The sequence below is a fragment of the Aptenodytes patagonicus genome, chromosome 10 (genome assembly GCF_965638725.1).
Source record: "Aptenodytes patagonicus chromosome 10, bAptPat1.pri.cur, whole genome shotgun sequence".
NCBI lineage: Eukaryota > Metazoa > Chordata > Aves > Sphenisciformes > Spheniscidae > Aptenodytes > Aptenodytes patagonicus.
The window spans coordinates 14,079,257-14,221,385 of record NC_134958.1 but is presented as its reverse complement, the minus strand read 5'-3'; the positions used below and the strand labels follow the sequence as shown (position 1 = coordinate 14,221,385).

Below are 142,129 nucleotides of genomic sequence, written 5' to 3'. Positions count from 1 at the left end.
AGGTGAGCGATCATCCCTTTGTGGCACTGTATCAGCGTGGCAATTCACCTCTCCGCCAATGAAAAAATTAATGCCGTGAGCTGTAAATGAGCTGAAACTTGGTGGCAGTCCAGAAGATGGCCTTCCATCGTTTGCCTGTGATGGATTACTCCCACAACAAACAAGCATCTAAACTCCTGTGCCACACTGACATCTTATGGAAAAAACATTTGTTACAATTGTGGAGCTGCAGGAGCTGGAGACGCACTTAAAGGACAGGTTTTCAATATAAAGGCCCAAATTTTTTTGCCCACCTTGTCCTAACAAAACTGTTTCTGTCTGCCGTGGTATAAGCTGTACCAAAATCAATGGAATTTCTCTGCAGTTAAAGCAATATAAGTGAGACCGTGAGTCCCCTCGCTGCTTGGCACAGCCTGAAGGAGGTCTTGTAGCTGCAAATCTAACACTTAACCTCCAGCCTCAATTGTTTCCGATGGTTTTATACAAAAAAGTCTTCCAGTACACTGACCTCTACAGCAAGATACAAAATGAATTTGCTAGAAATTAATGAAGGAAGCAAGAGGGAATCTTGAGTTACTGGGCACAACAACGTGCACATGGACCTTCAGCACACTAAAGCCCGCTGGCAAACGGCCACTTTGTCCTTCACTCTGTAAAAAGAAGAATATGTGCAAGCAGCATCGCCAGCACAGGGGAGAGCTGAACACCACTGGGCTGCCAGTTCGCCCATCACATTTTATACCAGGAGATTTTTGCAGGGGAGCAGAAATAATCTCACTGCAAGTTATCGGGAAGCTTATCTGAACCTTTTAGATTGCTTTCAAGATCACCACTCATAAGCAAACAGGAATAATTCACAGTATTTAGCAAAATTGCTTAAAATAAACATCACAGAGAGCAGCCGTCCAGTTCACAGACAAAACGAAGATGCATCACCCTCCGGGGAACCCTGCCATAGCCACTTAGCCAGCCCTCATGACTGTCAGACCCAAGCACTCACAAGCTTTAATGCCTTTTACCTCAAAGCCCCGTACCAGCAGCCGGGCACCGAGGTGCTCTGGGAGCAGGGACGAGTCTCCCGCCTGCAGGCAGCAAACCCTGGAGGGCAGCGGCAGAGATTAAGGTGTCTGGGGGGGCGATGGAGATAAGAAGCGGAGGGGTCCTGAAATGATTTTTCCCTTCCTTCAAAGCGTTGAGGTTTCAGACCTCGTTTCTTTTTGCACAGCACAAGACGACAGCTCCGGCCTTTCCTCCGAACCCCCCAGCTACACAACTGCTGGTAGGACACCAGTGCCCTGGCACCCCTGCTCAGCGCTGCCCGCACCCCCTTCACCGTCACCTGCTGTTTTGGAGCGGGTGTCTGCAATCCTCCTCCCGGAACAACCCTGGCCTCTGCAGCCAACCCCAGATTCACAGGAGATGAGTCCTAGAGTCTCCCCAGACCCCAGGACTGTGCACCCCCAGGCCACCCCCCACCAGGCACCTGGGAGTCACCCTCCTCCCAACAAAAGCTGACAACAAAAGCTTTGCTAAAATCCTTGGCCCAGCTCCAACACCACCTTTTTCTTTTTTTCTTTTTTTGCAAATGACTGCTGGGAATTAATCCTCCCTGTTACCTGCTGTGGCCACGAACAATGCCATCACAAGTGTCCTTTAGATAAGGTTGCTGCCACTTAATTAGCTAATATTTGCACAGCGGAGGGAAGGTGTAGACAGCTTCCTTGGCGCTAGCCACCTCGCTATTAGGTGGGAGGTGATCCATCCCTGCTCGGGCAGCGGCAGTAGAGGAACCACAGGTGGCTGTGCTGTCTGCCGGCAGCGGTATTGCCTGGGAAGGGTGCAGACCCAGCGGGCTCTCCCGGCAGAAAGTCACCTACAGAAATTACATGTGTCCCCTCCAGAGCTCTGCCCAGCCGCTCCCAGCCCCGGGGGAGGTGGGGCTCTTCTTTCAAAGAATAAAGGGGGCAAGGGCAGATTAAACATAGGCTTACCGAGCCACTTCCATCTGCTCAGCGCCGCTGCTCAGGTACCTACTGCATTTCCAGAGACACTTTTGGGCTCTGCCTTAGAGAAACAGAAAACGTTGAGGAGGAGGATGCAGCTCAAAGGCAGGAGGATGCGGAAGGGCTTCATCTCTCATCAGCCCACTGCACCAGCCCCGGCAGTGGGATGCCGCATCCCGATGCTCTGTGGATGTGGCATCTCCTCGGGCAAGGAGAGCTGTGAACACCTACCACACCTCCCAGCCCCGTTGGCCACAGCAGCTCATCCCCAGAGCAATGATGCTGGGTGTGGGGCAGCGACCCTCCCGGGACCTACGGCACAAATCCCATCAGCAGCACCGACCGGCACTGGTACCAATACACCGCTTAGTACTTCATTTAGGGGCTGATCTTGCAAACGTGAGGAAGAAAGGAGCAGAGGGTGGGCAGCACCAGCCCTCTTGTGCACAGGGACTTGCTCTCCTCCCATGGCACTGGCTGCTCCTCCCCACCAGACCATCACTGCTGCAGCCCTCCGGTGCTTCCAGCATCCATGGACTTAGTCCCCAAGCCATTTCTTGCCTTTCCTTTCACTATTGCCATGATAACATTGCAGGCCAAAACTTGAGGAGACTGTAAACACTTTGGAGAAAAGCTGCTTATGGTAAGGCAGTTATTAAAGATACCTGTACCATTACCCAAATTGCAGGGAGAGCAACAGAAAAAGAGACGAATGTGCAGAAACCCTGAGAAACAGCAGTCACATGACTGGAGCATGAAACAGGATAGTGAGAAATCTGGGCTTTTCCCCTGCTTTGGCCCAAAAGGGAATATTTGGGACAAACTCACCGACTCTCAGTTTCTCACATGCATAAAGCTTTCTCGAGGGAATCCCGTTCACTGGGAGCAAAGACTGCTCCCACCTCCCACGGGGCTGACACGAGCCACAGCTTCAGAACTCAGGTCACGTTCCCTGCAGAGCACCGAAGCAGCACAGAAATGCTGGTGCAAAAGCATAATTAGGCGATCGTAGTTTTAATAAGAAATTTAAAGAGTTTGCTCATGGCTATCTGGGGTGGAAAGAGCTGTGCCAAACTCCACACTGTGGGTTTCTGTTGGGTTTTGCCCTCAGTTCAGCGGGATCTTGTTCTCGCTGGGAATTTCAGAGTGCTGAGCAAATGGGTCTGGTTTTGGTTTTACATAGCAGAGAGCACTGGCACGGGGCTGCCTCCAGCAGATGCGAGTGCCAGGTTAGCGAAGCCTCACTGTAATTTATGTGCTGGTTTGGGAACCCACAGCCCTCGAGGGAGCATGTCAAATCCACATCATCTGCCAGAGTGCCAGATCTCGCCGCTGGATCCCTGCCGGGATCGCTGCTCACTCGTTTCCCCCCTGCATCCCCGTGCCCACTAGCTAACCCACTTCGTGGGCTGAGATGGGGCGGTTTGAGGCCAATTCCTGACCATCGCTGGGGAATTTCCAGGTCCTGCATGAAACACACGTGGACTTTTCTTTGCTTCTTTTGGGATGTCCTTTAAAGGCGGTCAGCCCTTCACTTTGCACCGACTGCTATGAAGGAGAAGGGCTCCATATGTCCAGCTCGCCAGCTGGGAAGTGGTGGAGCTCCCAGAAAAACCCCAAGGGATCAGGGCAGCTCTCCTGTTGCCCTCCAGCTGCAGCGTGGCCGGCAGGACATCTGCCTGGTGCAGGATGCTGAGTTTTGGGGAGAAGCGCCTCGTTCCTAGGGCTGTCAGGCAGATGATGAGCGACTGCTATAACACCTGGAGCCCTGCAACCCCTCCAGCACTGACACGATTCCCTTTCCCAAGTCAATGAGATGGTAAATCTGTGTTCATCCACACCTGGCAAGCCTCCTCGGGTCTCGGCTCCAGCCCTGGCAATGTGGGATGCAGACACTCATCCATCCCGAAAGGCGGGAGAAAATAAAACACATCCAGGTTTCCACCCCGCTATGTGAAGGTATATCCTGGCCCCTGCCAGCACGGATCCCCTTACAGTGACACTTTGCTTCATCTGGGCCTCTTGGCAGATCCAGGTGGGCTCAGTGTTGACACATCTGGAGCCGTTTGCAGCACCTAGACGGGGCTCCAAGGATAACAACAGTAATTCGGCGTGGCACAGAGATGGGCTCTGGCAAACCCACCTTTAGAGCCGCTCACAGGGGGGAAACAGGTCTGCACGGAGGGTCCCACTCCCACACCACCACAGGAGAAACATCAACACCCCGATTAAAGAGCAGCATCTCACACCTCGGCTGCATTGAGGGAGCGATGGAAAATGTGCCCTTATTTACGAGCACCTCTCCAGCATCCCTCCCTCACCAGAGTGCCTGTGTGCCTCCCGGGATGGGGGACACAAGGCGCGAGGGTCAGTGTTAATACACTGGCTGGACAAGTGGTTTGGGAGGTGACAGGACGAGCAGTCCCTTCTCCCTGGGTTGGTTTTTTTTTTTTTGCAGGTTTTGCTTGTGCAAGGTGCTGGATTGACAACACTGAGCTCTGCACCCCGCAAGGCTGGCGAGGATCGGTGACAAAGTGCTTTGCAGCCGCCGCGGTGCAGCCGTGCCAAGCCCAAGGGGGCTGGGGAGGACAGGACAGCTGCCCAAATCCTGCCTTTCCAGCCGGCAACTCCCAGCCGCTGACACCTGGCTGTAGGTGATTAGCAGAAACCAGCAGCCTTATTTCATGCATTTTAGCGAGATGCTGATGACTTGAGGTCAGAACCCCTCGCTAATGAGAGGCTTTGTGTGCCTGACCGATGCTCCGAAGCAATTATTCCCTCACAGTGCTTATTATTTCTATATGAAACGGATGCTGCCTGAGTTTTCTTACTTTTGGCAGAATTTCCTCCCTGTAAAGTAAATAAGCATGCCGGTATTTACCAAAAGTGTTCCTGAGGGCTGTGTCCCCAGCGGGGCTGCAGCAGCGCCTTGAAGGAAAGCCAGCATCGCTCGGTCGCGGCTGAGCCGGGATGCCCTATCTCTCTTCCCTGAAAACCCTGGGAGAGGTTTTCAGCTCAAACCCCATGGCCATGAGCAGCCCTGGTATGGTCAGCCACAGAGCCTGCAACCTCTCTGCCGGGGATGGGGTGAGAGCAGCACAGGAGAGTTATAACCCAAACAGCAATGCAGACCCCAAATAGCGATTAGTTACCTCCTTAGGTAGGCTGTGCTTTGCCAGCACTTCTGATCATCTCTAACCTTCAGCTAAAACACTGCAACATCTATTTATAAGACCCGGGGACTGTAAAAACCTAAATTCAAGCCCTGGAGCAGCTCAGCCAAGTCAACCACCGAATGCATTAGCACCTCCCTCCCAGCCAGACCACACAAACCCAGGCTGGCAGCGTCTCCCTGGCCCATAACCTGCCGACCACACACACCACCCGAAAGGCCACGCTGGCTGCAGGGCACGAATCACTCCCCTGTGCTGGAGATGCAGCACCGTGAACCCAGGAGCACCCCGAGGAGCCCTGAGCCCTCCGAAAGGGACCTGCCACCAAGGGCACCGCTCAGCAGACGCAGACCAGCCCAAGCAACAAGGACCCGGCTGCTGCTCCCACACTGAGGTGTCCCTCCAAAGCACAGCTCCCTGCAGTATTTTTTTAGCATGGGGGCATACTTATCGGCTTGCAGTTTATATGAGACTGCGCTCCTTCAGTGTCCTTTAAAGCACTTGCCTTCTGATTCGGAAGGGAGACTTGAAATAAAAATTAAAAGGCAAACAAAACCAGTGTCTCCACTTAAAAGCCCTTTAAAGGCTTGGAAACGATTAATGTGTTTAAACTATAAACTGTAGCTGTTTTAAGAGGAGATAAATACGAGATCAAGACTTCTGACTACACAAACAGTGCGAAAGCGTAAGTAAACAGCCGTGATAAGTTTAGCCTCTCATGGAGACGGAGTTCTGCAGAGGACGCGTGTGCTCCGTGCCACCACTGCAGGATTTAAAGAGGGATCATCAGTCTGATACCAAAGAGCAACGTGGAATTAAACTTCTCCTTAGCCAGCTGCACTGCAAAGGATCAGAGCACCCTTCTCATCCGGGGGTCTGGGGCAGCAGAGCAGCTGAAGATGGTTTCCAGCGAGAAGCAAGCAGAGCAGCAACACCCCCACTTGTTAGAAAGGTTGATGAGCTATTGGCAGAGCAGGGCTGGCACGCAGCTTCCCTATTTGCCTGGGGGAGACAGTTGATGGACAACGTGCACAGCGGCACTGGTGCACCTAGCTCAAGGCAGAACAGGTTTGTCTCCCAGCTCCCCAGGGAAAATGTTGCAATGCCAAGATTAGTGGAACTTCTGCCCAAAGAGTCATTGCTGTCGATTGCCAGCTTCTCCTTGCAAATCCACCCAGGCAAACACCCTGCTCCAGATCTTGCCAGCACTAGCTCTACTCAGCCAGGGATAAAACCAGGACCAGTGTGACAGAGGGAGGCCATCTCTGTGTGGTGCCTCCTGCCACCACAGCAGGGTCATTTGCCATGAGCCATGGGCTGCACCAAGCCTGGCATGGGGCTGGAGGGCAGGAGGTAACGCAGGCGGCCGGCAGCACGTCCCCTCTTCGATGGGAGCACAGTGGCAGAGCTGCACCGTGCAGATGCATTGGCACATTTTGCAAAGCAGCTGCCAAAGGCTGCTCATCACCTTCGCAATCCAACAACAGCATGACAAGCCAGGCAAGTCCGATGGAGGACTGGTGGACGGAAGGAGATGTGGTGGAAGGGACAGGCAGAAGCCCCTGACCTGTGCCAGGAGCACAACCCCATGTCCCCAAGAACAAAAAGCATTCTCAGTGGCATTGGTTGGTCTGTTTTGTATTAAACAAACAGGCACCTGAGACAGAAAAATGTGTGCATCTCCCCCACACCCTGGTGGGACCCTATCGCTCTCCCCCCCCAGCCTGGTGAGCAAGAAATCTTCCCTCCAGCTTTGGCAGATGGCAAAACACTTTATAAGAGGAAGAAGGAAAAGAAGCAATAACAAAGCCATTTCTGCCACAGATGAGTAAAGATCCTTGAACTTCCTCCAGAAAGAGGCATTGCGTCCTCCAGGGCGGCTTGCAATGCTCCGCCTGACAGCTGAACTCTGAGCCCACACCTGAATCATCTGAATCGCATTAGCACCAGTTCCCTTGCTGCCCATCTCGTTTCGTAATTGAGAGCCGTGCCCTGGAAACTCCAGGATTTACATTCCTGCCTTGCTCAGTATCCCTGCACAGAGATGCCATTTTGTCCCCAGAGCTGCCGTGCTGAACTGCTTGCCCTCCCGGGAGCACAGAGGCATTCCCCGGTACCCTTCCCAGCACCAGATTTCCCTTTGGGCCTTGAGATCAATTTTTCCCTTCAACATCTGAAGAACTCCTCACTCTTTCCACCCCCCCACCCCCCCAGCAGAAGCACTAGAGCCGCTCCGTTTAGCACAGCCTGCTCCCCACGCCTGCCGTTCAAGCCTCACCATTTGGAGGTCCTGATGTGCTGGGTTCACCGCCAACCGTATCCTGGGTCTCCCGTTTGTTGTGTTTTTCTTGGCGATCCAAGACAGAGCTGCAGGGACAAAGAAAAGGCACAAACCACAAAGACTATCAGTCCTGAGACTGGAGAAACTCCTTTATCAACTTTATCCTAAAGAGCAGGATGCAAAAGACAAAGACAGAGCCCATACCAATACTGGAAACCCCAGTATGACTTCTTCCACGCAACACATAGTGACATCCCGAAACGAGCCCAGTGAGAATGTTTTTGGGAAGCAGAGAATATGTGCACACGTACGTGAATGCAGGGAAGGGGCTGACGCCGATGCCCCTTGCTGTGCAGCAGGAATAATTGCATGAGCGTGGTGGGAAGGAGGTTCCTTGGTGCGTGGAAGGAAAGGAAAGCAAACAAACATCAGAGAGTGCGGGAAGCAAAGTGATGCGTCGGACTTTTCTGCTGAAAGATTCACGTTGAGTTCAATGGGCCATTTAGCAGGTAACTGTCACTTCAAACAACATGGATTATTCAGACAACAGGATGCAAGCCAGGGTAATGCTGCTTATAATCCTGTGTATGTTCAAACACTTTGACAGCTAGATAAATAGACTATTTAATTAAACCAACAAGTCATCATTTATTTTCACATCACAATAGCTTAAATGACTTTTTATTCCCATTTTCCATATCAACAGAGCAGACTTTTTGGTAATAAAAGCTAAACTCTAATTAACAGCTGGTGTGGTTGTACTTGGCAGCATTGTGAGTAATTCAGTACAAAGCAAACACATTTACTATAAATGGCTTTTGATTGCAGAGACCAAGGTAATGGATGTTTTGCGAGCGGGTGCCAGCTACCGCCTGGTTATTGTTTCAGAGGCATTGTGACAGGACCAAGGACGAGGTGAGAGCGGGCGTCATCCTGGCCAGGAAGATGGAAGTGGGAAAACATCTAAATGATTTATAAACAGAACCTGGAACGGGGGCAGCACCCATGGGTGCTGCTGCAACGTCTCTCAGGGAAGGCAGCCAGAGTGCCCTCCGACCTTGGGGGGGTTTCAGGAGGAGCTCCACGGCAGGAGGGTCCCATTAAGAAATGAAAACACTAGGGTGAATGATCATCCCAACCTGCCCATGGACACCCGGTGCTGTCTTACGCCAGCCCCGTCCCCCAGGGCTCGGCTGCTGCTCGCCCAGCGGGCAGGACCGCATCCCCCATGCCCCTAGGATGCTCCCCATCGGCTTTCTGCAGCCAGAGGAACAGCTATGCCTGCTGCTGCTACAAATCAACAAATGCCACTTAGGGATGGGATATAAAATCTGCCCAGCTCATCATTTCCTATCATAACCTCTTTTTTTTTTTTCTTCCTTTTAAATCAGCGCTGCTTTAATAAGCACCTTGCTGCTGGTAGTACCAGTGAGGAAGGGGCTGATGCTGTCAGCATGGAAAAATAAATGGTGTGTCAGCGGCTTCACCTGCCAGCAGCATGATTTGCAGTGGTCCCCACACCTTGCAACCCCGCCAGCCCTGAGGTTTATCTAGGCACGCTAGGTCGGTCACGTCTACCCCCTTTTAATGTTTTTCATTATTTATGCAGAAATATTGACAACAGCTTGAAGTCCCTGGCCATAAAAATTATTTAAAATCAATCTCTCATGCTTCACTTACTGATTTCCCATTTAAACAGTCTCTCTGGTGATTTAAATACCACATCCTCATCCAGGCCTCCGTATTGATCCGCTGCTCAGATGGAGGGGTCCCCACGCCAGGCAGAGCGTGCCCCAGCACACGCTGGCTGACAGGAGAGGGACTGGGACCCCCGTGGCAGCTTTCCTATAAGATGTAAGCAGATTTTCTCAAATTAAAATGGAGGGAAGGTTTATTCGGAGATGTTATAGCAGGGCTTTGACCTCCGAACTGAGGTGCAAGTGTGGAGGAGAGATGGATGCTCCCCAGGGAGCCACATGTGCTCTGCGAAATGGGGTTTGGGTGACCTCCAGAGTAGCTGCTACAGCGTTCGGGCTGGGAAGCTGGTTTGGGGGCAGATTTACTACAGTGCTGGGGAGTCAGTACCAGTGTTTTACCATCCCTCTTACCCAAAAGCCCCTTCTCCAGTGCTGCCAGTACACTTGGTCAGCTCCAGTCGGAAACTGGGAGCTGAGAAAACCAACAGCATTGAGTTAATGACTGTGTTTGGCTGGATGTAAATTTATGACCCAATGGAAAGAACCAGCCTCCGCTTCCGACACCAGCATGAAAGCGGAGCAGCTGGTGGCCCCGCTCGCTCAGAAGAGGGGGCACAGGGATGCAAAGCCCCTCCAGAACAAGGCAGCAACCCCACGGGAAGCTGCTCCCCGAGGGGGTCAGATGGATGGGGAATTCAGGCGCAGCCCAGGAGCACTTGCTCACTGCCTCAAGCAATATTTAAGCATTGCCTAAAGAGCAGGAGGGCTCAGTCTGGAGCAGGGTCTCCTCCAGGCTCTGTGCCCAGGGCTGATCCCACTTGCAGAAAAGCACCTCACTCACGCCATCGTCAGCAGCCCGTCGCTTTCGATCACAGCAGTGCCTGGACCCCGACCATGTGTGCCAAGGGGCCTCATACAGCACCATACCAGGAACTCCTGCATTACAAGAGTGCCGCTAGCCTCTGCCAGGCTGTGATACCTGGAAAGCATCCAGCATGCAGGGACTCTACATATTAAACAAGAACTTCAGCATGAGCAAATCCTTTCTTTGAAAGCAAGAAAATACGCAGCATTTTCCCTTGGGAAAAAGGGAATGTGTAATCTGATTATTTTGAGTGAGGTTGGTCACAGGAACCACATAGAGCAAAACCTACAGTCTCTAAACCCAAAAACGTGCACTCCTGCCATTCTGCCTACCTGAGCCAACCCAGACCCCAGATGACCCCCCCCCTTTCCTACGCCAAGAGCCTCCAGTATGTTTTGACCAGCTCTGGTTTTCCTAGAGGAAACCAGAAAGCTGAGAAAACCTGCAGCAGCTGAAGGGCTGCATTCAGCTGGGATGCCATGGCGTAACCCGGTGGAAACCCAGACCCCACTCCCGGCGGCAGCGGTGGGAATGCTTTCCAGCCCCTGCTGCTCCCTCCTGCTTTGCCAAGGGCTGGAGGAGCAACCAGGCAGGAGGGGAGCAATAAACCTGCCCGCTCCAGGAGCGCTGCCACAGAGCCAGGCATTATTAAGGCTCGTCTGAGACCTCTCTTCTTTATTCTCGAGCTCTTTCTATCTGCTGTTGGTGCATTAGGGACATCTCCCACCTGCACCCTTCACCATGGGCATTTCCCACCTGCAGCTTGGTGCAGGTGCTGCAGAGGGCACCACGCTGCCCTAGCACGGCCACGGGGCCACTGCTCGTGTCACTCCAGGCTGGCCAGGAAGACAGTGCTGGGCAGGGGGACAAGCCACTGACCAGCTACGACTCAGGGCTTGGGCTTTAGGGCGCCCAGCCTTGCAGAAATCCCTCCGGGCATGGGAGTCACCCAGGGCAGCTCCAGCTCCGGCCCCTAAGCACTGCCCTCCCCAAAGCACTTGCTCTGCTCTCCCATCTCCAGCGAGACCCTCCTGGGCAGCTACCATGGCCGGACAGCCCTTGTTGGGACCAGGGATCGCCCAGGAGATATGTCCCCCCTGCTAACAACAGAAAAGTCACCTTGACATTAAATGGAAGCCCCAGGGGATTGCGGCACGGGGAAGCAGCTGCCTTGCATGCACACAGAGAGAGCTCTCAGCGCAGGAGCAGGTAACCTTTACATGGAAAAGGACAAAGAAGGCAAAACAAGCAAGTTTGGGAAGCTGGCGTTACTGGCCCATCTTCCACAGAAGGCACAGAAGTTGTGGCAGCCTCAGCTTGGCAGCCTCAGCTTGGTCTTCCTGGTCCATTAGGATAAACCTATACAGCTTCATTAGGGTTATTTTAATTTCTAGCATATATTTGAGGGGAGAATGGGGGACAGTTCCTCCATCTGCACAATAATTATGGATTTTTGAAGTCCCGGGACCAACTCGTTTTGCTTGTGCCACACAGGAGGCTGTTGCAGGGAGTGCCCCTCGCCCAGCCACCCACTCCCCCTCCTGGCAGGACACGGGGCCGAGCAGCACCACTGCAGCAGGGGGAGAGAGGGCTTGGCTCCACTGTCCACCACTAACAGCAGAAGTCACTCTGGATGCCGTATTTGAACCCTTCATGAACTTCTGCACGTCTCTGATAGGCAAGGTACTTTTGAGCATCTTCCTCCCCATCCCCACCCCAGCAATAGGTTAGCTGAGTAAAATAACCATTTATTTTAAGTTTGGGCCGTGGATGTGGGTTGGCAAGCCTGGCTCTGCAAGGGAGAATAACTGCTGGGCTCCAGTGGGTTTGCAAGAGACACGGCCCAGCACACGCACCCATGCTGACCACATCTCCAGGTCAGACAGGCTGCTGCACAGGCTGCTTTCTTTTGCCATCCCCACCAAAACACGAGCCACAGGAGCAACAGCACGATTCAGGGCAACGAGGCACAGATTTTTGCAAAGCCCTACGAGCTGCAAAATCAGACAAAATGTTATTTGATCATAAAGCTCCAGTTTCCGACGCTAACATGGAAGCAGCTGGGTGCAGTGCACATGACACAACTCGCTGGGTCGTATGGGATGGAGCTGGTCCAGGGTGAGTGGATTCGAGCAGCCTTGTCAGGGTATAATAGCAGCTTTGTGGGGAAATGGCTGGAAGGGCATTGGGAGAGCCAGCCCCTGCAGCCGAGCTGCTCGGGCTGCACGCTTGCCAGAGGTAAGAGAGCCAAGAATGCAATGGGCTGTATTAGACTTGTCATCGGGGCTGGTGCTGGGGAGCAACATGCTGGAAAGAGCCATCACTTTTGGAAACACTCAGTCCAGGCAGCTCTTAGGGAAAGTGCTACCGGTTCCCCCTCTGGCCCCGCTCCCAGAGCTCGCCGACGTGTAGGCGTCTGCCTCCACTGCCCTTCCAGACCCCACAGTACCTAGCATGCGGGGCAGGGGGGCTACACAGTGCCGGGTGGGATGTACAGCATCCCATCCTGGGATGCTTTTCCAGGGATGCAGCTATGTGATGGAGGTGTGTCCTCCAAATCCAGACCAGTCACCTGGTGGAAAAGGGCATCGTGCTCCCATTAGGATAAGTCACCAGCCACAGCTATCCTATCGCCGTACCTATATAATACCTGCTGTACATTATAGCGGTGGCTTTGAAGGCGCAGGCTGCAGATGCACGGAGATCAGAGGGCTGCTTTAAGCGAAGCAAGAAACCAACAGGCAGCGGCATCAACCCTCAGCTTCCCCAGGAAGAGACAGGGACCCGCGGAGGAAAGCTGCTGCCCTGGGATGAGGCGGGGGTAAACGGCCACTTGTTTTTCTGGTTCATTCTCCAGCTTCTCACAAGTGACTGGTCCAGTTTCTGCTGACCTTGGAGGCCATGCAAAGGGGGAATATAATTTTGTGTGGACAGCGTGGATTCCCCTCTTCCTGCTAAACAAGCTCTTATTTCTCTTGTCACCTTTCATTTGCTCCATTTGGTTTTGAAAACCTGCCAGAAGAGAATAAGGAGCTGCATTCAGGGCAGATTACCCAACCTCAAAAAACAAGGAGATGCTTTTAGAGCCACATCCACTCCTCTGATGGAGAAAGGCAAACTCAATGATGAGAGTCAACCCAGGGAAAAAAAATCCACCACCTGCATTTACTTTGCGTAACCTCTAGCTCTGACTATCGCTCGCGTAGAATAAATACAGAGGGGAGAGAAAAACACCGTGTCCTAAAGCAAACAGCAAGGACAAGCTTGATGAGGGTATTTAAGCGGTTATTAGAGAGCGCTTGATTGCAAACCTTGTAGGAGCCCCACGGAGCATGTGATGTTTGTTTTACCAGCACTTAGCAGCTGTCCTGTTAAGGAAGAGAACAAAGTGTAGGTGTTATAAAGTCAATATTGTTACAAGGAGGCGTGTGACAAAGGGCCACCGAGCTGCAGTTCAATGAAATCACTCTCTCGTTGGGTTTATACAGCTTAGCTGAAGTTTATATTATTTCCCCTGAATTACTTTTCCAGATGTGTATGACATAAAAGATTAAGATCATAGACCCAACATGATTATTTCCACTGATGAGATTAATGTGTGGCTTTGCATTTTGGTTTTTTTTAATCTTAACTAGAAGATGGCTTTTTTGATTGAATCAAAAGCGTATTTTCAAATGGTTTCACATCCCCCAAAGCAGCAGCCCCGCCTCAGGTGGGGAGCTGCTCTCCTCCTCCCATCCCATTTTTTCCCAATCCTAAGAAATTATCCTTTAAATCAAAATTTATCCTGTTTATTGTTGCCAAGAGGTGTATTGAAAAGAAAGGCCACAAATCTCATTGGCATCTTCTTGAATGGCTGGACTCTAAATAGCAATCTTCAGAAAAATTAAAAAAAAAACAACCCAAAACTTTTTTTGCACCTGGATCATTAGAGCATTAAAGCTTTTAATTGCCCATATATCCATCCCTGGGACAGACACCTTCGAGCTGCTGGTCCACAGAGAGTTTTATTTTAACACTTGCTTTTTGATTGCCAAATTTTTGGCGGCCTTTGCCAGAAATGTTGAATTGCAGTAAAAAAAGTCATATTCACAGAAACACCCATGCCAATAAAATGGATATTTTGCATTATGAAAATAATTCCTTATAAAATTATGACCCAAGTCACGTGGAAGAAATCTGCGCCCCCAGCTCAGATGTGTCCCCCCCAGGCAGGGCTCCTGCTCTGAAACCCCCCAGGTCCCCGCGTTTAACCTGGAACCCCATTGCACAACACCCCAAAATAAAAAAGCACGGCCCGTATTTCCTGCTTCCTTCACGGGAACCGCTGGGGCAGAGCCCTTCGAGTTTTATATGTTTAAATTCTGCTCTGGTGCCACAATCCCAGATTTGTGCTTTCAGGAGGGAGGATTAACTTTATCCTTATTGCAGCTATTAACCTCTGCCTGCGAGGACACTGGAGGTAAATTAGTAACTTCATTTCTTGGGTAACAAGAAAATATACAATACTGTCGCCAATGCACACGGCGAAGTGATTTTGTTTCCGTATGTGAGAGTAAACATGTGGGGTTTTTTTGTTTTAAACACACTGGATTTTTTTGTTTTTAAAGGAGCTTCCTAGTTTGCAAATTTTCACATTTTTATTGGGCACGTGCCTCCATCAGGGGCTTGGCCTCCACTCCAGATCCAGAGCCACGTTTTCTAATCTATAACTTATTTTTTCTCTTTATGAAACCAGAGGTGTCAAAGCCAGACCTTAAGAGGAAGGTGGAAATCCAGGCCTGAATCCTAATACCGCAGCCTGACCTCTTCGCCTGTATTTTACACCTCTGGAAATACCATCAGCTAAACCCTGCTTTTCCATTTAAGCATCATTTAAAGATGAAACTATCTATAAGCTTTGCTTAGAATAACACAAAGGCTTTTGCGATACCTGCCCTGTCTGGGGGCGGGTGGAGGCATCCCACCCCGACATCCTTTGCACGTGCATCCGACACCCTGTGGCCGTGCCGCATTGGGTATCACGGGCTGGCTTTGATGCAGCAAAGGGCATTGAGGTCTCCGGGCTGTGGGGCTGCAGGGAGCCCCTCTGAAAGGCAGCGGATGAGAAACCACAGCCCAAGAAAAGGATCATTTGTTCTTGTCTGGGCTTTGCTGCGTTTTCCTACCGAGTCGGTCTCCCCCCGGCTCTGCAAATAGCAGCTCTGCCTTGTTTATAAAGGCAATGTTGACATTTTGTTATAAACGGTAATGTCAATTTGATAAAGTTAATTACTTATTATTTGGAATCTAATTTGCATTGAAGGTTGAATTCATTAAAAAGCAGAACTTGTGTTTAAACAAGAGGTGTCAGAAGCAGCTGGGGGGATGCGGGAGCGGGCTGGCGCGGTGCCGGCGATGGGCAGCTCCCCGCGCGTGCCGGGTTCAGCAGGGTGTGCTCCAGCCCCGCTGTCAGAGGGTTTATTAACACAACAGATGAAAGTATTAACGTACCAGAGCTAAGAATTCCCAATGCAATAATGCATTCGGAGAGTCCAAACTCAAGTAAATATTTACTTTGTCTTATTTTTCAACTGAATTTCTTAAAGCGGCTGAGGAATTGTGCTTTCCAGCTCTGCTCCGGTTTCAAGTCCACAGCAAAACACCCTTCCTGCTCATAGTAATTTTAATATTATGTCTAAAATACTTTTATTATTGCAACTTTTTTTTTTGTATTGGTTCATTCCAACAGCATTTCTTCTAAGCCTCGGAAACCCAAACCCTTGCAGAAGGCCCACCCTGCCAACTGCGCTCCTTGATTTTCAGCCACCTATCATCCCCCCATCCAACAGCCCTGAAAATATTCAAACCAGTTGATTTTAGCATATCACATGCAGAAGAAGAAAACCCCAGACCTGTTGGCCCCTAATCCAGAGCCAAAGCCACATGCATTCACCTTCCTCTATCTAGAGACAAAACCACATTTCCTAGTGAAAAAATTTTCTTCCTAAACCCTCTGTGCTGCTCAGATACTGTTACTAAAGTCTGCAGTGCATCCACCAAAACACTGCTTAACACCCATCTCTCCTTACGTGGCTATCTGGGAATAATTTGGGGGATTCCAGCTGGAGGATACAACAAAACCAGAGCAGCAAAGCCCCAAACCCACCACCAAATAGCAGGCGCCTCTCCAAAACCCACTGCACATCTTGGCAGGACCCGACCAAGCCACACATCCCCTGGGCTCCAGCCCGCTGCCTGCCTGGCCCTTCCGCCCCTGCCAGACCCGAGGGAGAGCTGGTCCCCCCGGGCTCAGAGCAGGGGAAGAAGGAGGTAACAAAGCCCTGGCGCCCCATCGCACGACAGCCCTCCCCAGCACCCACGGGCCACCACGAGCAGCTGCAGCCACGGTTCTGAGCAGCGGGCAGGGGTCAGAGCCAGGCGAGGCTCATTTCACCCTCAACTCTCCCTGAAAGCACCAAAACCCAAGTGGTACAGAGATGTTGCATGGTGCATTAACCTTTGTGACACGGAGCTGCGTGTGGAGGGCTATCAAAGTCCTGCTTTTTCCACTCACAACCTTGCCCCCGCACACCCGAGGCCAGGGGTGCAGACACCGCGGCGTCCCAAATGTTCTTATCCTCATCACCTTGCACTGGCAGGCTCCGAGTTACTGCTACGCCAGATTTATTGTCAAAGTGATTGCCACTGACATTTAAACCATCCTATTTTCCCTTTATCTCCTCATCCCTCTGCATTGCAGCTTTTAGTCTATGACTCCATGCCAAGATCTTTTCACCTCGTACCATTTAGCCTGTAGCCTGCGAGAACAAACACAGCCTCGCAGGTAAGAAGCGGGTCACAGTCATTTTAGTGTGATCAATACTGCCCAACACTACACACGCACAAGGCTTAACAACCAACCAGTGCAAAACAGCCACACTTAATTAGGCATATTCCAGTCAGTGCTGATCTTGAGGAGCAACTGTACTGGGGAGAAGGTGTGAGACATTTCACAGCATCACCCCCACCGCCAGAGCCTGGCCAGGGACCCAGAGGAGGAGGATGCTCGTCCAGGGAACCCCTGCTTTTCTCGCAGCTGTCCACTAAAGAGGTTTTCCCTTTTCCTTCTCTTTCCTCCTTCCACCACCACCCTCCCCCCCCCCCCCCCCGAACATCAGACTTGATGGGCGCTGTCAGCAAATCCACGCTGCGATTCACGCTCTGTGCCTCAAAGCTCACCTCAGCTTGCTTTGTGCAGAAGGAGGCTGGATTTGGGCAGCTTCAGGGCAGCTCACTGGCATGCAAACTCCACCAACATCTCATTAGCCAAACCGGGGCAAAATCCAGCTAGCTGGGTGTGTGGAGCCACTTCCCTTCGCTCCTGTGTTTGTCCTTGTGCTCACTGTCATAGTTTTTAACCACTGATGGAGGAAAACACGAAAACATCCTCTGTCCCAGCCACCTTGCAGCTGCGTGCTGCCGCGGCTGTCAGACCCGATGGGCAGCGTGCTCCGCTGCAGACACCAAGGTGGTGCACTTCACTCTGGACACTTTTGGCTGTCACAGCTCTTAACAAGCACAGGCTTGTCTCTTCTTGCACCAGCCAGGTGGGAGCACCAGACACCAATGTTTAACCTGCAATAGCTGTGCATTTCCAGCAGCGCCGAATAGATCTCTCCCACATCTTTGTCCTGGGGAATTCGTGCATCAGGAGGATTGCCAGTAAATGATAAAGCACATCATGGGAGGTCTTCCTCTGTTTGTTTTTCCCTGTGTGCCATGAGAAGGCAGGGTGCTTCACGCAGCCACCCTTCTCCAGAGCATCTCCAACACCCTCATTAACTGCTACCAATATTTTGCTAGCTGTCCTTCAAAGGCTGCATCCCCCTGGTGTGGGGGTCCCGGAGGCATTTCGGGGCAGGCAGAGGGGCAGTGGTGGGAGCAGAGCTGGTGACAACACAGCCAAGCACCACCTGCCGCCCCGTGCTGCTCGCGCATGGACTGGCAACCACGCGGGGCCCATGGCACCAGTGGGATGGGGAGACAGCCCCACCAGTGCTGGTGCAAACCCCCACAGCCACCCCACAGGCTCTGGGAAGGGGGAGCACAGCGAGGGGCTGCCATGGGACCCCGAGCCACCCTGCACCCCCCTTGCCAGGCAGAGGTTGCACAAACAGCTGCCAGGACTTGGATCAGCACGAGGGAAAGGCTAATCCAAGCCCGAGAAGCTAACAAATGGTTTAGAAACCTTTCCAAGTACAGCAGAAGGGCTAGTTCACTTCGAAACACAGTAGGATACTACAAGATTTACTAGGCAAAGCTGATGTTACTTACTGTACGTGTTCTCTGCAAACGTTAAAGCTCTGCGAGCCAATACGGGTTTAGGGGCTTCGCCGTGACCCGCTGCTCCACATGCTCATTTAATTTAATTTCTCTGGCTTTTGTCTGCAGAACACCTTCTACCCCTTTCAACAGCAAAGAGCCAAAAGCCCAAAGCTAATATTTATGCCTTAGATCTCCTTGATGATGCAATCTAGTAACAAATCACTACTTAAATAATCCAGCCATTTAATCATCCAGAAATGTGTAGAAATAAGAGGATTAGCCTTCTATCCTAGGGAATTGTATTTTACAGGCTCTAGGTTTTTTTCCTAATAAAACAACAAGAGCAGCTTGTAGTATTTTAAAAATAAATCCAAGTATCCAAAACTCCAGAACAACCGAGCTGGTGGGGCAAGAGGAGGCTTCTCCACTACCAGCCAAAACTCCTTGCTCGCTAATTAAAGAGTTTTCATCTGAACCACAGGTTAAATGATGCGTTTAACTCTTGCACGTCCAGTCTCAGGGAGCTAACATGAATTCTTTGCAGAGTTGAACCGGGAATCAGCCTGCTGCCTTTCCCCGAGAGCTAACTCAGGGCGATCCAACTGTGCCAGCGCTATCCCTGCCCCTGGATAGCGGCTCTGGCCAAGACAAAGGACAAACATCTTTCCTACAGAAAAAAACCTGTTGCTCCCCACCCCATCCCGAGCACCCTTTTACTCATCTTTTTATAGGCGCTTTGTCCACAAAGCTGACTATAATCAGAGACAGTATAATTTTAGCATGTGGGTGGATTATTTTTAACAGCATCTGAACTCAACATAAATCAAGGCAGACATTGGAGACAAATGCTATTTCTGGGAAGCAGGGAGCAGCTCATTGGAAAAGATCGTTACTTATATGTCATTGAGGCTGCCGGAGCAGGTCCTGCCTGAAGGAGGATGGCCACCAGTGCTGCCAGGGGATGTCTGCACATCAACATCTGCCCTGTTTATAAGGAGGGATAAAGCCCCGTCCTTCGGACGCAGATGCTGCCGAGCTGTCACAGACGCTAGCTGTTTTTCACATCAGCTACCCTCCCCAGTAAGATAAATGCTTTTGCCTGACGTAGGAAGGTTCGAGGTGGTTTTCATTCGTCCGAGCCCTCGGACACTGCTCCCAGCATTGTCCCCACACAACACCACCCCGCTCTGCCAACACAGGCTTTGCCACGTGCCAGCGGTTCATCTGCTGCCATGATTTTGTGAGGGTTGCTCGCGCCTGCCAGGATTATTGCTTATAATTATTCACGCTGTGCCATGAACAGCAAGCCTCTCAAGAACAGCAACTCCAATTTTGATTCCTTCAGGCAATCTAAAGCTTATTCCTGCAAACTCTTAAGAGTCAGCTTTCAGCCTTCGTACCCAGCCCCTAAGTACCACTTGCAGACCATCACCAGCAGGCTGGGTCCAGCCGTGGGTGTAGCTGGGGGGAGATGGAGGCCACCCCACCATGGACCACCCCAGGCCAGCAAGCACTGCCTGCACCATGCAGCCACAATACAGGACACACACGCTCCGCAGTAACCAGATTTGAACACGAGAGAGGAGACCACAAAAGGCAGTGGAAAACAGAAAACAGTTCGCTGTGAGGAAGTGTGTTAAAAGCAAAAATAATCACTAGAAAGTGAGTGTATCCCAAGCATCCAGCAGCAGCCATCCTCTGATCCCAGCCTGCATTTGGGGGAGAAGTTGTTCAGAGCCAGATGAATTCCCACATCCCTCTTATACAAGGAGCAGCAGTGTGGAGATCTGATGGAGATGGAGCAGCACCAGAAGCCCAGGTTCATACGTCTCAGGTCAGTGCCTGCCACTGCAGCCCGTTCTGCCTCCCCATCACACAGCGAGGACAACGCAGCAGCACCAAGTGCCTGACTCTGCCCGCTGCCGGCACAGCTTACATGCCTCAGGCAGCAATACTTGGCAGACACAGCCAAAGCATAGATGTTCTGCAGTGACTTTGAAGCAAAAAGTTGACTTCCACCCCAGACAGTCTCCATTACCCCCTAGATAGTCAGGTCTTTTGGCCATGCCTTTGATTCCTCTCTGCAAATAGCTTTCACCAGGCAGCAGGGGAGGATCAGGAGACTGACGGTCCCAGATTGAGAGGCCAGGCTGAGAGCCGCTGTAGCCCTTCGGGTCAGGGTCGGAGCATGTCAGCATGCAAGTGTGAAGCATGCACAGGAGCTGCCAGGTCCAAAAGCAAACAGGGTCCTCCGTATCAGCTTTTTCCTCCCCTGCTCTCTGGCAGCCTGCCTAGCGCACAGCCTGGGTTCAGCCAGAACACTTTTCACAGCAGCAGAGTGCAGGCACCTTGTTTTTTTTTTTTTTTGCAAAGCACTTGGCAAGAAGAGCAGGCAGGCCAGCAAGGTAGGCAGTAAAACCCCGTTAACTTCACTGGGAAGAGTTCAGCTAATCCTACAGGCTTCTGGTACTTACATCCTTAACAGTGATTCACTGCCGCAGACAGAGGGGCAGAACACAACCTGGAAGGAGATTGGTGTCCTGAACTTTTATGCCTTATCTTGACCCATTTTAGACGGCAGACTTTGGAACAGCCCCAGTTCAAGAACAGCTCTACTCCAGCTCACTGTGACTATGATTTCAGGGTTGAGCCTGCATATTATTCTTCTGCTTTTCATTACTCAGCAGAGGCCGCAGCCAATTAATGCCAAAAACATCCAAGCAACACAGGCAACAGGGTCCAGAGCCTTCACCTTTTGCCAGTAGGAAACTCTGACGATTCAGAACTGGCAGGAAGATCGGGCAATGTTAGCTGCAGACTTCAGCCTGTTGTGGTAGGAATTTATTACCTCAAAAGGTAAACATTAATTCAGTTCAGTATTCCTGACAAATGCCGGCTTGCTAAGAAACTAAAAGGCAAGCAAACTGACCGAGATTCTTCTCTGACACCAGGCTTGCTCACCAAGCAGGGCATCCACCGCTCATCAGCTCTCTTCCAGAGAGAAGCAGCTGACTGGATGTGCTGAAATTCTACAGGCTTCCAGCTACATGAACCAGAAATCACAGAAACAAGCCTCAGAACAAAGGCACTGAAGAGCTGTTTTCACCAGCGGGCTACAAGCCTTTGCAAAACAGCGCGATGCATCACACTGGAGTATGATGCTGTTGGCCGACAGAAAGACTGGCAGAAACAAGGACCTGCAATGAACCCTGTTCAAATTTAGAAAAGCACTAATCACATGAATTATCATGCCTTTGGTTACTTTGTTTCCACGTATAACTGAGCTCTCCTCAGCAACAGGTTCAAGCATCCCAACAGGGAGGCGAGCGGGCAGCTGCCTCTTCCAAGCAGAGAGCAGACAGAGTGCCAGCCCCCCACCCTCCAGGCAAACATTCCTGCTGCTGCCAGCAAGAGTGAGACCCCAAGATGCCCTTGGGTTTAGAGCCCCTGCTCTCTAAATTGCTCTAGCCCAATAAATTGCTCTATTGTTGGGCAATAACAAATTCAGGGCTAAACCCACAAAGCTTGCCTGCTAGAAACTTGAACTTTGAGTTATTCCATAGGGCTACTTCCTTACCCGCTCTTGGGAAATGTTAGCTGCAATCAGTGCAAACCTCAAGGGAAAAATAAAGGAAGGTATACGTCCACTGAAAAGAAAAAAAAGCTGAATTTCCAAAGATGAAAATTTTTCCCAAAAGCCCACTTGCTTCAAAAAGGCTTTTCCATCCTCACTGACAGCAGGCTGGTGGGAGCCAGCTCTGGCCAACATCAAGCAGGCAGCCTCATTCAGCTATTTCACAGAGGAGCGTTGGTACAGGCAACCCTCCTACTGTGTGCTGCTGTTTGTTTTAACGCTTCCCACTGAATGTCAACGGAGACTAAAGAACGACAAGTACACAAAGATACCCACAATAAATGCCAGCCCTTGTTAACTGAGTAAATTGTGTGCTTAGCTGAGTCTTAGAGGAATCTTTGCAGAGTAAACACTGCCAGTACTATGTGAGAGAGTAAATATGTGAAGAAGAGGCAAAGACATGAAGAACGACTTCAGAGGAATGCGATCGAGTGGCACCAAACGCAACTCTGCTGATGGAAAAGCATTGCTAGACCTGGGCTAGGAAACTGAGCTTGATGGCACGCTGAGTTCCACCTGCCATTGCTGCCACAAGAGTCCCCATGTCTTCTCCTTCCCCAAGCTAACAGGCTTCATGAGATGAGCCCGAGTCCTCATCCAAGTTCTGTTTCTTTCCAAACGTGAACCCAGGAGAAGCTTGCAAAGCTCGTTCTCACTCATTAGGTTTCAATCTTTAAAGTTATCTATGGTGCCCATCACAGGAGGTAATAATAGCATTTGAGTAATTAAAGATGTGAGTAATTAAAGATGTAACTAATTAAGATAGGAGGGAGGTGCAGTATGGTTGTGTTGGCTGCACAGGGGTGATGACTAGTCAAGACTTCAAGCCAGGAAGAGCAGCCCAGCCTTCACCCCACCCTTGAATTCTGCTCAGAGGCACAAGGCAGCACAGTTAGCTCAGCGATAGACCTCAAGGGCAGCTGAGGCACATGAAGAACAAGTCACAGACTCAAGACAAGTTGTTACCATGCTGCCACCTTCCTCACAGCACTGGCAAGGACAGATATCCTCCTTAGCGAGGTCTTATATTTGCGCTTTTGATTAACCTTTATAATAGGACAAAGTGCCTGCAGCAACTATTTTCTTTGTGCTTAACAGCTTTCTCCTTCAAAACAAGAAATTTCTGAGCAAAGCTCTTGTAAAACATTATGCGTCAAAATACAGAACTTGGCAAGGACTGAGACATAAACCTTCGGCCATGCATCCTTTGCCGCCAGTGATGTAAAAAACAGCATTTGGAGAGCTAATTCAGAACGCCTTTCACATCGCTTTTGAAGCGACCCAAATGAAGCTACATTCTGTAGCTAAATATTTTTCCTTTACAAAGTTCTGAATATCAGTTTCTCATGTCTCCCTCCCAGGTTTCCCCAGTAACACTTTCAATATGACTTATGCTGATGACAGGATGATTGACTCCAAATCAAAGAGATAATGCGTTTGACAGCTTGTCATCATTAATAGTAGATTAATTATTTTAGTGTATGTGAAGGAGTTAAATTTAAATGCCAGAAACAGGAGCATGTGCCTTATTTAAGTTTCTGTCATTATTTCTGTTGGCTGCCCTTCCTGTCCCTATCCTCCCACAGGGCAGCAGCAAAGGCAGGAAGATGGGTGGCAGCGGGGAACCCACTGCACAGGTTAGGGGTATCCCAAGACTCGCAGCGCAGGGAAGGAGGAACTCCCTGCCCCACGCCCAGGGCAAAGCCTACCTCCCTGCAGGGCAGAGGGAGAGGGAGCCAGCCACCAGCCCCTGACGGTTATCTCACACCACCTAGTGGCTTTAGCTCACCATGCAGCTACAGCAGTGCTGCTTCCCGCCGCTCCGTCACCAGGCAGCATGGGATTCGCCTGTCGAGCTCAAGTTCACAGAAGCCTCTCAAACCAACCCATGCGTTTCTTCAGGCTGTTTTTTCCCCTCGTTGGTTTTTGTTCTGTTTGCCACTTATGACTACTTAGCTATATTCTAAGACGTCGCACTTAACCAATTAAACAGCAAATAAAAGCAGAGCTGTACTTCAGCCAGCATCCTGAACACACATTTACCAAAGATAGAGCTATCTATCTCTGCTTGTAGCTTTTTGAACCAGGACTTCTTGTTTCCCAGGCCAAGGCAGAAAGCCTCTGAAACTGTTAAGCAGCAGTGCCTGCTCAGGACAATAGAATAATGATGTTCTGCCTCATGCTTTCTCAGAGTGAAAAGTGATCAAGCCTGCTCTTCGCTAGGTGAACACTAAGACTACCACAGAGGACAGTGTTAGCACTAACCACTACTGCTGCTGTACAGCTTTCTGCTCCAGCTGTGGGCCTACGAGACCTGTGGAAAAGATGGTGTTTCTTTAGAATATAAGCCTTTTTGTGGACCACCTGAAAATAAATTTGTTTATACCAGCTACAAACAGGCACTCACGATGGTCACTTTTTTCCCGTAAAAAAAAAATTTAAAAAAATCCCCTAGGCTTTATAAAAAATGTTTTTTAAACTACTTAGTAAGAAAAGCTTTTACTTATGCTGGAAAAAGTTCAAAGCTTCACCATCTTTTAACGAGGCAGTCACTCACTCAAAATGGAACCAACTGCCCTTGAAAGCAATTTGCAGACCTGAAGATAAGGTTGTCCAAAACATATCTTGGGATCCAAGCAGATTCCTTGGTTTAAACTTTAGAAGTTTCCCAAAAGGTGCATTCATTCACAGCTCTTTGCGCAAGACGCAGTCAGGATGCTGTGGTGCTTACTTTAGTTTCTGTAGTTTAGCATAGCCCTAAGTAACAAGAACGTGGTTTGTAAGAGCCATTGAATAAAAGTATTTATTTTAACATGTTTGCAGAGACACACATATAAAGTTCTCACCATATATGAGAGCAAATTACCCTTTTACCCCGTATCTACAGACGTAAAAAATTATTTACTTGCACTACAAAATAAAGTAGGTCTGATGTCAAGTTACCATTACTCATCATATCAGTATTCTTGCTTCGTTACTATGAAGGTTTGAAGATTGAAATGTTTTCACAAGCCGATTTGCATATTAAATATTCAAAGGTAATTCTTCCAAGAAATCCATATTGCCAAGCTGTTGCTAGTTATAACAAAACATGAAATGGCATAGAAACACTCTTAAAGTGCGTTACTGCATCTAAATAAATAGCAGCATTTATGCCTCTTCAAAACAGAGGACCTGACAGGAAGGGATAGTGACCAGAATAGAACTATTTTGCACTATAAAAAGAAAAAGCTGAAAAAATATGCAAGGCAAAAGCCTTGTGTCATTAGTCTATAAAGATACAGCTTCATACCAAGGGCTTCATACATACGAGACAGAAGGTGTTCTTCAGAAGTCCAGAGGACACAATGGCAGAACCCCCCTACATCTATTGAAAATATACGCACCCACACATATGCTTCTTTGGGATCGCAAGAAGTATCTCCCATTTAACCATTGCCTAGCACAGGCTATTATAAAAATATAAGCCTGTAGTGATAACAAAGCAGTTATTATCAAGTTTATCACTGGCAGCAGATATTAGATCAGTCTGATAAAATCAAGAGGATTCCAACGCAGTAGTACGTTAAGTTCATGGCTTTCTTCGCCTAAAAAAGGAAAGAAAAAAGACAAACAACTTTCAGATTTTACACAGCAGCAGTTGTCCTTAACAGTAGTCAATAGCCTATTTACCTATTCTGCAGTATACGTCTCACGTACCTCCTATGCTAAGAAATGCAACAATTAACACAAGAAAACTAAAGAGCTTATTTGTCAAGAAACACCTGTATTTTGCTTTCTTTTTTAGACAGCCATGAGTGTAAAACAAAGTTTCATTTAATGTATTCAGTAAGCTAAAATAAATACAAGCTCCAACTCAACACACAGGCAAGCTAAAGGATTTACTACAATATTACCGGGCTGTAGCAAGGCTGCAAGTAGCAGTAGCCACCTTGAGCAGGTCCCAGTTTCTAATAAGAGATGTAATAAAGTATATGCTAACAGGATGAAAGGCACATATTTGTCACCTTATCTGAAAGAGGGATTACTGATTTCAGATACCCTCCAAAATACCCTTCCACCATAGTTCTAAACTTTTTGCATTCCAAATGCAACAAGTTTAGTTCATTTTGGCTTTGTAGAAACCTCTTTACCGCTCCAGCCCTCTCTCCTGCCTGTAAACATTTCTTGCAAAACTGCCCATTTTCTTCCCCTGAGCTGAAGAGGTGACTTCCACAGCACTGCCAGCACCTATCTGCAAGAGGCCAAATCTGGATATTAAACTAGGTGTTGCAGAACAGAATTCAACAAAACTATCTTATCTGAAGCATTTCTTTTGTCAGTGAAGTGTTTTACTAGACGTGGGGCTCAAGTGTTGGGCACTAGCCTTGCAAACTGCAGGATCTTTTGGACTTTTTGCTAGAAATTGGGACTTCTGACTTGGTAAGCTTGCATTTATGTGTGCAACCGCCACTGGTCCCACCACGTTAAAGAATGATAAGACAGCCATGAAGAATTCAGACTGTTATCTATGCATTTGAAAAAGAGGAAAGTTTCTTCTAACATGACTAGAGCCCATGCTTCCTTAGTAGGTGCCTTGACAATTACACAGCAGGTAGCAGCTGGAATATTAGCTGGAATATTAGCTATGTTCAAGTATACCATTAGGTATATCCCACGATCACCTCAGTTCCCTCCTCCCTACGCCATACTGAATTGTAACCTTGTTTAATTTAAATTTATCCAAAGATACAAAAATGAGTATTCTTTACTACATCAGCATCTGATAAATGCTAGGGGGACAGAAGAGGGATACAGCTTACAGCTTTGTCACTGTCATCCCTAACCCTATTCCACTCTGGACCTGCCAGGCATCCTCCAGTTCCCAGCTTTTTACAGTCAAGATAGCACAAGATCAAACTTGACATTCTGCTCACTGCACTGAATGCCAGTTTTACCCAGCAGACAAGTTCATAATTCTGCTTAGAGTCTCCTACAGATTTATCCTGCCACCAATTTCCAACATGGAATAAACCTGCTTCTCTTACAGTATTAAGGAGGTATGCGCCCCCAACCTGAAGCGGGGATGGCAGCAAGGTCAAGGGAGAAAAAAAGTTATCTCACTTTAAATGTTATCAGGAAAGAGAATGCAATACCCCAGCTACAAAGGAGAGATGCACTTACTTGGGCTGAGCATGATGCTGATATCCAGGTCCAAGAGCTGATCCTGCCCTCATCTCCACTGCCACGGAACACTGAGAAGACACAGAAAAATCAGTCTCTATTGCTAAACCCCCACCCAGCTATCAGCATTACCCCAAATTCTCATCCAGATCAAGCATGAGATGTCCCCCTCCTTCGTTTATGGCTTACTCTGGTTTCTACATCAGTCCATTCAGAGTCTGCAGCATCCTCGGGTGGGTCAGGATTGGAAGGTGATGATCTCCGCTTTCGACTGAAAGAGGAGTATGCGGGGAAAAAAGTTACAAGCATCATGTATTTTGGCAGATTCTCATGCACAAGAGAATACGTTCTATACTTTCTAAATAAATACTTTGCCCGCAGCAGCAGACCAGCCTTGAAAGCAGCTACAGTGTCTATAAGCCTCTCCGAGTTACATTTATATGATTTCAAGTTAGATGCAACAATGTTTTGTTCAATCATTTGGACCAGAATCAGCTACTATTGGAGTTACATATCGCCAGTGTCAGAACCTAAAATTAAGACAGCTCACCCAGTTGGAGATTCTTGCTTCAGAGTCTCTATCTCTGTGAACTGCACAGCCTGTCCACCACCCCTGGTTTTGAAAACATCACCCTGGAAACCAAAAGCAGTTAACAAGGTACAGTCACTAGATCAGTATGATGCCTACAGTGCCAGTTTTCACACGAAAACTTAAGTGCTTACAAATGTCATTTCCTTGCAGTAGCCAGCAAGCATACGTGCACATATACACTCTCCCCCATTATCTATCTTTTCTTATTATACACAGGACAATAAAGAATGAACACCATCTACCCTGATGATCATGCAAGATACCCATGGAGCAGTCACTACGATGACAATGATTTCTGTATGATAATGATGACTAAGTAATACTACAGAAATCATGTCATAGGCTTAGTTTCAATAGTTCCATGCCACAGCATAAACAGGTATGTTGTCAGCTATGCAAGACTTTGCTTTTGAAAACGTCGCTGGAACCTACAAGGTTACCTTACAGGAGTAAGAGCTTTTTTTAAAACTCAAAAAGGACAAAATTGGAAGGCCCGTGACTGTAGGAAAAATGAACCAAAAGCTTCTTGCTACATGTTACAAAGAGCTCTCAATTTGCCTTAGGTAAGTACAGTCAGTGTTTTGGGACACAAACATTGCAAGCGTTCAAAGCCTAGGCTGTCTCACCAATTTGTCAGTTGACTGCTAGAAATTATGTCCTGGAGCATTCGAGCATCCATCACTGCAGCAAGCTTACTCATACCGCTAGTGGAAATCGAATAACATCACTCCAACAAGACTGACTCCACAAGATTAGCTGCAGCCACAAATCTAAAAAACTTTCACTACAAATGGATTATTGCATTTTACTAGAGAAAAAACAGCTTAATTACTTTCAAGGAAAACTGCGACCGAGATAACCAAGCTTGTAATGGTTTATATGAAGTAATGACAAAATTCAAGAAAACTATTTTCAGACTCTAAAAGCTCCCTTGAATCCAACTGCACAAAACTTTCAAATCAAATCCCTTAGCAGATTGAGTCAAACGTACCCTTTCGCAAGCCAGTAAGCCTGTAGCACAAATACATTGCCAGAAATAGGTTTTGACAGGGTTATCACAAGTTTACGATGAAGGCGTTTGCTTTACCTTAATTAGTTTTGTTTCAATCTCCCCATCAGAGGCTAGCTCCTGGTGCGTCAGCATATACTTGTCACACTTAGCTAGTGCCTTTTCACTTGCAGCCGCTACTGTGATGGCATGAGGGACATGCGGCTGCATGACTGTTTCAGTGGGCAGATTAGAAGGTGGCTTATGATCTACCCATCTCTCCCCAGCTGAGCGTGACCGTCTGTGTCTGAGACGAACTGGAGGTGCATTCTGATTAGAGTGGAAGAGAATCAGAAGAAATCAGCACACAGTAAATCTCTCAGAGGATATCATTAGCAGAAGTGAACTTTGCAGGTCTGGTTAAGATGTGTTTGTATGAAGATCAAAGCTTCGTTCCTAAAGTGCTTTCAGAGTGCATCCTGAAAGGCACCATTACCAAGAGCCTTGCATAAAGTTATTAATGGATTATTTCTGTGCCAATTCCTATTTTTTGTAAATTTTAGCTAAGTTATCCAATCTGTTGCATTCCATACCTAGTCAAGTTTCCTCAAGGAGGACATCTTTATGTTTGGCAATACTCCTCCCGAGTTTCCTTTATGTTTGATAATGTTCCTCCTGAGTTTCCAAATCAAACAGATTGCTATGAACATATTAACCAACCAGAAAAGAAAAATTTATGTTTTCCATGGATACATTCATGGATCAAAATGTATCTTTGAGGTAGCAAAGCAAGCAGAATGAGTATGGATTTCCAACACCTCTAAAGGATGCAAGACCTCATAACACTTCTGAGTAAACAGAGCAGAGGAAGCGTCCCCTGTCCTAGTGCTATCGCTTCTGAACTCAGCTGTTGGAAACCCATGAGAAGCGATTGAAGTTCGTGTATTTTTATTTTATGAACATTATTGTCAGTTGCTCAGGGAAATCAGAAAAAAAATCTGGAAATTTGTTTAAAAACCTGGGTGCCTTCAAGATATTTGAATGGGCTTTTGAAAGAGTATTTGCAGACTCTCTCTGTTCCATTTACATACTAATTTTAGAGACCTCTGAAGCATGGTGAGGTTACATAACCCAAACCTATGAAAGCAAGTTGCATCCACTGTATTTTCAGGTGATGAGCATTAATTAGGATTTCTTTGACCAATAGACATGATATTGGCTGTACCCTTTACAGACAAACCTCTTACAAGTCTAAAGCAGCTCTTAAAAAATTAAACATATAAAGGGAAATGTGGCTTTGAGCAAAAATCTGCCATTAAAATAAAAAAAAGAAGAAAGTTTCAATACTTCCCCCCCCCCCTTTTAGCAGGCAAGTGATGTTTTTTTGAAACAATTCTGCCAAGGTGCCTTCAAAGTTATGTTCCAAGAAGAGGGTACACTACTACTGGTCACATTTTACTGCAGCAGAGACCACATCCCTTACTCTGCTGACAGTGGTTCATGTCTTACTTAATTGGAATAGCATTTGCTTAAGAGCATGTCCCTGACTTCAAAGAGCTAGCAAGTAACAGAAATTGAGAACACTATCGAAAAGGAATCATACCACGATAAACTTTCCTCCTCTCGAGAAGCTCTCTCAAGAGGCTGGGGTTGTACAATTCTCTTTGATTTACCTGAGCCACTGCGACAGTGCTATAACGTGATAGACACCACCGATACAAACATTTGCATGCATCAGTTTAATGAGAAAAAAAGTCTCCCACCTGTAAGCAAAGCCCCCAGTTTTAACGCAGATTTGAAAATAAGGGAAGACTATTCTAAGAGAGTTAAAGTTAACAGTCACACAAGTGAGATGTTTGTCCAAGCACTATTTCCAGTAGACATTTGCAGATATGGCTCATAAGACCACCTTTTAAGCTGCCCAAACAGACTATGGTAAATTGCAGGCTATAAGGTAGATTTGAGGAGACAGACAAATTAAAACACAAGGACATTCACAGCTAGAGAAAAGGTCTAGCTAGTTAGGAGTTCCTTACGAGAGCTATCTACGGAATAGCAAGAAACACACATGCTGCTTTTAAACATCAAGTTAAGAAGTCAAATAGAACGAGTAGTGAGACTCGACTCGGAAACAGTACTGTTCTATGAGAAATACATTTAGGGGAAAACTCCAGTCTGTGTTAGGTGTGCTCAAGGTAAGAGAGCGGTTGTAATGAGCTTTTGAGCCAGACTAAGCAACACCATGTTTAGCTTTTGACAGGAGCAGCACTAACCCTGCAGCATTGATCCTCTTCTATTTCTAGCTCATCTCTACGCCTGGGAACCTCAATGACTCCAGTCCAGCACATCCCTCGCCTTCTGTCTGAGGTGTTACAGTCTCTACTTTGTTCTGGTTCTTGTTGTCTACTCCTTGCATTAGAAGTGCCACTGGTATGCTTGTGCGAAGGGGTTTTCTGCTCCCATTCCATAACACAGGATGCCACAGAAATGCTGCTACAAGAATTAGAACGTCTGTGCACCTGCGGGTTGCTCACGAGCTGCTGGCTGTTAGGGACCTGAGTAATAAAGTTACTAGAAGGCTAGAGAAAATGGGAAAGAAGTTAGTGAACATACAGAACTGTCAACTTACAAGGCAATAAAACAACGAATACTGAATTGTCACTCTGCATGCTGTCAGTTATTCAAGCTTATGGTTTTGGATAGGTATTGTGTTGCAGTGACAGCATTAAGAATCAGGTATTCTTCCAATACTAGTAGCATTAGAAGGTAGGAGCACAAATAAAGAGAACTGATGAATACAACAGGAGACAAAGAATTCAAAGCGAGTTTAAGTTATCCAAATTTCTGTGCTTGGGAACTATTTTCTAGCCACTAAAGAGAATTGGCCTGCGCTTCAGTTCGTTCTTATAAATATGCTTTTCCCTATCTCAAGAAGTGTTTTAAAGGCAACTTACAGGTACTGGTGAAGGAGACACTGATCTCTGAACAGGCTTCTCTCTGTCTCTCTCACGCGAAGGCCTCTCTGGCTTTTCATTTTTTGGTTCAGTGACAATGGCCTTCAGTTGCTTCAGTTTTTCATCTTTGACCCAAAGTTTGTTCTGCATTTCCAGCTGCTTTGCCGCTACACGACGCTCCTACAAAGACAAGTGAGGAAAAGCATGAAGTATCTTACACGAAAGCACAAGTAAACGTGCTGAAAGTTTGAAGTGAATTGCATATTCCACATGGAATGAAGTTCTTCCCCACTGAGATACAAGCCATTGGAAATAACGACGTATCAAGCTAAAGAAAGACTTTCCAGATTATAAAACAGTACCACGTTTAATGCCATAATAATTTTGCTTCCTAAATTATGACAACTGGGAGCATGTCTAACTATAGTTCTATCAATGGTCCTGAAGTAGTAAACAGTCCTGCAGCAGTGAAAATTAATCCCTCAGATTTCCTTTCCTCATTGCTTGTCAAGTGCATATCTGAGCAAGTTTACATGAGGAAAAAGGGGAAACCCTGACATTAGGCTTCTACTGACAACCGACAGAACAAGAGAATCACTCCTTAGAGTGCCACAAACCCAAAAGAACAAATTCTAGATATTGAAATGAAGTGACACAGTGCTTAAGAGAGCTGCTCTAGCTGCATCAAAAGTCCTTGAGGAATTTATTGTATCATACTACATTTATAAAAGTTAAGTTGAAAATGTCTGTTCAAGTCCATAATTAAAAGCCAAACACATCTCCATTCTTAATGCTACTACTATATAAAAAAACCACCACAAAAACAAGCTGTCCAGCTCCCCCAACATTGCTCCATTACACATTTCTAATAGATATGGTAGTGTACTTACACACTCCTTCTCCCATTTCATGGTTGTTTCTGTCACCATGCCTTGCAATCGTGCCTCCAACCTACGCTTGTCAGAAGCCTGACGTTGCAATTTCTGGCTCTTACTTTCTAATTCTTGCTGAAGATTACGCTTGTCTTCTTCATAAATTGTCGCAGTTTTCTCTAAAATCTCAATCTAGAGGAAGAGAGGAAGGACTTGGCTACGCCTCTTAGAAGCACAGCCATCTAAGCCCAGAATTGCTAGTTATATTTGACTGTTAACATATACTAGAATACATTAGCTGTTGTACAAATATATCCAGATAAACAGTCCACAATCCAAAAAGTTTCAGAGATTTTACAACTTTCTTATAAGTTGCCCATCTTAATGTATTAAGAAAAGCCTCACCTCATAAGAAAGCCAAAAAGCTAAAAGTGTTCAGTAAAGTTCCCCACAAAACACTTTTAATCTTGTTTCTAATACCCATCTTGCAAGCAGCCTCTGATGTCAAGAAGCTTGCCAAATGGTACACAGAAAATGCATTTTGTGCTTAGCCTCAGCCAATGAAAAAACTGACCTTGTATTCCAAAGTTTTAATTTTCTTCTCCAGGCGTTCTAGCTCCATTTTCTGTCCTGCTATTGTTTTCTCTTTTTCGGACAGTTTTCCTTGAATATAGTTTTCCTTGGATACAACACTGGAGTCAAATTCTTGCAGCATTGTTTTAAATGCAAGCACTGCAAGAGAATTAATATATTTTACCTTCTCGCTGTATCTCCACAATATTAAAAGCAATTCTGTTTTTCTCCTACCAATTTAACGCTACCAGCTATTTCATTACCTCAATAAAGGTTTTTTAAATGATCGATCTAGACAAGATACTTATTTCCTGTTGGTACCGAAGAGACCCCTTGAGTAGTAATAAGGGCACCAAAAAAATCTAGCTCCACACCGATGTTCAAATTCTTACCATTTTTGGCAAACTCCTCTGACAACATTTGTCGTAGTTTATGGCGTTTTTCCAGGACTTCAATAAGCTTTGGAAGTGTTTGATCATCATTAACATCCAATAGCTCACATGAAGGCAATGGAGGAAAGTTCTGCAAAAACATTTCTGAAACAGATTGCTCTTCTGTTTCTGTAAGATTTAAAGCCAAGAAAGTCTGTCAGCAAGCTACAGAACAGAAAAAATCCATTTGACAATGCACAGCCACAGATCACTCATTCTACAGTATCATGAAGCAGACAGAACTTAGAATAATTGAGAACTAGAAGTCTTCAGAAGACATGACAGTGTTGAGAAAAGATTAAACGTGACATTCTTAATTCATTGCTTTATAATACCTCCAGGCAACTCTTGATTTCTAAAGTAGGCCCTAAGCATACAAAAACATCAAAGTATCATCCTCAGCACAATTGCCTTTCGGGAGCTGCAATAACAGGACCACGAATTCAACCCATCACCAATAACAAAGAATTACTTTGAGACTTACACAGTAACTGCGTTTATACTACAAGTAGCACTGCAGTGTGAAAAGAGCAGTACCTAGTTGTGAGCCTTCTCTGCAATAACAGTTAAGTTCCTTTTGCACTTTCAAGGCTCAAATTATTTGTTTTAAAATAATCTTCAACTCCTAACAGAAAAACAACTGTGCTGTAATCACCTCGCATTCTAGTATTTACCTCCATTTATTGGGCCACCCCGCATCTCCAATTTCCGTGAGAGTTCCTCTCTGAAGGCTTGATTCCTAAAGCGCCGTCCTGGTGTTAAGCCACAGAGCGGTCTATCAACAGGTCTTGCAACTTCAACTTCCTGGGTCATTTCTGCAAAGCGCATGACTTGCTACAAAAGAACAAAAGCAAGCTTAACAAAACTAACCAGAAGCAATCCAATGTAAGTTTGAAAGTGATGCCTTAGGTCAATAAAAGCATTAGAGGAGACATTATCACGCTATAATCTCAAGTAGTTCCCAGCTAGATAGCTTGCGATTCTGAAGCAAAGCATCCAGAAACCTTCCTAGTAACACCTCCCCGACCTCAGCCCCCAAGGAACCATGAAACCGACTGTGCAGACAGCTGAAGTTTTTGCCAGTACTGGCATAGTACAATTAAGCACCTAAATACAGCGGAGTATTTGGACTTCCGTAAATAAGAGGAACTTTTCCTATTTTACAAGCAAGTAGCAGCTGTCATTTTTAAGAGGAAAAATAAGACTTGGAGAGCACAGTTGCCTTATAGTATTATATTTGATCACTAGTGTCCAAGCAACAAAAAAATCATTCCCATCACCTACTAAACAAATACAGTCATTCAGTGACAAACATGAAAAAAAGTAGGAGGGAATGAGGTAAGATCTGCAAGGAAGTTACCAAGCTTTCCTCGTAGTCCTCAGCTTTAGGATTAACGCAGACAATCATACGCACTTTTCCTTCACCATCAAAATAGTTCTTGAAGAGATGAGTCAGTTTGGAATCTCTGTACGGGACCATCTTAAAATAAAGTACATGAAAGATCTAGTAAGCTTTCATTACACCAGATCTTCATCAAATCAAAGATAATTAGATAATGGTTTGCATACCTTATTTGTTCCATACATCTGGTTTTCCCGTAGAACTTCAATACATGTTCTTAATGTCATTAGTGACTGATTAATATTACCTTAAAAAAACAAACAAACAAAAAAGGACAAAAAACTCTGTAAGCAGCCATTTGGATCATGTTCCCAAATTATTTAGCAGTTAACTTAAGAATAAGTTGCCTGGACTTAAGTTATATTTGTCACAGGCAACTGCTCTAATTAACTGAAGTATCAGAGTACATGCTGCTAAAAACTTCTGGTTTCCAAACTGGAGGATTTAAGGTCATCAAATCAGACAACTGAACATCATAACAGAACACTTCAATTCTTCCTATGATTTCTCTACTAGGAGACCAGACTAACATGAGCATATATTAGCACATAAAATTACGAGGTGATACATACCTGCTTCTCGCAACCTGTTCCCTTCAGCTTTTGTTCTATTAGTTCTCTCACTTCCAGCCAGATCAACTAAAGACAGCTGGCTTAAAGTGATCTGCTCTTTCTCCTATTACAGAAAACAAATTATGTTAGGCTAATGATTAGCTCTATATTCCTTCTAATGGGGGAGGACGATGACACAAACAGCCCACCCCCCCAAAGCTAAACCAGCATGCACACTTAAAAAGAATGTGTGTTGCACCTTTAAATAAAGTCTGAGGGTGTTATTATAGCCCTTAATGCAAGAAGCTGTGCACCACTAGCTTTTTTTTGTGAATAAGTTTAGCAGATCCCTTCTGTCTTGGGCCACAAGATAGATATAACTGCGCTCATTCAAATCCTCCAAGTTTTAGATTCTTAACGTTTTCCTCAAAAGCAGAAGTAAAGAACAAAGGAATAGGCGGCTTCACACTCCATAATGCTCTACTTTCACTACAAAAAGGAGACTAATTCTGTCAAAGACTAGAAAGTAAATAATTTTGATTTTCTTCAAAATGAAATTGCTAACGAGCAAGATGTGTATGTTTGAGACACGGTAACTGTTTCAGTAGGCCATGCTGCAAGGTTCACCACCTTTTCTAACCTACACATACATGCGCACACACGCAGTTCTCCTTTAATAGCCTGCCCCGGAATTCACCTGTAGCACATTATCTCCATCTGCATCCAGGGGGGCCTGAGCCAACTTTATAATAAAAACACTGTGAGAGCGACTAGATTCTCGATTCAGCTGCGTGTTTGCAATACGCCTCTTCTTTTGACCTGTTTAGAAGAACAAAAAGAATCCCTCCAAAAACCTGTTTTATTTAACAGACTTGCCACCCGGCAAAGCCAATTCTGTTTTCAGCATGATAGTGTAAAGGATTACACATCTGTACTGAATTTAAGAAGTTATAGTCTAAGATTTACCTCTCCAAAACACTTCAAAAGCTTCTTCTGTAGATTTCACCTCTACTTCTGTGCATCCTGTGACATACATGTTGTGATTCTGGTCCTCACGAAGTATTTTGGATTGTGGAGGTCTTCAGGGCAGGGAGGAAATAAAACAAACAAAAAAAACCCACTAAAATTGAGTGGATTTTTCCGTACAACAATACATTGTGTCATGCAAATTTTCTTTTGTTTAAGTACAAAATTCAGACTGAATATGTCAACTATCCATACAGCAGATGGAAGAGGAAGTACAAGTACATGGACACACATCCAGCCAAGATTAGTTACACTTCAGCTACTGCTTTAACTTAGAAGCTACGTTTAATTGCAGTTCTTACTGGAAATCATGGTTTTGGATGGCAGCTATTGTTTTTCTACATGCATACAGAAGCAAGATGGCTTCAACAGCGTTCTATATTCGCTAGTAAAGCAAGAAGAGATAGGGAGTCAGTCTGAGTTCATTTTCTGCTTCTACTAAAAGAAAATTTCACTTTTCAATATTTGGAATAATATGCTTATGCACATACATAAAGTCACCATTTCGCACAGGAGTGTTGCAATTGTTCCACCTACCAAAAAAACAGGGTTAAAAAAATATTAAGTCATTCAGCTTGTGCCTAAAGTCTTTTTATATATAATACACTGTAGCTCCCATAAATAGAAATAATCCAAGATTCTTCATAGGCTGAGTTTTGGACATAGGCATAATACTAAACCAATAATTTTATTCTTCTTTAAAAAGCAGTCACAGGCATTGAAACTCATTTCAAATCAGTACCCTAGAGACAGCTCTTGATGTTTCAGAGCAATGGCTTGTTTTGCTCTGATTAGTCTTCATAAATCAGCCAATTCTTTAATTAAGACTTGTACCAATGGATACGCGTAGGATTTTCTTCAATGGATTTTGAATTTTTAAAATATATTAAAAGTTTAATTTGCAGACTGTTTTTTTGACAGTCTCAAGATTTACTGATTTTAGACATCAGCCAAGTACACACCTTTCCAAAAAATACCCAGAATTTCATTTATGAGACAATTCATTGCTGTCTTTATGGAAATTACTGACATAAGTGAAATAATACGCAAACTTGCATTAATGGTAAAGCAACAACAAAATAGCAACTTTCGCCCAATACACTGTTTCCAGGAGAAAAGTGTCAGCTATGGAACGGCTTACTCTTCAAGTTACAGTCACCTGCTAGGAATAGTGCTCGCAGAATAGCATGAATAGACTTAGAATGTCAGTGGGATACAACACACTGCCTAACAAATTAAATATTTGCTTATTAGTCTCCCATTATAACAAGGAAGGGAGCACTAATTCTTAGCAGCAACAGAACAATGTGTGCCATTGGTACTTGGCACCCTTAAATACTATTGTCTGGACTCCCTGGGCATCCCCTTTTCCATGTGATTTCAGAAGTGATTCCCATGAATTGAGCCAGACTTGCCAAGACTACAGCCACAAAGACATACTGTAGTTCCCACAAAAGCATAACTGAAGTAGGAGTAACGGTATTCATAAAACTAACTTTGGTTTTATGGGATCAAAGGGAGCTTCCTCCAAGAGGTCATATATGTAGTTGTTGTAGATCTCAATATAGGAGACAAAGACACTGTAGACATTATCTTCATCAACTTCTTCCACTTTGCAGTGATCTTGCACATTAATCATATCAGCAAATTCTGGATCTATTTGTCGCCTGTTGAACACACGCAATAAGTGATTGTAGTGGAGCATCCACAGCCAGCTAACATGTCAGACAGTGACTACACAATTAAAAAGCAAGTCTACTGACAGATAGCATAATTCAAGCATGTAAGTGCTCACACTAGCACTAATGACAACACATCCAGTCACACTAGATTAAAAAAAGCACTCTGAAAAGTTTAAATAGATAAACTTTCATCTGACACTGCTGTACTCGGCTGCAGTGAGAAATGCCTTGCAAAATTCCCAGATAGTCAACATTTCTATCCTCCATTCATTCAGCAATCTCACTATTTTGCAGAGTATCCCCAAGTTCAACTTCACAGTATTCCTACTTGGTGAAGTCACAGGATTTTACCCGTGAGTTAACAGGTACACAAAATAAACTTCTGTTGCCTGATTCCAAGTCTTCTAATCTAAATACTTAATTATGCAATTGCTCAAACCACATGAAATGTACTAGCTTTCCATTAATATTTTTCTTTCCTTTCTTCAAGGGAAGGATAAAGAGACCAAGGTAAGTTAAAACCACAATTTCAGAATAACATTTACGTTAACTAAATTCATTCTGCATGTTACAACAGTTACTTACTTGCCAGATGGAGTTTTTGGAACAGGCATGGCATCTCTTTTCTGGCGCTCCAATAGAGCATCTACTTCACACTGAACATCCACACCATTCTTGTCGTCAAGCTTAAAAACCTGAGAAGTGAGTATAGCATGTTTAGACAATATAATGACAAACACTAGAGAACATAAAGTGTTGGCCAGCAAAACAAATTATTTGATCAAGCTGTCTGGCAACCATCAAATACCATGCCCTTCACTAACACTCAATCTGCAGGCTAACGCGAAGTAGATCTGACAGAAAACAGGTATTTCCAAGACATCAGTATTTCATAAAAGCTCCCAAGCTAGCATGCCACCAAAGAAAAGACTTCCAGTATTATTTCAAATATATTTAGATACCAAAACTCCAGAGATGTTTGACCACAAGAAAAGCCTCACATCATGTCCTATATTATTTTAGATATGGTTTCCTGTGGCTTTTGCATCTTGTGGCTAGATTTTATTCCATAACTCAGAAAGCCTCCTCTTTCCTTTTTGATTGTTTTAAAAAAGTTAATTAAAGAACAAGTGACAGTTATAAGGATAGCCAGACCATACATCTTCATGAAACGTCTCTCCTAGCTACTATGCCTGCCTCCTTAGCACCACTCTTCAAATCTCAAGGGGGTGGGATCTTTTCAGTTGGTTTTCTTTTTAAAGTGTTCCAGTCACATGACTAGACAGGAGATAAACCCTTTGAACAGAACCCTTTTTTCCCCTAGTGTTTTTAGGCTGTTACAAGCAACAGCGCGGAGAATTCAGCGCAAAACTACTCACAAATCGCTTGGCCTGGAATGGTCCTATGCTGTTGAAGATCATATCCAAACACCGTGGGAGAAGTCCTCCATCACCAGGAGAGCCTGTCATGGTGTGTGTTTTCCCGCTGCCTGTCACACCATATGTAAAAAGGAGACCTAGGAGGGACAGCAAAGTTACGGAATCATGCTTGCTGTCTCAAAAAAAAGCTCAGTTATAATCACATGCTCTGTCTTTCTTGGGTCAAATGTATTTGGAAAAAGCAATGACTCCAATAACAGTGAACTATTCCAGCCCATCAAAAGCCACCGTCATCACGAGTGTTTGCATCTCTCATTGAAAGCCACTTCAGCTACAACTGACAGTACCTATCATCCTCTCTGGGGAGAGTGCATTTGGAAGCCAAAACGGAAGGAAGCCACTAAGTCCCAGGTGTCGAGGGCTGATTTGTTATGACTGTTAGTGAGGAGTCTGACATAAGCCAGATAGTTCAAGAACCAACACTGTGATATCAAAGCATGCCCAGGAGATCAAGCCCTACAAATTGATTTATTTCTGTAGTCATTCTTTAGGTGGATAAGCCATCCCTTTCTGCAGAAAAAAAAAAAAGCTTTTCTCCAGTTAATGGTGTACAAAAAGATTAGACCTTGACACAAGTAACACACACGTCATAACAAAGGTAAATAGGTTTAGAACTAATGAAAGGCAAGAGCTTCCAAGGATGTTGTTCAGGGGAGCTATTCTCATTGCAAACAGGGTATACGTGTTTTTACCTAGACAAGCTAAGAAACCTTAAGACACATGAAACCATAGCAATATAAAAAAACCTGCATGGTAGACATACAGAAAAGTGGTAGAGAACAAGTACTCGCTTACCATTTTTCCCACGAATGAGATCTTCCACTAGAGGTTTAGCCACCACGTCAAAGAGTTCCTTCTGAACAACAAGGGTGCCAAACACCTCTTTAAATGAATACTGCGTCTGAAGAAAAGAAGATACACCGTCCTAAACCTTAAGTTTCCATGTCCAGAAGTCCATTGCTTCAAAACGCTTCATTGCTTCATACCTTAGAACCACCTTCCATCAGCTTACCAGAATGATAAAGATTCTACTTTAAGATTATACCAGTGTTTGAACACAAGCAGTTGCTCCAGTGTAACTATTCTGATAATAAGATGTGCATAATGAAGAACAGCCACTGTCTCATTTTCACAGAGCTTAAGTCCAGAAGTAACCAGAACGATCGCAAAGCCTGACCTCCCAGCAGCTAGAGAATCTCACAATTCACAGCTTCAAGCTCAAATTTCTGTTTGAGCTCCAACCATCATCTGCGCAAGCACTGAGCAAAGGAACACCCGCAACAGCCAAAGTTGAGTTGCTCCAGCATTTGATCATTTTGTTTTAAGCCTGTGTCTTCTTCCAGTCTAGCCTGTTTCCAGTCATAGGTTTTCAATACACTTTTTTTTTTTGATTAATCTGGTCACTTTTCAATCAAAACACCTGCTTATATAAACATTTGAATTGTAAGTTTTTGCACAAAGGTTTGTTTACCAAACTTTTAATTAATCTTTGCCTATTTTATTTAAGCCTTTGAAGATCACTTTATGTACTTCCTATAAGAATTTCCCATACCAAAATTGGAAACAAAGTATTCTACATGCCAACTGGCATTCTTTTTGTTTTTTTTTCTTAGAAACACTATGACCTTGTCTTATTTAGAGTTACAGCAGTGTGTTGGGAACCTGCCGTTAACTGTTTCACTACCAAACCATGTTCAGTGCTACAGTACTCCGGCTCCTCATTCTGTACGCATGACCTAAACTCTCCTGTTCTAGGAAACGTTTGTATTGATCAAGTAACAATATGAACTGCTTTGTGACCTGCTGCCTACTTTTCTACACTTCATGACATTTCACCACTTTGTATACGTAACCTACAGCTTTCCCCACATACACATTATATAAATAGGGAAACATTGGGGCTTTTTTACCCAACTTAAGTTTGGGATAAATCAACCATTAATTCATTTGTGACTGGTTTAGCTTAGAGCTGGTTTCTTTCAATTAGTCCTACACGAAAAAGTCCTTCAAGCAGTCTAAATATTTGCCAGCTTTGCTTTTGTTCCTTTTACCCTCCTCCTCCACCCTGCAGAAGCCTTTTCCTATATGGAGGATATATTTGATGGCTAAGGGTGCATCTTTGCTCTAGACGGTTTTCTGGTTTTGAAAATTCGCTTTTCTAAAAGCGCAAACGGCTGATTTGCACCTTGCGAGAGACACCGCAAGCCGACGGAAAACATCGGCAGCAGGGAGAAGGGCCTCGATCCCCAGCGCCGGGCTGGAAGGCAGCCCCTTCAGCCGAGCACGGCTCCAAGGCGGAGGGCACACGCACGGGTTTCCCCGCCGCCCCCCAGGCGCCGTTACCTCCCGGTACTCCCCGTTGCGGAATATCCTGTATCCGTCGGGAGGGTGGATCTGCACCGTGGTCTCGTTGATCACCTCGATGCAGCACTCCTGGTCCGGCCGGCTGAGCGGCCGCACCCTGCAGTACACCTGGGGGAAGGGGGGGGGGTTGGAAAACAGGGCCCGTCGTCCCTCAGAGCAGCCCCGAAGGGCGGCAGCAGGCCGAGCCCCCAGGGGCCCCCTCACCGGGGGCCCGGGGCCCGTCCCCGCCCGGCGCCCCCGCACTCACCCCCACGGGATCCTTCAGGCTGGGGTTGGACGGCTTCTTCAGCGCCGGCCTCCGCGGCGTCTTGGCCCTACTGGGAGAAGGAGGGAGGCGTGAGGGGCGGCCCGGCTGCCCCACCGGACGGGGCCGAGCCGGGCCGAGCCGGGCCGGCCCGGGCAAACGGGGCCCCGCGGCCGGACGGGGGTGGGGGGCGACTTACACCGCCTTCATGTCGCGGGGGGTGGCGGTCGAGGCGGGCGCTGCCGCCCGGGCTCCGCGCTGCCTCTGGCCGGCGGCCCGCGCGCTCGCTGCGATTCAAATCTAACCAATCAGCGCGCGCGGCCCCGCGAGCGTCGCCGCGCAGCGCGCGGTTACGTAAGGCGACGCCGTCCACCCGCCCCCCCACCCCACCCCGCCCCGGGGCGTGGCCCTAAGCGTTGCCATGGCGAGGCCAACGGGCGCGGCCCGGGGCGCGGGCGCCCCCCGCTGGGCCCGGCGGACCCGCGGCCCGGCCCGGGGAGGCGCCGGCGGGGGCCGAGCACCGGCACCGCGGGCCCGGGGCCCGGAGGGAGGGCCCGGGAGCCCCGAGGCCTCGCTGAGGCCTGTGGCGATCCCCGGGGCCGGGCCGGGTGTGCTCCCGCCTGGGTGGGCGCAGAGCTGGGCCTGGAGGCCGGAGCCAGGCCCTGCCTCGGGGAAAGGGCCGAAGCCGCCGTGCGGAGGGCTCTGGGTGTCCCGCAGGCGGGGGGCACCCAGCGGGGGAGCGGGAAGCCGCCCCTGCGCACCCCGCCTTCCCACCCCAGGGACGCTGTTCCACCAGCCGACTCGCTGCAGTTCAGGGCCTGGGCTTCAGGCTAGGCCGTGGGCGCCTCTCCCCGGGAGGCTGCCCGGGCTGTGTCTTGTCTTGTATTAGCCCGTTTTATCTGCTCAGTTCAAGTAAAGGTTGGGGCTCAGGAGGAGAGGGGTAATCCAGCAAGTTCTCCGTGCCAGGGCCTCCCCGTGGCTGAGCCGCGACCTGCCTGGAGGTAAATTAGTTAATTCCTAGCCTGTAGGAAATGCTTAACGGTGGAAAACAAAGCCTAAAGTGTGAAGTTAAGACACGCATAAAAAGCCCGGCCAAACAAGTCCATTGAAAGACCTTCCTGTGAAGGAAACGCACTTCTGATTCAAACAGGGAAACGGGGGTAAAGGATGGAGTAACCTGGGTTTTAACGCTGGGTAGCAGCTCTAAAGGCCTCCAGTGGGTTGAACTCAATCTCGCTTAAATCACTGACTCCAGTCAATTCTTATTTTAGTGCAATTTAACTACATCATTAGTTACCCCCTTAAGGGGAAAAAAAGAAAAAAGAAGTGCAAAGAAGTCCCAATAAGCTGTCTTTCCTTTTTTACTGTGACCACTATCAGAACAAGCCACTGTCCTGGGCCAACCTGCACTTCTTAAACAGTGTTTTAAAATATATTGAAACAGACGCATTTCTATATGTTCTCATAACACACATCAAGGATACAAGCAGTCAAAAGTGAACTGACCTCCCCAGGAGCAGAACCAGAGCCCCGCGTGCAGTCCCACCGTCACGGGGCGCCTTGCAAGCCAGGACCGTTCTTGCCCTGCCCTCTAAAACTGGTAAGATGGGGCCGCCACCCTAAAAACCAGACTGATTTCCCAAAGCCCTGGGCACTAACGGATGAAAGCGCCAAAAAACTCTGCTCACGCTTCTGCTGACTGCTGTGGTAGCGTCTTGCTTCCCGTGGTTCCCAGACCGCTTAGGACTTAATAAATTAAACCCAGCATACCGATATCCACCTGGAAAATGATACACGCAGGATGGATGAGAGCGTAATTCAGTATCATCGCAGGAGGAAGGGCGGTTTAACAAACCAGCTGACGATTCGCACACCAGACGCCTTTCCCAAGGCTGGAGGTACAGCAAGCCCGCCGACAACGCCTGCCTCACCCGGGGAGTTTCTCCAGAAGACAGTCCCAACTCCTGCCGCAATCACGTTCATACCCTCATTCCAGCTCATTTAAATCCACGCTGTGCGTTATACTCTTCTGGAAAAAGACATACGTCTTTTGGATTAAGCGTTACTCGGGAATATTCAGATTCACCTTTTACCTTAACCCAAAGGAACTCCTGCGTAGTTCATCAGCACAGTAAAATCTGCTTGGCTGAAGAGCAGATGAGCGATGTTCTCTGGGATACGGTCGTAAAGTTCATAGTTTTGTTTGGGATTTGCTCTGCACTGGGCGCAGACGCACAACGAAACAACATGTTCCAACAAATAAATACTCTGTATTATTTACTCATAACAATTGGGCACAGAGTTTTTATTTCTTTATGTGAATAAAATTTAGTACATTGAATAGCTTTTTGAAGGCCTGTCTCCAACGGAACAAGAAATCTGGCTGACCTGTGCTGCTTCAAGATCAAACATTCGCTCGTTTGGTATGTAAAGTATGCACCAGACAAAGGGTCCATGCAAAGCGCTGCAGGATCCAGAGGGATTATGGTAATGTATAATACGGTGTTCTACTTTTTAATGTCATTTTCCTACAAAAAAATTCACCTGAAGAGGACAAGAGGACTTCCCAAATTCAAAAGTTAAACAACCAAGAAAAAAGTTATAATGATTCATGTAAATTTTACAGACTCTTAAGTCATGTCTTGCACGTGGAGCCAGATTCCTTTCCAGCCACAGAAGGTAAATAAGCTTTGCAATTATCAGCAATTACCTCTGAAGTGATGAATTTTCACAGATGGTATTTTTATGAGACTATACAACTCAGGTTAGCATATATCAGTGCGATAGTTATATTAGTTTTCTCTTTTAATGAAATAAAACTGTTGAATAAACAATTATGTTCCAGTGCTTATAAATATTAATATAAATCTTGGTCAGCTTTCAAAAGAAAGCTATTTTTCAAAAGACTTATTTGTCCCATAATATATTTAACGAGCTGTTGTATTGTCACTCAAAAGTGCATCAATTATACCTTGATAGAGGTAATTATACACAAAACAAACTATACACCCGTATGATTATCAAGAAGCTTGATAATATTCCCTAGCAGTAATCTTTGCATCACATGTTCCTGTACCTCCTGTGCGGTGCTAAGTAAATCCAACGTGAGGAACTCCGTCGCTGGAGCCACCAGCCGAGCTCTCCCCGCGGGCTGCCTCCCCCTCGCCCCGGACCAGGCTGAGCCCTCCAGGCTCTCTCCAGAGCTCTCTGCTTCTGCCTGTAAAATCCAGACGCAGCAGCAAAGGAAAGCAAGGAGCGACAGCCTGAGCATAAGGCTATTGCTGGGTGAGCAGAGGTCTCACTCTGGAAATGCGTTAAAATTACAGGTTTTGACCCCCCCGTGCGTTGCCAGCTGAGCTGTTCTAACTCCTGCCTTTCATCCGACAATGCTCATGTCTCTACGCTGTACAGACTCCCCCTTCTTGCTCAGCTGATGTTTTATTCTCCCCAGACACCCCCATCCTATTCACTCGTGAAAAGAAAAACGTTCTTCTGCGCCAGCAGGACCAGAAATTAGAGAGGTTCAGAGGTGATGGCTCTACCATCAGTCACACCCTCAGACCAAGGGTCCGTCTAGCCCAGTGTCCTGCCTCCAGAAACACCCGGGAGAGGATGCCTCGAGGTGGCAGTCATGAATTTCTCAGCCATCGCCCTCAACAAGGCGTCAAATGCCTTTTCTGAATAGCACAGCTTCACGCACGGGTTAAACACTCGGCACAAAACAGTGCTTGTAAAGAAGTCCATGTCGTCACCTCGCGGGTGCAGGTATTTCTTCCTCTGTTTACGTTTGATGCCACAAATGAGGTTGGAGAAGGCGCCCAGCTGCGAGTGCGGGACGGAGGTGTCTGGTGCAAGGAGGGAGGGACGGTGCCCCCCGTGCTCTGCGCTTGGGGCTGCGTCAGCCGCCAGGCAGTCGCATGGTCCCCGCCGGCGGGAGCTCGGGTCTCCCATGGGAATTAATTTCCCAGGACTTACCTACGCACCGGAATTGGACCCAAAAAAAGGATATTCTGGAGGAACGTCCCATGGAGTGTTCTTCTAGAATAACTCTTTCCGGGTTATGATTAGAAAATAGCTGAATTTAAAATGTAGGCAAACTCTAGTCTCTCTCAATCCCACATCTGTCAGGCACTTGGGTTTAGAGTAAGGCTGTGTAACACGGATATTTGAGGTTTTAATCTCCAAAATAATGCCTCTTTCAAGGTGAAAACCTTAGTTAGGGAGCCCCTGGGAGAGCCCTTGCTCGTGCCTTCGCCAAGGAGTCTTGGCTATCGGTCTAAACTGATGACAAGGACATCTGTGTCACCAGATGACCAGCGTTATCCACGTTCACTTGCCTCCCTGATTCCTCCATAAGGCAGACCTGATGAATGCCTATTGCTTTGGAAAGTATTAGCACTTATCTCCCTTTTACAGAAAAAGTTAAGATTATTTTAAATATTTCTTGTGGTGAAATAACAACTTGATTAAAAACATTTCATAATCTGTTCGCAGCTTTAAAGCTATATGTACAAAAACCAGTGCAATATGTTTCGCTCTTGAGAAAATTTTAAATAAACATTTTCTCAGAGAGCGTAGGCGAATATCCTCCTCATCCATACCATACACGTATTGTTTAGGGTCTGTCCCGTGGAGCAGCATAAATACTATCTTGACCCAAAGGCTAACGCCCGTGTGGTTTTTCTCTCTGCAGAGGCTCTGGCATGAAGCGCAGGGACATCGAGCAGAGCCCGATGACAGCCAGGCTCACGGCCATGCAGATGCCCATCGACCCGAGAGTCTGCAGGGAGGAGGGGAGCAGCGAGGTGGGCAGGAGCCGGTCGTGGCGCTCGGCCATGTCCATCATGATGGCCTCCATCTGGAAGTGCGTGCTGATGATCCCACACACATGGAAAACTTGGTGGCTGTGCCCTGCAACAAAGCCAAAAGCACTCACCAAGAAACAACTTGGGCTTCATTAAAACACCGCCGTGAGGGCTCAGCAGGCCTTCTGCATAGCATCCATTGCCTCCGGGCATCACATTTTAAAATATTTATTCTACTAATTTCTGTGGCTTTTATCGTTGCGCCACCAGAGCACAGAGATCTTCCTTTCCAAAACGCAGCTGGCTGTAATGGAAGCGAGGGATGCGCAGCTCGCTGCTGCGATCCTTAGCACACACGACGTGCTAAGGAGCACCGTGCCTGTGCACGGCGTGGCGGGGGGAACAGGGAAAACCCCGATGCGGCCAGGACTGCTATCCAGTCTCCTTGGTGGCTGCTCCTGCAGTGCCCTGAGCTGGCACTGTGGAGCACCGCTGTGCCACAGGTGAGGTTTTTTGCATGAGAAATGAGTGCTTTGCAGTCATGAAACCCTCTGTGAAACATTTTGGAAACAGCATGCTTCTGGAGCTGTTCCCACTTTACCTAGGCAGGACTGCTGTATCTTGTATGTAAAACCACATTTCAAATTTCCAGCAGGGAATATATTATAACCTCTGGGAGCCACTCATGCATTAATGTGCTTTCTCCCTGAAAATAATGAGAAAACAATGCCAGCTCACCCTTTCGGCACTTACCAATGTAGTCAAAGTGTCCTGGCGCAAGTCTCTCTGGCAGATGGCTAGCGAAGATGAAGCAAGTGAGGAAGGCAAAGACGGTGTGCTTGTAGTGGACCAGGATCGCAGCCTCCGTGCAGCCCTCCGCCGCGCACTGGTAGAACTGCAGCAGCAAAGACGTGTCCACGCAGGGGTACCGTGCAAGGCAAGAGGGGAACAACACATTTCTAAAGGAGGCAGCGCCATTCCCCGAGCCCCCATCGTCTCTGGCTGCCCATCACGCAACACCAGGGCACGTGGTGCAGGACCCAGGGCTCAATACAAGACCGGTCGCCTCCATTCGATGCAAAGCCCAGCCCCACACCTCCTGTCCTTAGACCTCCCTGCAGCAAAATTCCCACCCTGCTCCAGTTTTGGAACTGGAAAACTCGCAGCTTTCAAAGGCAGTAACTTTCCAGCACAGGCAAAGTTTGAGCACGGTGTTTTGAAGTGGAAGGAATCTGCCTATCAATAGATGCAGGAAAAAATAACCAAATCTCTTTTCCTGCTGGAGTTTGTTTTCCTTTAAAAAAAAAAAAAAGGCTGGCATATTTTCCCTAGGATGAAGCAGCTGTATTTCCAACCCTGCAGCAAGCAAATGTCTTGGTGCTGTGAATATGGGCCGTGGGAGACGTACCCTGTAGAAGAGAGGGATGCTGTCGAAGAGGTACGGGTACACAAAGGCCAGCGTGCGGGAAGCCTTGCTGAACCTGGGCTGCTCCACCTCCAGAAACCTAGAGGAAAACAGAGCAGGTATTTCACATGGCACAGCACGGCAGAATAGGCTAACGTCAGCGCTGGATTCTGTTTGTCAGTCGTTTGCTGGGGACCGTGCCCTGCAGTATATAGACTGCACATACATTTCCCCACGGACGGCCGTGAATTCAGCCACAGCAACGTGATTTTTTGTGCGCTGAGAGTATTACAGCTGCGACCACCCTCGGCTCATGTGACTGAACCTTCCCTGGCTGAACCCTGAGCTGGGGGAGGAAGGATTTAGGGGCCACCCTCCCCTGTTACATGCTCTGGCCCTCACAGGTGCATCTCTGCAGCTCTGAAAACAACCTTTTTTACACCATCCTGGCGTGGCTGATTTTGCTTCATTCACCATTGCTCATTAACCGTTACCCATCAGCAGCTAGGAACAGAGCTGGTCTTTAAACAGCTGCTGCCCCTGCAGTTGTTTTCGAGTTTTCACTCTCGGTTTTGAAACCAAGCTTTCTGAGCACAGCAATCAAGAAGAATACATCTGCCTTGGTTTGGAAGGCTTTGTAGGTCATGCAGCATTCAGGCTGTGATTGTCACTGTTAATTAAGCTGTATTGCAGCTTATGTCTGAAATGCATGAAATGTTGCAGCATCCTGCCAAGATTTTGCAATTGTCATTTCAGAGAATGCATGGAGACAGTTACTGAAAACACAAAGTAAATTAATTTAACAAGTTACTTTTTCATGACATCACCATTATAATGGAAGAAGCAGCCTGCTGGTTATAATCATACTATATATGAGGAGGAAAGCCTATGTCTGTATGGGGAGTAATATTCTGCATTTTGTTCCCCAGGAAATCGTGCTGCTGAAATGTAGGACATACTTCATAGCTGAAATCATGAAAGAATTGACCACCCAGGTCCCAAAAAAACCATTATAAAACCTGGAGCTGGGTCACAAGCCACGTGCCGAGCCCCCAGCCTGCTCTTGCCGCAAGGGGAACACAACTCAGACGAAACCTGGAGACGGAAAGCCCAGGGGAGCCGCACCACGCGCTGGCACGGCCGCCGGCCAGCCTACTCCATGGAGCATCTCCACCTGCCCATGGCGAGACGGCACGCCCGAGGCACCCCATGTCTCCTCCCGCCCCTCCGGCCGTGGGGGCAGTTGGGGGGCAGCAGGGCAGGTGTCAGGATGCTCCCTACAATGGGGAAGGCTCCAGCAGCCAGCCCATCACCCTGCCCTCCCGCTGGAGCCACAGGAGCTCCAGACCGGGAACGGAAAACCTCTCTCTCCGATGCCTCCCTGCTGGGGAAGACAGGCTTTTACAGGGTTTTAGCCCAATGTGGAAACAGGGAGATTTACTTGAGCAGAACTACAACAGACCTGCCTGCAAAGCAGAAGGGCTCTATCAGTATGACCCAAATTATGGGTTGAAACCCCAACAATTTGACTTATGCTCAAGAGCCACTAACTGCATAAGGGCTTTCGTCTCGCTCCTCCTCGGTTTGGCCTTCTACCATGGCTTGTGGCTTGCTCAGAAGACATCACGACGATGCTGAAAATGCTTCCTGCTCTGTTTTCTCCGGTGTTTCTGCATGATTCCTGCTGTGTCTTCCTACCGTGGTTTCACCTGCCCGGTGCTGTACTCCCGTCCTGCTCACCCGCTGCTGCGCGGTGCTGCGCTCACCCTTGCCACACATCTTCCCACTCCTTCGGCCACGTACTGATCCAACCTGTGCTCCTCTGTTACCAAAATAGAGCCACCGTACCACAGCCTGGGCGCACGGCCAAGTGCACGGTAACCCCTGGGACAGTGCCCTATTCACAGAGGATGGCATGAGATGTAGCAGAGTTCAAGCGTACTCTGTTCTCCTCGTGAAAAGCCCATACAGGTTTTTCTGCTTTCATGGGGATGTCCGCAAGGAGATGCCAAATCCTCCAGCATGAAAGAAACCTTTTATGCAGCTGCTCATCCTGCACTGGGGGGTGACGCAGTCGGACGCCCTCTATTTCAATGTGGCAGGAGTATCTAGCGTCACGTAAAGGATAAACACACTTATTTCAGTCCATCTGCACGTTTCCCTGTTTGGAAATTCAGTGTTCCTAGGGCACAGGATGCAAAAACCAACCAAGCAAAAATTCTTACTGTTGACTCATCAACCAGCCATCTAGGATTGGAAAATTTTCCTGGTAAGTTGATGAAATTTGGTGCAGCAGGAAAATTTCCATCAACCTTCACGGGGTGCATGCCAAAGGCTGAGCGTACTCTGCCGCTGCGTTCGGCCACGGTGCAGAAACTCAGCCGGGGTCAGGAGCCCTTCCCACGTCTGAACCTCTCCAAAACGGCCAGGCGTGCTGCTCGCCTCTCTCTCCTCGAGTGACCCCACTCCCTGGCAGTGCCACGTGTGCCCGGAGCTGCCGGCAGCCACGGACCCTCCCAGCAGCCATGGACCCTTCCGGCTCCTCGAGACAGCCCTGCCCAGGGTGCGGTTGGCGGAGCAGCCCAGACAGCATTGCTGTGCTGCTGCTGAGCCCTCTGCGAGCCGGGCAGGAGCTGGAGTGCCCAGGCAGGTCCCCTCTGAGCGCGCCTGGCTCGGTAGCATCAGCGCCCATTGCACAATTCGGTTTCGGGTCTGCTCCCGTCCACCCACCCTCCACCTCAGAGGGACGTTTTGGCTGGTGTGACTCAGCCGAGGGTGACGCTGAAGCGAATGCAATCGGTGAGCAGCGCCCCGTGGTAGGAAACAGGGTGGCTCAGGCGCCAGCGGCCTCGTGGGGGTCTCGGGGACAGCCAGCCCCACCGCCCCCCCATACCCGACCCGCCGGCCGTGGCTCAGGCACCCCGGGGTGCAAGCCCGGCACAAGCCACTCATGCAAACTAGGAAAGTACCGTGGCAGAGGCAGGCGCAAAAGCATGCACCCTTGTCCTCTGCAGCCCCACCAGCCTCAACCTGCGAGAGGAGAGAAAGGAGAGAGGCGGGCGGCTGGGGGCACAGCTGGGGGTCGCACACGCAGCTGAGATGCTCACACGCGTGGGGCGTGCAGAGGGGCATGGGGTGAGAGCGGCCGCCGCGGGGATGCTGGCAGCCCCGTGGCTAACGCGGTCCCCAGACGTGACCTGGAGTGCGCGGGGTGCAGTGCTGAATTACGGGGGCTCCGCTCTCACCACCATGGGGGTAAACCAGCAGCATTGCTGGCCCACACAGGTATGGTATATTCAGTATTCCTGCTCACCCAGGGATCTTTTGTTGATTTTTTTTTTATTTTTAAGCTGACATTTGATGGATTTACTACTTCTCTAATGGAAATTACTGAGACAATAGGAATTGCTATTCTATCACATAGCGATAGTTGCATGTTTTTCACATAACTATACTTACAGTTTTGTAGTAGAGAGATGCTGACAATTAAATTTGCAGATCAAGAATTTTTTTAAACAATCCAAATTAATCTGGAGCTCAAGTTGCTGATATTTCCTAAGTGTTATCTTCAAGTGGTAAGTACTAGGATTAGCACACGGTCAGTGAGCTTCGTTTGCTAAGCCCATCTAACGAGACAATAAAGAGACGCACAAGACAAAAATAAGAGGGGGAAAAGAGACAAAAAGAAAGAGAAAGAAATGAGGAATATAAGGAAAAAATACCAAGCCCCAACTGGCATCAGCCACTGAGTGATCCAAGAGAGATCCTTGAGTTTGCAGTACTGCTCAGTAATACCAAGGATAGGTCCAAATCTTCCACCCCAGGGAGTTACTCCAGTGAGTAACCCACAGGCCAAAAGGCGAGTAAATACTCCCGTACTCAACAGACACTTAAACAAGCCAAATTTGCAGGATCCGTAAGGAATAGCGAGAGCTTAGCACTCCCTCTCGGGAAGACACGGCAATGCTCAGCTGCATCCCACCCTGCAGCAGACCCTCTCTTGCAGCAGAGCCAGCCGGGCAGCGTGAGTTCTTCCTGCTGTGTTTGCCAGAGCGTGGGAGCATCTTTCTCCCTGCCTAGGCAGCAGCATCGAAACACAGCCCTGTGCTGGGGGCGTCTTGGGGGGGCTGCCCCGGCCACAGCAGCCGGGGAGAAAAGGTCCCCCGGGGTTACGTGATGCTGCGACAGGCGACCACATGTCAAAGACACCCCAAAATACAAAGAAAGACACCCCAAAATACAAGGAAGGAATAATGCCAAACAATTCACAGCACTCATGAAAACAGGAATTGTACATTTTGCAAAGCAAACTGCATGTTGTCGCAATGACAGACACGAGTGCTTTACAAACACAGCCTTCAGGGAGGTATCTACCATGAATTAAATAAAAACCAAACCAGCTAGACTTCTAGCACGGCATGAATCGCTGGAAATCAGCCGAGTAGTTTAGACATTTGAGTTATTCCAAACAAATTGTCTAATGCCATTCAGGAACAAAATACCACGCACGCAATGCTGCTCATGCTTTAAAAATGATGCAATCAGCTGCGAGAATGCTGAGGTTCCTCCTCTGCAAATCTGTTGCACACACATATAAACACACACGCGCGCGCACACACAGCACTTAGGCTGATACGTGCCTTTGGCAGGACCATGCTCATGTTTAAACCTAAACACATTAATGTTTAGGTTACATAAACGCTTAAATGTTGGGTGCACAGGAGCCCCCCCCCCACTTTTTGCAGGTTATGTTAGAAAAACAACAGCCCAAACAAGGCGCTGGAGGTGGGTATCTTCCTCCCAGGCGTGCGCCATACGAAGTTACCTTTTGAACTTCCAAAAATTAAAGCTACTTCAATTGTTTTGCATTTTTGATCATCAAACTCTCCTAGTGCCAACATGCAACATGTTTCCCAAACCAGAAGTCCCCTTCTTCCCCTTCCTGAGCTTAAGGCTCATATTGTTGCCATACAGCCTGTAATTGAAAACCTTTATTAATAATACTAATTAACGATTATAATGTAGCAATCACGGCAGATAAAGCAGAAGCTTACCTGGAATAGCAGGACAGACTGGTGCTAACGACAGTGTTAAACACCGCAATGGGGACATAGCAGTGGTGGAAAGTGCTGTTGACCCATTCTGCTGGGAAAATGTACGCCGAGTATGCCAGCGCAGACCCTGGGAATACAGGAGGTGCCCGGTTAGTTCCAGGTCCCTCCGGGACCCTCAGCATCCTCCTGGGTGCAGCTGTGAACCTTCAAATTGGCACTTGGCGTTGGGTGCTCTCAGGAAAGGGAGATATGAATGAAGGTAGAAGAGCAGGTAAGTAGCTAAGGGGAGCATCAGGCAGACGCCCTGATAGCCAGCTCCTGCAAACACCTTTCCACGAGGAGCCGGAGGTGCGTTGTGCCATGAGAAGACCCTGGCTGCTGCTGCCCCTGTGCTTGCCCCCCAGCAAGGTGCCACCGACTTCACTGACAGCATTTGTCTTTAATGTGGGGTTTTTTCCCTTATTCTATTTACTACAAATAGAGTGTCACACAGACAGGCCTCTGTCCCAGGGCTGCCCTGTACGAAACCCAGCTCCAAATTATTATTTGTGGCGGTGTCAGAGATGCTTCATGGTCCCTCTCAAGCGCCAGGCTGCAGGGAGGAGGAGGAGTAGAAACTACACACAAGCAGCCGCCGTTTCTGCTTGTCCCATGGATACGAGCCGTCTGAGCACCCGGGGTTCAGCCCCGTCCCTGACACCTCCCTGTGCTTCAGCTCCTGCTGCCCCGGGGGAGTGCTGGGGACTGGCACCCCACCGAAACCTCTGCAGACTTGCCCGTCCTTACCCAAGCTGTACATGCTGAGAGCCGCATAATCGAAGAAGTAGCAGATGTGCCGGGCGCGGGTGGACATGGTGCTGAAGGTGTGGGCGCAGCTGGAGGCGAGGGGGTAGATGCAGCAGGTCAGCAGGTAGGCGAGGAGGGGCCAGGCGTGGGGGTCCTCCCGGCCCCCCGGCCCCTGCAGCCGCCCGACCAGGGTCCACACGAAGTACCTGTGGGGTGGAGGAAGGTGAGCATTGCACCCTTGCGTGCCCCCCATCCCTGCTCCCCTAGCCTTGCTCCCACCGCGGAGACCCACCACCTCCTCCCATGGATGCTGAGGACCCAGAGCATGGTACCTACCAGGCAGGCACAAAATGTGTCCAGATATTTAGAGTCTCATTCGTCATTTGGAAGACGCTGAGGAGGCAGTCTGCTGCTGAGCTTCTGGGGGGGCGATACCCGAAGAGGATCCCCTGCTCCTGGTACCCCTGCAAGGCAAGGACTGGCACTGGTGGCAGTCGGAGGAGAAGGAAGGACAAATCGGAGGAGAAGGAAGGAAGGTTGCCAAAAGGAGGGTGCCCATGTTTCAGGACCCAGGACCCTGCTGCGAGGACAGAGCTGTGTCCCCCCTCCCCGTGGGAGGTGGTCCCGGGGAGGGGCTGAGCACTGCCCCGGGGGGGATGGCCACCCCAGCACACGGCTCCCACCTGTCACCTCCCAAAACCCCACTGAGCCTCGGACTTAGGGAAGAAAAGCTCCTCTCTGACCTTAGGCACTTGGTTGATGCTGAGCAGCCGGGGTAACTTGAGGCTCAGCATCGCGCAGGTCGGGGCTCCGGCTCTGAGGGATGTTTTCGGCTCGGCTTCCCTGGGGACAAGCCCCAGCGGTGCCTCACACCTCACCTGGCCGCATCTCGCACCCCGCTGGAGAAGCGATGGGACGGGGACGGGGCTGCCCCGTGACGGGTGAAGCAATGCTCCCCGGACTCAGGACGGGTGGCCTGGGGGAGACAAGCATTGGTGGGGATGTGGCACAGTGTCCTCATGCGGGGTCCCAAACCCACATGTGGCAAATGCTTCCTGGGGGGTTCCCGTGGCACGGGGAGGGGAGATGGCATCCATCCCTGCAGGGGATGTTGGGATCCCTCCCTACCACCCATACCCAAAAGGGGCAGGGGGAGAAGGACAGCGTGTCCCTGTGCCCACTGTCCAGAGGGACTGAAACTCACTGTTATCACCCCAACAGAGCCGGGGTGATGCAGGAACGGTGCCCACGTCCCCGGAGCACCTCAAGGTCCCACAGAAAGCCCTGGGCATGGGCTGGGGGGCTGCAGGGTGCAGGCAGGTCCCCTCAGGGAAGCAGGGAGGATGCAGGGTCCCAGGCAGCACCCAGGCTGTTTCCTCTCTGCCCACTCCCCATTGAACATCCCAGTGCCACAGTGCAGCCCCTCTGGCCCCAGCATCTCCATCTCTTACCCACTGACGGCTTCGGCAGCGCCGCCTCTCCCCCCTCTGCCTCCACCTCCGGTCTGTGAAATAAAGGTGAAAAAAAAATTATCTCCTGCACCCTCCTGCAAGGGGCCGCCTGGCCTGGGGGAAGCTGGGCAAGAAGGGAGCCCGAGGCTCGGCGCGCCAGCTCAGCTTGGTCGCACAGGCATATCGCATGTAAACCAATGCACTGGTCCCCCCAGGTTTCTGAGATGCCTGCAACCCTCCAACCCACGGAGCCATGAGAAAGAGCCTCCGCAGCCTCCCGAGAGCTGCTCCTGGGATGGCGTTTCGGCTGCCTCAGCCATTCCGTAACTTCATACCAGGACACACCGAGCTTCAGCCATCAGCACGCATTGCCGGTGCTGCACGGAGACTTGCCAGTCCCAAATAAACCCCTTTGCTGCTCTTTCCTGACCCCTGGCATTACCCCTGCTCTTCCTCACCGCCCATACTCTAACTCTCCGCGCGGCCAAGCAGCGCCGGTGCAAACCTACACGGGCAAAATGCCATGGGCTACCGTGCATGGGGAGTGCCCGGAGAGAGGGAGGTGGCTGGGAGGCAGTTAACAGGAGGAAAAAAATTAACGAGGCAAGAGAGCAATAAACCCAACATAAAATAAAATTGGAAATGCCTTTAGTTAAAGATTAGACTTAAATCAGGAGCTTTTTTTTGGCTGTTGTGCTACAGGTGTGCTGCATCAAAGCTATGCGGAGCCTGCAGCCCCCCGCGATCCCCTCGGTACTCCTGCACTTCTCCATGGTGAAAAGGGGACCTTATCCCTGCGGTGGCCTCCAGAGCCTCAGGACCCGGCTGGAGGGCAGGGAGTGAGGGCAGGGAGTGAGGGCTGCCGTTGGTTATTTGCATGCTTCAGAAATAAAGAGCAGCCTGGCACAGAGCTCTGCCTTTTCCTATCCCCGCCGCGCGTCTGATATAAACACAAATGAGGGCGATGGTGGGACGGAACAAAAATAATGTCCCTTATCTCGGTGAAGCTGAGGAAGCCGCACAAGCTCTTCACAAAGGCACGCCGCGGGGTGCGGGAGCCCTGATTTGCAAAGAGCCCTTGGACGGAAGCCCCGAGCTGGGTGCGCTCTGGTGCAACCCAGGCAAACCGTGGCTAAAGCAGGGAGCTGGTCCCCTGCGCGCACCCCGCGCTGGGCTGCCTCTGTGGAAGAACGTGGGAAGCACCGGGCCCGGGCTTAGTGAAGAACTTGTATTTTTAAGAGCAAAATGAGTCACTGGAGCTGCGGGGCGCAGCAGCAGCCGGGCACACCCTGCAGTCCCATGTTTTCCTCCTCCTTCGGCTGACTTTTTCCACGCGGGGAGCAGTGCTCCCGTGGCAGCGGCGTGGGGCGAGGGATGGGCGCCCATCGCAGCCGTGACCTCGGCAAACGGCTCCTTTGCGAACAGCAGGTTACAAACTCTGCAGGCTCACCCAGCTGGCTGCAAACACACCTTTTCCTCCTCCTCTTCCTCATGCTCCTCCTCCTCACCCCCGTGTGTGTGGCCACACATGAAGCCCCATGGGGACATCAGGCACCGCAGGCTACAGGTCCACCCCAGGAGCCTTTGGTTTGTGCCGAGTTCACCCGGGGAAGGTTCCTGCCTGGCACTGGCTTTCACCCTTAAAGGCTGTGGCTTGTCTCTGGCGAGAGGAGCCCTGACATGTCCCCTGTCACCATCCCTCCACCACATGTCCGGACTTGGCTCCAGCAAGCGTGGAGCGTGGCTGCAGCAGCTCTCCCCCGGCACGGCTCTCCCCGCCAGTCCCAGCCGGCAGCCAGTGTCTTTCAATGGAGGGAAAAATATTTTAGCTGTTAATTATTAACTTTTATGACTTTCTTACGGCGGCACAAGGAGAGAGACAAGTTGAACTGTAAAACTAGTGGCTGGGCTCCTTTGAGTGCTCGGCACCGGAGTCAGCAGCATGGGACATGCCAAGACCTTTTCCAGCAGAACAACAGAGGCTTTGTAGGAGGCTGTTATTGCTGCGGGTGGCTGCTGGTATCTGCTCGGGATCTGAGATGAGCAGGCAGCTCCGAGCATAGACATAAGCTTAAGGCTTTCCGAAATCAGTGCATTTCAGGCACGTGCTTGAGCTCTTTGCCAGACCCAGTGCTTTCATCCGTTCTCCCTGGGGGACGGCTGCGTCTCAGCGCCCCGTCCCGCTCCTAAAACACTGCCGAGTGAAACTTCCATAAATTCTGCAAACGCCCAGCACAGCCACGAGCTGCTGGTGCCACAGGAGGGCAGGGAAAAGCAACGTACTGCCGGCCCCACCGCACCGTCCCCATCGCACACAGCTCTTTCCCACCTTCATCTTTTCATGGCGCGTGTGAAAAACTCCCAGCCTCCCGGCACGGACCCACAGGCGAGCTCATGCCGTGCAAACCCTCGGCATCCCCCGGGCAGCGTGAAAAGCAGCAAGCTGAAATGATTCAGGGGGAAAAAGCAGAGCAGCCGGTACTTACGGCGCTGCTCCTGAGAGTGGGGCTGGGTCGGATGCTGCGTTATCGCCGGCGCTGGCTCCGGGCGACTCTATTACTCATCTGTGTACAAACACAGCCCACATGGCCGAGCCGCGCTGGAAGCCCGGCCGGGGCGTAGGCAGCCAAGCGAGCGGGCTGGGGCAGGTTTGCCAAAGCCGGCAGCCCGGCAGGAAGGGCAGGGAGGATCTGCCGAAAGCCCTGCTTGCTGCCAGCACCCGGCGGGACGGTCCCCACACCCCGGCTGGGCTCGGGGGGGAAGGACGCGGCGGAGGTCAGCCCCGCCGGCTGCTTTCCCAGATTAGGAGCAAATTAATTCTGGCTCGTCTTTTAGTGGAACAGGAAAAAGGCAACAAAATAAAACCGGAAATAACTGTGGCCAAACGCTCTCAGATCGTGCTCTGGATTAGCTTCAGCCTGGCTGCAAGGAAGTGGAATAAGGGCAGGAAAAAATATTAACTCACAGACCTCCCTGTGCATCTTCAGCTCCCAGGCCCCTCTGCTTTAGCACCAGAAAACATCCGAAACTTGCTTAACTGTCTCCAAGGAGACTGTAAAGTTAAAACCCTCCCGGAGATGACGAGGGAGGTGCTCCCAAACTGGAGAGAGTTCTTACATCATTCCCGGCTGGATGGAGGACCACAGCTGGCTGGGCGATGGGGGTCCCCTCGGCCACCGCGGAGCAGGAGCTACCCGCTCTCTCCACGCCTGCGCCGGCTGCAAAACCCAGCGCGTTTCCCCTTCTCCTCCCCGATAAAGCCTCTATTTTTATGGCAGCCGTTGGTAACGTGTTTCACAATACTTGAATAGAGCGGTAGACTGAGGACTGCGAGTTGCTGGAGAGGGATGCACAGGCATTGCTCCTGCATTATTAAGTAGTTGGAAGAACTGGAGCCAGGCGTAATGCACTGCTCACGGGTCGTGGGGAGAAGCAATAAGGGTCATTTGAAATCAGGGCTGGTGAATGTGCAGCACTATCCTGCGTTTTAATCACAAGGGGAAGTCTCTTGACATCAATTTCTGGGTGTAAGCGCATTAACCCTCCCCTGCCAGCACTGCAGCACGGCTTCCCCTTGGACGACGGCTTCCCAGGGCTCTGCGATCTCCTTTCGGGTGCTGTTCCCACCAGGAGGGACGCCCCGGGGCTGAGATCATGCCCATTTCCCGATGTCAGAGCCTTGCTGGCTGACCCACCGGCAAGGGGCAGCTATGGACAGGCACGGGGATTTGCACCGATGGGTCTCGTAACAGGTTCCTTAACAAAGTGACCCCCCAAGCAGAGGGCCAGATCCTGCCAGCAAAACCCAAACCCCGTGGCCATGAGCTCTGCTACCACGAAACTCATCCCTGGCAGCACACAGGAGCTCGGGGGTGATCTCACCTGGGCAGGGATGAGCCGGGGATGCGGGGATGGACACGTGCCAGCGGAAGCCGACGCTCACGCTCCAGCGTGAGCCCATGCAGGGCTGGGTTTATAAACAGCCCTTTTATTTGGATGAAGAAAGTAAAGCTGTCCCCAGGCGGTACAAGGAAGATGGTTTCATCACAGCGCTGTTCGGAGGAGGAGCTGTGTCGTGGATAACCAGGCACCTCGGGGTCACCCGCAGCTCCTGCAGGGTTTTTCCTCCCTTGCTGGCAAATTGGCACAAAATTAGGATTTGCTTTGTGGGCATGGGGCGGGTGAGGCCACGGCTGGGCTGGGCACACGCACGTCTGCATCCAGCTGTGGGGCAGGGGACAGTTCGGCTCCCGGGGGAGATTGTCACTGACTTCATCCCCCCCACAGCCCCCATCCCTGCAGGGCTACGGGCCAGGAGAGCGGCAATCAGGAGGAAAACGCTGTCTCTCTGCACACCCCAAGCTTTTGGCATTGAGCATGTGTTTTAAACCATCTCCTGCGCTCTTTTTTCCTCCAAACCATTGCCCACAGAGACCAAGATGTAGATTTACTCTACTTACCCCCTTGCCTGCCCAGGTTTACGAGCCGTGGCCGGTCAAATGAGCTGGAAAGAATGAAGACTGCGGCTGTGCTGCAATAAACCCATGAAATGCTTTAAAATGACTCCTGGTTGTTTTTACACGATCATTGGCACAGACCCATCAAATAATCCATCCACATTTATTTGTGCTGGCAGCTCTCAGCAGTGGAGGAGAGATTGATACTTGAGTACTCCGACCCCACTTTGGGCACGATCCCCAGCCCAAGGCAGGACTTTCTTCCCAGCACTGTGCCCGTGTACAAGCAGCCTGGGAAACCTCGTGTTTCTGAATCGGCATTTTCAGTGCTTGCAAAGGCTGTGCCAGCCCTGCAGTGCCTCCCGTGCAACTGGTGCAACGAGTTTCAAACCAGTGGAAACTTCCCAGCACTGAATGGCTGAACCCCAGCTACAGTTTTTGCAGCAAAATAGGAACCGAGCTGAAGCACGACCGTGCGAGCAGAGCATCCCGGGGGTCTGGAAACCAGCAGCAAGCACAGATCAGCCGAGAGTTTCTGCTGGCTCTTGTTCCTGGGGTCAAAGCACTGGGAAAAGGCACTTGCAATGCGAAAGCTCCCTGCTGCACAGCCCAGCTGCCTCCCAGGACGCTGTGCTCTGGGTAGAGGCCTTGCCGGCACAGCACAAAGCCAGCAGGAGACGGGGCACTGCCGGAGCACCCACACCTTCGGTGAAGGTCTGTGCAGCCCAAAATCCCGTGGGGGTAGCGTGTGAGTGAGGCATCCGTCCCCGCATCAGTGCAAATGCTCAGGCAGCTCTAACGGGGGAGATGGAGCCGCCGGGCTCAGCATCCCGACCGCTGTCCCCGAGCCTCGCCGCCAGCGTGCATTTGCCAAGGGCTGGCCAGGATCCACCCCATCAAGCTCCGCTCCAGCCCACAGCAAGGTTCACAGCTGCCACCACAGCCCAGCTCTCCGCACTTTTACCGAGGGTGTTAAAGGCCGGAGAGGATGAAAAATGAAAAATAGGTATTTGAGTGTTGGCTGGATCCTGCTGCCCGGCTCTGTTTTTAATGGAGAACTGGGTAAGCTGAGCGTGGTCAGGTGGAGGGAGCACCGCTGATCTGGGGGGGGTCACAGTGGCTCTCGCTCTCGCTCTTGCTGTGGGCAAGGGGTACCTGCCGGAAAGCCTCAGGCGGGGCACCCAGTGCAGGTTCTGGGGGGCCCAGCTTGGTCCAGCAGGTAACTGCTGGGAACTGGGGGCTCAGCAGTGCTGGTGGAGACATCCTGCGGCTTGGGGACAGGGACAGCACTGGCTCCACTGCCGCTTTGCCACCAGCCCTGGAGCACCACGCGTCCTGGGGAGTGCTGGGCACAGGCACACACCTGCACATCACCTGTCCCCCAAGCTGTGCACAGACACAGCCCCGTGCAGATGTGCACACCCACCCCAGATGTGCACAGACACCCCTGCAGATGTGCACATCCATCTCCCAGGTGTGCACACCCCCCCTGCTGGCGTGCACCCCCCACATGTGCCCCTGCACCCGCCGTGACCACCCCCACGCAGCCCCTGCACAGCCTGGGGACGGCCTGGGGACAGCCACCCCCCAAGGGGCAGGGGATTCTGGTGGCCCTTGCGTGTGGGACCGGACCAGAGGCCGTGCTGTGGGTGCCAGCGCTTATCTCACCAGTGGTCACAGCTCACGGGTCCAGGCTGCACTCCCCCCCCCGGCACTCACCAGCACAGCGCACTCTGGTTTTAATCACTCTCTGGTTTTTATTTGACTTATAACTGGGCAGCAGGAGTGTAAAGGTGACTTTTCCCAGCTGGCCATACCCCAGAACACGGGGTGTGTTGTGTGCTGAACTGTGAACAAACATCCGCCCTCAAAAAAATGACTCAGTGGGAGCTGCGGGGTCCAACGTCGCACCCAGAGCTGCCTGCAAAGCCCTGCCGGCCTGGGGGAGAGCCACAGCAGGCTGCCCAGCCACCAGGCACCCACATAGCTCCAGCCATGGAAGCTGCAGGCTGAGCCCAGGTTTTAGGCTGAGCCCAGCTTTCCGGCTGAGCCCAGCTTTCCAGCCAGCTCGCAGGACCCGCGGCAGCCGGGGCAGGCAGAGTCCAGCCCTTGCAAGGCTGTACATGGACTGCACTCCCACCGCCCAGCTCTGCCCGGGTCTGACGCACATGGGGTCGATGGCAACGTGCTCCAAGGAAGTGTTTCTTCTGCTTTTTTTATTCTTTAAATTAACTGGAGAGTCTGGGCGTGGACTTTCCCATCATTTCTGTTGAGCGGCAAAGACCAAGCGTGGGAAGGGTTCCCCCCACCCCAGAAACATCCAAGCACGTGAAAGCCATTGCACAGGAAGACCGAGGAGCATCCCTGGCCCCGCAGCTGTCAGGAGCTGAAGGTCAGGCTCAGCACATGCTTCCACACAGAGCCAGGAACCAGCGCGGGTGGAGGCGACCCTCCGGGATCTCTCACCCTTCCCCTGCCCAAAGCCTGATGTGTGGCCCCATCGGTCCCCCGCAACCCCTGGGCGATGGGGCCAATGGTGCCCAGCACAACAGTGGGTCCACTGGCCGGTGCCGAGCCCCTGTGCCGGCTTCTGGGGGGGTCACCACAGCCAGAGGGAGCCTGGTCAAGGACCTCATCAAGGCAGCCCAGCTCATCCCCTCCCTCCTGGGCATGTTACCCAGAGAGGAGCTGCCGCCGCCTCCTCTCTGTGGCTCCAGCCGTGGGACTCCCCAAGTGGCCTCCAAACCCCGCAGCATCGCGGCAGAGCCGCTAACGGGAGGTGCAGAGGAAGAACTGGTTAATATTTAATTTAGCCCTAAGCCCGCGTGTTTAATTACGCACATTTAATTCTTCACTGTGTTATTCGTGGTCTACCACAAGTGCCGCCTCTTCAGTGCAAACCCTGCCGGGGGCCAACCTGGCACGTCCAGCTCCCGCAGCCCTGCGGGGCCTGATCCTGCTGTGCCCGAGTGCCAGGCAGAGAGCAGCTCAGTCCGTGTGGGCGCCCACGGAGGACGAGGGCTCCCGCTGGGACCTCTGCCTGCGCTGCCTGCACTTCGGCAGCAGCATCTTTGCAGCAGGCGTTGCTGCAGCCCCGGCCAGCCCTGCTGGGCACGACCACAGTGCCAATACCAACACGGAACAATTCACAAGGTGACAACTGCGGAATATGAATGCAACGGTTTATTCTGCTGGTCCAAGTTGGTTTTTCCCCATAAAAGGTAGTTAGTTGTCTATAAAGTTAGTTGTGAGCTGGAGCTATTCTAAATGAAGACAATCAGTTGTTCCAGACCTTGTGCTAGTTTAAAGCAAAGCAGAGCCGAGCTCATGATATGCCTGGCTTGCAGAATTGCAAAATGTCCGAAGGTGACCCAGGGCTGGCACAGGGGTTGCGACGCGTCCCACGGCCCCCTGCTTCGGCAGGCGTTAATGCCACATGCTGCCAGCAGGACCTGCACACGTGAGTGGCTCCCCGAGCACACCACGAGCCCCGCTGGCAGCGGCACCGGAGACCTCTGCTGCAGGCAGGGCCACAAAATCATTGCAAATAACAGGGCAGGATGGCTAAACAGGTGGCACTTGCAAGCCGAGCAGGATCCCTGCCTTACCTGCTTCTGCAACAGGCAGGGAAAGCCAGGCAAGAGTGATCAGGGGCTTTGCTACGGGATGGGGTTGCTCCAGGAGGGGTGCTGCACCAGCACTCAAAACAAAAAAAAAATAACCCCAAACTTTAGAAGATTTTAAATTAATCCAAAAAAAGAACAAATTAACATCAGCAGCTCCATCATCACTGTTAGCGCCTGTTGTGTGAGCAGAGGAGAAGCCCCGCTGCAGCCCCTTAACGCCTTTGGAGACCACCACCCTCTGCCCGTCTCCGGACCCTCTGTCACACAGCCTCCTCTGCCCCGAGGAGCTGGGGGGCTCGCCGCAGTGGGGTGGGGTGGGCTTTCTCCCCGCAGGTCACCGCCGAGCCTGGGAGGTGCCTGCGGAGCAGCTCTGGCTTTGCCCCGGTGTTTCCTCCCCTCCTCCTCCACCAGCGCCCGCTCCCCACCTCCTGCATCCCAACGGAGACCCCTGCATCTGGAAAGCGATGGGGGGAGCACCGAGGTGGCTGAGCCTGGATGGAAATGGGGGGGTCCGGCCACGATCACCACCCCAGCACATCCCAGGCAGGGAGCAGGAGCCCCTGCCCCTCGGCCCCCGCACGCAGCCAGCCCCGGCTGCTGGCACAGCCCAGCTCATGCAACACATTTCTGGCTCCGGCCTGCCTTAATTAATATTTTTAATTACAGAATGAATATGCTGACACGTTCTGCTTACAGGGCATGTGAGACAGAGGAATGTGCCAGTGCTGACATTACTGTTAAATTTTTGGAGGATGTGGGGCACGGCAGCCCCAGCCGGGAGCAGGGATGCTGCGGGGATGCTGCAGGGAACGGAGGGGAGAGGGGGGAGAGCAGCTGCGGAAAACCAGTGGGGAGGGAAGCGGGTGCCGAGGAGGAGCCATGTTGTGGGAGAGGAGCCAAACCCTCGCTGGAGCGCTGGGACTCTACGGGGAAAATCACCCCCGGCCCTTCCTTGCCATCCCTGGCACCCTCCTCCTCATCACTTCCCCAGAGCTTCACGTGCTGTCCTGCCTGCCCGTGGCACCCGCGGGCACAGCTGGATACGGCCCTGCTCCGCACAAGCCAGGCCTGGTGCATTAAAGAAAGCAATACCCAGTATTAATATTTAATTCTCTCTAAGCAGCTCATCTCTCGGTTAAGCACCCAGCAGCCCGTCCCACGGTCCCTGGGCAGAGGGAAACAGCATTTACCACCAGCTGCTTCTGCTGACATTTGATTGTTCAAACAAGGCCCAGCAAACACAAAAAACTACAGTGAAATATCGGAGCATTTAATAAGATCCAGCCAAGCCCTGTGAGCGCTTGGGATAGAGACGGGATTTTAATAAAAAGGCTTCTTTATGATCAAATTAATGGGTCAGTATTCCCCCCCCAAGCAACGCCATTTGGATTTTCTTTTTTTCCCCCTCAGTAATGGGCTTTGCAGAAACAAGTCTTTGTAGACACTTCCTGCACACAAGCGGCTGAAGGTGCCGCTCGGTGCCGGGAGGTGCTCGGTGCCCACGGGGCCCTGGCTGATTCGGTACCTTAGAGGGCACCGTGCAAAGGGCGGTTTGATATCCCACCTGGAAAGCAGCAGGGAAGGGAGGAAACTGCCGGCCCAGGGCCAGCGCCCGCAGGGTCTCTCCAGATGGGATGGGGAGCAGAGCCGAGTGCTGGGGGGGAGCAGAGCTGAGCCCCACATGGCACCGCTGTGGGACGCAGCCAGCCCCGAGCCCTCGCAGCATCCTCAGTGGGCGCCGAAGCCGGTGCCTGCACAACGAGCCTCTTCCCAAGCATCCGCAAAGCCTCTTTTCACATCCAGAAACGTTTGGCTGAGATTTCACTCGCAAACAGGCACCTGAGCCCAGGAAACCTGTCTGTGCACCATTTATGTCTCCCAGCGCAGGTAAAGAAGCTGCCGCCTCCTTCGCTGGAGCCCTGCTGCACAGGGAAGCTGCTCCGTGCATCAGCGCTGTCTCTCGTACTTCCTCGTCGTCGAGGTGACAGAAAGCCACTAAAGCATGATGAATCCATTTAGAAGTGAGTGCCTCAAGGCGACGGCATCGCTTAAGCTCAAGAAGGCAATCAGACTGGGCTTATAAACAGGGAAAACTCTTCAGAGCAGCATTTCTGCTAATAGAGTGGGGCCAGGAGGCACAGGGGATGAGGGAGGGAGCCACAGCGGGATGGTGCAGACAGAAGGCTGTACATGGAGCATTTTCCCACTAGCAAATACTATTAATCTAGACTAATCTAGAAAAACAAAAAAAGCAACAGAGAGAGACCTCACCTTCACCACCACCAAGAGCACGACCTGGTACCAGCATCTGCACACGCCGAGGGCAACAACAGAACCTCAAGTGCTTGAGGCCGGGCCAATACTCTTTGTTTCTTCCCAAACTTTGCACCAGAAGCCTGACCTTGCTGTAATTAGCCATCAAATATTTCACACTGCCTCCTTAGGGACAGCAACAGCGAGCCCCCAGCAGCAGGTTGTCTGTGGCCACCCAAGTGCATCGAGAAATAAAGTGCTGTTGGCGTACTCACAGCATGAGGGTCGACCAACTCCCTGGTCTAAAGGCTTGGTGACACCTCGACAGGAGCAGTAACTCCTCTACCCCGTGGATGAATGGCCTTCCGTGGCAGCTGGCAGGAGATGCACAGGACCCATCTGTCCTGGCGGGTGCAGATGGACAGACTCCCCTCGCCTGCACCAGCTCCAGAGCGTGTGCCGCTCACGGGACGGCTCCTCCACTCAAGGCCAGCGGCATGGCAGGGTTTGACCCCTCCCAAACCAAGGCAGGCACATGTACTCCTCTTCCCTGAGATGGGAAACGCATGAGCAGCCACGAGAGCAGGACCAGAACCCCTCTGCTCCCCTCTCCCACCCTCTGCTCGTTAGTGGTTATTACCGTGGCACAAGGCACTCCGTCCTGTTAATCTTCAGTTCAACCCAACGAGAGCTACTCGGCAAGTTCAACAAGATGAGCTCTTGAAATATTTACTGTCCTAAAGAGTCAAGCCGGTGAGTGCCAAGGTGTCTTTCAACATTTGCACTTCACCATTGCCAAACTCCACCTTGTTTAATAGGCTGAAACGCTGAGCGCTTGGCGTTTAAATAGCTCCTGCCGTTTTTGGAAGAGATTAGCAAAGTATAGAAGCAGCTATTTAACATTCAGGAAGCGCGACGCATACATGGGAGTTATCAGTCACTCCAGGCAGATGGTAAATGTATTTCCTTTCACCACAAACTGAGCAGCAAACATTCAAATTCATCACCAAGACAACATATTTAAATCCACTTCTATTTTCAATTCATACGTTTTTAACAAACTGCTAAGTAATGAAAATCAATATTTTCACCCAAGCAGTTGGGAGGCAGTCCTGAAGCTCTGCCCGGCTGTGGAAGATTTGCTCTATGCATTTCAGTCACACAAAATTATTCACGACCAAGTCAAACGTGGCATCCTGGGTGCAGGTCATGTTTACAGCCAAGGAGGCACCGACCTTCCGTCGACCAGGGAAAGTTAGCCCCGATTTAATGGCACTTCTGCATCAAGGTGGAAAGTGTCACTTCAGGCATGGAGCGGCTAAGGCAGAGGTGACCTCAATCCCAATTTTGGGGGGGAATTTTGATAGGACTTGCACATTTCTAGCTGAAAACAGGAGTTAAGAGACTTGCGCATTTCTTGTGCATTTCTTGCACATTATAAGCAACCTCAGCAGACCACCTGTCGTCTTTGTTAGGATATTTTTTAGTGACCAGTTAGTTAAAATTGTTATTTAACAAAAATCATATGAACTCAAAATGAGATGCATTTAGCAGAAATAACTCGCATCAGCAACATACTGCGTGAGCTTTACTTGAGCAGACAGAGAATATACATCTGTGGTCCTTATCCCAAATCAGCAAACTCCTAACTGTTGAAGAAAGAACGTTTGCCATCTTACTTAGAATAAAAACCTTCTAAAATTCCCTCAAAGGAGACACCTCAGAACCACTAAGACGATTGCTCACCAGGGCTCATCTGCAACCACACGTAGAGCAGAGGGTACCGACTGAAATAACGAAAATGCCCCACGTTTGTCTTAAGATAAAAAAATTTATTTTACAGTCTTATAAAGCAGCTTTACATTAAGCACAAACGTTGATCCATTTACTTTGTATATAAACATAGTAGAACCTTTCCCTCTGCAAAAAGTCATGTCTCGCTGTATATAAAACTAACATGTGCACATTGTGCTTAAACTGCAAAGTCTGTACAGCTTTACAAAGGACTACCCTTTACAAGAGCATCCTGTAAACAATTTATTGCATATTTAACACATGGTGTATATCCCACATGTAAAAAAAAAAAGTAGAAAAAATAAAGTACAATTACAAGGTGAATGAAAATAGCAGCTTTCAGTGAATGTCTTGCACGATGGCTGAGAAAAACAGCACTGCCACACTTGTACAGTTGTGCTTGTGTGTCACTGGTTTGTATATACCCATGCGCACTATGGTTCCGATGAAGTCTATGTACAGGAAGCCTCATGGAAAGATTAAAAAGATCTTCAGTTTGAAGACTGAAAACAAACATACAAAACCCAACTTAAGTGAATTTGGTGAAGTTATGGGCACCAATGTCCAACAATCCTCTTCCACTGCACAACTCAATTAAAAAGAATAACAGGAGAAACCCCCACACTTAACTCTCTTCGGTTCTACAACCTCTGATGGTGGTCGGTTTAATTTACACGTGTGCTAAGGCCAACAAAAACGCGATAGAGACGTTAAAGATAAGGTGGTCTGACAGGACCGACGGCGTTGGCATGGCCAACCTATGCTTCTGAGCTCACCTATCCAACAGCTGCCGGGCTGACTCTCACGAAGCACTGAAAGATCAGTGACACTGCAATTTTTCAACTGGCATTAATTAAAAAAAAAAAAGAGGAAATTGCGGCCTCCATAAGGCACCGATACCATCTCTTGAGCAGTACCCAAAGAGAGTCTCCCTAGATTCTCCAAATCCAAAATGGGCAAAAGATGGAGGAAACAAACAGGAGAAAAATGTCTCTGTGTTTGCAGTAAGGACCAGTTGTTCGTAAAGGAAGCACATTTTTCTGGGTTTTGCGTGTCTGAGTGTGTGCGCGCGCGTGTGTGTGTGGATACACATGTACGTAAAAAAAAAATTCACCTCTGCTACCTTTGGTATTGAAATTTCTCCTGTGACATCCACTTCTCATATTAATTGATTTGATCGTAGCATGCGTTTGCAAAGATCAAGTAATTACAAAGTTGTTTCAAATATCTGCAAGAAATACAAAAAGCATCAAAAAGTAGAGAAAAGAAAAAAAAAAAATCAAGATGCATATTGTCCTTGTGCCCAGCCTTTTTGTGATTTGAATGAACTCTGTCCTCAGTATGATCATCTTAAGTTTAGCACCCACCTACATGTACAACATGTAGTAGGATCAGTGGAAAAACCCCCAAGCTAATACACGTCCTTCCCGTGCCGGCATACGTCGGGAGCTTTCGAGTCTGGGACCCCCACAGCAAACACCAGCAAGCCTCAACAGAGCTGATAACCCGATACTTGCTGCGCTACCAAACTAAACGCCCCTGACCTAGTGATGCAGTCGGTTGGTTTTACTCTTCTGGACCAAGCAGGAAGCTACACGCCGAGAAGGCAGGCTAACGGTGGGTGTAAAGGATTGATAAATAGAAGAAACTGCCTGGTTTCTTCAGCATTACAACAGTACAGTGAAAGCGTTTGGGTTCGGACGCGTGTGTTCGGTTATTGCACGAGTACCTTGCTCGCTTGGCAGAGCCACGAAGACAAAGCACACCCAAGAAGCCAGTGCTGGAGATGTAACGACCCCGTACACGATGAGTAAGACAGTAGGCAGAGGTGAAACTTGGTATTAAAGCACAGGTGGAGCTGGAAAGCCCTCTGGGGTAATTTTAATTTTTAAAATGCTTGATATGCTCAAGCAGGTTAAAAATTAAAATCACCACAGGAAAACCTTAATTAATTCCAACTGAATTTCCTGTGCGCTACTCAAAATGAGCTCCACGTCACACTCAGGAATTCAAGTCTCCCAAAGAATGAAGTTGCCAAAGCTTAGAGAAACCTCTCAGATGTAATTAAAAAATACAGTACAAAACATCGGGCTCCACAACAAGAGATTTCAGCTACCAGGGAGGAGATGACACCAGCAAACCTGACGGGCGATGGTAAATTTGGCTTTAGAAAAGGGGGGTGGCACGGTTGCAGGCTTTGTGAGGTCCGTGAGCCCCACCGCGTTGTGCTTATGTGACGTGACTTTGAAGCCTGCACGCTGTCTGCGTGTTTTCCATCCACATGTCTGTAAAGAAACCATACAGCTAAAGGATCTACATACAGAGAATTGAAAAAAAAAAACAACATTGTGTATTTTTCATCCCAAGAAAAGAATCCGTATTAAAAAAAAGCCTTTAAAAAGATACACTGTCCACTACCCAGGCTACAAGTAAATACACATTTACGGCATTACACCACATGATCTGTTACGCTGTTCCAACATATACACATATAACTCCATTTTAAAAGAGGCCACAGACTAACTTTTCAGGCAAGTGCTGGACTTGAGAGACCTGTATGGCTTCTGCAAATGTTTTCCTACAAAAAGGAAAAAAAACCAAAAACGTCCCCAAACTCAGGAGCACAAAGGGGTTTTGCTTTGTGCAGTTAGTTTCGCTGTGGAGCACTAAGGACAGGTGAAGTTCCCGAATCCTACCCATCGGACCCAAATATTTTCACACTGGAATGCAATGATTTCAGGAGATCAGTTTTAAGGATCACTTCTTTGAAACGGTCCATAAAAAATTTAGGATGCAACCTTTGAAGCTGTACCTCTGCGAGGCAGCAGGACTGAGGGGTTTGGTTGTAAGCTCTAGTTGTGCTTTGCCCGGCCGCCTCGCAGATAGCTCTTCCACCTCTTGACGAACTCTTTGAAGATGGGGGACTCATCTATCGTGCTGAGGAGCTGGAGCTGGTTGATGTGGGTGGTGTGATAGTCCCATCGGGCCAGGTTGGGAGCGGTGCCGAGCATGAAGTGCCGAAGGTCATAGATGGTCCCTGAGCCGGTGTCATAAAGGGGAAGCATGGCCTTCAGGGACTCCATGCCCCGCTCGTAGAGGACCCGCGCCTCCTTCCCCAGCTTCTCCCCAGCCGTTTCTTTTAAGTCATACAGCCCGATTAAGGAGTACATGAAACCGTTGAGCACGAAGGAGCTGGGTGAGGTCGGGTACTCCTCATACCAGTCGTGCCGGTTCATGAAGACGGCTTTCACCCCGCGCTGCTCCGACGGCAGCTTGTACGGCGCTGTTGCCCGCAGAGCCGAGCTGAGGAACACATGGTCCTTCGTCAGCAGGTACGCCCGCACCAGCGTTGAGATGGCCTGTCCTTGCGCCATGGCCGAGTACCAGCCTGGGTCCAAGGACTTAAATCCCTCCCCCAGCTTCCTCATCACCATGATGGGCCAGCCGCCCCTCTCGTCCTGGTTCCTCACCAGCCAGCTGCTGGCAGCAAAAAAAGCCGCCATGTGAGCGGTGGCCGAGATGGTGACGTTATCGAGGAAGCCTCTACCCTTCGCTATCAGCCTCACCACTCTCTTGGGCATGATTTTGGTCTGCTTCACAGCTTTCGTGTTCGAGAGGCCGACGCCTTTCCGCAGGTCGGTGACCAGGTCCCGGGTGAGGGTGCTCCAGCTAGTCCTGGGACCGATGCCGTAGTAGATGTCTCGGTCCTTAAAAGCAATGAGCTGGGTGTTGGAGACGTAGTGCACGGTGAAGAGCTGGTTCTTCTCCGTAGTCTCGAGAACCACAGAAACGCTCCCGTTTGTTACGAATTTGAGATCAAAAGAAATAATAAAATCTCGGGTGTTCCCAAGCTGCAGAGATACCCCCTCGGTATTTTCTGCAAAACAAACAAAAAAAGCCGTGTTCAGTGGTAAAGCACTCGTTCCTCCAAAACGTTTAAGCTATGAAGCACAGCTTCCAGAGGTAAGCCCTCTTACCAGGCAGGATCCAAAAGCTTTTAGGGCAGCCCATCAATAATTCAATCATTCTTTCTGTGCACTATCATATATTATTTAATTAAGGATAAAAGTAAATCAGTGAGCGAAGGCCGACTCCCGCAGCACCGGAGAGAACTCTTTGCATCTTACATTAACACGCTGCAGCACTTCGCTGCGGAGCAGAAGAGCCAGGGGGCTGGATCGATGGCTTTATCATACGCTTCTGGTACCTGATTGATGGTGGAGCGCAACGGACAGCAGCGGGATCTGGGGTAAGGGAAAGGGCCACCAACGGGGGGGTCTCGCTGCTGCTGCAGCTGCCTGCTGGCAGCATGCAGGACAGGCAGAGCCGGACTTTTCCTACAGGATGGGGCACAGCAGCCAAGCTGCAAGAACGTAGATGCTCCGTGATTTTCCTCTTCTGTAATTCAAAATATAAACCAACAACCACCCTTTTGTTCCAAACTGAAAATTTCACTTGGCAGAAAAGACACCAAAAACGCAGCGCTGCTTGAGCGGTTGCATTTCTGCATAAAGCTCCGCTTTCAGCAAAAAAAAGCTGGGAGTGCCGAGAAGCAGGTTTTGAGGATCCCCCCAGGACCGATATTTAAATCTGTGACTTTTTTCTTTTCCAACCTGACAGTTCCAAAAACCAGTGCGCTGATTAGTTTCATGGGGGGAAAAAAGAAAAGAATACAGAAAGACTAACGTGTTAAAGTATTTATTAACCTCTCCATTGGCAAAATGCAGTTTAATTAAAAAATATATTAAATAAAGCTCCTAGGCAATGCCAGATAATTAAATCCAGTGTTCTCTCACAGGCTAGATTTTAAAATGTAAAATCAACTCCTCCCCAAAAAACCTATACTAAAAGATCAAAGGGCTAATTAGTTTGTAAGGCTGTGTGCAAATCCTGTCACTTTGAAGGCACAGAGGGATGATAAACACTTAAAGACAGTCATCTCAAATTAACCGCTTTCTATAGAATAAAATTCTCCCGCGCAAGCCAATTGTTTCCTTTCTGCTACTTCTCAATGTGTGAAATGCCCTATAAATATTTCTACGTGCAACCAACGAGTTACGGTCCACTCTCCCTGCATAGCAGAGGCTTTTCCCCACCTCCCAAACTAATCTATGGCATTTTGCATCAAGACCATTTCCACGTCTTGCGCTGTACGGTGCTATTGTATGGGACCTATTATTTTGACTGAATGTCATGTTTTCCAATCTTTTAAAGTAAAAGCTTCACTCCTTTGAGTTCTGGAGATGAGCATCTGCTTTGGGAGAAGAAACCGAGCGCTTTGTTACACAACATTTTGCTGCTATGAAAAATCTAATTAAAAAAATCCCACTCACAATTCCTGTCAAGTAAGTTTTATGGTTCCTTGTAAATAAATGCTTGTGTGATAACAAAGTGAATTATAATAGAAGGAATTATAAATAAAATAGAAAACCCCCACTTTTTAAAAAAAAAAAAAGAAAAAAAAAAAGACTTTTAAGAGGCGAAGGAGAACTAAAGGCTGCCTGTTGTTTGCACTGCCTTAAGAGCCTATCAATCCATTACTTAAGGCCATCTAAGACGAGTGGATTCATACCGCGGCCTTCGAGCCCCACAGATTACTCTGCCATCAATAAAGGATGAGGAGAGAATACATAACAGATCTTTTAGCCTTTCCTCTCCCTGTATTTATCTACTACAAAGACACAAGAGTGTTCAACAATTTTTTCCCTGGAGACCCAGGCCTAAGGTGCCAACTGAAAATTACTTCATTGTCTTTTTAAGTAATGGACTCATTAATTCTAATGGGTATTGATTGAGGAAAAATACATTATGTCCTTATTAATGAGCCTGTCCTAGCACAAAGGAAACTCTCGCATGAAGTAATGAATTTCCCTGCTAAGTACGAAACAGAACACAGTAAACTGAAGAGACGGCAACAAAATGCATCTTGCACGTCTGCAGGTGAAGGAGAGCGCCCGTATGCAGCCACAGATCTTCACCGTCCTCCCACAGTCCTCTGCAAATACCTGTGGGCAGCTGCTCCCTCTTGCTGCCTTGTTTAAGGCAACTTGGGCTAGCCAGAACTAAGATCTCAGATTTTGCAAAAATAGTTGCATCCCAATGAAGAGAGAGATCCCGGGTCCAGCCGGAGAGCAGCACGTGCTACGCTTGCTCCAGGCTGAAAATAGACCTTATCTATCATCTGTCAACATCTGCTTATCACACGTCAGTGCTATTTCCCAGGCTTCACAACTGGTTCCATTTTTTTCTTTGCTTCTATTTTGAGGCAGAAGCTGAAAGGCTCAGGAAACGTGACTGTAGCTTCTCATTGCCCTCCATGCATACATCCACCCATTTTTGCATTAAAATAGTGTTGAAAAAGCAGTGACGGAGAGAAAACCAAAGAAAAGAAAAACTCCAGAGGTACAGAAACAAGATGACATTCTCAGGTGAGATCTTAAGGATGGGAAGTCATGCAGGATAAATGAACACACATTAATCCTAGCAAGATAAAGCTCCCCTGATACCATCTGTGCAAATTAACGGACGTGGCTTAGCTGCCACGCATTTAGGATAACCCACCTGGAGCGACAAACTGTTTGACGCTAGTGAACTTGGCTTTATCAGATACTGTGGACAGAGAACAGCCTTTCGGCACCGTCCAGTCCACAGACCTGCTGGTTTTGTCCTTCTCTTCGGCCGTTTCGTACACCTCGATGTGAGGTGGTTTCTCCGTCAGGTTTTTACTGTAGTGACTTAAGCCATACTGTGCAATCTGGATGGGGTAGAAATAGCCTTGAGGTCCCCACTGCGTGGACAACGGCACACCTATGAGAGAGGAAGAAAAATGAGTATTTTAGTGGCACGTTTTCAAAAAAACAGTGTTTGCAGCCCTGCATGCTCCTCCTCCTCACTCCTTTACTTCTAGCAAATAATATCTCTAGGTTTCACCATTAGTTAGACTTGAGGAAAGTCCTGTTCAAGGAGTGAATTGCTCCCATTTACACTGAGATCTGTGACTAGTCAAAACTAAGCAGATTTGAGTGGCAGAGAAGTCCTTATCATGTTCTTCCATACATTCTCATTTAATTGTTTACTGAAGCATCATACTTGTTTTAAAATACATTTAAAATGCTCTAACAGATTTTTCCCCCCTACCCCAGAGACCACTAAATCTCCAAACGATGTTACATCTAACACAATCCCTTTAATGCCACATAAATCTTTGCAAATCTAGTGTATATGTTATTACCAGATTTTGGTAAGAGTTATTTGATGCTAAAAGAGCAATTTACCCAGCATCTACAAATCTGCTCCAATTACCTTGGCTCCCCTCAGAGTATTACAAGCACAGTCTGAAGTGATGCCTGTGGAAACCAGCCAAGCTCTCCATGCAATACCAGCAGAATATGCCCCAGTTCTTCCACCCAAAGCTGTCCCTTGTCTTCAGAGCTACTGCTCCAGCCCAGCCATCCCTGGGATTAACCCTCCACACATGACTCCCTGTCCCAAAAGCTGGCTGTCTTGCAGGAGAGCACACTTCATTTATGGTTAGGGTGATCTTAGATTTAAAAGTCTGCACTGACCAGAAGAACCCCGCTGGAGCACCACCTCTTTAGAGGACTCAAAGCAGGAAGATCACAGAGAACATCTTCTGTAGCCTGATGGATTGGATTTCACATGCAAAACCCGTTGTATGAGCTCAGGCAATGTCACATAGCCGTGCTTGATATAAAACCTCCACCCTCCGTTACGATCATTAACAGAGATGCACCTACAGAAAACCCTGCCGAGCTCCAGGCACTCTCCTCTGCCTGCCCTTCGCCAGCTCCCAGGAGCTGCAGCCTCCAGTTTTGGGTGGAAAAACCCTCGTGCTGTAAACTGCCTATTGCATCACCAGCTGCGTGGGAAATGGAAACAAACTGTGTGGAGGAGACTTATTTATACACATACCTCCATAAGCAAGCAAAGACACGATACTTAAGATGCGGATAAAAACAGGATTCTCCTAAAGTCCTGAATTTTATTTGGAACAAATTCCCAACCTCTAAATATGAATCCGAAGTGGGAATATATCATTGTGACCCTCATGCAGGAAACCAAGGATATTTAGTACTGCAAACCTTTGCATGCACATAAGAAAAGAGAAAAGAAGATGAGAATAAACAAGTTGGCATTTGCACGATTTTCCCCCTTGGCAATGTCAAGCTCAGAAACCAATTTCTTCTGAAATCTGGTACAATGAAAAGATTACTTAAACTAATGTAAAAAGATACATTTTCATACATATTTTGGTGCTTTGTGTTACTAATAAATGTTACTGATGGAGATGTGATGGCTTACTGCTGCCTAAAGAGAAAAACATCACAGGAAATATTTAAATACCATGTATTATCTCAACTCCTGGAAGCCAGCTCGCTTATTAATGCTAAACATTTTCAGTTAAGGGTGCATTCATTGAGACTGAAAGATGCAAAAAAAGAAATCTGCTATAAGAGCTTTACTTGAAATTTATACAAGATGACAAGATTAAATTCTCCAGGTCATAGGACATAACAACACATTAACCTTGCAGAAAGAGAGAAGGTGAAAATATAACACGAGGGTTTTTTTCATCATGCAGCAATATGAGACTCTCTGGGGCTGGAATGACGCAAGGCAAGAGCCTAAAACTGTCTGAGAACGTATTTTAATATTAAAACACCTTCCCTACAAACTACAACCATGTCTCTTCCCCGACCTGTTTGCTGGATGCCAATAACTCTATCGCCTTTACAAAATCCAGGCTCTGGCACCACATTTCATAATGATAGGTCTTAAATCACATGCTGCAGAAAAGCAAGGTTTATAGATAAATAACCACATTGTCGAGCATTAAACTCACTGTCTCTCGAGGTTTAAGTAGAGAGCAGCTACGCACAGCACCTTGTGCGTGCATCTGGCAAGGCAAGAGGCTGCCGAATCTGACCTGGTTCTCAATTAGTTCTTACTGAATTTCAGCTTTTTGCGCAAAAAACATGACAAGAACCGCGGAGTCCAGTTGCAAGGGGCGTCTCACACATCTTCCACATTTCATACAAAAACTGGTGGGGCTCCAAGTCCTAGGTCCAAGCCCACCCCCCAACAACAGAAGCAGCACCCATGGCTCTCATTCATATTCACAAGCTGTATTTAATCAGCAATGACTGTAGCAGTTAGAAAGGAGAGCCATCTCCTCAGCCTCTCACAGCAGACGTAAACCCTGAGCAGGGCAATGCTCACACATCGTGGATGCGTAGCTACCAGGATCCATTTGCACCTTTGGGAGAGCCCCGAGTTTCAGAGCCCTGTTTCCCTTCCTTGGCAGATGTAATGAGGATGAGAGTTAAAAAAATAATAAAAATGTGAGAGTAACCGTAAAAAAACCCACAACTGACATACCCTATGCATTTGTTTATGTGAATCCTTTACAGACAAATTAATTGCATGACATGCCAGCTTTCTGCAGTGACCGTATCATGGGAAGAGCTCATATCAACACAGCAGAGCATCACCGATCACCGAGATGCATGAAAATTGATATATTTTATTAAGTAAAAGTTGGTGTTTAATTTATGAGGGGTCACAATGTCACATTCCATAACAGTTTTATAAAGTCATTGATTTTTTAATATGAAACCCGACAAGAATTTTCTGCGATCAAATCTTTGCTGAGATGCGGGAAGACCTTGCATCCTAATTACTGATTGCACGGTTTAGCAAAAGTGCAAGTTGGAAAGGATTTACCGTATATTAATTTTATCCAGAGATGCTTCAATGGCTGGAGAGCTTTTTGACCCTTCAGCAGTCCTCTGAAACCTCCTCACCTTGCTGCGGCCAGCAGCACCTTTCGCAGGACAAGGCGAGGCGATGCCCTGCCTGCCCCGGGCACGGCAGCGCGGTGATGCCGATTTACCCGGACTGTGCACAGGACGAGCTTTGGCAAGAGCTAATCCCACACTGCTGAGCAAAACCCTCCCCGCTTGCTCTGGAGCAGCCCAGCGGTGAAGGTTCGACTGCTGTATCTCCGGCACTGCCCCAGCAATGCAAGGAGACGGGATATTGTTAAACCTGAAGACAAAACCCCGAATATTAAGCTGCCCGTGAGCGGCCAGGCCGTTCCACAGATGCTGGCAGTGCCGTTTGGCTCAGAGCGTGGGGCTGTATCTCTGTGCCCGCAGGGAAGCGGGAGCCTCCTCAGACAGCAGGGCCAGGCTTTTTTTTTTAATTTTAGATTTTAAAATAACTGTGGCTCCCTGACAGATATGACAAGTGTCAACAACAATGCCAAAACCCGACAGCAGCACTGTAAGAGAAGCGTCCCGGCACCTCTGGAGTTTGCTGCAACCAGTAAAACCAGAGATCATAGAATAGCTTGGGTTGGAAGGGACCTTTAAATGTCATCTAGTCCAACCCCCAGGATGCAGGACGGGAGCTGGGAAAACTTGGCACGAAGCGGAGAATGTGCACGATTTCTGAAAGGTTTTTTTATCGAGTCTATCATGACAAAATTAAGATCACTTTGCATCTCAAACGATGGCAGCAAATTTTAAGAAGCATTTCAACTATTAAAAAAAAATAAAAATACTCGACACAAACCTTCAACACCACTTATGCACTTCACTCTGTCTCGAACCTCTACGTTGTAGCCCTCGAAGGACATGAAGACCCCGTCGGGGTGGTAAGGTGCTCGCTGTGTGTATACTTTGGAGTAGCTATGAGAGAATTCAAACCTGTCATAACCATCGTACTGAGCAATTTTCCCATAAACCTCAAAGTATTTCTCTACCCAGCTGAACGGCAGGAAGACCTCGTTGCCTTCCCTCCTCCCTTTAACGGTGTGCTCATCATTGATCAGACAGTCAATCTCCTCGTACTTCAGCCCCGGGGCTTTGTTGCCATTGAAGCCTCCCGCGACGGGGGGAGCCTTCTGCTGCTCCTGGGGCGATGCCTCCTCGCTCTGCTGCCGGGCCAGGTCGCTCTCAGAGGCGGCGGCGGCGGCTCGGCGTTCGGGGCTGGCGAGGCTGCGGGGGAACGGGCCGGCTCTGTCGGAGGAGCATCGGTTCCAGAGCAGGACTGTCACCAGGGTGAAGAGGGCACAGATGATGATCAGAGTCTTGTAGTTGACCCGAGCTGCCAAGCAACGCATATTCACACCATACCTGCAAAACAGAGAGGGGAGAGCTTTTCAAGTGGCGGTGCTTAAAGCCGGAGCTGTTGGTTCTGCTAATTCGGAGCCCTGGTAGAGCCTGTCCGGTGGGAGCATCGTCAGACGCACACCATGATGGTGTTTGGTGGGAAGGGGACAGGTGGGGGCACCTAGAAGAGAATTCGGGTTTTTCCAGCTCTCCATAAGCAACGAGATCAAATGTACCAAGTCATGATTCACCTCCTGCCTGCGACAACACGTTGTTTCACCAAATGCAAAGGACGCAAAGAAAGAGCAGCGATCGCAGGGCAACTGCTTCTAAATGAAAAGCTTGATGTTAATGAGACGCTCAGCAACCACCGGGAATCAGCGAACAAACTCTCACCGGCCTTGGCGCACAGAAGGAAGAGAAATCCTCAGCAGAATATAACCGCCACCTACCCAGCACCATGGAAGAGGGATTTCCAACAAAACAGCCCTACAATCAAAACCTGAAGCCTAGAAATATCCGCAGTTCACACAGCTGAAATCACTGAGATATCTACATAAAAACAGATGGCTATTTTTGCCTTTTTTTTAAAAGCACAAACTATAAACACTTTCCGAGATGAAAACTCAGCATTCAAGGCTGCATCGATTCTTAACATTACCGCACCTCAAATGCACTTTTAAAACAATAACGTGTACAAAGAGGAGCAAGCGGGCTGGTAACGGAGGACTTTACAGCCAGAGCCCTGGCAGGGACGGTACCAGTGGCCCTGAGCCAGGAGCCTCCTGAAGAAGTGAAGGAGGGACTGGGAAAGTACGGGACTGCCCCCGGGGACAGGACCTCCACGGACGCGCTCGGGGGCTCACATGTCCCAATCCCCCAGGAGGAGGCAGAAAGTATGTAAACCCTCTCTCGGGATTTTCTTTTATTTTTTTTCTGCAAGATAAACCTCCTGCTGCATGAAGCGTGTTCCAACACCAGTTACAGCCCTGGAAAGGAGCAAGGCTGAGCAGCATGGAAATAAATCCAGAAGCTGAAGTGATCTAAGCACATTTGCTCAGAAGACCCTACTTTTGCTGAGGAATGAAGTCCTTCAAACAAATGACATGCGCATTTTTCAAATGCGCAGGAATATTTAATAAGGATTTTATGAAGTGTATCTTAAACAGAAGTTTAATTTCGCCTCCCTAGTAAGCCACAGTATCAGAGCCGCTGAGTTAAGTTTTAAATGCTTTGCTTAAATGCAGCCCCGTCTGACATCCTGGGGGCCGCTCAGCAGCTGAGCCAGGGGGCTCGTGCAGCCCCAGACGCGCCAGGATGGTCCAGCGGTGCTGGACCTGGCCAGCAGCAATTTCAACAAGGTCCTCCAGAGACAGCTGTAGATATTGCAGATGCTCTGCTGATATGCAGGAGTTAACCATACAGCAATTAAAAGGAGTTTCACCTCGAGTTCCATCCCCCCTTTTTAAATTGAAATAATCAATTATCTCTCACCAGTTTTATGCTTCCATACTGTAAGCACCATCTGGTCATTTAAAACTGGACTTTAAAAGGTAAGTGTCTTATTTTCTGAAAGCCCAGTTTACTACAAGCTTTTAGAGAACATAAATTTATATATAATTGTATTTTTATGGAAATGCTAGCATAAGAATAAATCCAATTTTCTGCATCAGCAGATAATTTTTAGTGATGATGCTTTCAGGATGACCTCAACAAATATGCTCTGCTCCTTTTACACAAAGGGATAATTCACTTTTAAATAGGGAACGACATTTCTGACACACTTCACCCCTACCTATAAAACTCAAAATTAATTAAGCCATCTGGATTACCAGGGGATGGGGAGAGAGGGAAGGGGAAACACCATCACCGCACTTTTTACATCCCTATTACCCCATGCCCGTTACTCCACGGTTTTAAACAGACTCCATAGCTGCGAAAAGGTCCTGGCTATGCCATTATAGACAGCTTTTATTTTATTTGGGTTCTGCTGCCTTGGACAGTAGAGAATTAGGAGCAGCACAAAGCATTTCCTATGCTCGCCTTGCAGCTCCAGGGAAGAGCAGGAGATGCTGCAGGTCAGGTCCAGCCGCATCTGCGGCTTCCCGGCAACGCTGCTGGAATACTTAGTTTTTATGAACTATAAATGAACTGAAGGGGACTCAGAAAGAAAAGTGGAGTATTTTCAGAGAACCACCGCATTAAGTCACACCAGTCACCAAAAAAAAAAAATCTAGAAATATCAGTACAGGAGAGAGGCTTATTACATGTTAAATGGATAGATGGATTTTTATTCAACTGCAGAAAAAAAAATTCAGAATTTCAACAGTAGAAAGAGGTAATTTAAACCCACAAAGGGACTGTGTTAAATTGGTTTATTTCCTTGCTGCTTTTATGAAAAGGATTTCATCATACCATGCTTAAAAGATTTAAGGAGTACAACACGGGTAAGTAGTTTTAAGGTCTGAATAATATATCCACGAGACCCACGTTTGTTTTCTCCTCATTTTGCAGGATGACATACCTAGCCTCTCTAAGGCTACGCACCGAATCATCTCCCACCTAAATTTGAAGGCGCAGGCTGTTCATCATAAAAGTTGATCTTTATCCCTCAACTAATGCTGGAGCTACAGGTTTTAAAGGGCAAATACTTCTCAGAAGTCTGGCTAAAATTCCTTTAACTCCTATGCTGAATTACTACTGCGAGCTACAGAAATGGCTGCAGCAGAGCGATGCACTGCTGTTATTTACAGCTGGGACCGACACCCGCACTGGCCTACAGCAACAATGCAAATAATCTAGAAATTAATACTTGTTTAGTTTTACACTGTTTACGCTTACATAGTTGCTGTACAAATCATTATATAAATTCTAATTAAAATGCAATGAAATAGCATTTCTTAGAGAGTGAACAACTAGTTTCAACTGTATCCCAAAACAGGGATGCAATTAGAGAAACTCATTTTGCCAATTCTAGTGAGGTGCCAAGGCTTCTGAAACGCTGTTTTTAATATAAAGAACAACTGGGTTAAATAAAAATAAAATCTTGCTACCACTGCTTTATTAATGATGCCTGGAAAAAGGACAAATCTTGGTATTCCATGCTGTTAATTAGGAATCCACAGTCCCAGTTGCGTATCTGAGAATGACAGATTCAGTTCTGGTACTCAGTTCTTACATAAAACCAAGTTATTTGCATTCTAAAAATATATATGTCTTTCTCTCTTAGGAAGTCCCTTGTAAGACAGGTTTTCTTGATCTGCAAAACTGTGTTGAATGTATTAAAAGTAAGAATTTCTCTGAAGTCCAGACTATTGTCAGGTTTCTGTGTACTCGAGGGGAAAGTGTGAGTGTGTGTGCGCGCGCGCGCGTGTACACACACACACACATTCTTTTTCAGTGAGCAATGACTTGACCATTTCCTTTTGATCAACACCAGCATCAGCCCAAACAGTAGTTCTCCAGTTCATCACTTCACTCCCTTCCAGGTGTGGGAATTAACTGGAGAACTACCATGATGTTTAGCATTTCTTTGGTTTTCCAAGAACCATTAAAATATAGCTATTTCAATAAACTGTTCTAGCTTCTTTAAGATATCTCAGTGGGAGTTACACAGGAGTGTTAATCTGAAAATGTTAAATTACAGCAGATGCTATATCACATCCTCCTCTGTTAGAGATAAATTTTCCATTGCAGCAAATCATGAGATTGATACAACACTTCCAGGCACAGACGTGTCCACTGAATCCTTCTGACTTTTCTGTAGTGCTATTTATATTCACACTACCTGCAGCTACCAAAGATCTTAAGCTAAACCTAATTTTAACTGAACATCAGAGCCTTTTCTTGAACCCATCTGACCACTGACATTTCATTAACTTCCATCCTTCAGCTTTATTTTTTAAAAGTTTATATTATCAACATTAAACTATCCTTTGGCATTATAAAATACTGCATTTTATACAGTCTAACAACGATTGTATTTACTGTCAAAAACCAGTAAGAGGACTTTTGCTTTTTGAAAATCCTGAGACAACAGAGCAAAATTTCAAGCACGGGAATGAAGATGCCTCTCCTCCACCATCACTGTGCTCTACATAAAATACCAAACATCCAGGAAACAGGACAGCCCTGGTATTAAGTCTTGAACATCTCTGGAAGAAAAAAGGAAAAGCAAAAAAAAGAATAAAATCTAGAAACTAGGAGAACAGTAACTTCTGTTACTGTGAAGCAAAAGGTGAAGCAAAGAAGCCGCGGTTCCTCGGAAAAGGAAGATCCCCGCTGCTTCTGGGTAACTTGTGAGGTTTTTATTGAAGGGCTTTTTCCTGAAAGATCAGCCATTCCTTATTTAAGCTGTTTTAGCAGGTCTCTGCTTGCATGTTGTCCTCCCAGCCCCAAAAAGCAGTGCTGCTCTTGGATCTTCCTCATTTGTAGCCTACTTTAGTGTGAGCAGGAATAGGTTTGATCCCCTGCGCTCCTTCACAAGCGCAGCGGAGATGGATGCATTTAAGACAAATTCATTTTCATATTGTATTTTCAAAACAGAGATAAAATAATTAACTTCCAATTCCTGTTACGTAGTTTGCCTTTTCATGGCCCTTACACAAGAGCAAAATGCAATTTCTTTTCCTGCTGAAAGCTCATAAAACCAGCAGCAGAATCGCTGGACATGCTTTGTGGGAGAACAGGGTGTGACGGGCAGGCGGAGAAGAGGATGGGCACCAAGTCCCAGGCAGAAACACTTGGCATAGGAACCATCCCGGTGCTTCACTCGTCATTGCTCAGCTTCAAAGCCCAGGATGAACACGGGAGGCTTCTCTCTTGGGTATCACCATCGATTTAGGCCATTTGTAAATCCAGCAGGCAATGCTGTGGTCATTTTGTGCACGGTTGTGTTTGTAAGCGATAAGCACAGGAGACCTCGGGGTGTTTTCTAGGTGGGAAGATGCAGCTCCCCAGGCCAGGAAGCACTGTCTGTGCCTCCCGGGAGCGGGGAAAGGGAGGATGTACTCCAAAAAGCACTTCCGCTTTCCCAGTGTTAATTGATGTGATGTGGTGAATTCATTTTAAACCACGTGGTGTAGAAGCAAGTAACCTGCAGCAATCCTCAGACTTACCAACCCAATCTTGTTTCAGAAAGTGAGATTTAGTTTTTGCAGAGGGGCGAGATTTCAGTGCTGCTGCTGCCCATCTGCCCACGAGAGCATTTTATCTCCAGCGCTTGCGCCGAGGGTCTGGGCTTCCACAACCTAAACATATTTCAAGTGGAACAGGAAAACTCTGCTGCGAGGAGGACCCCGAAGCAGTGGTATGGTCCTGCTGCCCAGGGCCCTTCTGAAAAAACACATCGTCAGGTGTTTTTCAAGTCTCACTGGCATTCAGAGTTAAAAAAGAAAGATTATTAAAACAGCGTCACCGGACACAACACTTCACATAAGGGCTGATGCATTTTACCCAGGCTAGAGGTGAGAATTATTTAAAGCTTTCTCACAGCTCCCAAAGGTCCCATCTGTGCAGGTTACCGGTGACACTGCGGTGACAGTGACAGAAGGATGAATGCAGACAGGAATACCGCTGCTGGCCACGTGCTTCTATTTATTTTTAACCATTATGCCCATTTCACCTGGGTGACACAGATACAAGCTGTGCTTTCAGATAAGCATGCGATACAAGCTGCCGGTGGCTACTTCAGCGCTGTCATTTTTTTTTGCTCACACTGCATGGATCAGCTTTTAATAAGCCAGATCAATGATTCTCCAACCAACAGAGATGACTCGCATTTAACTCGGATTAAAAGCCCCGGAGAATGCATCACGTGCAGCAAGAGCCCGACTTCCACGGTTCTGCAACCGCCCTACTCACACGAGCAAAGAGCACAAAGTGTTTTGAGCTGGTTAAAAATACTAGACGTCTTTCTGAACAAATAACTGAGTAAGGACTCAAGAAACCACATCACAAAGTACATTCCCCAAGAACACGTTGGTTGGCAGCAAGTTAAAGCATTTGCATTTAAAGTCTCTGCATTTAAACAATAATCAAAAGTATGTTGCCCGCTGAGACTCGGAGGTCTCCAAATAGTCTAACACACCAGCTCTGTGTCTGCTCGGTAGGAAGACAGACAGTATTTTTACTTAAGACCAGGGATTTCTGCTGAATAGCGATAAGCTACCTATTTACTTTGAAGCTTCTATGCCAGACTAAGCTATTTAGTACAGAGAAAAAAGACCCTGAACAGTGACTGCCAATCTGAGATACGTTAAATTCAGTATTTAAAGAAAAGATACACCATACAATTTAACAAAATAAAGCAACAGGACTAGAACTTCAATATATACCCAGACCTAAAAGTTATACTCAGTTACACACAAACCTCAGTCAGAATTTTTTTCCCCATTTCCTGTTTATTACACAGCAAAATACTATTTAAGCTAGTCATTGCAACGTTATATAACAGAAAAAACAAAGAACTCAGGAATTGTTTTCAGTAACTGTGGAAAATTCTTTTTGATTATTGTAATGACATCAAAATTTCAGATCCTTTGCCAAAGCTTACTTATGCCTTGAAATGTGATACTTATGAATCATCTAACTTCCTGACAGCTCCGCATTTCCCAAACATGTTTTACCTGCGTCCTCAATCTGCTCGTGTTGGCTCCTTGGACTGACTTCCTATCATCTGCTTCGTTATGCATTTGCTTCCCCACTACGCATACAAACTAGCACTGTTCTGCAAAACACTGGACCTGCAGGTGTTACACATTGAGGAAAACCATTAAAAATATACTGGCAATACGTACAATTTATCAGAATGCTAACCTGGGCAAGCTGCTTTCAACAGACAAGCCTAGCTTCTAGTATTTTATTTATACTTGATTTGCACAGAGCCTATATTCAGTTAGTATTTTAATACTTAGTGCATTGTCAAGATTGCTTGTTTTTTCCTTAAGTGCTACAAAATCACAAGACTATACAAACAGAAACGAATGTATCTACCATAACCGCATCTAGATTACCAGCCTCTCCACTGGCTCCTTAGCACAGATTTACTATCTAATCCTCACTGCTTTCAGTGCTCCATCTGTGGGTGATTAGACAGAGAGGATCTAAAATATAAAGTGAAGAAGCCATATCCAGCAGCTTACCCTACAGTTTTCCAGTCCAATTAGAGCCTAATACAGTTTTATTTGTATCAACGTATCTATTATTAAGCATCAAAGTCTGTGGCTATATAATAGTTAATTCAAAAAGTCAAAGTCCTTTTCTAAGAATACTGATGTTATCATTTCTTATTAGAAACTGAGATTTACATCTAATTCCAGCATGGGGCGCAATCAGTGCTGCTATCCATGCAGCTACACAATTTGCAAGGTTTTCAAAGAGGTTTAGCTGCTGCCTTGAGACACTGTAGGGAGTGACTGCACCCCGCCCTCGCCCCACTCCCCCGCGGGACAGCCATCTTCTCCTGCCCGCTGGATAGACATACGTTTCTCTGCACGCAAGACAGTTAACACATGTTACAGCAAACTACTTCCCCACGCAAGAGCAGGATTTTAGTGACTCATGAGCCTTTGACTGTCATGCAATCAGGAATGTTTTATGATCTAAAATTGGAAAAAAAAAATTGTAAAATTGGAGAAAACTTGCACACTTCATTGCAATGAAGTGGACAAGTTGCTTCAAGACTCGACAAGGCCCTGGATAACCTAGTCTAAGCCCTGCTTTCGACAGGAGGTGGGGCTAGATGATCTCCAGACGTCCCCTGCAACCTCGACTTTTCTGAGAATCCACAATAAGACTCACAACTCTAAGAAGGTGCGTCGACATAGTCAATAGAAAACACAAGATCTGTTTACGTTGGTCCTACAAAGCAAACACTGGTCTTCCTTCTCAATTCCTGCATATGCTGCACACTTTGAAAAGCATTCATCAGCCCGCATTAATTTTAAAAAAATTCTAGTATAGCTCAAAGAGTAATTGTAGTCTAAACTAGATAGAAAAAAATATTTTTTTCTAAGATGCTAGGAGGGTGTTCCCTTGGCCTGCATTGCACTATGGTTTATCTGTATTTCTTTGCACAACTGCTCAGCCCGTATGCATTTGGACCAGCTGGCCAGTCCCAGCCACTGCAAAGGCTCTCAGGCACCAAAGAGACTATCAAGGTGCCTTTGTTTGTCTAGTAAAGCTAGTACAGAATATCACCACAAAACTTTGAAGATGAAGTTACTTGTATATCATACTTTTATGCCACATCAGGAAAACCAGTTAGCAGGGGCTGCTGCTGTAATTATGAGCCCATTTATTGTACAGCCTAATAAATCTACTTGCTTTCCAGATGGATTAAGCTATTAAACCCCTCACTAATGGCACAAACAACTCCAAAATCTAGCTGCTGCTTACAGAGGCATTACACTGCCTCTTTCCAAGCTATCAAGTACTATATTGTTACTACACAGGTTAATGAAGCAAAAGATGAAACCATTTCATCAGTCTCCCTTACGTTTAGCCTTAGAAAGCAATGCCCAAGCAAGTCTCAAGACAGCAGCACTAAGGGCTGTAACAAGAGTCTCAGGAGGAGCCTCACAATATTTTTTTCAGGGAGCTGGGCTCTGTCTTCAGGCAGGAACGGAGAGCCCGTCACATCGCTGGTTTTACAGCACCCCAGTCCCTTTCCGTAGCAGTACTCTGGACAGCACTAGCTACGGCCGTGACTGGCCTCTCCTGGATGCCGCTGCTACCACATTCAGCTCAAATTGCTTTTCAATTAGCTATACCTTTCTGAAGGCTATCCGGACCGCTGAGGAAACGCCAGCTGGGAGGGGAAGCAGGGCAGCATATGCAGCCATTGTCTCAGGCTTCTGCGGGGATCGGGTCGGGGGCTGAGGAGCTCCCGCCGAACAAGCCCAGAGACCCGGGTGAGGTTTAGCAACTTCCAGCAGTAACTGAACTGTCGGTTCTGCTTTACAGAGATCCTGGGACCTACGGGGAAAAATAACTGCAACTGCCAACTGTGTTTAACTTACAGGAGCTGGCACAGGTATGTGCTCTGCTGGCACTGCCAGGCACAGGCGTTAGAGCTGCTAGTTTTTCTGCTCAGCAACACATTATTGCCTTCCTAGAACAATGTAAAATACGTCATTCCAACTATTTGTCTTCATAAAGTAAAAACACAACAACAAACCAAACAGGGAGTGGACTGTCAGGAAAGGTCTCTGTGGGTTAATCATTCAGAGGAAGCAAAAACCATCTAAATAAGGCAACTGCAGGCAGCATTTGCTACTTTGTGGACACAGACACATCATCTACTCCATCCCACGGTGCAGCCTGCCTGGCAAGAACAAGCAATTGGATTGCTTTGTTCCTCTGGATCATTAGTAACTTCCTCATAATGAGGCATCTGATCACAGGCCTGAAGAAAAAGCAGACTTCACATCAAGAAAGTAAGAGCGAGCACACGTCCTTCCTCACTCCTCACTCTCCCTAAGCTCCCGTCTCCCCCTCCCACAGTAGCTGGTGGGCCCCCGGGAGCTGGGCACCCAGGGGTGATGCTTCAGTCCCCCCATCCAAGAAGGGTAACACAGTGGCACCAGGGAGGACAGTGAGCCAGCTCGCACACGAAGCATTCAAACTACTCGAATCCTCAGCTGCAACGAGTACAAGTAATCTGAAAGGTTCGTAAAAGTGTAATTTGACCAATTATTTACATTAATTAGCCACATGTTTTTACCTAAGTGAAATACCTTGATTAACACCATTTTTGTCCTTAAAAACAGCCTCCATGGTATCTCCATTACCAGCTTCTCCAGTCCCACAGTCTCCATACAGGTCACATTTAATCATCAGCACTGGCAACTATTACATTATCGTGTCAGCTCCTATTTGTTACTGACTTATTAAAAAAGAGAAGCATTTTATACTGATGACGGAGAGCGGCAAAATTGTAAATGAATATAAATCCCCATCCCCACTCTGCTCTGGCAGCAGTTCTCTTGCATACGAGTGTTATGGAAGCGTGCGTACCTGCTCTCGCTGAACAGCACTATGGTTTTCACTGCAACTATTTGCCTTTCCCAAAATATAAGCATTTGAGCTCAGAAGTTATTTTTGTCCAAAAGTTACTTTAACTGCTTATTGGAATGAGTGTGATACAGAATGTTTAACAGCTACAATTACAGCTGTGATCCTCACAACACATCATATCCCCAAACACCCACGTACCAGCTCTGTTACGCAAAATAATTGTGAAAATGTGCTAACATATAAAGAACACACATGTTTTTGGCAGCACTATCTCTAATGGATTGATATGCTGATTTATATCCTAAGACAACTTTGCTGACGGAAAGCCTGCGGTACCTGCCAGCTGGTTAAATCATTATAACCTTTTTCTTAAAGGTGGGAAGGTATTTTACATTTAAGCCACAGTCAAGGAATAGTCAAATTATAAGGAAAAGAAAGATAACACATTTAAACAGTAACATAGCACACGCTTTCTAAGTAGATGGATAATGTTCAGCCCGGTATGGAACTGAAGGCGCAGGTGTCCCAGTGTACGTGCCATGGGGGACAGAGGGGACAGGAGCGCCCAGCTGAAGTCTCTGCCACTCCAGCCACACGGCTGTCTGGAAACTCATTACTCAGATCTGAGCTTTCTGCTGGAGGCCAGCACGTAAAGCCAAATTCCTTTAATGCAAGGACTGGTCCAGTACAGCGGCAGTAATTTAAATTTTGATCATGCCACTAGAGAGGAGATAAGCCTCATAACTCATGGTCTATTTAGCCGTAACAAGTCAGAACATATCCACTTTGGAAATCCCTTTCTGCAGCTCAACATTATGCACGTACTTCTTTAAGGTTGGCAAGACAAAAAAAAGCAGAGTTTTCCCCTCCTGCTTCCCTTTTCATGGCATAGTGAACAGCTATCAACCTTACACACCTGGAGTAAAGTTTGGAGGGTCTTTTAGAGGAAAAAAAAACCCTGCTTTTCAAGCCACAGATACAGGATTTATAAATCATACAAAAAAAGGCAGTGTTTGAGGTGCACAGACCACAACAACGCGGGACAAAGCATCTAGCCATGCATCATGAGGTTATGTACCTTAGCATGTCTATGGCTTATAGCAACAGAATTTAAATAACAGCATCAACCCTGTGCTTAACAAAGCAGCTTTAACAAAACAAAAAAGCCATGTCTCCTTTTACCCAGCCTGATATTATTGCCTGCTTCAGGACAAGTTTTGCATGTCACACATGGCTACCCCGATCCAGTTGCGGGAAGTCATCTGGGTCTCTTACTGCTTGCCTGTCTCTGTTGAAAACATACATTGGATGAACTAAAACGCAAAGCCTGAAGCTTGGTTTCCCTCATTTTTGAAAAGAGAGGGCAACATCAAAAAAACCCCTCTCTGCCAGACCCGAGGAGCTGCTTGGCTGCTGGTGCAGAGCATCGCTTCTGCCGATTTCACAAGTGGATGTGTTTTCCCTGGAAATTAATGGAAAGTGAACACGTAACCTAGGATCAAAATGAGATTTTTCACTATCACTTTACATTTTACTGGCTTATCAGAAATGCTTGAAAGTTGTCTCCTGCAGTTATGTGCACATTAGCAACTACATTCTGCAACTAAATTCTTTCACCAAATGACATGACACCGTCACCCAGGCATGACACCGAGCCAGCTCGCAGTTGAGCTCTCTGTCTCCTTTGCTTTCCTCATGAATTGGGAAATAATGGCTGTAAGTATTGAGCAGCCAAAGCAGCATGAGCTTCCTTCATTCTGAAAAAATGTGTTTATCTGTTTTGCTCTTAGCATATGCTCTGGGAGACCTTTTACATGAACAGAAAAGGAAAATCTTTTACCCCGGTGCCAACAAAGGCAGCACAGCTCAGTGACCCTGACAGCGTTAGACCTGTTGACTCTTCTCGCTGCCCAGAAAGCCCCAAGTTCGCTTTGTGCTTTTCATTTCTTCCCTACCAGGTTCCCTCTAGGAGTTTCCACTAAGAAATCCTGATTATTTGGAACATCATAGTTTTCTTCCTGCCATTAAGCAGCCTGATACGCAACGTGCATTTTAGTGGGAAAGATGAAGCGGTGTTTTCTTTCCTGACAGGGTTTCGCGGACAGAGATGCAGGCACTTCTGCTGCCAACTCATTACAACGCCGACAAGAATTCAATACAAAGTGTGCTCCAAATTACAACTTGGACAGCTGGCAAGTATTTGGCGTGCCTGCTCGCATGCAGCCTTCAAATAAAAATAGAAGAACCCTCCTAGTCTGAACACTGCCACCATTTAAAAGGCGCAGGCATGAGACTTTGGAGAGTACGCACACCTCGCCCTAAAAATCACACACAGTTTCTATCAAGCAGATGAACTTTGAAGATATGGTACATCATCTTCACAAGAGCATGTTTTTGTTTGGCAATCACTAGCCAGCTTCATGTAATTTCTGCAGTTAATCATGACTTATCTTCCAGGAAGCGATAGATACACGTGACAGCACCGCAAGAGCCACTGTCACAGCAGTAAATGCATTAGCAGTTCCCTCATGCTCTGCTTCTAAGTGCTCCCCTGAAAGCTCAAGTCTCTGGAAAGCCCCAAACCCCCCAAGTTTTGGTTCACTGATGTTTACAGTTTCTTACTGGCATAAACCATTCACAACTGTACTCTTACATTTTTCTGAAGGTACAGTTTCATTGGCTTTTTCTTTCACTATGCAAAAAGCAGAGGTTAAGGAAGTAACATTGCTTACAGCAGAGAAATAAATAAAAACTGTTTTAAGTTAGAGGAACTGGCTAAAAATGCCTCATTTTTCTAGCTTAGCAAACCCTGGCACTCTGTACAGATGGTTCTCTGGGAAGGAGTTACTGATGGTAGTTACTCAACTGCAGAATTAAAGGTTTCAAAGAAATTTTGCGGCTTCAACTAAATATTTCTAAAGAGAATGACCTGGGCAACAATAAGCAACGTCACTTAAAAACTTTATTAAAGGGATTTTGCCAGGAAGTTTTGAAGCTTTGATTATAATTGCTTTCATGGGTATTTTCTCATAGTGTTCACTTAGAAGAAAACACTGAAAATACTTTTCCTCAAAGTACATCATGTAATGTATTAGTAGTGGCTGAACCTCAGTATTGGTAAACACAAGCTAAGCGGCAACATAAAGCATAAAGTTTTCCATACATGCTGGTTTGAACAACGAATAGGGAGGGCAGAGACCTCAGTGACGGCCACCTCCGGGTTCCACAGCCTGGCTTAGACACATCCTGGCTGCGTAAGCCCACGCGGACAGGCACCAGGAACATCTGATGCTGAAATAAAGCAGTGCCTGTGCACGGCCCCGCTTCTGAACTACCGCTTTCTAAGGATCCGTACATGAAAATATACGCACCAGGTAGCCAGGGACCAAGCTGTAGATAACGGGGAACAGGGTCGAGGCAGAAGAGCAAACACCCAGCAGCAGGGTCTCTGATCCACGAAACATCTATTTCTGGGGAGAGGTGCTGTTTCCTTCTCCTAATCCTTCAAATCAAGCTCTGTCTGGCACTTCATTCTCCAAATAACAGTCTGTCCCAGCAGAGTTTATGTTTAGACTCTGGCATTAACCCTGACAAATGTGTTTGGAAACCTTCTGGTTCTAGATTTTTTCATATTCAGCACGCCAGAGATTACTCGGAGGCAGCAGTGCTGGGTACTGGGGAGACCAAGATAACATACAAATCCTGGTTTTATTGAAGTTCACCACAAAGGCTGAGCTAGCTTTTACATAAGGCACAACAGTAACTTGAATTCCGTTTTTTAGAATACAGCCCATGAATGCATATAGGCATGTAATAAGGCATAAGATAGAGATATCCTTTTATTTTACCTTTTATCATCCTACTTTTCAGCTCCTTAGAAGAGTTGATGAAAAAGGAGAGCAGAATAAAATTAGAAGTGATGTAAAAACATGCTGAAAGCTACCTGACAGTAAACTGCTTTGGCCGTGAATTATTCTGTATAGCTATGACAGTGAATTATTTATTTTTAAGTACAGGAGATGATTACTATTAAACACCCAATAGACAAAAAAAAAAAATTACCAGTGAAAGGAAATGTCATAACGACTGCTGAGAAGAGATAAAGCGTTTTCAGAGAAGATTTCTCTCTTCAGGAGGAGACACAGGTCAGCAAAGTGCAAAGAACTGTTGCACGGGGAGAGATGGAATATTTTTGTCCATGGCTCCTGTGTTCTGCTGATTTTCGAGATTCCTTCGGTTCTTCACTTCCAACAAAACTGGGATGCATACCTACAATTATTATAGACTTGTATGTCCGAAACAGAACCTAACACAGGCTTGGCAGGATTTGTAGCTTTAAAATTCTAGCAAACAAAATATAATTTGAAGTTGATCAGTCAAGACAGCTTTTCTTTGTAAGAAACAGAATTGTAAAATCTTCAGACTTCTTATTCAGGGGGACCACAGCCACAATGCAGGATCAGAGATCAAACGCAGGGACCCGGCTGGGGGATACCATGTGCCTATCTATTCTCCAGCTCTGTTTGGGAAGGCCACGTCTAAGTTTAAATAGTTTTGCCAGTTGGAGCAAACAACAGACTTCATTCTTAAAGACAGCAGGAAATACCAGACATAAAAATTCTACTGTACTGCCAAATTCTTCATTTTTGTGACTTTTTTATGCCTATCCCTGCTTGAAAAATAAATTCACATTTTACAAGCATTCTACCCCAGTATTTTTAGTGTCAGAATCTCAGTTCTTCTAGTATTTGTAGACAGGAGTATTTTATCCATTATTTTAACCTACACTTTTTAAATCAAACACAAACAAGCCTAAGAAGCAACCCCATCTCACCAGGAACAAGTCCCAGTGGTGTGTGTTATTTGACCAAGAGCAGCAACACTGAGTTGCATCAGATTAACACGCAGCATTTTCACAGGCAAGGCAAGGACAGACGCTGTGCACGAGTGGCTGCTCCAGCCGGTGGGTGCAGAAGGGCCCAGGGAAGCAACCGCTCCTGGAGACCACCAGCTACCAGGGGAGCACCAGCTAAAGCATCAAGTGGAAGGGCACGGAGCGTGGTCTGCGGGACTTTCCTGTTTCTGTTCAATGTTTTCTATTAACAGTGGTTATTGTCTCCATCAGCCAGTAAATGTGCAAAGCTAGGACAGCATTGCAAGTACAGTGGAAAACAGGATGCTTAATAAACTAAGAGAGTGGTCTGGAAAAGAAAAATTCAACAAATTCAAGTTATTCAGACAGGACTAACCAACTGCACAATGAGAAGACAGAATTTGTCCCACTAAATGGGATGGCTTTGGGTTTTTTTGTTTGTTTTTTTTAAAGTACCTAGAGGTTATACTGCATTGCAAATTAAATTCCAGCCAGCTGTCATAAAAAAAAAAAAGGCACAACAGGATGAGTAGACATGTGGAAACGGTTTACAAGTTGCAAGACATGAAGTAACCCTTCTGCTCTGCTCAGCATTTTTGCAGATGCAGCCAGAACACTGACCCGCTTCGGGTACCACCCCAGGAGGACACGGACGATTCAGAGAGCAGCAGCAGGGATACATCCACACCACCGATTTGTGAAGGCACGTTCCCTGGCGCCCTCCTCAAGGCCAGGTCTCATCCATTCCAATCTCTACACACACACACCCCCCCTCTGCTCCAGTGCTTGCATATCAAAACCAGTTGTTACAATCAAAGTTGTTTGTTGGAGGGGGGTTTTTTATGGAATATTTATGTCATTTCCTGGAGCAGCTGATTTAATTTCATCCCAGTCTAATGGGACTTCAGCAAGTTTAAGTGGTTTGTCCTTAGGAGAGGCAGCCTTGCAGAAGTGTGTCCATGCCGCCCCTACAGAAACTCCTTTTTTCATGTCATTCACCAGTAAAGAGGTAATAATGGTATTGAAATAAGAAAAAAAAATTATTTCACTGTGCTTTACAACATTTAGAAACAGTTAATGGAGGATAGATGTTACAATAATGGCTCTATTCAGTTTGTCTAACAGCTTAAAGTGGAGGCTTGTAAAGTTGCTTTTTGTACTGTGGCAAAAAGAGGTCTGTGTACATTCTGGTGGCTGTATCTTTCCAGTTTGTGTTTTCAAATTTAGGTTAACTTCAGCTAACAAAAAAGTCCTAACGATCGATTAAACTCTCAAACTCTCTTACAAAGCAAGTTTCCCTTCTCTAGCTCAACCTCAAGTCACAGTTAATTCAATCCTGAAAAAGAAAAGAGCCTCAGCCTTTCAAGAAAAAAGAAAAAAAAGTTTGACTTCATCTGGATATCCTGGAACATAAGAGATGGAAGTGAGCAAGCAGCTTCCAAAGTGTCAAATATTATCTACTGGTCCGTCTCTGGACATCAAGCCTCTTCTGACTTGCCCTGCTAGCTCATAGATGCCACGTACCTATTTCTCTCTTCTGTGGGAGCACGACGGAGTCTGATTTTGCTGCCTCCTGCCACCTTCTCGTAATTAGGAGAGGGACCACTCCACTTCTGCTGGGATGAGGAGGGTTTGGATTTTGCTCTCCCGAGTGGCTGCCCTCAGGGGGTCCTGGAGACCCTTGCAAAGGAGGGACTGATGGTTTCTTCTCTGTGCAGAAAGCAACGCCACACAGCAGCGCACCAACAGCCTTCCTGGGGGGGTTCCCAGGGCAGGAAGCCACACGCCCTCCCACGCACCGGACCTCGATCCCTCGGAGGGAGCTGGAGGGACAGCTGCACTGAATTGCTTCTCACAGGCTAGAAAAATAGATGAAATCACTCCAAACTCCTTGGATTCACAATAGATTCAGAAGATGAGGCTTGCGTAATTTCCATTTGGATAGAAAAGGCTTTTGATAACGTCCATGTGCAGGAGGCAGCTCTTTGCCTACATGCAAAGTCCTCGGCTTGCTATGAAAGATTAGTAGTTTCTCAATGAAGTTTGCACAGTCCTTCCCATCACACCTCGCTCTCTATGCAGTAACTGCAATGAGTGCTGGGCCACTTAAGTCATAGCAATAAAACTAGTTCTTAAACCCCAGAAATTATAAACTTACACAAACATCCCGACTATACACAACAGTTCTTCCTTATGAAACTCTGTTCTCCATCAGCCTTTGTAACTAAGACTCCTCCCCGCTTCCACCTCAATAATTAGGGGACTGAAGATGTCTTGACTGCAGTTTCTTATACTCAGGAAAGAAAAGAATTTACGAAGAGACAATGCTCAGCTCCAAATGCGCATTTACAGTCAATGTTAATCCAGAGGGAGTCTCTAACGATCTTCTTTGGCTCCACTTCTCAAGCTAGATGTTAGTTGTTCTTCCTGTTGCAATACACCAAACTACAGTCTTATAACAGAATACTCACTATTCTTTAAGAAGTGGCACTCAAATTTCTTCAACCTCTAAATGCTGAGCCACCCACAGAATAGAAAGCTGCAACCCGAACTTACTGCTCTTGACAACATAATCCTTCTGCTTTTCTTCTTGGGATCAGTCTCATGCAAAAAACCCTAGCGTCAACCGTCGTGTCTAGCAATACCATTAAACAAAAGACACGGACAACAGATACTTCATGCGTTTCAAGGGAAATAACTGGCAGTGGAATAACCTCGATCCTAACAAGCACAGACTGATTTTGGTCTGCAGCTACACGATGGTTTCTATTTCCCCTACGGGCTCTTAGTTTGATTGGATTAACTTTAGCTGCAGGCCCTCCAGCAATACTCCCAGTTGGATTTCTGCATTAAAAAAATGTGGGATGTGGCTTTTGGAGCTGCTGTTCAGCTGGGATTGTGGGGTTTAATACCTTCAGTGTCAGGAGGACAGACTAAACATCATGCAGCCATCGAGTAAAGACTCTCGTGCTCAAGGGTGCTGTGGTGCCCCTACACCAACGATGTGGTCTTTAAACTATTTCAGCATACAAGCAGCTGCTGTCAATAAATTCTCCTAACTAACTCTCCTCCCTAAATGCTTCTGAACATCCCAGATTAGCTGAGCTCACGACCTGGCTGTCAGACATACTTGCACGTAACGCTTTTGGATTACGTTTGTGCCCATCCAAATCCTTGCACCTATCACACTATTATCACCCGGCACTGCAGGATGGGTAACCTGGCGCTGAACCTCCTCTGCTTTTTAAAATACCAAATACTTCTAAAAAGTGACTAGTGGGGGAGAAAATTACTGCCTCCTTCAGCCAAAAATACCATTTCACTGGGAGCAGGATCGCGCTCAGCGATGCTCTACCCTTTTTCCCAGGCAAGCAGGCAGTTTGTTTTAAGAAAAGCCATACCACAGAACAAAACCTCAAGGAAATCAGCACACATTTTTTAACCTTTGACTCTTCAGCTGCATTTATTTTAGACTTTTTATTGGCTTGCAACTTGTCATGCAAGTTAATCAAAACGCTGTGGAATTCTGGTGGAAACATGGTTAAAGGAACAGACCAATTTTACCACCACAGACTGCAGATGTGCACAACTTCAGCTAAACATCTTTGCTTCCTGACTTTTCTCTGCACCACCTCCCCAACTGAAATTTTTTTCTTCTGCTCTCTTCTTGCATCTTATTTTACACAAATTAACCTACAGGAGTTTTGCTACAGACTTCAGGAAGAACACAATTTCACTTCTGGATTGCAAATTTTTACCACGTGCCTGTACGACAGTCACTGCCCGAAGCCTGCAAGCAATTCCCCGGTCCCAGCGGGGAATTGAGGTGTCGGCAGCTATATCTACATAACCGGTATTCCTGCTGAAACCCAGGCAGGCATCGGCCCAGAGCTGCTGCAGACCAAGTCTTCCTAGCTCCCTGTTGGTAGGGCAGAAGAGTTAAATTAGACCCCGATGCTTACACAGAATACTTTGAGTAGCCACATTTAAATCAGCAAAGATGCATTCAATATCCTTGGAAGACAGGGACGTTTTCACAGAAGCTGTGTAATGTAAACCCTCAGAATCCCAAGATTTACCTACTACTTCTTATAGAATTCCATTTATGAAAAAACAGCTATTAACATGAAACACGCAGGATAAAGGCAGTTCTCTTATTCAGTTGTTTTCCTGCAGAAAGAGGCCACAACTCCCTCCATCTCCCCCGGCGCTTCAGGTAAAAGGGAATGATTTGCGGTAGATGTGTGGTCTTTGATCACTACTCTGAGACTGAATCTAATGGACAGTAAACTACCAACCTCTCCCGCGTCAATAAATAATGTATGAATATGTATTCATACAAACACACACGTATAATGCATTGGGACAGCAAGTCAGAACCGGCAGGAAAATATTCTCTTCTTTTCCAAAATAGGTTAAATCATCACCACTTTACGCATCCATTCCTACTGCTAAAAGAAGCTCAGTTTTGTGGTTTACCTGTTTTTTCCAGCCCAAGTTCTGTTCTGCAGAAGTAGGAGTCGATTTTTCTATTTTAAATAAACTGCTGTGAAACATCAACAAGCCCAGTGCCTCCTCTCCCCCACAAAGGTAGGCAGCATTGCTACCACAAGCTTAATAGCAAGGAATATTTCAAAGAAGGAACAAACAGGAAGGATGCAGTCAAGTTAGTTATTTTGGGGAGAAGCAAAGCAAACTTCAAGAAGCTTTAAGAACAGCCTAAAATTTAAGTAAGTCCAATATAATTCAGAATTCCTTCATTACGAAGTATCTCCAAAACGATCAGCATATGCAAAAATTCTGTTTGCAAGCAAGAAAACCCAAGCCAACCCAAAACCCTTTCACAGTCATTCTGAAGATGAACCCAATTCCAAGGACGCTCCTATGCTTAACTCCAGATCAGCACCCTCGACCTTCCAAGTGTGACTGGTAGCCAATGAGGTGTCTATGATTAAACTGATGCTTTTTTTTTTCCCCAAAACCACACGTTTTCCAATGGCAGAAAGTGTTGTCTTAAGACACTGGGGCAGAAACTTAAAACCCACACAGAAGATATTCTCCACAGCAAAGACACAAGTTACAGATACTTAAACTGAACAGAAAATACTGCACAGGAAGGTTCCCAAAGAATCCAGTTACACAACGAGCACTGACCTTCTCTCTCCTCTCCACACCATCTATTCGGAACCATGAAACGTGCAACTCATTGACGGAGGAAGCAGGGAAGAAGAGGAGATAAGTCAATTAAATATTACCTCCTGACCTGAAATATTTTTGTGTAGATTTCCTAGAAGGCCTTTTATTGTTAAAGCAAGAAAGAGCACATTTTGCAGCAGCAGTTCCTAAAGTGCTAATCTAAATACAAACTGCACTAGTTTTACCTATTTTTACGTTATTATAAATACCTGGTTTTGCAGCACAGATTTCAGAAAAAGACAGTATTTCCAGTTTTAAACTGGCAGTACAATATTTTAACATCCCAGTTCAACCCTCTGATGACAGTGTTTTATGTTAACTCCTGCTGATTCACAGCAAACAACTAGCACTATTCACTACATCCCAGAACGGCAAAAATTAGAGTGACCTGAGCATCTATAGAGACCAGAACTCTCTAACTATTGCGCAAATAGTTAGAGAGGTTAAATTTTAAGTGTTTTAAGATTTGAATAGCTTTGCCTCTTCGGAGGAAGAACTTTTACCAAAATGAAAATATCTTTACCAAAAATACAAGAAAATATAAACTGTTTAACCTCAGCTAAATATATTCAGAATGAAGCCTCCAGCACTCAACAAGCTTAAGGAAATCTCCACTTGATGAAAATTCACTCAACAGGTTCCCTTTTAGAGACTTTATGAATGTCCTCATAGTTCAGACACTCAGCTCCGTTCCAGAAATAGGAAATTCAGACGAGAGTATTCGGAAACAGCACGAGCTGACCTCAAAACCTTACTCTCCACTGAACGGCAGAGAGGAAAACTTCAATACTTGACAAGACTGACCACAGTGAAAGTCAGCGCACACAGCACCAGTTTATCCCGGTTCCCTGCTCACCAACTTGCAAGATGACGAACACAAGAAATGCAGAGTTGAAAGAAAAAGGAGAACAATGACGAAGGGAGGAGAGCTTTATCAATCTATCCACATACAAACACAACGATTGCTTTATGGACAAGTTATGTCTATCCTACAATGAGGTCATTAATCTAATGAAAATATATCAAGAAAAATGTGTTGAGACTGACAATGATACCATACCTCATCATTAATCTTGACCATATAACATCGCTACAGGCAAAAGAGCTATTAAGATGAAGACACTTAAATCACTCTACAGATGGAACTCATCACGCCACTGTAAAAATGGTTTATTAGCAATACATTTCAAAGCATTATCTGAAATGTTATAACAAGTTATTTAGTACGTATTTAATATTTGCTGTGGCTTTATTGTTGCATCTTAGTTATTTTAAAAAGTTTGTACTATTAATGATAGGTCTGCCACTGACAGATGCAGCACTGCAAGCATAACTTACTCACAAGTGGGTTCTTTGTGGGGAGTTTTTCTTTTGAGCAACTGGCAATGGCATTGCCAAAAAATTCTGCAAACATGCAAAGATCCAGTTAGCAATTAACCATTAACAATAGTTTCGCTGATTATACTGTTTATACTGAACACATTCAGCAATATGCATTGCAGCAAAAGACTACATATACTGACAGGATAAAGTGATTCATAGCATTTCTGTGCTAGCAGCTTTACTGAAAATTTAAATAAAAAGAATTTTCAAAAGAATTTTCAAAGTAAACATTTTAAGCAGAAACGTAAGCATTTAGTATTCTATGCATATATAAGCGTTTCTATTCTACACATTATAAGCATTGACTAATAATGCAAATAGAGTGGTTTTGACTTCTTTCCTAGCATCGCTGATAATTTTCAGAAAAGATGGTGCCTGGAAGATACCAAGTAAAGGCACGAAAAGCTAAAACTACTGGTTACTTCTGCCCTTTGCATTGCTGACACCACCAGCTGCCGGGCATGACACAAAGCAGGTGGGTTCCTGATATTTCAGAGGAGAAGACATCAATGCAGTCTTCCCACCACGTCGTACAGCCAAAGGCAGACAGAGCTATGGGTTGCCATGCCATCGCTCCGCCACGGAAAACACATGGATTGATATAAAATTTGTTAACCGCAACCATCAAGACATGTAAGCAGACTACCTCCATTAACGTAAGTTACTGCAGGCCAACCAGTTTGATCCAAAAGCATTTCCATTTTAGCTGGAGCTAGCACTGCGTTACAGGAAACGCGCTTGTAAGGCTTAACGTTGTTAGATGAATGTGAAGACAAAGCATTTGCTTGTGAGCAAGATGTAAAAAATGCCATTAGCAAAGCTGCCAGAGAGAATGCTAATGCCACATTCATCTCAAAGAAATTGTCGGTGGCTGTATCTTCCTATTCGAGTGGTTGCTAGTTCTCAAGAGTCACTTGCAGAAGACAGGGGAAACCCAATTACGGAAAATAGCAATATCTTTGTCAAAAAACAGCAAGCAATTAAATCTCCCCTACACACGGAAACATGTATTAAAGCTAATTATTGTACATCGGTCAATGTAATTGCAACTCAAATGCAACATGGTCCACGTAATTAGTTGGCACTAATGGAAACCTCATAATGCAACAAATGTACTAAAACACGCTGCGTCGAGAACATTTCCTCGCAGTACCAGGAAGTCGTGCTACTTCTCTTGTTGAATTTAAGGAGCACTTTGCCAAAGAGAAGATGGATGGATATCCCCCCCGCTCCTTCCCAGGTATCAACATCTGGAGTTACTGAGGTCCTCCTCAACCACCACCTAAAGGAAGGTGCCCAGTTGATGGAAGGTCCCCATGCTCCAGTTGCAGCCTGTGCATGCCCCAGCCCAGAGAAAGCTGTTTGGGCTCACCATCGAGCCAGCCGGGACCTGCTGCTAGAGGCTGCAGCAAGAGCTACTCTCAACAACTTGATTTGGGCACATCAGGTTATCAGCTTTGATAGCCTCATTAATACACACAACCGAAAAATATTTTGTTCTCCCTTTTGCTATTCTTGTTAGCTCAGCTTCCTTTTGTTCTGTTAGATATAACCCTTGCCATTGAGAAACTGCTTACACAACTCCAAGATACTCTCAGAGAGGGCATGGCAATATTTCCCAGCCTTCAGCTGGCTACTGGGCCAGTTTCACTTCAATTTATACCGCTTGGCAATGCTGAGAGACACTCTGCCAAAGCGGGAACAGCAGGAAGATAAAGGAAGATTTGCAGCTGCAGCAAGTGCAGGATCTCCTCCCGTCAGGACACCCAGAGCATTATTAACTCCTCAGGCAATGAGGACACAGTGGCAGAATTTAACAAGCATCTCTGCTGCACCTGGTACCTACTAAAGCACAAGAAGAACCACATGCTTATGAAAGACCACACTTTACAAAGCCCAAAACGTTGGGCAGAAAACAAACACTATTTTGTTGCAGGTTTCACGGAATTAGTGTTAGTTAACTATTAAGCTATTTTACCCCTTCTACCAGGTGTATCTCTCCAAGAAGAAAAAAGTAGTTTCACCTTCTGTAAAGGACATGGTTGAAAGACCAGTTTTTGACTGCAATGGCAGATCTTTTTCCGATGACAGAGGACTAATACTAGGCTGAGTACAGCACGTAACCGTGCCCAACTGGGCAAATAAAGGCCAGCATGCACCTGGTATCATCTCAGTGACCATCAGATGTATATTACCCTACGAGCCACGTCTGCAAGCAAGTAGCACAAGAGAGGTTTTATAGGAAAAATGCTGAATTTACTAGAAAAATTCTTGGTGAGGCAAGTTTTTCTCAGAGCAAATGGCCACTACTCTCCTTTGTAAAGGCTGATTATTTGCAGGCTCCAACAGCTGTAAGTCAGTCTAACATTTTGCCTGGTTTTTAGTTGCAGATACCTGCCCAGTTCCTCAGTTTTTGAGCTTGTAGCCTAACATCACCGCTTATCCACCAGTAATATGCTCTGGCCTAATAAATGAGTGGTTTAACGCACATTTAGTGACTTATTTCAAGTAGGTACAAATTAACCAAACCACCTTTTGCCATCTGCTTGAAGAAATGAATTCCCACATTAGGGTAATAAAATATGGTGATGTGACATTTCCACAGTAGCTACAAAAAAGTGTGCTTGGGCACAGCCCCTGAAACACAACCTGTCTCACCTCTGTGGGGAAACGACACAAAATATACCAAGCTTGTGGAAATTTCCAAACAGAGGCTGGTCCTTTGGAAGAAAAAAACACCCCGCTGGGGAAGCAGCTCTGGATGTGCCAATCTAAACTCCACCACAATCATAAAATACAGAAGAGGAAGGGAAAGCTTACGCATCTGTTTCCAGCAAGGGAACTAGGTCACTCGAGAAGCAATTAAACAGGCTCGCTGCAATGATCTCCTTCCACCCAGCCATGGTGCATCAGATCCTGGAAGCGCCTGATGAGCTGGGAGGTGGCCACACAGAAGCACCAGCGCCGGCATGGTCACAGGACTGAAACGCTCCCTTGTTTGAGCAGAGTTCAGAACAACCTTCTGAAATGACAGTTTTTCAGATGCTGCTAGTTAGAAGTTAGCTGAAGTCTTGATTAACACAAAGCAGAAACATAAAACGAGAAGCTTAAAGCTCCTCTGCAGTCTAAAGGCCACCTGTGTTTTACTGGAGGACTGATAGAGGGGACCTTAAACTTCAGCAGGTGCCCCAGATGCACAGACTCAGTTATTTAAATATATGATAGATCAAGCAACCTAGAAAGACTTCATCCTAATTATTACAGCTGAACAGTTACCACTGAAGCACAAGTAGAATAAGAAACCATCACAGAATTATTACAGAAAAAGCTAATTTAACAACCAGCTCCGGAAACATTAATTGAGGCCACCAACAAGGATGAGAAGGCTTCACAGAAGGGCATCAGCCTCCAAAAATAATCTAGAATGCCCTTGCTGCTTTGGAAAGTCAATACTGACGTGGAGATGTTACATGTGACGCAGAAGTCGAAGACACAAACTGGTATCCACGGGCATATTTACCACGAGGGTGCAGCCAGCGGGTTGCTCCTGCCTGCAGTAACCTGGTGCCTCTAGTAGTGAGAGAGACGAGTGAACACGCAGGCAAAACATTCTGTTTTTACCAATATTGTACAAGTTTCCTTAAGAAGTTGTACCCACACACCCCCACATCCCCCCGTTGCCAGGAACAGAGTATTCTCCTAAAGTTTCTGTCCAACAGCTGTTCTATATTCAAGCATAAAAATAAAATTAATACTAACCTATTTTCTTCTGGATGCTACAGGGTCCCTTTTTAATCTAGAAGTTCAATGCATTCACTCTTCATTCTGTTTCAACCCCACTGACAGCCTATGAATTATTACTTTATATTGCAGGGCATCCAGAGGGTCCAGCCAGGGTCAAGGCAACATGCTAGAATAGAGACAATGGCTCCAGAAAGCTTCTCAGTCCTGGTCTATCAAAATACCCTTTTAGTGGATGCTAAAATGCTTCCTGTTTGTATAAAATAGACTGTTCAGTCTATGTCAATAGCTTCTCTGCTGCTGTTCCCCTGGAAGATTAATTATCAGTCCACCCAGATCTTCTCCTTCACCATATTAACTGATGCAATGTCATTTAAAACATATTAAATACAGCAATATACCAAACTTGAAAATTTGAATATTTCATGAAGGAAAAAAAAAAAAAAAAAAAAAAAAGGTCTACACAAAGCTAGGAAGTTTTTCAAACATCGTTCTTTCACCTACCACCCTCCCCTGTATTTTTTTTAAATCAATACTGAACTTGGGGGCAATTAATATCCGATACAGTTCTAACAGCAGCAAAATAATTTGTAGCATCTCCTTCAAACCACTGTTTCGTACCATCCATCACTTACAGGAAAACAAGATCAAGACAGGAGTCTATGAATAACTCTGCTTTTTCTCCAGGATTCAATCTAGACTCCTTCTAAATATGTATAATGCCTAGACTACATTAACACATTAAAGCTTTGTAGATTGCCATCAGTGCTTCTGCGGCTTAATTTCATCTGTCCCTCACAATTCAGATCTTCAACTACTTTCATCCTAAAGAAAAAAAAAAATCACTCCACTTTAAATATAAAAACTCACAATGCTCACATAAGCAGATTGCTAAGCATGTTTAAGAGGATATATATTTAAAACCTGGCAGCAAAACTTTATTCCCCTACTAAACAGGAGTATTCTCTCAGATTCTATTGCCTCGTTGTTAATAAAAAGCATATTCTATGATCAGTTAAGCTTGAAAAAGTCTGGGAAGGATGATGAGTTTGACAAGTCAACCAATTCAGGAGTAGACTTGGAGAATATAGCAAGTGATAGAAGAGTGAACATTTTAAGCAACTGATAAAAAAAAAAACAACCCACCACAAGGGATTCAGTGTGTTTGTTTTTCACTCCAGCTGCACAAAGGATAGAAAGGCACAGCGCAGTAACACAAAATGGATGCTTTTTTGCAAACACCACCTTAATTTCCAAACAAGTTTGTCTGTCCGGTTAAAAATTCATTTCCTACTTCTGACTGAACATTTTTAATTGCTAACACAGATGCTCTTTTCTGCTGATTCAAAAGTAACAAGAGAATTTAAGACATTCTGTGCCCGAGACAATCCTGCTGCACAAAGTAATTGGAAATGACAGATCACATACACCAGTGCAGGTCTGACGTTTGTACATCAAGTTCTGAAATAAACCTCGGCAGGTTCACAGGAGTACTCACCCCAAGCTGAACAAATTCAGCAGCAAAAGCCTGAAAAATAAAACTTACCAATTTCAGATTAAACACACAAGAACAGCATGTATTAATTATTGGGCAGAAGTTTAAAGTTTCCTTTAATCATTTTGAAATGCTTTGAAATCACGTCTGGTACAGCAGCTCTGAAGGAGCTTTTATCTTTCAGCTGTGACACAGGAGGCACGCTGGAAACCCCAGACAAGATTTTCTACCTTCCAGTTTTGGCATCTCTCCTTTTGAATTAGGTTTCCTAAAGTTGTGCACAGCAAGATATACCACAACTAGTAAAGAAACTGTTTAAGTACAAAAAATAATCACTAAAATTAACATGAGGAGAAACTTCTACTTGAAAATTGGAGTCTCAGAAAGCCAAGCTTCAGTTTAATACACGTATTTTATATAGTATCCCAAAGCCTCTATGCAAGTACAACAGGTTAAAAATCCTGCCTCTTCTGTGCTACCGAGCTCATGCTTACAGCACGGATAATTACATACAACGTACAAAAGAAGGTAATTAACACACTTCTCACATAAAAACAAACAGCCAGGCTAATGGCATGCAGACCTGTTCTCACACACCACCTTACCTGGAATAATTCACCATTGATACTTACAAGCACTCACACTGGAGTAATTTATGGATACCATGGTAACATAACTACAGCTCACCAAGTCTCACCTTTCATGAAATTCACGCGACTACTACCTCTCCAAAGTGCGATTTTTCACCACCCGTACCCTATTTCCCCCCCAGCATCCTTCAGAAGTTACCGAGCTCACTTACCATCAAAACGGGGAAAAATAAAAACCTCTGAAAATTAGGTTTTAGGCACGACAGCCCTTTGGCTGTACAACAAAAACAACCAGCTCATCTCTGCCCGAGCGCCACAAACAAGCTGGTGGAGTCCCCGCGCTAAGCAGCCTGCTTCCCTTCCTCCGGGCAGGCTGAACCTGGTTATCGCCACGACACCTCCTGTAAACACACAGCCATATGCCTTCTGCAGCTGCAAGTTATTAAACAGGATGAATGTTAACCATTCAGGCATCGACAGCAGGCTAAACATTTTAAACACATTACAGAAACTACAGCCCGAGAGTTAACCGAATACAGACATTTATTAAGCAGGGAACAGGGAGAATCTGCTCCTTTCTTACCTTAAGCAAAGGGAGGTCTCTGAATTCTAATGCATCTCAGATTTTTCAACTTCAAAAATGTATCGGTTGGCGATTTAAAGTGATTTCCCTCTCCGATTTCCTACAGGGGAGATGTGAAGGAAAAAAAAAAAAGAAAAATTGAAGTACTTAGGGATCTGCAACAGCCATCAGAGTTGAATTTTTTTCCCCTCTATCTGTAAAAATCCTCTTATTCAGTCCTGTCTGCTCATAAGACAGCACTGCTGACGAATTTCAAGGCTCAGCTCTTGACATGCAGAATCACTGAAGGATCAAGAGCATAAATGTCACTTCCTCTAGGCAGCACATCAACTGCAAAGGAGCCTAATCTGCTCTCCCACCACAATCCTACCCAGTTGAAGAGTAAATCCTGACATCTGCCTCATGCAGAGCTTTCATTAAACATTTCTGAAGAATTCCAATTTAAAGCCCCTATCTAAAGGATCCCAGTTTTAGCTAAACCATTATGTAGCTTCACTTGAGAAACTGCACAAGTGGAAGAATATAAACTGAAAAGCTAATAAAACAGAAGTCAAAGACTAACCTTGAAACAAATTACAGCTGGCTACATCTGAGTGGTAGCAGAGGCTCTGGAATTATTAAATGAGCTTCAGAAGAGATTTAACTAACCAAATTCCACTGCAATGCTTTTTTTATGGTATGTGTGCCAGTCCCAAAATATTTGCTAAGGTTTTTCCATCTCCTTTATTGCTTTTGCATATTTCCTAATCAAATCCCACAGGCACAAACCCTATGGAGGCTGGAAGATGATTTTTTTTTTGACAGTATTTCATAACGCAGTGGCCTAAAGTTCCTTAAAATAGAAATTAGATGTCATGAACACAACATCCTAAATACATGCTATATGTGGATTAAACAGAAATCAGGACACCAGCATTGACTTGAAACACCATATAATTAACTCCTAAAATGGCATTTTAATGGTCTCTGCCCTTCCTCAACTTGGCAATAGCGTGTATAATTACTCTGTTATTAGCTCTCTGCATCCTTCCCTCGCATTCCCTATTTAAAATTAAACAAAAACTCTTCTGTTGGAGTTTGCCTTGACGAAGTCTTGTTTTAAAAGGATTACCCGTCGCTAAAAGCAAACCGGATTCCATAAAAGGAGGTTTATTCGTGCACTTGAAGTCTATTTCTTTAGGTATCTAATACACACCTGGATCTTTTAAAAATCTATTTGAATTTTCTTACTGAATTAGCTCAATAAAGTAAATTTTATCACCCATTAAAATTTATGCCAATGGAACTTGAGCCTGCATGGTATTTCTTCCTATAATCCTCTTGCTGGAGGCTCAATTTAATAAACAAAGGCAGCTCTAATAATTCAAATCTTACTTTCAAAGATGTGATGTGCCTGTCAGAAGCTTTCTGCAACATAGTCAGTACATTTCTTCAATCTCTCTCCAAGGCTTTGCATATGTTTAAGCCTGCGTCTTGCCTTCTGAATGCTGATAACTACTGTGTTTCTTTTCTCTCCTTTAAAGGATTAAACGCAACCACACAGACATTTTTATTAGTGCATCATGCACCATTAAATTGTCAGCTTGTCTTCCATGATTCTCTTTAAAAAAAATAAATACGTGGCCTTGAAAACATCTTTACAACAAAATACTCATTTTCTTGGCACTTATTTATAAACTGAAGCAAACAAAGCCAAAATCCGACCAACAAAGCACCACATGCATTTTCCTTACAGCCAGGTTGCAGAAGACGAGAACCACTCTACACACAACATATATTTTTAAAGACCGCACAGTACGTTCACGTAACATCTACCAGAAAGCCCTTCACTTGGCTCCCCCAAGAGATTTATTTTTATTATTTAAGAGTTCACCCTACTGCCTTCAAGTGGCAAGGCGAGAACTCCCGCATTTTGCACTCTGGTCATATGGGAACAACTCCCAGAGAAGAAATACAAGTTTTTAACATGAGAAAGCGGTGATATTTTCATCCGAGACAGTCCTCCGTACACAAAGGATGGTGCCAACACACATGCTACATGTCCCACACCAAGAAGATGACAGCTTAGGATTCTCTGCAGTTACTTCCTGAGGGCGCTCTGGATTTTTAACACCTCCCTTATTTTTTGTCAGTATTTCTATCTGGGAGTGAATCAGCTCTTTTTCATACACTGCAGCTTCCTTCTCTCAAACTCCAACCTAGCGCCAAAGGTGCCCAAAATTTCCTTCAACGGGGCTGTGCCTTGGCACAATTTTCAACCAGCCCTGGAGCCCTAACTTGAGGAAAAACAGCCAGCACTGTAGAAATTCAGTTCCTGCCCAAATTCTACCCATTTAGAGGAGGTATGATGGAATTTTGCCCATAAAAATCTTTTACCTTGTGTCTCACAACCAGGTTTTAAAAGTAATCAACGTGTTTGAGATGTTTGACTCAGAAGGCGCAAGACCCACTGACACTTCAGATTTGCACATTTCTTCTGTTTTTCAGCATAGGCAGCAAAAATATCCCTGCATCTCTTCATCGAGGAGAATTCCTCTCTAAAGTACTGGTAAAATTCCAGAAACCGTTGTAGTCCTGTTCAACGCTGATGCAAAGATCAGTGCTGGGCAAAGGTCCCCTTGCTCCCCGCTGTCCCCAGATGGGCAGGACCAGGCTGGTTCGTTACAACAGGTCAGCAGAGAATAAACAATGAGCATCCCTGCAACAGCTTGGACACAGTCAGGAGACTCAATCTGGCCAAGTTATGTTTCTGACTGCTCCTGGCTTGCGGAAAGAACAGCTGCAGAGCCTGGAAATAAACCCAGGAGATTGCCTGAAGGCTGAGCACGAAGCAGTCAAGCAGGTGCGTTACCCCTGTTTCTCCCGCAAGGCAAGAGGCAGCTCAGGCAAACAGCTTGCACTGGGGGCTAGACAAGGGCATCGCTCCAACAGCGAAGAAATCCCCACGCGTACCTTCAGGAGAGGGATCGAGATCTTGACGCAGTCAGACATTCAGCCAACTCCACAAGGATTGCGGTAGGTAGAGGCTGAGAGCACAGAAAGCAAGCAAGGGAAGGCACAAGTGACACTTAATGCAGCCCCGAGGGATGGAGAGCGGCTATTTTCTGTTCAGAGGAGCCCAAAGCCACGTTGGAAGCAGCAGCCCAATGTGCTGGCTTCCTCAGGAGGCACCTCAGCAGAAAATCAGTTGACTTGCAGGTTGAACGCAAAATTCACATACACACAGTTGCACATTTATCAAGAGCTTTTATGAATACATGCATAAAATGAAAGATTTCTAACCATCAGCAGAGACAAGTTTTTGCTCTCCAGTCTGAGCCATCTGCTGTGTTTTAAGCTTTGATCCACTCAGCTTCACTTCTCCAAACTCAGCTTCAGTGCTGAAACAAAGCTTTGGATTCCTTTTGTTATATTTCTGAAATTATAGTGATTCCAGCACGGTTTGGTAAGTCATTAATACATGTACTGGGCGATTAGAAGCCTTTGCTTGCAACCTGCAATTTCAGCACAACCACAGCAGTGTTATCAGATAACATGTTAATAACCTGCTGTGTCTAAATACGGTGTTACAGCGATAGGAACGTGCTGGTTTCAAAACGACAAAACAAATAGCCAAGCACGCAGATTTTACACAACCAATTCCAACTCATGACTGAAGATGAAATCTTGTTTCTAGATAGAGGCTAACACTGTGGAAATGCAATACCCTAAAATACAATTAAAACAGCAAGGACTTGCTATGCTTATTTTTAAATTAATTTTTTTTACTATTTAATTTTTTTTTTAATTTAAAAAAAAGAAAAAAGGACTACTTGTAACTGCCCACAGCTTGCCTTAGGAGGTACAGCCTTTCCAGTAGCAGGGTAAGGTTGGACAACAGCATAACTCCAGCTTTTGCACAAAGTTTTAAGATGCTCCCTGGAGGGAGCCTCACATAAAAGAACAAGACTTTTCCATCTTTGATAATGAAAGTTTTGACTGTAGGCAAAGCTAACCAGAGAGGGGACAGGCTAACGAAAGCTATAGAGGAGACAAGTACTCAGCCCAGGAAGGACTTGCAATAGGAGAAGCAAGAGGATCTCGTCCTAAGCCTGTCAGGATACATCCCAAAGAGGTGGTCTAAAACCACTTTAACTCATTTTGTTCATATAACTCTCATGAATCCACAAAAATAGCATTTTATCTTTATGCACAGATAGGAGGATTTTATCTCGTTTCTATTAAACAGAACAGTAAGACCTCATATTTTACTTTGGTGATCTATAAAACAGAATTTGTTGTTTCTAAAGCCCAAGATTATTAAAAGAAAAAAATCTCTACTCTGCTTCCAGCTGTTGCACATCTCTGACACTGAGCCACATCTACAGGCACAGGCAGGACGCACAATCCCCTCTCCGAGATGTGTTCTAACATTTTCCCATCTGAGTCAAGAATCTGACAGGTTCAAGTTACACAGTTCAGACCAGGCATCTGACGTGGCCATAAACCCCGGGATCTGAATTTCTGCTCTCATACAATGCCCGTTATCAACACGGCTCCTCTAAATGTGTTGTGTCCATCCATTGAGACAGACGTCTTTTCCATAACCCAGCGTTTCTGTCACCTCCCAGATGTACGGGACGGTGGTACGGACAGTCAGAAGAGCAACGTGGAAGCTGCAACCTGATGTCTCAGCTAAGATGCCAAAGGCCAGCAAAGACTCACGGGTTTAAGGTTATCATCAGCCTGCTAGAAGAGGGGAGAGAAGAAAAGGTGCAGGCACAGCAGCCTGCTTTCAGTGCACTGAACACACTGAGTTTCACACTGACATTTGTCATTTATTAAGAGCACTTTTCAATTTAAATGAGGTGGTTAAAGTGATAGCACCCAATTAACTGCTCAGTAGGAGGACGGCATTAATATTCATGAAACATTCAAAGCAGACATGGGATTCTTAATTGTCTGAACCCACATGCAACAAAGCTGCACTAATACCCCCCCAAAAAAAATTTTTTTTTTTTTAAAAATCAATATTCATTTCAGTAGCTGATTTGGGTTCCATTCTGATTTTTGCCCATTTAAACACCAGTGTTCAGCTTTACCCAACTGTATTCCTGGTGAGAGGGGAATTCTTGGTCCCATAGAAAGAGGAACCAGCCTGACTCCAGCCCACGGGGTTAAACCCAACTAACCCAGGCGCTGGCTGTTGCAGGAGGTCCCTCAATTTGAGCCACCCAGGCAGTAAAACCGTCCCTCCCAAATGCTGCCATTCCAGTGTTCAATCCCAACACGGCTGGTTCTTCTGACTGCAATGTAGTACAAAATAGTTATTTAGAGTAAAGAAAAAAAACAAAACAAAACCAAAACAATGTGCCCATTTAAGAGTGATCTCCTTGTCCTACAAGGTGGGGGCTCTGTTGGGTTACCAAAAATAGGGTCAGACTACATTATTTTGTAGACAGTTCCAGGCTAACCACAGAGGACCTGCCTGCCCGCCGGTCACCGAAGTTGAGCAGGAGCTCCTGCAGCTCCCCAAGCAGGGCAAACCTCCGCTGCACAGCAGCAGCATTGTGAGCTTCGCTCTTGCAGCTGCGCTGGTTTTATCGGCGTCTCATTCTCCACCCTCGTCAGACTCATGAGCCTCCCCCACGCAGTCCCAGCCAGCAGGAGCGAGGTGCCAGGGGCTCTGTGCAGACCGCTGCTCCCCATCTAGACAAACATTACGCTTGCAGTGCAGAACGGTGGAGTAAGAGTTTTTTAAAGCATGTCCCAAGAGAAATGATTGCAAATAGCAGGAGACTGAATTGTACTTGGATACCAAGGGGGGGGAGTTGCGATGCACAGAAGTGACATCAAACATCACGCAGGACCTGCTGCGCTCAATAGAGCAAACTTCATCCCTGGAAGGAGAGGAGCGAGTGCCAGCAGAGGGCACTCGGATGCCAGGAGAGAACAAACCCACCGGGCGCAGGGCGTGGGGATGGCTCAGCCAACAGTCCCATGGGCCGGGAGAGACAGTCCTCAAGCAGTCGCAATTGCAACACGTTCGATCCAAGGCCTAATTTCGGGCTCTCTTCCAGCCACAGCAAAACGCCTCTGCTGCCAACTCCCGTTTCAAAGGGTCTCTGCACTCCCATGCACTGGACACGGGTGGGTTTGCTTTGACAGCAAAGACTGGAGGATAAGAAACCCCACTCCAGTCCCCGAGAAGTCCTTCCACTTTGGGAAACTAAAGGGAAATGTGCACTACTGCAGTCACACCAGCTGTTAAAATAAGGAGAAAGCAATGTCACAAGTCAAGCCAAGCATCTTGTTAGATATTTTTTACGCTGCAACATTTTGCAAAGAAAGCTTAAATCTTCTTGGAGAAGTGGCCAACTTTATAGCAGCAAAATTTGAAACTCGCTGTCAAGCAGGCAAGGAACTTGTTAACAATCCCGTGAGTATTAAAATGCAGCGCATCACAAGTCATATCTCGGCAAGATAACCTCCATTTGCTCAAATGGAAACTGAATGTAAGGACTGAAACCAGTAGGACCAGTTTCAATTGTAGTTACTTGGGGGAAAAAAAAGTTTTACTGGTCAACGGTCCTGGAGCAAGAAGCATTTTACCACAGAGTATTACAGATGATCATTTTAAAGTAGTTGTCACAGCAAGGATTAAGCTTACAGTTACAGCATACATCTCCAAGCAAATGCAATGAGCTGTGCACCTTGGATTGTGCACAGTATAAAATATGTGGGATGAGAACTGCACGCTATATAACCCATGTCAGGGAAAATGCAAATGTTTACATGCATTATAAAAAGAGGGACAATTGATAGTTGTATTTTTTTCATTTACACAGGTTTAAAAACTTATATGTAAGACAGGTTTTTAGGATCACACAGGTGGATTTAAGGCAAAATCAGAATGCGTGATTGACAAGAGTCTGGAAAACCAAAAATCCTGTGTGCTGCTCCACCATCACAAGAACATGCACCTCGCAAGCACTATACCCCTAGCAAACGCTGAGAGAGTAAACCTGACTGTTCCAGGGCTTGAACACCTAGGTTTTCCAGGCACTGAATAGATCAACTTTAGACCTCCTGATACTGTTCCCTTTTTATAAACACACGTGTCAGGAGGTGAAGCAATTTACTAAGCATCAGAGAAACACAGCATCACCTTAAGTCTTCTGAACATGAAAAATGGCCAACAAAATGTGGCAGTTCTGGGAATGATCTGTAAGCTTTCATTTTCCCAAGCCACCAATACCATAAAATGTAAAAATAAAAAAATAAAATGTATTTAGGTAAGCGACTTGAGAATTTTATCTTTAAAAAGGTGAGAACCTGATAAATCTCACTCCTGCAAGAAAGCCAATTTTTGCAAATAGCTAAAAAAGTGTTACAATTATGCATTACTATACAGCCTGCAGTGTTGTGGCAGCCCATTTGCATATCTATTACTCTATAAAATTTTACAGTCCACAAATACTAAGAATACTTTACTGTTACTGAACGCCAATGCCAAGACTTGTCTTTCCAAGAAGACTCAGAACTGTGCAAAATCCTTTGTCTAAAGCATAACATTCACTGCTGGTGTTTACTGTAATTCTCAGCTCTGTGACCCACTCAGCTTAAAGTTTAAGAACAAATTCACCTTCTGTGTATGTAATACTTCTGTAAGATACAAGGCACCAAATGTTTACTTCTAGATGCAGTTCAAAGATCAAATACGAGTTTAAGGACTAAGTGTGTATTGTGACTGACTTTCTCTACGTTATACCAACAGGGATACATAACCTCCTGTCCAGAGCAGTAATAAACTCCGCACTCAGTGATAAAAAAGCCCTCTATTGAAACATCTAGTGGAAATAAGACCCGTGACTATTGAGGAAAGCATCTGGCAGACATTAAATCCAAAAGCACACCTTTTCTCACATCTGTCCATTCTCACGTCTCAGCAAGGCACTGATCTGACTCCTACCAACACGCATTCAAGGTTTTGGATGCTGCATGTCAAAAATGTGTTTGTGCACATGCACAGCTTGTTTTGAGATAAGGCAATTTCCCTACCCAAACATACGCCTTTCAGTAACTACAGAGGGTTAAACACTACGGCATGAGTGTACCTCCCCTCTTTTTTTTCCAGTGTGATGTTATTTTGTATATTATGCAAAGGAGTCCAAGTGTTGTGTTAAGTTTTCCATAATTCTTCACTTTTTGTGATAACATAATAGAAACAGTTCTTTTAAAAGTCTAATCCCCGGCAGGCTTGATATGAACATTCTCGGAGAGTGCTGTTCATCCTTAAAAACAGGCATTAAACAGCTAAAACATTTGATGTTTGGAAACAAAGTTACCCATCTGCCAAGGGTTTTGGAAGCATTACATACCACGAAAGATTTTCTGTTCTAAAACCATTTCACGTTAAAGAAAAATCTCCAGACATGCAAAGCTTAAAGCTTAAAAATAATCCTTTCCACTTACTTCTAGCTCTCCCTTGCAAAAGCGTTTGTTTACTGTGAAGCACCAGTTTTCTGCTGCAAACAGCCACCCATCACATAAGATTGAGTATTTAGATCTACCTTACCTTTACAAAATAACGGCATTTATAAATTAATCATAGTACTTAAAATAACCGACCTACTTTGCTTGGCCACCTAGGATTCACTGTGCGCAAGCATCCAAGCCACGAATTACCACCGTGCCAATGGAAGTGTGAAGGTACTGCACGTCAAGCTGAGATTTCATGGCAAGTTGCGGCACAACCTGTGCTGTGTGCATGCTTAGCTGCCTTAAAAACGCTGCTGCACGGGCTTGCCAAGCCTCCCAGCATGAAGGTCCAGTTACCTCCATCAAGTTTCCTCAACAGAAGTGCTACAGTCCGGCTGACCCTGGCATCGGTGGCATGCTCTTACGCACCGGAGGTACTCGAAGCTTCAGCTACAGAGCAGGGATTTTCAGAAAGCTCGTCGTCTGCTGAGGGAAGCACTGAAAATAGCTTAAAAGAAGATAAACACCACATCTCTTGGTCGCAATGCACCCATGAAGCGAGGGACAGGCTTCCGAGCGGCTGGAAGACAAGCCCAAGAGCAGGTCGCAGGGAGCACCCTCGCCAGGGGGCAAAGGCAGTGTGCTCGTGGTGAGAAATAGCCTGCTGCTTGTGAGGCCACAGGCATCAAGCAGCATTTTTGCAAGCTAAAGGGCAGCGGTACATCTGTCGAGTGCTGGGTGTCCTGGTCTGTTTGGGCCACAGAGGTGACCAAATTCTTACCCTTTTCTAATCCTAAAACCCTGCTGGCTTTAAGTTACCACTAACATATGGCTAAGCAGGATGAAGCTGCTCCTCCCACCTACCCAAAAGCAAGTAGCTTTTCTGACAGTTTAACTTCCTGGGAAATTCAGGTTTTTCTGGAAGAATACTCGGTGCACAAAAAATATAGCAAAACCCACTAAGACGTGGAAGAAGGTGGCTGTCATTGTACAAAGCATGCAGATCTCCGACACCTTGGTTCTGGGGCTGGCAATCTAATTGAGATTTTATCTAAATTCACCTTCTGTATTGCAGCTCCAGTGCAAATTCATCATGTGGGCAAGGAAAAAACTACTCAAAACCAGTTATAACATGAAATAGAGGTGCTCAACTCTATTTAAGAATAGATTAGGAAAATCACAACAGCTCCAATTATACTCAGCATCTTCCCTGTTCTTCCACAGAGTCTCATCCTTCATTTTCTTCATTTGTAGAGCAACCATAGTGCTGTTCATGTTGTTCATTTCATTTTTATTATCAACCAGTAGAAAACCTCACAAGCCTGGGGAACGTTATTTCCAGCAGTTTCTGTGGCTGTGTTTCCGTGGTTAGGACAGCTGCTCACAGCCAGCGGCACCAAAGCAAACCCCGGGCACGCACCCACGGAGACGGCAGCCCCCGGGCGTGCACAGGCAGCCCTGCCTGCACATGTATTTTCCCTTTGAGTACAACCAGAGGGTCCCAGAGCAGCCAGTGGATCCCGCTTGCAACCATGCATCACCAAAACGCTTGCCTTCTTTGGAGTATGAAGTATGTGACCTATTTTGGTTTCTCAGCTACATGGAGAAACAGTATACATAAAAAAAAAAAAAACAACCACATTGAGAAAATTACTTCTCCCTTACTGCAGCAGAAGATGCTCTGATCTCATTTGTTGACATTTATCATTAGGAAGAGAGACATCTGAAAGCCCTACAAGGAGAGGAAAGCTTCTTAGGGTTTTTAAGAAAGCCTACATTAAACAGCAGGGATGGCAAGAGACGATTAGTCCTTCAGCTTGAGATACACAGTACAGTTAGGACAATTTTTTTTTTTTTTTTTTTAAAAAGAACTTAACAAAATCAGCTAAGACAACACAACCAGCAGCCTTCTGTATTCAACTTCGTATTCAGGTACCTTTTTAACAGGAGAGCTTGATGAATAAATACATCTTGAAGTCATAGCCCAACTTCCCAAAAATCAAAGTCAACATTTTTAACAATATATGCTAAAGAAAAAAAAGCAGAAGCATAAACCAAACTGGCACAAACAGGAAAAAAAAAAAAAAAAAAAAGGTATTTTCAAAGGCCCCTCCACTTCAAACCACAAGCCAGAACCCTATTTGCAGAAGAGTACGTTGATTTGACAGAGGCTTCTGCAGAGTTATGACATCTTCTGTCTCTAAAGTCTTGAGACACTCAGCAACTAAACACATCCAGGTCAGCTCACTAACTACGCTTTGCTCGCTTATGACAACTGGTTGCAAACGCAAACCATGTTCTTCAATAGTAGCTCAATAAGCAATTTAACAATTAATCCTTATATTTGTTCAAATGCTGCTTAAAACAAATCATTAGAAAGAAAATTAAGCCTGCAGCCATCTACTATTTCTTATTCAGTCAAAACAGTATCTAGCCATCTCGTACAACATCAAACTACACATGGCAATCCAACAGCTTCTCACGGAAAATATGAATGCAAAAAAAAAAAAGTAAAATGAAATATTGTGTGAAGGTTACCTGACTGGATAACCTTCAGGTCCAAGACAAACAACTCCACTCTATCTAAAAAATGTGGCAAATACCACAAGCATTCAAAAATTAAATGGAGATACCAACCACCCGGGTTAGGAAGCCTGCAGATCTGAAAGCTTCAGGTGCTTCGTGGGCATGTATGTCACCATAAGCAACAAGAAACGCACTTGTAGGGCATGATTTTTAAAAATTATTTTCTTGCCACAGTTACCTTTGCAGCCTGGATGGCTCTGAACACCTGCAGCCAAGCTAACGTGCTGTTAACGAAGCAGGGTAGGAAGCGCAGTTGACATTCGCCCATTTCGACGGACCGATAGAAACTATTTTTTATTTCTTCAAGCATTGTTTGCAGGAATTAATTGGTATCTTTTGGTATTGTTGAGAAGATTTCTATGGGAAATTCAAATATTCATAAAATATAACAACTGGTAAAATAAGCTCATGCTGTTCATATTTAGATTTCCTTTTTTCTAGAAGAGAAAGAAAACAGCAAAAACACTTCTTCAGGAAAACCGGAAAACCACACCCAGGAAGAAACAGGGAAATAATTTAACTTTCAGCATGGAAACCAAAGTTTAAGAGAAAAAAGGCTGCCTTTTCACACGCCAGACACGGTTACTGAAGGTGAGGTCAACCTTTGGTATCTCCAAGATTGAGAAGTGCAAATAAAGATCCTGATTTTTCACCTCCGAGGGAAGCCCCACGGCCTCACTGGCTCTAGGAGCTCCTGATAAACCCCTTTTGTTTCAAAACTTTCTGGAATTTCCTGCATACCTTAATGCAATTAAAAAGAGGAAAAGAAATGCACCGACAGCCCCATTTCCTGTGCTAGACCAGCTCGGGGACACTCCCATCAAACTTGCCTGTTCAGAAGGCTTCTCACTGCAACACACAGCTTAAACTAAACTCACTGGCACCCTACAAGGGACACAGAAAAAGCTCTAATGCTCTGGAATAGACTTCGTTTTTCATGGCATTAAGCAGGACAGAAAACACTGAGCTTGAATGAAGCCACTTTAGAAGCTAAACCAGGCGTTAACCTTCCCAGTTACAAGAAGAACCACGTACAAGAAGATCAAGTGCTCTACCGCCAAGTCAAGCTCATTTTATGCTCACTCACTTCAGCGCTGTTCTTACCTTGCTTTTTCATGGGTCTATGCATTAGCCCTAAAACCCAGCAAATGCAGGTCACCATCACCACTGCCATTTGCAGAGCACGTGCTGAACCGTGGTACCTCCCCAGCGCCTTCTCCAGGGAACACCCCGGGCAGAAATGCTGGACAGGGAAACGCTTTGCTCAAGTGAGCTTCGTTAGGCAGACTTTGCTCCTTAATCCAAATCATCTATGCGTGTGTCTCAATCTGGATCCAAACTACATGCACGCTTGCTGAACTTTAAAAATCTTACCTGCTGTTTTACATATTCTGAAACTTAAAGTGCTGTGGAAAGCCCATTTGAAAAGACCCTTAATTAAATAGAAACCTTATTGTTCTCAACCTTGCCAAGGTCAGCAGGAGATACATTTTAAAGCTCAAGCTAAAATGGTTTTGGGGTTTGGTTGGGGTTTTTTTGAGTGGCTAACCTTACTGCTTAGCATTTACAGTTGCTTCAGAAAATTCTGTGTTAAGGTTTTTATTATAATGAAACAGGGAATATATCATTCCTGAAAGAGCTGAGATTCAATGCTCCAAAGTCTCTATCTATACAGTAGATATTGCACGGGCAGCAACATGGGTATTCCCTGAACATCTTAATTTCCGAAAGTGCAACTTTAGACAACAATAAATTCTAACTCCTGAAAACATGGCCAAACCAATTTATTTTGTGATCAACGAGCTACATGTAATCAAGAGTCTGTAAATCAGATTTTATAAAGTGACACCAGCCAACTGGTTCCCATACCAGGGGACACCAGCTGATCTTTAATAATACAAGCAATATAAATGAGGAAAAAAGAAAAGGTGGCATACTTGAGACAAGACACTAATTAAGAGTTCATCTTTGGAATTAGCAGTGAGCTTTCTTTAGAAGGATCTCATTACCATGCATTTTATCGGTCACCTCCAATGTTTCAAATTCAATATTAACATTTAAAACACAGAAGCTATGCACAGTTTTCAAGTAAACTTTGTTAAATATTAGCTAGATCATTACGAAGTCTTTCTACCCTGCCGCAGGTTCGCGCAGGCTCACCTGCAGCTCTGTCAGCAAGTACGGCACAAAGTTCAGCAGCAAGGAGGGATTAAAAAGCCAGCAGCCCACTCATCATGCACAGAGGACGTGCCACATTCCAGCGCTGTCAAGGCACCATGAAGGAGCAGGAAGCAAAAAGGATGCCAAGAGGAGACGAGGCGAAAAAACAGAAGGAAAAGCTGCAACTGTGGGGCACAGGGGGGAGTCAAGAAAATAGCGAGTGCTGATAGGAAAGCAAATTCACATTTCGTTCTAGAAATGCTAAATGAAAATCCAGTGCAACTACAGAAAAGTTGCACTAGGCCTACTTGCGTGAGCAAATAGTCCCCAAATACGAGCATTTACTCCCCAAACTTTATTTAGGAGCACCAGAATTTTAGCATTAGGGAAAAAAAGGAGTATCACAAAATGGCAATATTGTAAAAAGGGGAACATCTTCCGACATTTTAGGTCTGCAGCACAAGGCTAAACCGATGAGTCAACTTGCTTTGAAAACCAGCAGAAATTAGATCTTAAAGTTTTGACTGCAGCTCAGACATGAAAGCTAGTTCATTAAAAACATACCCAAGTACTAAAGCAACCAGTTTAAGAAACACCGCAAGTAGATGCCTTTTAATCTTACGGCTCAATTAAATGTTCAGAGAAAGACAGCTACTTTAAATGTAACCTCAGTGAAATCCAACTTATTATTTCCCTTTTCTTAACAAAGGAGTAGAGATCCTGAACAGAAAGAAAGAAGAAAATCACTGAAGAACATTAGGCAAAAAGACCATAAAATGGCAGTTTTGATTATCACTTGCTCATGTTACAACGGTACTGCAGGCGCCCATTGCCACTCCTGACAAATATTATTTTGGGGGGCTTTTTGGTTTTGGTTGGTTGGTTGGTTGGTTGTGGTTTGTTTTTTGGTGGTTTTTTTTTTTTTTTTTTTTTACACTTTACCTATTTCTCTGAAGCAGTGACCCAAGACCTCTTGTTTACTGCAACATGTGCACTAGCCATCGACTAGTGCACCTCTTGTTTTTCCTGCTGGAGTAGCACTATAGACTCAGCATTACAAATGGGAGCGCTATTGTTAAAGAATCAATTGGACAATGAAAGAGCTAAGGACACTTGTCTTACAGAAAATTACTGTCAAATGCTGCCAGACCCAGCTTTCCCTCTTTCTGGGCCACCAGCCAGATACTAATCATTTCAGGTCCCTACTAATTTTTAGCCGTGTAACACGCTGCGTGATACAAAAGGGGCAGCTTCATCCAGGCGGTGCTTTAGGATACTTTTATTGATTATTAAAAAAGAAGAAGCTGCTACTATCCCAAATGTAGACAGCGACATCATTACCTGCTGAAAAGTTAAAGGACTTCCCGAGGCACCACCTGAAGGGACACGTGCCAGCATCTCCTTACTAAAGCAAGTCTTCTCACCTTTTTAGAGCACAATGTCAAAAGCCATTCCACAAGCTGGGCAGACAAAATAATCGTGGAAGTTAGGCCTTATCTTGGTAAGAAGGGATCCGCTTTTTTAAAAAGGTACAAAGAGCACCTGGATAATCAAGATGCCTTTGACCTCAATTATATTTATTGATCACTGACTGTATCAGAAGAGTTAGCGGTTCACTGAAGTGAAAACAATGCCTTTAAATAAACAGAGTGCAATATTTCACCCAGATTTCACAACTATGCCAAAGAACATCTTAGTAGGGCAAGATGCCTCTACAGATATATTAAATATTGTTAAGACTTGTTACAACTGGCCAAGTTTAGAAGCACATAACGTCCTTAAAAACCTTTCTTGCTTGGCCACCTCTAACTAGGAGAACTATTAACTACTGGCAACCAGTAGTTGAGCCAAAAGGCTCAAGTTCCTAATGGTAAAAAAAAAAACAAACCACCACAACCCCAAAACCCCACACTTTTTGTGTCTGAGGTGCTGCATTCCCCTGAAGCCAACAAGTGTCATGTGGAAGAACTGGACGATCATGTTCCTGTAGGTACACTGATCCTCTTCAACTATCTGGGAAGCTGTGAGGTATTTGCCTTTGCAACATTAAAATTTTGCTTTAAGGTATAATATATTAGCTAAAACTTTGCATCATAATAGTACTATCATGCATCCTTTTTGCAATTCTCAAAACGGGCAGAAGCAGAACAGCCCACGGACGCTCAAACCTATCTGCAACTACAACATAAGCACATCTTATTTGTGTTCTCATGACTTTGCCTTACAATAAAGTGCCCAAAACCTCTTTCATTACAAGAGATCTTCCACAATCTCATGTGCACGGTCTGTAGCAGCTGATCTGTATGCTGTATTTTGAAAGAAGACACAGTATGTATGATCCTAGAACGTACTGTCCTCGTTATCCCAGTACTCACCTGCACTCATACCAGCCCTTACAAAAAAAACACGGCTATTATTTTAATTTTCCCATTCCCAGAGAGCATGTTGATGAGGTTTTCCCCTCTTCACACTGTTCAAGTGGGTATGAATTCCAGAAGGCAAAATGAAGAGAACATATAGGCCCCGTCCCTTTGCATTAAGTCCCATGAAGGAGGGTGACTGCTCCCGTACTAACATACCTCCAGCACAAAAATCACTTAGCTGCAGCTTTCCTAACAAAAATAATTTCATCTTGTTACACCCGCTACAGCACTCGCTTAGAGCACGTAGTGATCCTTCACATAAATAGGTTTACAGGTGGCTGTTACTTCGCTGATTCCAGAAACACTGGGAAACCTGCTGTTTGCCGGTATGGAAGCAGTTTCAGAGCTTGGTTTGAGAGGCTGATGCACCTTAAGCTCCCAGTGAAAAGCTAAAGAATAAGAAAGTATTCTGAGTTGAGTTTAGCTTTATGGACACCTGACTAAGCGTCCCAGCCTTACCGCGAGTGCCTTCATGTTGTTTTTGTTATACCTTGACGTCTCAGGTACAGACACAAATGCAGGCAAAACACCCTGGCAGAGCAAAAGAGCACCCACGCCTGAGCAGGGACAACCCAGCACCTGACCGGGCCACTTCGGCATTTTCCCTAGGTATATATTCAGACGAGCTGCCTGAGCGGCATCTCACTGAGTACCGGGAGCCGACCTCTGAAAATATTCACACCCCTCTCACCTAGCAGAAGCCAGGTTGCATGACACGATTAAACAAGATTCCTCATTATTCTCCAAGCCTATCCAGATATCATACACAAACCATGTCGCACCTCGCCAGGCAACACCCCCATTGCGCTGCTGAGGCGAAGGAGGCAGCTTCGCCTCCCCTCGAAGAAACGCTCCGGCCTCACCAGGACGGGGAGGCCTCAGTTAGCACAGTTACTCCTTCTGGAGTTTGGTTCACCTTGAATTGGAGGTTTTCCAGGCGGGACTCACAGCGCTGGAATCCCACCGGGTGGAAAACAGAAGGCTCTTCTGCATACTCCTGCAAACCACAGCCCACATTCCTGCGTTCTCCTGACCAGGCTCCGAGAGAAATCCCAAACCTCCCAACTTGGGCTGAGCACGCCCGGGCACCGACGGCGCGGGGTGAGGCCGGCTGGCCCCGGCTCCCTCCCCAGCCCACCCGAGCAGCTCCGGGCCGCGGGATGACACAACCCGCCGTTCAGAGAGCCCCGAGGCTGCCGTTACCGGCGACCCGCTGAGGGAAGAGGGGGCCGCGGGGGGCCCGCCTGGGGCTGAGGCGGGGGCGCGGGGCCGTGGCTCCTCCGGAGGGGCTGAGAGAGGCCTCCCGGGAGAAGCGGAGGGATGCCGGGCCCCCGGCGGGGCGGAGGAGGCGCGGCCGGGGGCACCGAGCGGCTGGAGGCCGGGGCGGCTCCTACCTGCGGGGGCGCGGGCCTCACTGGCGGCGGAACCCCAGCGCCAGGTAGGCGGGGGCGCACGGAGGGGCCGCGCCGCGCCCCGCCTTCCCGCCGCGCCACCAATGGGAGCGCGGGAGGCGGGGCGCGCCGAAGGCCCTGGCCAATGGGAGCGCGCGGCGCGGGGCGCGCGGCGCGCCGCGACAGCGGCGCCGGCGGGGCGGGGAGCGGCGGGCGGGAGGGGCCGGTGCAGCGGGGACACCGGCCCCGCGGCGGGGCCGCTCCCGCCCCTCCCATCCACCCGGCGGGCGGCCCCTACGCTGCCCCCACTCCGTTCCCCCTCAGCCACGGCCTCGCCCCACCTCGCTCCGGCCACCGGCGCGCCCCTACCTGCGCGGTGCCGCCGACATGGGGGGCGGGCGGGGCGGGGCTTCCCGGGGAGGCGGCAGCGCTCAGCGGCCGCGGCAGAACCCCAGGGCCGGGGGCGGGGGCGCGCGGGGGGGCGGAGGGGGGGGAGCGGGCGGCCCGGCCCCGCCCCTACTTCCCGCGAGAACGGCGGGTGTGGGCGGGGCCTGCCGCCGGCCAATGGGGTGCGCGGGGCCGGGGGCGGGCCTGCCGGGCGGGGGGCGCTGCCTATTGGCTGCGCGGCGCCCCGCCCCTTGGCAGCGCGCACGTGGCGGGGGCGCGGGGCGGAGCGGCGGCGGGTGCGGGCCGAGCGCGATGGCGGCGGGCGGGCGGGCGGGGTTCTGCTCTGGCGGGGCTTTTTTAGTTAAAATAGCCTCTGGGCGCCTTTCAGATGAACGTAATCGGTAGGCCTTGCAGCGATCCTGCAGAAAAACGTTCTTCTGCGGTCGGGCGTTCCTTTTCCCGCCGGGGCGCTGGCGCCTCCCGGCTGCGCCGCGCTGTGATGCGGCGGGCGCCGCCGCCGCCCCCGGCCCCGCTCCGCCGGGGGAGCGCGTTCTCCCAGAGAGGCCGGGTGGGTGGTGGGGTTGGAGCTGTGCCGCGGTCTGCGTTTCCCGAGCAATGGCAGACTTCATTTTCTTGTTTGCCCAGTTCTCCCTTGAAGTGAAGGCGCTCGCTTGCTGCGTGAACTGAATTTTACCTGTTGCTTTTCAGCGTGCAGAAATCTCCTCCTCAGCCCTCTGCTGTGATGTGTTAACTTGCGGGACACTGTCCTTGGTCCTCTCGCAGATACCCGAGCCAGAGACGTCCGGGCCCTCCCTCCAGAAATGGGACCCCTCACCCCTGCGCAGGGGGCGGACGCCCAGGTTCCCTGTAGCTGCTTTTAGCTGTGGCCCGCCGGTGCTGTAAAGCTGCTTTGCTTAGTGCGAGCAGTGCTTGGCTGTCCAAAGGCTGGATCCTGCCCGGATGGGTTGGTGCAACCTCGCGTGCTGCTGCTTCTTGCAAAACCCTCCTTTGCATTTTGCAGCCTGACCCTCTCCGCTCCTGCCCTCCGTTTGCTGCCCCGCTCCCCTTCCCCTGCGCCCGCACGGCCCCGTGGGCTGGTTTTCCCCGAAGCTCAACCGCCGGCTCCAGAAAGCCTTTGGTGCTGGTGCTGTGACAACGTGGGCCGGATCTCGGAGCAGGGAGACGAAGCTGCTCTGGGGGCAGCACGGTGCTCTCGGGCGCGTGGGCTGAGCACGGGGCCCTCTGCGTGTCCCGGCTGCACGGGCCGGATCGACCCTCCCAGCCCGGTTTGTGCGCGGGTTGCACGGAGGTGCCGGGCACGGGGATTCGCCCCGCATCATCCAAGCCCGCCCGCCTCCGGGTCTTCCCTGCCGCTGCAGACTGCCCGTGCTAAAGTCCGGGTTTCGGGATCTCCAGCTGGAAATGGTGGATTGACCTTCCACTGATTTTAAATTAACTGAGTAAGAAGACACTCAGTGAGTGTCTTAATTACAGCATTATCTTCATTACTCATTAGCAGACCCGGGAAGGTATTTACTAGAGGCGAGGACTCAGCGTTGCCGCGCCACCTTCACCGCTTCGCCCTGCGGTTGCAAAGCACGGTCCTTTGGTCTTACCCAGTGCAAATAGAAGAGAGCCCCGGCACACGGTGTGCGAGGTCTGGGAAACAAGCAGCAGTGGAAGGGGGGTGCGCGTGTCACTTGGTGCGTTACTGGGGTGCGCTTAAGTAAGCGAGAATGTGTATAAAAAGTGCAGAACTGGCTGCTGACCTTTGGTTATGCTGCATGAGCTGGTGAAGGTCGTGTGCTGCAGGGACCTCTCAAACGTTGGGATTCTGGTGGCTTTGTAAAGCAGGAATAGTCTTAAAAGAATTATTCTTTTAGCTTGGCCTAAAGATTGTTTCCATGGCAATAAATACACATACACACCCCACTCCTTTGTCCAAGTTATTCGTTAGTCTTATTTGTCACACACCGTGAAAACAAAATCATAGGGTAAAATGCAAAGAGGTTTTAAGATAATGAAAGGTTGTTGCCTTCCGCTGTTCCTCTTTGTGCGCAGAGGGAGCGTGCGACCAGAGCCAGGCACGCTGGGAAATTTCCATTGCAAATGAGTTCAAAATCCCACCAATGCTTTTACATACTTTGGCGGATGCAATAGGTCAAGCAGAATACATCTTTCTGCTTTCATGTAAGAAGTTCTTGAAGTGCCATACAGGAGGTATCGTTGAAAAAAAAAAAATTGACAGTTTCCTTCATTAAAATGCAATAGTAGAAATAAGGTGCCCGGGTGAAACTTCAAGGCCCCTTTCTGCCAGCCCCATGCCGGTGTGATGGCAGGTCGGCTATCCTGGCTTGTTTAAGTGCCGTTAGGAGTCTATCCAAAAGCAAATAGTGTCCTCAAAATGTATTGTAAAGAAATATCGCAGGTGCTCTTGTTCCAGCACGGGATAAAGGATTTCAGCAGAGGCCCCGTCTACCGTAACGCATTTAAATAGAGCTTAAAAGATGTGGTTCACATGCTAGCGTAAAAAAAAATCACATTGCAATTATTATCTTGTCCAGATTAGCTGCTGTGCCCTGTCTGCGAAATCCTTTCTTTCCGCCAGCCCGATACCAAGCTCAGTTATTCTCCTTTCAGCCTCCCCCTGCGCTGGGCGCTAAGCTGATGATTCATGTATTAATATGCGGTTATTAGATGACTCCTCTACCTCCACTGCTGCTATCTGTCTCTGGCAATGGAAAGAGGAAATGAATTCTTAAAACCTCAGGAACAAATAGTCCATGCACGGAGATCAATCCTGCTCCCGCTGACGTCAATGGAAACATTTCCATCGGCTTCAATAGGGGCAGAATTAGTCCTATATATCAGATACTGGCTTGATTTATAACCTCGCAAAACTCCACGTAGCTGAAGGGGGAAAGCCGTATCTGTTAGAAATAACTCGTGGGAATTAAGGGACTGTCAAAGAGATTTCTCTTCGGGGGGAAAAACAACTATTGGGGCTGTTGGCTGTGAACGGGGGGCTGCCCGTGACCTGGGGAGCGTCCCAGCCCCGCTCAGCTGCTGCCCGCGCCGAGACCCCCAGCTCTTCAAATGAGTCTGTAACAAGTTACTGCTCTTTAATTAACTCCTCCATCTCATCCATCTCCCCTCTCGAAAGCCGGGCGGGAGGACAGCAGGGGGAAGCGCAGCCGCTGACGGCTGCGGCAGAGCCTCTCGCTCCCCCCTGCCACGGGACAGTCCCCGACCCTCCTCTCTGCAGGGGATCACCCGCTTTCAAAACAGTTTTTACTGCCCGAAAATAAGAATTTAATTCTGAATTTACCACTGTGGCCACACACAGTGCATTGAAGCAGCCACGCTGGGCGTTAGCAGTGAGCAGAAAGAAAAGACCCAAATATCCTCTTCTTACCACGGTGCTAGGGACAAACGCTGCCTGGGCTCCCCGCCCCGCATCCTGCTGGCGACCGGGATGGAAACGGCAACAGAGGCAGCACGAAAAAGCACCAGTGCCCTTCCAACCCCACCTCGCCCCGTGGGCCATCCGCCCTGCTGTAAATAACCGGGGGCGAAGCCGGTATCAGCCCCTCCAGCTACGCCCAAGGAGGTGTCTAACATCTGGGTGCTGCTGCCTTAATTTGCAGGACCCCCCCATCCTCCTTCTGCTCGTGGTCCTACGCCCCGTGGCCCTTCCCCTGTCCCTGGCACCCCAGCACCCCCTGCTCCTCAGTCCCCAGCTCCACCAGTTTGGGACCAGTTGTGCTGGGGACAGCAGGGGCAGGCCATGTCCCCTCCCCCTACAAAATTTCACACCCAAACTCCCGGCTCTGGAGCATCTCCCTCCCCCACCCCACCAGGCAGAGGGAAGAAGACGACCCAGAAATTACCACCGGTCCTTTGTTTCCCTAATTAGAAGCCACCAGCTAATGAGATATCATCCAAGCAAAATATTAGGAGTCGCATAATAATTATATCAATGAAATCAACAGCAATTTAACAGCAAAGGTTAATTACATTTATTTAAAAATCTGATAGACAAAATGATGCTCAAACAGTTGGGCAGACTAATTGAAAGCTAATGTTGCTCCTAAATTGAATTTCAAATGAATTTTACATCCATAGTTCATTTTGCTAATTTCATTCCCTGTATCCTGTAATTTGTTGGCAGTGATTGATTACTTAAGTGAATAATATCTATGTACCAGGACCACTTAGTAATAGAATATGCCAGGTGTGATCATACCGTTAATAAATACAGTTTCTTTAAGGTTTCCCTCCTGTCTGGATTTCAGAGGAGCAGGGACGCGGTGCCGGAGGAGCAAAGGGCTTTTGGCAGCTGTAAGCTCCTATTTTAGTCTCTTCTTAACAACAGGTTGCAAAAACCTTCCTGTGCTGACGGCAGCTGCCCCTCGCAGCCCTCCAGCAGCACTGATACATGGCAGCGCTTCATCACCTCTCAAATCCTCATTTTCGTTTGTCAATGGATGAAAATTTATCTTTTGAGGGTTTGTCAGGGAATATTCTGCATGCAATATTCTGTGCAAGAGGCGCTGCAGCCCAGGTGCCCTCAGCCAGCCCTCTCCAACCTGAAACCCAGCACCCAGCCCCCGTCCGGCACTGAGGACCCCTGACATCCTGACACCCAGACCCGATGTCCCGAGGCTCAGCCATCACTCGAAACCCCATCAACTGGGGCGGCAGCCCGGGGTGAACACAGCAGAGCCCCAACAAGCGCTGCTGCCTCTTCTCGGCATCTTTGAAGCATCCACTGCTGCAAGATGAATGCAATTATATCTTAATAAAATTTTAATACAGGGAATTATGCACTTTGCATCCAACCAACAATTAGCTGTTGCTATGCTACAGCCAGAGTGTAATCATAATAATGAAGCCAGCCAAGGGAGGGCGTTAATCAGGAGGTATATCGTTATCCAACCTCACCCCCTGCCTCCCCAGCTCCTGATTTGGAGCCTCCTGTTGCTTTAACATGAAAAACAACCCCAAAACAAAGCGGACCCCGGGCTTGGAGGGAGCAGCGCCTCCCTGGGCACCGTTTCCCATCCCAGTTGTGGCTTGGTTTGGCCAAGGAGCCAAAGCTGCCTGTACCCCACTGCTTCAGCTCCATGCCCACTCCAGGGCCAAAACCCCATGAGCAGCAGCAATTCCCCCCTCCACAACTCTCACATGTTTTAATCATTTATTCCTTGGACCAAAGGAAACATCCGATGAACCGGAGAAGTGGGGAAAAATGGCAGCTGACAGAGCTTCTGCAGATGGAAGGGGAAGAAATTCATTAATTTTTCATCGCTGTGGCTGAGACGTGAGCAGCTCAGTATTCATCATGTCAGCAGTGACCTTGATGCTGCCTCCATCCCCCCTTGGAGAGCGTTTCCCCACCGTCTGCTGAGCATCAGCCTGCCTTCCTGCCCACCAGTGATGGAAAACAACCCTAGGGTGGGAGCAAGCGCGCGCGGGCGGGTACCACTGCAGGCATGAGCAGGCAGGAACAGGCAGCTGAAAGCCTGCAAGATGCTTGCATGCTCTGGGACAGCAAAACTACCTCCTGCAATGTGCCTGGGGGGGTGCGGTGTGCATGCACGTTGCAAGCCCTGAAACAGGAGGAGCAACCAAATTCCTGCCAATGAACCATATGCACGACTGCAAAAGGCCGGCAGCGTGCGTGCTGGCGGGCAGCCTGCCAGCAGCAGAGCGGACACTCTATACGTCTCGGTGTCCCCAAACACCGACGCTTTCCTCTAAAGGGAAAATAAAAATCAAAGCCCACCAGCCTCGCAAGACCCTCCCGCCCTTTGAAAGCATGGCTGCACGCTTCCCACCAGGGTGGCATCCCTGTTTCTTGGGTGTTTTGCGTGATTTCTCCCCAAAATCCCTCTGCTTTGGGTGCCCTGGTGCCACAATGCTCAAAAAGAGCTAAATTTGCTTTATTTTCTCTGGAGATGCTGCAAGCATCAGAGTGCTTCAGCACCCTGCAATTCAGCGGGGATGCGGAATGAAAATGATTATCAGCAGACGCATAATGATTCATTCTGTTTATAATTGCTTTGAAAAGTAGGGAGAACAGGGACATGTAATTAACTCTTCTTTATGATTGAGATGAGTGTGTTTTCCTCATCCACGTGACGCTGCCATATACAGCCACATTTTTTTTTTTCTGGCACCTTTGGCAATGTGAAAGCATAGATGTATGCACATGAATGGAGTCAATCCGGGAGCGTAGCTGAAAGATATCCCTAAAACACCGTAACTCCATGTGCGGGGGGGATATTTATTTCCCTGCTAGTCCCGGGAGGCTGCAGCTGTCCTGATTTTCCCTTGGACGTGGCGAGCAGGATCTTACATCATCCCCTGATTGAAACAGCCCCCTTAATTACGGCATGTGGGCTGTCATTGCGGCAATGCCGGTAAACGGGCGCCCTGGTCCATGCCCCAGAGGATCAGCCCATGGGTTCGGGGTCACATCCAGGCTCCGTTTCGCAGCATGGGTCTCTCGCAAAGACTCTGAGCGGGTTTGGTTTCCTTGGCCGAAGCTTGGAAGGGACATGGAGCCGCGATGGGGAGTGCAGAGCTGAGGAGACTCTTTGCAGAGCGAGCTGAAGCTGGAGAATACGTTGTCAGAAGGATGCAGTGGGATGAAGAGGAAAGGGGAGCCCTGCTCCCACGCTGACACCGCCGGAGGAGCTCAGCTCAGTGAGCTGCCTTACATTTCCATCCTGCCGCTAACTGAGGAGGCAAGGAGCCCGCATTAGCCAGGGTTAAGAAAAATTGACACTTGACTTTGGGATCTTCACCTCGTGCTGCGTGTTCACAGGGTGCTGAGAGCTCTCTGTTGTCTCTCCATCCATCACGCGTCAGCCCTGGATGTAACCCAGAGGGGATCATTACCCAACACATCTACCATGCTGTCTGAAGCAGACTCAGCCACAGAGTTTATGTCATGGCCCCACGTCAAATGTTTCTCCTCTCTGGCTCCAGATTTCACCATATCGCTGGAGCCGATTGCACAGCCCAGCTCCTCACTGCCTCCTGCATCAGCTACTGATTTAGGCTAAGTGATAAGGTTGGTGGTCCCTGTGCTGGCATCCCAGCGGGTCCGGGATGAGGCCGGTGGAGTGGACTGACAGCCTGGCACAGGGGGTCCCGGGTGTCACCCCAGTGAACTCTGCCACCCCCCTGCAGCTCACCTGCCCCGTTACTTTGTGCAGGAGGGGCTACGGCAGGGTTGCTGGGGTTGCAAGAAAAACAAGAGCAGGAAGGTGCATATCCTAGTGTTGGGGGATTTCTGCCTCGCTCAGGCCATGCCTGCAAAAGGCAGCGGTGGGGCAGCTCCCAGTGCTGTGCTGGCACTGGGGACAAGGGGGCTCAGCCCCCTGCTTGCTGCCCAGGGCACCGTCCTGGGCTTCCCACTGGATTGACACCTTCCTGCGGCTGCCACGGCTAGGGCAAGGCTTTTCTGGGGGGGACCAAGTACTCACGGGCAAATGCACAGGCAAAACAAGGAGCATTGGATGCACCTCCATGCACGAGGTGAAGATGCACCCCAGGATGGGCGTGGATGCTGTGGTCAGCTCTGGAAGGCAGCGGAGTTCCAGCATCAAATTCCAGCCAAAATGGCCCCAGAAAGGAGGAGGGAGGGAAGCAAAGCTGTGGATGGGGCGAGTGCCGAAGGGCAGGGCAAGGCACCGCACTGGCTCTGCAGCCCAGGCCATGCTGACGGCCGCCCCAGCCACGCTTGCAGGCCAGGCCGGGCTCTCGTGCCCCTCCAGCAGCCACGCCGATTAGCACCCATTCTGCACGGCATGGTAGCCCAGGGACCGCAAGGTGCAGGGTGCTGCACACTTTCCTCTGCCGTGGGCTCCCACTGCACCCAGGGGTGCGATCCTGCCCCATGGCACGGCTGGGTGCTCAGAGCCTTCCCAAGGCGTGGGTCCCTCAGCACCCGTGTTGTGCCCTGCCGTGCCCGGGATGCACTGGCTCTGCGAGGTGGCCGGGAGCACACCGTGCCGGCAGCAGGCTGCTCCTCCGGCTCTGGGTTAGACTTTACTTTCCCCATGGGTAACTCTGCCATCAGATGAGTGTCTCATCTACATTAATCTTACCTTTTTATTTTTTTGCACAAAAGCATCAGTGTATTGCACAGGCGGGCCATAAAAGGCTGTATAAATCAGCCAGGGAAGGCAGCCTCACACGAGCATTTATTTTGAACAGCGATGGGTCCCTGCAGGCCACCGCTGCTGCCAGAGCTGCCGACCACGCATGGGGGCATCCCCGCACTCCGGGGTCCAGCGTGTCGGAAGTGGCCCCATCCCACCAGCCATCCTGAGGCGGGTGGGCTGTGCTGGGCCCCCTCGGCACCACCAAAATATCTGTTTTCCTAGTGGAAAAAGAGGCAAAACCCCTTCTGCGCTGCAAACCAGGGCTGGGACGGGACGGGGTGGGGGGCTGCCATATTATTTGTCTTTGCAGAAAAATGTACGGTGCCCTCCGGAAAGGAGCAGCCGGAGCTGCTGGGGCTGCCGCGGGGTGCGGGGCCGGGCTCGGGGCGGGCAGCGGGCTGGCAGCGGGCTGCGGCAGGTCCGCCCTTGGGCAGGAGGGCCGGAGGGGCCGGGGCCAGCGCAGCCCCGGCCCCGGGCGGCCGGCACGGTCCTGGTTGCCGAGTCTGCAGTGCCCTCCTGTGGGCGCCGCTCCGCCGGCGGGGCCCGACCGCCCAGAGCCCCGCCGGGTCCTGCGGGACGCCGGACCCGCCACCCCGGAGCCCTGCAACGTGCTCCGGGACACCCATCTCCTCCATCCCAAAGGGCTCCAGGACCCTGTCCCCTCCATACCAAAGCCCTGCAAGGTGATGGAGGACACTCGTCCTCTCCATCCCAACGGGCTCCATCCCAAAGCCCTGCAAAGTGATGCAGGACCCCATCCCTTCCATCCCAAAGCTCTGCAAAGTGATGCAGGACCCTCTCCCCTCCACCCCAAAGCCCTGCAAGGTGCTTTAGGACCCTGTCCCCCCCATCCCAAAGTGCTCTGGGACACTGGTCCTTTCCCCCTCAAAACCCCTGCATAGATGGTCCAGGACACCCCGAATGGCTCCAAGTCCCTGTCCCCTCCATCCCAAAGCCCCGTGGCCCAGCTCAGCCCATTCCTCTCCCTGTCCCTTGCTTGCTGTGCATCCCACCCTCCCCAGCTCTGACTGAGCAGCAGCCGGGAGCCAACATGGGCGGTGCAGCAGGATCCGGCCACCGGAGCCCATCACCCCACATCAGGGCTGGCAGGGGCAGGCAGGGAGGGAAGGGCTGGTGGCTAGAAGTTTTCTTTGAAGAAGCGGAAGCCGAAGTGCTCACAGTGCGCCCTGATGACTTTGGCAAGTGCCGGCGAGCCACAGAAGAAGACTTGGACTTTCCCTCTCTTCTCCTCCGCCACCTTCCCAAACACCTAGGGCACAGGCAAAAGGAGAAGAGGAGGTGGTGGCACAGCCCGCTCCTGCCCCAGGGATGGCCAGATTCCTGCCTGCTTTGGCAGCTGCTGCTCGGCACAACTCAGCCTCCCTGAGCCCCCACGGCACTTGCGGGAGGGAGAGGCTTCCCCAGGTCTGGATATTCCGGTGCATCCTCCCGCTCCGAAATGGGGCTCTCCTGTTGTGTCCCCCCAAAAAAGACTGGGTTCGGGGGACATGGCTCCCTTCCCATGACCATGATTTTGGCAGCGGGGCAGGGCCAGCCCTCACCTTGCTCCAGTCCGGGCGGCCGGGCTGGGTCCTGGTCCGCAGCCCCGTGATCGAGTCCCTCTGCTCCTTTGCGGCCAGCAGGTCCAGGGCCATCTGCAGCCCGATGGCCTTCATGTCATTCTTGCTGAGGGCCGACGTCATGTACATGTGCATCTCCAAAAACCGCCCTGGGTGTTCAAGGGGAGCCTGGCTGCAGTCGGGAGGTCCAGCCCCACACCGTGCCCCGTCGGGTCGGGTTGGGCTCTCCTGGGGGCAATGCCAAGCACAGGGCTGGGCATCCCCAGGTCAGCAGGCCGCGCTGGCTGGCCCCTGCCTCCTGCTTACCTCCCGGCTCCTGCTCAGCCTGCTCCATTTCCAGCTTCGTTAGCAGGCTGATGAACCACTCAAAGTGCTTCTGGTCTCGGTTTATCCAGATGAAGTCAACCTGGAAGGACACAGCAGCCTCTGCTTCGGAGCTGGCAGGCAGCATGGGGACCAAATCCAGCCACTCACCTCCCCAGACCTCCCGGACTGGGAAGGGATGCTTGTGGCCTCTCCACCCCCAGAATCCTGCAGCCCTCCTGCCCCTGTCACCAGGGCAAACCTTGGTCCCGCGTCCCCCTCCGCCTGCTCCTACCTTCCTGAGCGTCATCTCCTCATCCCGCAGGTCCTCGCACCACGAGTAGTGGCAGCTGGGGCAGCTCTGCTTTCGCCGGCGGTACCTGCACGAGCAGACAGAGCCCTGCCTGCCCCTGCCTGCCCCACTGCCCGCACCCCTCAGACGCCAGCAGACCTTTGCAGGGAGACCCTGAGCACCTGTTCCTCACCAGCTCTGGTGCATGCCCATGGCCAACCTCCTGCCAGGGGGTTTCCTGCAGCAGAAATCCCCAGGGGGAAGCCTGACACTGAGGGAGGACGCAGCTATGGGTCTCGTGGACATGTGTTATGAGTCACGAGGTTACAATTGAGGAGGAGCCATGATGGGTGCTGCCCCATGGTGCTCATCCCGCAGGCAGAGGTGTTGGAGGGCAGGTCTACCATGGCATACATCACGTCTTCTGACTCCCAAAAGAGTCAGAGCTTGTATTGGGGGTCTGCTGGCGTGACCACAGCGTGAGCTGCTGCTACGGCACCAACCTGTACATGATGCTCTGCAAAATGGAGGCAAAGGGGGTGATGCCGATGCCCGCACCGATGAGCACGGCATGCTCCGAGGTGAAGATCCTCCGTGTTGGGGTCCCATAGGGGCCATCGATGTAGCACTAGGAGAGATGAGAAATGGGGAGAGATCCAGCAGCCTGTGGGTGCTAAAACAACTTTTAGGCTGCGGATGGGAGCAGGGTTAGTGCACAGGTGCATTGCAGGCTTATGGAGCCCAGGCAGAATTTGGGGTCTTTTATGGGAGTCTTATGGGAGCAGAGGCAGAGACCGGGGCCAGGCAGGAACGCAAAGCTCTTGGCAGCACAGGGTTTGCCTCAGCCCCCAGCAGGACCACCCGTGCACAGGGACACGTGTGGGGTGGCCGGGCACACGCATGGGTCCCCCCTGGGGATGCTGAGCACAGCCCTGCTCACCGGAGCCAGGGAAGGACCGAGGCATCCCTCACCTTGATGCTGCAGAGCCGATGGGTCTCGCCCAGCCCAGTGGAGACCTGCAAGGTAAAGAGAGCAGTGACCATCCTCCTCCCCACCCCTAAGCCCTCCATGACAGCTAATGCTAAACCCACTTGTTCCCCAGGTTTGGTTTTTGAGTGGGTTTTTTCCAGCTGGGTTTATCCGGGCTGCACACACCGCTTCCAGCCACGTCCCTCAAGCCAAGCCCATTGCAGTGCCCACGCTTCTGGCGGGACATCCCACCAACGTCCAACACCAGGAACCTGTCACCTGATGATGTTATCCAGATCGTAGTTGGTTTGAGTATTGATTAAAAAGGCAATTATCTAAATCCCCACACAAGTTCAGGGGTGAACAAGAGGCTTCCAAGGACCGCGATGGCCCAGGCAGTGGGAGCAGGCGTGGGGAACCCCTGCTCAACAGGGGACAGATAAGAGCAAAAGAGGGACAGGGAGAGAAACTCATGAAAAATGATGCATGTAAATTCATTATCTGCAAGGACTCCAGCCCAGGCAGAATCAATATCCTGAGAGCTTTTCATGTTGGGGGATAAAAGCTGCTAACTATGGCTTTCAGCGTCCTGGCATTGCCACGATTTACATCTAAGAAGTTTCTTTTAAAAAGAGCTTTTCAACAAGCTTTGGCCCATTTGGGATGGAAGTGATGCTTCCCCTTGTTTCTCCAGGCTAGTCCTCCAGCCGCTGCTGTGCTGATGAGAGCAGAGACCCGCCCTCCCCGCCCCCAGGCACCAGGGGCTCTGCCTTTGCGCCCCAGGGAGCGTGGGAGACTCGGTGGCACTGGGCAAGGGTGGGAGATGGTGCTCACCCCCACTGCTGGCAGGTCCTCCTCTCCTGGGGCAGCAGCACCGGTGGCTTTGTATGACATCAGCTGAACGGCTCCGTCCCTGCCGGTGGCCACAGACCCCCCTTCCAAGTCAGCCCTGCTGCAGAGACCTTCCTGGAAGCCAAAGGCCAAGGCATCACTGGCAGTGATGCTCGCAGGCATCTGATGCCCCATCCATCAGGGTCATACAGCCTCGGCAGAGGGGTGGAACACGAAATCCTCCAAGGCTGCACAAGCACCTTGCAGGGGAGGCGCACCACCACCACCCCCAGCACCCAGCATGGGTGCTGAAAACTGGGGTGACCCCGGCGGGAGCCACTCAGCAGACAGCATCCATCCTGGACCTGTCGACACTTCTTCGCTTTTTTGGAGCTGGCCAGGGACAGACCGTACGGCAGAGCCCTCTGCACATGCCAGACAAGGACATCGGCTTGAGGAACCCATGGGCACACTGGGGGGTCCTCAGCCTGGCAAAGCCATCACCCTTCCTGCTCGGGGGGTGCAATGGGGAGTCCTCACCCCCTCCTTGCAAACGGCTGCCAACCAGCAGCATTTTAAGTTCTAACCTCTGCGTTTGCTGAAAGTTGAGCCCCATCGGCACCAACCTGCGCCCAGCGCCGGCATCTCTTCTCTCTCAGGCTCCTGCTGAGCGGTTTCGGCTCTGGGCTGGGTGATTCGGGCTGCTGGAAGTATTCGTACAGCTTGTTGGTCCACTGGCCCAGCGACCTGATGTGCAGCCAGAGGGTCTCTGCAGGATGAAGCGGAGCAGTGGGTGGGCATCCTACGTAAGGAACTGCCCTGCAGCCCCAGCACTGCAGGCTGTGTACGGCACAGCTCCAGCCCCGGGGACCCGGCAGCAATCCCTGCTGACGGCCTTCACGTCAGCCCCAGGCTTGCAGCAGGGGACTGGGTTTGCTCTAACAGCTGGGTGAAGCCCAAATGCCAAACCTTGGGCACTCGTGGAGCTGGGCAGGGCATTCAGGTGCCATTTGGTCACCATGCCTTGCTTGAAATAACCCAAGCACATGTTTGTATATAACACATGTACAGGCAGAGGTGGAGGCAGGTGAGTTGAGGTAGAATCATAGAATCATAGAATCATAGAATCATTGAGGTTGGAAAAGACCTCTAAGATCATCGAGTCCAACCGTCAACCCAACACCACCAGGCCCACTAAACCATGTCCCTAAGCGCCTCATCTACACGTCTTTTAAATACCTCCAGGGATGGGGACTCCACCACTTCCCTGGGCAGCCTGTTCCAATGTTTCACCACTCTTTCAGTAAAGAAATTTTTCCTTACATCCAATCTAAACCTCCCCTGGCGCAACTTGAGGCCATTTCCTCTCGTCCTATCGCTTGTTACTTCGGAGAAAAGACCAACACCCACCTCGCTACAACCTCCTTTCAGGTAGTTGTAGAGAGCGATGAGGTCTCCCCTCAGCCTCCTTTTCTCCAGGCTGAACAGTCCCAGTTCCCTCAGCCGCTCCTCATAAGACTTGTGCTCCAGACCCCTCACCAGCCTCGTTGCCCTTCTCTGGACACGCTCCAGCACCTCAACGTCCTTCTTGTAGTGAGGGGCCCAAAACTGAACACAGTATTCGAGGTGCGGCCTCACCAGGGCCGAGTACAGGGGCACAATCACTTCCCTACTCCTACTGGCCACACTATTTCTGATACAGGCCAGGATGCCATTGGCCTTCTTGGCCGCCTGGGCACACTGCCGGCTCATGTTCAGCCGGCTGTCGACCAACACCCCCAGGTCCTTTTCCGCCAGGCAGCTTTCCAGCCACTCTTCCCCAAGCCTGTAGCGCTGCATGGGGTTGTTGTGGCCGAAGTGCAGGACCCGGCACTTGGCCTTGTTGAACCTCATACAGTTGGAGGTATGTGTGAACACATGCTGCTCTGCTCCATGGGCATGGACACCTCCTTGCACGACCCTCAGAGGAGATCCAGCTGCCCTGATGGGGCTTGTGTGATGCAAAACAACATCCTGGTGATGCAAAACATCCCCGTGATGCAAAATGAGTGAAGGATCGGCGATCACCTTGCTGCTCGGGAGCACTGCTGATGGTGAAAGGGTGCCACTCGTAGGTGGCAATGGCCGGGATGTTCAGGTAGACGTAGTCGCCAGGCTTGTAGTGGAAAAACTGCGGTCTCTCAATCACAAGGTGAGTTACCTGGAGGAAAAAGGAGGACCAGAGAATCTGGGAGCATCCAGCGGGCACATCACACTGGTCAGTCTCTGCCAGCGTGGTCTCCCTGCAGCCCACAAGCACCCGGGTATGTGCCTCTCATTTTAAAAAGCAGCCAACATGAGACGGACTTACAGCTTCGACCTGAGAAAGGGGTTTGTTCTCCTACTCGCTGCCCACTTCACTATCAAACAAAAATCTCAGTTAGGGCTGGCCTCGAACAACAATTTTTTTGAAGAAACTAGGAGTCAAAGCAGTTTTCATTTTGTCTTTTGTTGTTCTGTGAGTTTAGGGATTTTACTTGAAAAATAGGCAAAATTCTAAATTTAAAAATAAATACTTGAAAACAAAAAAATTGCTTTCACCTTTTACTGCAAGCATTCACCAACGCAGCCTGAAGCAACCCAAACCCACATCTTTTCAATACAAGCTATTCATTGCGCCCCGTCCCTCCCGCGCATGGCTGGGGGAGCATCCCCCTTCCAGCTCGCTGTGCAACACATCGGGGCCATCATCCCCTTCCATGTCCCACTGTCCCTCCTTTTCCCCTGCGTCGAATAACCAGCGTGGTCACTTGCAAAGTGCTTTTCCCCAAACTGGAAAACGCTTTGCAAATATTAAAGGTATTTCTGTGAGCCGCAGCATCTTTATTCCCACTCTCAGAAGAGGAGGGGGCTGGGGGGGGGGGGAGGGCAGGAGGGAGGTGGGAAGAGGCACAGAGATCCCTGTGGGCGCAGACCTTGGAGGGGAGCAGGTTGACCTCCACGATGCGCAGCCCCCCGGCACGCCGCCAAGCCAAGCCAACCACCTTCTCCAGCACGAAGAGGCAGCCAGGAACCACAAACCACTTCCAGAAGTGGGGGCCATGGAGGATGAGGAGAGTCCAGACAGAGATGTAGGAGAGGTGGGTCCAGTAGAAGACCTGAGGGCAGGGAGCAGGGGGTGAGGGGTGTGCTGAGCATGAACCGAAAGCGGTGGAGTCAAATGGTGCTTCATGGCGAGGCTGTGCCAGGGCGTCCCAGTGCATCCCAGCGGGCAAAGGCAGCCCAAATGATGAAGAAAAGCATGGAAACCCCAAAACTGCAAATTTGAGGAGGGCGGGGGCATCCAAGGGAGGTATCAGGGGGCACCACGCTGGTCAAGAGCTCTTTCCCACCCATGGGGCAGCACCCGGATAGGCATCCACCCGCCGGACCCTCACCCCGGTCCCCCGCTCCCTGAGACAGAGCAGCTTTGGGCACTGCTGGGGATCTCCAGGTCACAAGGGGCCGCAGCGGGACCCACCTCAAAGTGGCCGCTCCGTCGGACGCAGGGGCTGGAGAAGGCGAGCATGGCGGCCAGCAGCCCCTGAAGTGCCAGCCCCGTCTGCGAGGCCGTGCCACCCAGGCCCCCCACGCCGGGCCGTGCCGACAAAAGGTACTCGGCAAGGGCATGGTGCCCGTCCTGCCGCGCCAGCCTGCCTGGGCACACACACAGTCAGGACAGGGTGCGGCGCACCCGCAGCAACCACCCTCTGTGCACCCAGATTTCTGCTGCACCCACCAAACTGTTGCCAATTTTTTTTTTTAACTAAGAAGCACCCAAGTGCTTTGCTCGGACGTTTTGAAAAATGCAACATTTCTCCTTTCCAGAGCCCGTTCTCAGGCTCAGCATTGTTGCAACGGGGGCATTTTGCACGAAGGTGGGTAGTGCAAGTGGACGTGCCCCCCCAGTGTGCTGCTCATGTCTCCGAGCGGGGGGTGCAGCCCTGGCACCCTGCCGTGGGGTGAGGGGGGCCGTGGGGTGCAGGGCTGTGTGGTGCAGGGCTGTGAGGTGCAGACCCCACTCGGGAGCTGCGTGGGGGAGAGCAGGAGCCCTTCGCTGCCTGGCTGGGAAGCCGCTAGAGGGGGATAACAGACAGCACACAGACTGTGCGGCACCGCACGCACCCACCGGCTGCCTGCACCCTGCCTGCAGCCGCTCAGCCCCTCTGGGCACGTGCACTCCCTCTCCAGGCCTTGTATCCCCCTCCCTGGGACATGTGCACCCCCCAGGACATGTGCATCCCCTCCATGGAGCATGTTCATCCCCCCTGGGACATGTGCATCCCCTCCCTGGGACACCTGCATCCCCCTGGGACACGAGCATTCCCCCTTGGGGCTTGGTCCAGGCCCCTGCAACTTTTCATCAGTGCAGTGCAGGTGGTGCCCCCGGCACCGAGGGGCATTTTCCACTTTAGCGGAGGGACTGGAAGGGAGGAACCCACCGCAGGGTTGACGGGGTGCATTAGAGCAGGTGTTGCCCAAGATAAACCCATTGCAGCCGAAGGGCCTCCCCTGCCTGGGAGCTGCTACTTACTGAAGTTGGCGATGTGGGCGCCCGTGTGAACGGCTGCCAGCGCCAGCACCACGTACCCCACGAGCTGGTGGAAAAAAACGTGCTGGTCCAGCGGCAAAACCTTGGCAATGGGGGTAGCTCGCAGCCAGGTCAGGCACCTCCGCAGCATCAGCACCTCCGGGAGAGGGACAATCAGAGGTGCTGGGGGGGCAACTGGAGATGCCAGGGGACCCTGCCAGGGGCTGGTCCCCTGGGGCTCCAGAGCCAGCTCCCCGCTGACACGGGGTGTCAGCCCAGACAGCATCAAGAGGCACTCCTCTGCAGGTTGCACCCCATGAGTACCCTTGTTCCAGAGACCTCACAACCTCCCTAATCCACTATTTATATGTAATTATTTAAAGGAGGAGACAGCCTGGTCCCACAACTGCAAAAATCCACAGGCTCCATTACTGCCCTTAAAAGACCTCCTGGCTCAGGGGTAAGGTCTCAGTGTAAATACGACTGTAAATATCCCAGGTAACCATCACTCCGTGCCCCCCGTGAGCTCAGAATCCCTCCTGCAGCCCAGGAGCTGGCACTCACTGCGAGGAAGGCGCAGTTGAAGTTCAGGCACTGTCCACAGCCCCGGGCCACCGTCATCCATCCGCCGAGGCTGGCGTGCCGCAGGGCAGCCAGGGCAAAGAGCAGAAGGTTGAGGCCGGCGTAGCCCCCCAGGCAGGCGAGCTTGCTGCGGTGGTTGTGCCAGTACACTCGGGTCAGGTAGCGTGGCCGGCGGCTCCTCTCCGCGGGCGGCGGGGGCTTCAGCCAGCTCGCTGCACTGGGAGCAAAGGCATTGATAGCTCCTTGCCCGGAGAAAGGGGGAAGATGGGGCAGTCCTGCACCCACGCTGGCACCCATCCCTGCATCCGAGCCCTGCATCCAGTGTGGCATCATCCTTGCACCCAAGGCCTGCACCCATCCCAACACCATCCCTGCACCCATCCCTGCATCTGAGCACTGCACCTATCCCAACACCATCCTTGCACTCATCCTAGCACCTTTCCCTGCATCCAAAACCAGCACCCAGCTTGGCACCATCCCTGCACCCATCCCTGCATCCGAGCCCTGCACCCAGCTTGGCACCATAAGGCGCCTGAGTTGCTCCCCGTGCTGG

General features: G+C 48.1%; 4 protein-coding genes across 18 annotated transcripts in view; all 4 read right to left on the bottom strand.

The window, feature by feature from the left end:
• Positions 1-24,749: 24,749 nt before the first annotated feature.
• On the bottom strand, positions 24,750-42,488 carry KIF23 (kinesin family member 23). Of its 6 annotated transcripts, none has more exons than XM_076348127.1 (24): positions 42,441-42,488; positions 42,245-42,311; positions 41,977-42,105; positions 40,429-40,534; positions 39,574-39,710; positions 38,780-38,889; positions 38,009-38,179; positions 37,004-37,045; positions 36,453-36,565; positions 36,184-36,305; positions 35,508-35,610; positions 35,103-35,182; positions 34,894-35,013; positions 34,208-34,367; positions 33,495-33,662; positions 33,104-33,261; positions 32,548-32,721; positions 31,658-31,837; positions 30,977-31,282; positions 28,803-29,033; positions 27,674-27,756; positions 27,313-27,394; positions 27,124-27,194; positions 24,750-25,547 (listed from the first exon to the last, which is right to left on the bottom strand). In XM_076348127.1, the coding sequence occupies exons 1-24, from the start codon at positions 42,449-42,451 to the stop codon at positions 25,532-25,534; spliced, it is 2,940 nt and encodes a 979-aa protein (XP_076204242.1). In that variant the 5' UTR covers positions 42,452-42,488; the 3' UTR covers positions 24,750-25,531. The 6 variants fall into 6 exon arrangements, with proteins under 6 accessions (XP_076204242.1, XP_076204241.1, XP_076204244.1 ...); XM_076348126.1 differs by having other exon boundaries at positions 42,245-42,314; positions 42,441-42,475; XM_076348129.1 differs by lacking the exon at positions 28,803-29,033 and having other exon boundaries at positions 42,245-42,314; positions 42,441-42,475.
• Positions 42,489-44,529: 2,041 nt separating this feature from the next.
• Positions 44,530-60,226, bottom strand: PAQR5 (progestin and adipoQ receptor family member 5). Of its 7 annotated transcripts, none has more exons than XM_076348136.1 (9): positions 60,203-60,226; positions 55,743-55,795; positions 55,035-55,267; positions 54,628-54,755; positions 54,292-54,497; positions 53,506-53,632; positions 48,455-48,551; positions 47,800-47,941; positions 44,530-47,152 (listed from the first exon to the last, which is right to left on the bottom strand). In XM_076348136.1, the coding sequence occupies exons 3-9, from the start codon at positions 55,083-55,085 to the stop codon at positions 46,905-46,907; spliced, it is 999 nt and encodes a 332-aa protein (XP_076204251.1). In that variant the 5' UTR covers positions 55,086-55,267; positions 55,743-55,795; positions 60,203-60,226; the 3' UTR covers positions 44,530-46,904. The 7 variants fall into 7 exon arrangements, with proteins under 7 accessions (XP_076204251.1, XP_076204252.1, XP_076204248.1 ...); XM_076348137.1 differs by lacking the exon at positions 60,203-60,226 and adding an exon at positions 59,625-59,643; XM_076348133.1 differs by lacking the exon at positions 60,203-60,226 and adding an exon at positions 58,229-58,705.
• Positions 60,227-67,889: 7,663 nt separating this feature from the next.
• On the bottom strand, positions 67,890-123,946 carry GLCE (glucuronic acid epimerase). Of its 4 annotated transcripts, none has more exons than XM_076348122.1 (5): positions 123,909-123,946; positions 106,886-106,985; positions 78,469-79,031; positions 74,434-74,679; positions 67,890-71,749 (listed from the first exon to the last, which is right to left on the bottom strand). In XM_076348122.1, the coding sequence occupies exons 3-5, from the start codon at positions 79,016-79,018 to the stop codon at positions 70,725-70,727; spliced, it is 1,821 nt and encodes a 606-aa protein (XP_076204237.1). In that variant the 5' UTR covers positions 79,019-79,031; positions 106,886-106,985; positions 123,909-123,946; the 3' UTR covers positions 67,890-70,724. The 4 variants fall into 4 exon arrangements, with proteins under 4 accessions (XP_076204237.1, XP_076204238.1, XP_076204236.1 ...); XM_076348123.1 differs by lacking the exon at positions 123,909-123,946 and adding an exon at positions 118,110-118,150; XM_076348121.1 differs by lacking the exon at positions 123,909-123,946 and adding an exon at positions 108,260-108,324.
• A 9,661-nt stretch (positions 123,947-133,607) lies between these two features.
• Positions 133,608-142,129, bottom strand: part of NOX5 (NADPH oxidase 5) — a 10,549-nt gene continuing 2,027 nt past the window's right edge. Inside the window, exons 4-15 of the mRNA XM_076348712.1 lie at positions 141,559-141,793; positions 140,998-141,151; positions 139,945-140,120; positions 139,400-139,582; positions 138,513-138,645; positions 137,072-137,214; positions 135,617-135,661; positions 135,148-135,272; positions 134,648-134,732; positions 134,356-134,455; positions 134,032-134,198; positions 133,608-133,739 (exon numbers count right to left, since the gene is read on the bottom strand). Of these exons, the coding sequence (XP_076204827.1) occupies positions 133,608-133,739; positions 134,032-134,198; positions 134,356-134,455; positions 134,648-134,732; positions 135,148-135,272; positions 135,617-135,661; positions 137,072-137,214; positions 138,513-138,645; positions 139,400-139,582; positions 139,945-140,120; positions 140,998-141,151; positions 141,559-141,793 (1,678 nt within the window). The remainder of the gene's footprint in view (positions 133,740-134,031; positions 134,199-134,355; positions 134,456-134,647; positions 134,733-135,147; positions 135,273-135,616; positions 135,662-137,071; positions 137,215-138,512; positions 138,646-139,399; positions 139,583-139,944; positions 140,121-140,997; positions 141,152-141,558; positions 141,794-142,129) is intronic.

What these genes read in the sequence shown, in the direction of transcription:
- KIF23 (XM_076348126.1), bottom strand. An exon ending in CCAAAAACTCCATCTGGCAA is followed by an intron (nt 38,180 to 38,779) that starts GTAAGTAACTGT and finishes TGTGTTCAACAG; the next exon opens with GCGACAAATAGATCCAGAAT. An exon ending in AGGACTACGAGGAAAGCTTG is followed by an intron (nt 34,368 to 34,893) that starts GTAACTTCCTTG and finishes GTTCTTTTGTAG; the next exon opens with CAAGTCATGCGCTTTGCAGA.
- PAQR5 (XM_076348136.1), bottom strand. Translation starts at nt 55,085, where the DNA reads ATGCTGAGCCTCAAGTTACCCCGGCTGCTCAGCATCAACCAAGTGCCT. An exon ending in ACACATTTTGTGCCTGCCTG is followed by an intron (nt 54,498 to 54,627) that starts GTAGGTACCATG and finishes TCCACCCCACAG; the next exon opens with GTACTTCGTGTGGACCCTGG. An exon ending in AGTCTGTCCTGCTATTCCAG is followed by an intron (nt 48,552 to 53,505) that starts GTAAGCTTCTGC and finishes GTTTTCCTCTAG; the next exon opens with GTTTCTGGAGGTGGAGCAGC.
- GLCE (XM_076348122.1), bottom strand. Translation starts at nt 79,018, where the DNA reads ATGCGTTGCTTGGCAGCTCGGGTCAACTACAAGACTCTGATCATCATC. An exon ending in GTGCATAAGTGGTGTTGAAG is followed by an intron (nt 74,680 to 78,468) that starts GTTTGTGTCGAG and finishes CCTCTCTCATAG; the next exon opens with GTGTGCCGTTGTCCACGCAG. An exon ending in CAAACAGTTTGTCGCTCCAG is followed by an intron (nt 71,750 to 74,433) that starts GTGGGTTATCCT and finishes TTTGTTTTGCAG; the next exon opens with AAAATACCGAGGGGGTATCT.